This window comes from Macrosteles quadrilineatus, unplaced genomic scaffold (genome assembly GCF_028750875.1).
Source record: "Macrosteles quadrilineatus isolate MER2022 unplaced genomic scaffold, UCM_ALF_1.0 Scaffold_4__1_contigs__length_99947679, whole genome shotgun sequence".
In the NCBI taxonomy this organism is placed as follows: Eukaryota; Metazoa; Arthropoda; class Insecta; order Hemiptera; family Cicadellidae; genus Macrosteles; species Macrosteles quadrilineatus.
The window spans coordinates 78,531,317-78,671,443 of record NW_026542597.1 but is presented as its reverse complement, the minus strand read 5'-3'; the positions used below and the strand labels follow the sequence as shown (position 1 = coordinate 78,671,443).

The 140,127-nt window shown below is 33.9% G+C and overlaps 7 protein-coding genes across 11 annotated transcripts in view; 4 read left to right on the top strand and 3 right to left on the bottom strand.

The window, feature by feature from the left end:
* Positions 1 to 9,501, top strand: part of LOC128991487 (dynein axonemal heavy chain 7) — an 80,017-nt gene extending 70,516 nt beyond the window's left edge. Inside the window, exons 56-58 of the mRNA XM_054414407.1 lie at positions 7,390 to 7,698; positions 8,166 to 8,395; positions 9,007 to 9,501. Of these exons, the coding sequence (XP_054270382.1) occupies positions 7,390 to 7,698; positions 8,166 to 8,395; positions 9,007 to 9,265 (798 nt within the window). The 3' untranslated portion in view covers positions 9,266 to 9,501. The remainder of the gene's footprint in view (positions 1 to 7,389; positions 7,699 to 8,165; positions 8,396 to 9,006) is intronic.
* Positions 9,502 to 9,960: 459 nt separating this feature from the next.
* On the bottom strand, positions 9,961 to 52,862 carry LOC128991981 (uncharacterized). 4 transcript variants are annotated; one of them, XM_054415299.1, is made up of 4 exons: positions 52,826 to 52,862; positions 16,326 to 16,525; positions 13,415 to 13,701; positions 9,961 to 10,960 (listed from the first exon to the last, which is right to left on the bottom strand). In XM_054415299.1, the coding sequence occupies exons 1-4, from the start codon at positions 52,855 to 52,857 to the stop codon at positions 10,235 to 10,237; spliced, it is 1,245 nt and encodes a 414-aa protein (XP_054271274.1). In that variant the 5' UTR covers positions 52,858 to 52,862; the 3' UTR covers positions 9,961 to 10,234. The 4 variants fall into 4 exon arrangements, with proteins under 4 accessions (XP_054271274.1, XP_054271275.1, XP_054271277.1 ...); XM_054415300.1 differs by lacking the exon at positions 52,826 to 52,862 and adding an exon at positions 39,840 to 39,912; XM_054415302.1 differs by lacking the exon at positions 52,826 to 52,862 and adding an exon at positions 39,833 to 39,889.
* Positions 52,863 to 64,012: 11,150 nt separating this feature from the next.
* On the bottom strand, positions 64,013 to 92,806 carry LOC128993431 (uncharacterized). The gene is made up of 3 exons (XM_054417320.1): positions 92,732 to 92,806; positions 65,454 to 65,624; positions 64,013 to 64,746 (listed from the first exon to the last, which is right to left on the bottom strand). Exons 1-3 carry the CDS (start codon positions 92,772 to 92,774, stop codon positions 64,427 to 64,429), a joined length of 534 nt encoding a protein of 177 aa, XP_054273295.1. The 5' UTR covers positions 92,775 to 92,806; the 3' UTR covers positions 64,013 to 64,426.
* A 608-nt stretch (positions 92,807 to 93,414) lies between these two features.
* On the top strand, positions 93,415 to 96,887 carry LOC128993076 (uncharacterized). The gene is made up of 2 exons (XM_054416833.1): positions 93,415 to 93,955; positions 94,345 to 96,887. Exons 1-2 carry the CDS (start codon positions 93,415 to 93,417, stop codon positions 96,885 to 96,887), a joined length of 3,084 nt encoding a protein of 1,027 aa, XP_054272808.1.
* Positions 96,888 to 97,296: 409 nt separating this feature from the next.
* On the top strand, positions 97,297 to 100,133 carry LOC128993471 (uncharacterized). Its single transcript, XM_054417381.1, has 3 exons — positions 97,297 to 97,380; positions 97,665 to 97,745; positions 99,136 to 100,133. The coding sequence occupies exons 2-3, from the start codon at positions 97,734 to 97,736 to the stop codon at positions 99,922 to 99,924; spliced, it is 801 nt and encodes a 266-aa protein (XP_054273356.1). The 5' UTR covers positions 97,297 to 97,380; positions 97,665 to 97,733; the 3' UTR covers positions 99,925 to 100,133.
* Positions 100,134 to 103,674: 3,541 nt separating this feature from the next.
* LOC128992240 (UDP-sugar transporter UST74c) lies at positions 103,675 to 112,351 on the top strand. Its single transcript, XM_054415716.1, has 2 exons — positions 103,675 to 103,870; positions 107,399 to 112,351. The coding sequence occupies exon 2, from the start codon at positions 107,540 to 107,542 to the stop codon at positions 108,533 to 108,535; it is 996 nt and encodes a 331-aa protein (XP_054271691.1). The 5' UTR covers positions 103,675 to 103,870; positions 107,399 to 107,539; the 3' UTR covers positions 108,536 to 112,351.
* A 2,751-nt stretch (positions 112,352 to 115,102) lies between these two features.
* On the bottom strand, positions 115,103 to 138,562 carry LOC128992660 (uncharacterized). Of its 2 annotated transcripts, none has more exons than XM_054416352.1 (5): positions 138,423 to 138,562; positions 122,021 to 122,282; positions 121,110 to 121,154; positions 120,393 to 120,556; positions 115,103 to 118,329 (listed from the first exon to the last, which is right to left on the bottom strand). In XM_054416352.1, the coding sequence occupies exons 2-5, from the start codon at positions 122,211 to 122,213 to the stop codon at positions 118,051 to 118,053; spliced, it is 681 nt and encodes a 226-aa protein (XP_054272327.1). In that variant the 5' UTR covers positions 122,214 to 122,282; positions 138,423 to 138,562; the 3' UTR covers positions 115,103 to 118,050. The 2 variants fall into 2 exon arrangements, with proteins under 2 accessions (XP_054272327.1, XP_054272329.1); XM_054416354.1 differs by having other exon boundaries at positions 122,021 to 122,278.
* Between the last annotated feature and the right edge of the window lie 1,565 nt (positions 138,563 to 140,127).

Sequence of the window (140,127 nt, the reverse complement as noted above, 5' to 3'; positions counted from 1 at the left end):
TTTCTATCTATTGCAGTTTTTACATAAATAAAGATGCAAGTAAAAAAAAAAAACACCCTGTACATACATATATATCTAAATAAATCAAAGGATTTTTTCAGGCTGCCATTGTTGGATTTCGGACGCGGAAAGTACTCTTTATTGGCGTAAAAAACAAGTACTGCACAACTTGTGCTCGAGCTGATACAAGAGGGGAGCCAGCAAAAGAACACACATGCTATAAAAACTGGAGCATGAAACAAAGCTCAACCAGTATGGAGTCATCTCTAGTATGCGAGGGGTTCAAAAAGAGTGAGGAAATGTACAATGTACGGTATGCAAGACTTATTGCCGATGGGGACTCCAGCGTATATAAGAAAATAATTGATTCTCGGCCCTACAAAAACTGCACTGTTCAGAAGATAGAATGCAAGAACCATCTTTTGAGAAATATGTGCACTAGACTCAAAACGATTGCAGCCTCTAAAACCTGCAAACCTTCCGTTTGGCTCAGAAAGAAAATTGGTGACAACTTGTTACGCTGCAGAATGGCAGTAACTAAAGCCACTGAGCACCGTAAAAAGGAAAGGAATGATGCAATCAATGAAGAGGAATCAAGTAAAGCAATCGAAAATCTCAGAATGGATATATTGAATATACCAAGTCACGTGTTCGGCGAACACAAAAAATGTGCTGAGAGGGGGTATTTTTGCGAGCTGGACCCACTACTGCCCGGCCAGATGACAATTTAGTACCTGATCTTGTCACAGTGGGCCTTTACCCATTGATCACTGATGTGTTCAGAGATGTTAGCCGCAACAGCCGCAGCTTACTTGCTGACGTCACTAGCAACTATGTAGAACATTTCAATTCAATTGTTGCCAAATTTATTGGCGGCAAAAGAATAAACTTTGCTGCTAGTGGTTCATATCAGACTAGATGTACAGCTGTTGTCATTCAACACAACTCTGGACTAGCACACTACAAGCTGCACAAACAAATGTACGGTGCTAGTCCAGGGATATTCGCAAAAAGTGTGGCAATGAAGAGGAAGAAGAAGGTGGACAGCCAAAGACAAAGAAAAAGGTGCAGGAAAACACTATTTGATCGGGAAAAAATTGATGATGGAAAAGACTACGGTATTGAAGCACAACGGCCCGATATTGATGAAAATACTATGGAAAAAGAAAAAAGTGATTTTTTAGCAACCTTACAAAAGTCTGAAGCAGAATTCAAAAGAATTGAAAGAGAAACGGTGGAACAAAGCGATTCAAATGAGTGGCTAGAGATTCGCCGAAATCTTTTGACAGCTTCGAACTTCGGGCGTGTTTGCAATATGAGAGCAACAACGGGTTGTGAAAAAATCGTCAAACAAATCTTGTACACCGTTTTTGATTGTGAGGCCATGGCCTATGGTAGGAAAAATGAAGAAGTGGCTCGACAAGAACTCGAAAACGTGTTAGGTCAAAAGATAAGTAAATGCGGCCTTTTCATAGACCGCGACAACCCCTATCTCGGTGCAAGTCCCGATGGCCTTCTGAATGAAGATGGAACTGTTGAAATTAAATGTCCATCTTCTGCTAAGGATATGCCACCTGACGAGGCTATCAGAAAGCGGAAATGTACCTTTTGGGCAGTCACTAAGGATGGGAAAATTGGTGATATAAAGAAAAAACACCACTTTTATTATCAAGTTCAAGGCCAACTTCAAGTCACGAAGAGAAGAATGTGCGTATTTTGCCTATGGACACCACCATCGATGTATATAACCTAACTGGATCGCGCCCTGCCACGAGAGCACAGCGCTGAAAACGAGCCGGCGCAGAGTAGGCTCCCCCCACCACTGGTGGGCAACCACGCGGCGCCGGCGACTGTCTCGTGCGTTGACTGCACTGTTTACATCCCATGTAATCACTGTCGTACTCGTGATGTTAGTGGTGGTATTTTTTGTTATGTCTAATGAAAGTTCTACATCATGCCACAGAGGTGTGTCGCATTCAACTGCAACAAAAGTGCCAAAAAGGGATCGGGAATATCCTTTTACAAGTAAGTACTGTTCTCTTGTATAGTTTATACTATTTATAGTTTCGTGGCATTAGCATAGGTCATTAGAATGCTGTGTTGAAAAATATTTAAGATTAAGTACACAGTAAAAACCTGTATTTAATTTTGTCAAATAGATTAAATATTTTATTCCCACAAAATAAGCATATCTTGTTAAGTCTCTGATTGAATACGTTTTTTTAGCTTTCCGAAAGATCCTGAGCTGCGAAGTAAATGGATATCTGCAACAAAAAGGAAAAACTTCAACCCTTCCAAGCATGCCCGTATATGCAGTTTACATTTTACCCAGGACCAATTTCAAATCCGACCAAACAGCAATTTTGAATTGTTAAAACCTGACGCTGTGCCATCAGTATTCGACTTCCCTCCTCATCTAGCTTCAGCACCACCAAAGAAAAGAAGGATTATAATTAAAAAACAGGTAATTATAACATCATGACATTCATGAACTGTGATACTTTTTAGGTGAAATCGTAGATATACAAAATGTTTGTAGCCTAATTTATTTCCTTACATAGAAATGTAAAATATCCAAAATACAATCATTGTTCATAAAGTGGTGATGATAACAAAGTACAAAAGAACACGTAAATTAAGTAGTGATTGCCCTGTAATTGATTTTACGATGAAAGTTTACTATCGATAAATCTACGATAGCCACACATTTTATTGGAGGTCATGCTGTTTGAAAATTAATAAGAAACATTTCACTAGGACGAAATGAAAATAACACATGTTTTACTACTAGGACAATCAAAATAAAGATTAAAATGAGTGTAAGTGCTATTATAAGCTATAAATAGTTTGTTGTTATAGATTGGGTTTTGCCAGTTTCACTGTGACCATTATGTGTTTATGTTGATAAACATTATAATGTTTACCTATTACCACATGATTAATATAGGCTATTTACAGGACATCTGTGTATCTGATGACATCTGTGTATCTGATGATATCCAGACACCAACTGCTTTGTTGCCGAAACATGACGATTCCTCTCCTAGTACATCAATTATCATTCCATCATGTGAAAAACCAGATGAAATCCAGTGTATTAGTATTACGAACAAACAGGTAAGGGGTTTTTTTAGAAAGTAGGGTAGAATATACAAAGATTCAACACTTAGTTAATATAAAGTCGATAACTTTACTCAGTCATACGTCTTTTGTATTAAAATTTACGTCTATACGAATCTTCATCAATGAACATATTAACCATAGAAACAACATGGAAGCTCTTAGCACGTTATCTGATTATCTTAATGCCTAATACTTTAATTTAACTCTTAATTTTAATATTTTTAGACGCCACAAACACCAACCAAAAATTTGCTTCGACGGAAAATCAAGATTCTACAACAACGGTTAAAGAGGAGAGAAAAGAAGATAAAAACAATGAAAGATGTGATTATTTTATTAAAGAAAAAAATTAATGCTCCAGATAGACTGTTAGAACTATTAGAAGATAAGTTTTCTGGGTTTCCTCTTGACTTAATTGTACATAGTATTAAGAATAAGAATGCTAGGAACTGCAGAAATTTTTCAGATAAAATGAAAGAATTTGCTTTGACCATGTATTTTTATTCGCCAAAGGCATATTCATTTCTCAGAAAAAATAACTTTCTATTGCCTCACCCTGCAACACTGAGGAAATGGATTGCAAGTTTCAACTGCCTGCCTGGTTTTTTGGAGGAGGTATTGAATTATTTAAAAGCAAACTTGGAATCAAAGCCTTTTTTAAAGAATGTAAATCTTACATTTGATGCCATGAGCATCAGGAAGCAAATAATTTTTGACCATAATTTAGGGAAGAATTTCGGTTATGTTAACCTTGGCAATGAAGTAAATGTTGGTGAATCCGAAACCTTAGCTTCTGAAGCTTTAGTTTTTCAAGTTGTTTCACTAACAGGTAATTTTAAATGTGCAGTAGGCTATTTTCTCATTGATAAAATAGGTTCCGATATTTTGTCTAAGTTAGTTAACATGTGTGTATCGAAGTTGCTAGAAATTGGAGTTATCGTCCATAATGTAACATTCGATGGTGCCAGTTCCAATATAACAGCTGTGAAAAAGTTGGGATGCCAATTGCCTGAGAAACCTTATTTCTTTGTTAAGTGTAATGGCGTATCTCATAAGATTTGTGTCATGTTAGATGCATGTCACATGCTGAAATTAGCCAGAAATACTTTGGCGGACAAAGGTACCATTCAGGCAGATGATGGAAATGTTAGTTTTAAGTATATACAAAATCTTAATTCTTTGCAAAAAGATGAAGGATTATCATTGGCTAACAAGTTGTCTGACAAGCATATATGCTATAAAAACAGAAAAATGAATGTAAAAATTGCAGCTCAAACGTTGAGCTCTGGCGTTGCTGACGCTTTACAATTTTTGTTAATGAAGGAACATCCCAATTTTGTAGGTTGTAAACCAACCATAGATTTCATTAGAATAATTGACCAGTTATTTGACATTTTCAATAGTAGAGACCCGTTTGGGAAAAATTTCAAATCCCCCATAAAGAAAGAAAACCTTATGTACATTAAGATGATCTTAGACAAAAGTTTAAACTATTTAAAAAGTTTAAAAATTGAAAACGTCCCCATCTTAGAACACCCTAGAAAGACATTTGCTCTCGGTTTCATTACTAACATCAACACAATTGGCATTTTAATTGATAAACTACTAATTGATCTCAAATTGAATTACATACTAACTTATAAATTTTCTCAGGACCACCTGGAGTTGTTATTTTCATGTATACGAGCTAGAGGAGGAAATAATAACAACCCAAATGTAAAGCAATTTCAGTGGGCCTTGAGAAAACTTATGTTCTGTAACAGTATCCAGCCTTCTGCAAAGGGAAATTGTTTGGTTTTTGACGAACACCATCAAAATTCGGTCATGAGCTTTGGAGAAGCAGCGCGGTTGCATAGTAATGAAACCGAGGACAACGACGACGACTTTGAACTTTTGATTAATCTTTACGAGGATACTAATAGTACATTTAAGGACAATGCATTGTACTATATATGTGGTTTTGTGACAAGGAAGATTATAAATAAAATAGAATGTGAGGAATGTACAAATCTATTGATTGATGACGAACAAAACTTAAGCCCATATACACATTTTACAGATCATGTAAACAGGGGTAAACTAGTCAGAGCCTCGTCAGATGTGTTTAAGATTATAAAGTTTTTGTTTAATCAATTCAGAAGTTTTGCTTCAACCAACTGGGCTAAAATGAATGCCTATAATATATGTGCTTTGGCATCAAGGATGTTTGCTGGCAATGTATTCCGAGGCCACAAATCAAACGGAGATCTTGGTGAAGACAATCATGATCTAATGCTCATTAAAATGATAAGCATGTTGTTTTCTAAAGTATATTGTCATAAAGTGTCAAAAGAAAAAACCTTAAAAAGTAATGTTTCAAACCTCGGCGTTCGGCAGAAACTAAATAAACTTATTTTGTTTAGCCACGTCTAGCAAAATATTGAAAATCTTTCAAATGTATGATTGTTGTCTAGCAAATGATTTCTATTTGTAAAAGTTGTTTTTTTGGTTAGATTAATTAAAGTTATATCAGAACTACAAAAGTTAAGTTTTATTTCCTTTGATTATTCTACACTTGGGAGTTCATTACCGGTAGGCCTACTGAAGTTTTTCTCACTACTGTGAGAGTGAACAATTAATGTTATATAATATAATTTAACGTCAACTGATGTACTATATAACCCAACTGACTGAATAAAATAATCCATATCGATGCATATACATAACATCAAAACTGTGTTATAAATCCAAGACTACCAACAAGAAAGTTCAATTTTAAATATGTGTTCCGGGTCCCTATATTATAGTTTAGATAATGTACCTATGAGAAAAAATTACATACAATACCATACACGAAAAGAGAAATTCATTTAAACATTTTGGTGACAATAAGGAAGTAAAAAAGTGCGATGTGTCGGTGGTCACAATGCTACTTCAATGCTATGGCCCACTGCGGTTGCCCACTTGTGGTGGGGGGAGCGGCGCGGCGGCGGCGGACCGTTTCGTTTACCAGCCGAGCGCGATCCAGTTAGGTTATATACATCGATGGACACCACAGGGAATAAAAACTGAAACAATAGAACGGGATGAACAGTTTTGGCAGGAAGAAATGTTGCCAAAACTAAACAAATTCTACATGAATTGCATACTACCCGAAATCATCGACCCTCGGCATTCCCGGTCTATGCCCATAAGGAATCCTTCGTATATAGTAGAGGCTCAGACAAAATCTAAAGAAAAGAAGGCAGAAAAAACAGAGTAAACTTGTAAAACTATGAAAATGGTTGTTGTAAAACTATGAAAAAGCTGGAATTATTGTACTTGTTTATTGTTCAGTATTGTATTATTGTTCTGTATCAATTGTTGTAAATCGAATTGTTGTAAATGTTTAAAATTACTATTTCAAAGTAAACGTTTTAATGTTTTCTCCACTATAGTCTATACCTTAATTTACAAACCTTATAACCACGAAATATCAAACTTTTCAGGAGAATAAAAAAAACTGTTTTCTACTTTTCCTGTTATATACAGTATACAGTGTTGGGAATTAAAAATAACATTGATCAGCATTTAATTTGATGCTATGAAGTAAATTGTATATTAGCATGAACATAAATGTTTAAATTTAGATCAGTTTTGATTCACCAAAATAATATAGTAATAATAATAGTAATAATCAATAGCTTTTCAATTAAAATACCATACATATTTTTGATGTTTACATAACAAAATAAGTGTAGCATCGTAGGTTGAGTATAAGTATGTTTGTGTAAAAAGACGACAGGTTCATTCGACCCTCAGTCAGTATAGACCATTTCGAAAGGTAGGCACTGCCACTGCCCGTTTGTCAGCACAGCTACTGTACAATGTACTGCTCAAGGTCAGACGCTAGCCGTGCGGGTTGCGGAGCATACAATTGCAGGAGTAGCAGATTGACGATTTAGAACTTGACTCCTGCCGCCTCTTAAAACAAAGGTTACTTTCTGAACAGTCCTCGTTTGTGTATTCCTCCAAGAGCATGTTCAGCATCAAATTCAAATTACCTTGTGTTCCTTGTTTATTGTATAGATGGTTTGTTTGTGTGTATATAATTTATACCTAATTATATGAAGCATCCAGTGATGAATGGATAAAATTCTCTTACCTCTCATTCTTCACTGTATACAAAAAAATCCGCTCTGTTAGTCTATATGTTTGTTTATTGTCGTATTTGTTGTCAAGACCCCAACAAAACATCAGCACTACCCAATACCATTGTAACCTCAAATTCATCATAATTTGTTGCAGCTACCAGCAAATTTTGACCTAGAGAAGGCCATGGCCCGGTACCCAGTGGAGTACACGGAGTCTATGAACACAGTGCTGGTCCAGGAGCTGGAGCGGTTTAACCGACTGCTGTCCAATATTCGCTCCAGCCTCCAGAATCTCCAGAAGGCTATCCGAGGCTCCATTGCCATGACTCCGGAGTTGGAGGCAGTGTGTCTGGCTCTAATGGTATCCAAAGTGCCTGCCTCGTGGCTCAAAGTGTCTTATCCCAGCCTCAAACCACTCGGCACTTACGTAGCCGACTTTCTGGAGCGTTTGAACTTCATGCAGGTATGTGTGTTTTTTTGGTGTTACAATACTGGGAGATACGTGGTACAATAATGACCTTTCTTAGTAAGTTTTCCTCAGTTCATGTTTTCCCTAACGCCACCATTCAATGTGGGGAAATTTCAAGGACAAAATTATGCAATTACTGTAAATTACTAAAAATTGCATAATTTTAAGATACTACTACTATTTGAATGAAAACATTGATGATTGCCACCTTTATATCGTTAAAAATTATGAAATCCTTTTCTGTGATACAGAAATTCACTTTCAAATACTATGAGGTTTTAATTATGGTCCAAGAATATTATAACAGAAACGTTAAGGATCATCAATATATGTTTATGATCCATACTATTTCTGTTCTAATATTGGTGTCATTGTTTGTTTTATTCTAATCTATTTATTTAAAGATACATATCACAAAATAAAATAATACACACTTTTAAAACATGAAATGATATTTCTAGGTCTGGTTTGACCAAGGGAAGCCTGTAAACTTTTGGATATCTGGATTTTTCTTTACCCAAGCTTTCTTGACTGGTGCCATGCAAAATTTTGCTCGTCGCTACAAACTGCCGATTGATCAGTTAGTTTACGACTTTGAACTAATGTCCGCCGATCGTATGAAAATGGCTCCATCTGACGGAGTCTATGTTTATGGCCTGTTCCTAGAGGGTGCTCGCTGGGATAGAGAAAAGTGAGATTTTTAAATATAATTTAGTTTAATATTACTTTAGACTTTAAATATTTAAATGTTTTCTTATGCTCTAATTTATTTTGAAATGTAGTTTGGTGGGTTCTACATGGTTTTGGTCAGCCTTTGTCATACAAAACTTAATACTAAGGGTTAGCGTCAAGTGAGAAAAAGTAATAAAATAAAAGTATTATAATTAATCAACACAAATTAGTGCTTAACCACACATTTAAAGACTATTTCATAACTTTAAAAAATTTCAACTTTTTAACTTTTCCTACTCCCCCATTGCAAATTTTTACCAAATAATACGGGGACTATAATATTGAACAGTTTTTTTGTCGGATTAATTCTTTGGATGTTGATGCTTTGGTCTAATTACATTGTACTATAAGTAAGTAATATATTTTTTTTAAGTTGTCTATTGAACCATTGATTGTATTCAATAGAGGTTTTTTTAACCTGGATACAATTGAGATGTCTCAAGTCACTAAAAAAAAATCAATCGTACCTGACAATGTCCATTACATGTAAATAAATGTTCAGTAATAACAAACTAGTTATTATTCTTATTCCTTTAATGCAAATGTGTCCTTTAACAACGTCTCTGTCAGGCACCGTTTAGATGAACAGTTACCAAAGGTCCTCTACGACCCGATGCCCTCGGTCTGGTTCCGGCCGATGATGCAGTCGCAGCTGAACGAAGGAGCTCGCTATAAGTGTCCATTGTACAAAACTACCGAGAGGCGAGGCGTACTACTCACCACCGGACACTCTACCAACTTTGTCCTTCCGATCTTCCTACCCTCGGACAAACCTGCGACTCATTGGATCAAGCGAGGAGTCGCTTTACTGTGTCAGCTGACTGATTGATTGGTTTCAGATTTCAGGATACGACTAACGCAAGTATTATTAATTTTGGTAATACTGTGCAGGGGAAATTATGTTTTTGTCATTGTCATTGTTATTGATAACAAAGTAAGAATGTGGTTAGGGAGTGATTTTGATTGGAATCCCTTTTAAAATTATTTTAGGTGAGAGTAATTGAAAATATAAATTGTGTGAACAGTAATTAATTGTAAAAATAAATACTAATATGTAGCTTTTTGAATGGGAAATTGGCATGTTTATTTTAGTTATAAAAGTGTTATGCTGTTTACCTTTTTTACAGTATGTTGGTTTGTACATTTTGTTCTATGTTTAACTTTTCCTCCATTTATTATGCGAGAAAGTCAAAATACATTGAAACTTAAGTATATTGTAGCTGTAGGTACTCTTATTTGGGATTATTTGGGTCAGCAATGGCTATTCTTTGAACATTTTGGGACTTGGACATTTAGGAAGACTCTAGTTTTGGACTATGGGACATTTTTAATATTATAATTTTGGGCACAATGAAACTAGTTTATGGTCCTGGAAACTATTATGATACTTTGACATTATTACCCTCCTTACTTAAGTTTTTGACACCATGAAACCTTTCTAAAACTATTGCTTTATGGGCATTATGGCACTCCTTAATGGTCTAGGACATGGCGACCCATGGACAATAATAAATAGCACACATATTATAAAAATAAATAAATACTTTATTGGTCCTTTTACATTAATATCAGCTGGTAGCTAAACAACTATGTCTGACAGCTAAATATCATCTCTATTGAAGAAGCTGCAGTGTTTGAAATAAAAAGAGTTTAAAAGAATCCATTATGAAGAAAAAATACCATTGCTTAAATAGCAAGCTAAAAAAATCCCTCTTCTAAACTTGGCACTCTTTTACTTCTAATTTTTCTTCATTGTGCTTCACCAGTGAATAAAAATACATTTTTTAATACTTCCTTATCAAATAAAGCCTTTCTCTACAAATTCAAGCACAAGACTTTTGACTCGTTGCGAATACATTAATGAGAAACTATCACAATAAAAATCAGTGCGACCCTGGGAATCTTTGGCACTGTCGGTTATACTAGGCAACACTAGAAAACTCATGAGAAGTCCGTATAAAGCGTGGCTCTCAATTTCGTCTAAAATCTCCTCTAAAGTAACAGTAGGTGAAGACGGAGCGATTTTTTTCATAGTTTCTGAAAGACTTTTGTGATACACTTTGATTAAATCTTCAGAATACTCTCTCGACAGACCCGGCTCTAAACTTGTGTGTAAAAAGTGTAAAATATCGTTAGCGAGAGAGCTGTACCGGACCACTTGCAAGTCTGTTAGTACGACGTCATCGATTTTATCGTTTTTATAACTAAACATAATGTTGTTTATCCAAAAGTCACCATGGCAGATTACGCTGAGAGGTTCTCTTGGTGCGGCGAGCGACACGAGAGTACGGAACGTCCGACCGCGTAAACTCTGCAGCATTTGTACCGCCTCGAAGATAACCATTTCCGGGCATTTTTTGAGGCTGGATATGGCGAGTTCCAACGCACTCTCTAGTGATGCACCGAACACTGGGGCCGCCTCGGGTACAAACACTACCTCCTGCACTTGTGAAGTAACACGGTCGAAGGCACTTTTGTCTTGATGCTTCAGAGAGAGTGATACTGCGTGGAACCTTCCTAGAGCCTAAAACAGACAAATAAACTATGAATCATAGCTTTTACAATTGTAGATACTATAGAGTATATAGATTTTTTAAATACATTTTTTCCTACCTTTTATCTAGGCTAAGCTCTAGTTTGGGATTGTTTTTCACATTACTTCAGGCTACATAGGTCTAAGGTTACGGAATTATCACATAGTTGAAATCCATTGGTGATTGGCAGGATTTGAAACCAGTGCCTCGGGAACTAAAGTCTCTACCACTAGACCAGCTCACTCCCCAGATTAAATGGTTAAAAATGCAGGGTTTCGTAAAACACTGGTGAGGTTTGATTTTTAAACTAAAAACAATAAATGTTCTTATACACAATTATATACTTTAGTCTACAGGCACCCATACCCATTCAAGTCTATTTAGTCTATTTAAAGCCACAAGCTGCACAACATTTCCTTTGTAAGTGAAGACCACATATTTGATTCTTTCTCTCGGATGAGCAACACTTTTATTTTCTCTAAGACTAAAAATGACCATGACCAAAACCATAGAGTCAAGTATAAACTAAAAGGCCATGCCACCTGTACCAACCCAATTGTTTTGTAATCCAGCTACTAGGAGGTCACGAATTGTGGATAATTATAGGGGTGCACTGTGGATGCGATGCTACCTGGTGTGGATTAACGCCCGCACTAGTGAGTACTACGACTATCCAATTCGGAGCAGTACTATCCTAATAACTAGACCAATTCGTTAATTACGAGGAAAAACTGTGGTTCGGATTCCACAATAAACTGTAGGTCCCTTAGTTGCTATTAGCTGTATGGGCTATTAATTAACAGCTGTGTCTAAGGAACATGTCGGCCTTAGTCACTAACAAGACTACAAGATCGCGCCACTCATCCTACAGTCATCCTTCACTCATATTTGGGTTAAAATACGCACATAGCGGCATCCCCATCTTAAATAATTGATAATTGATAATTGAATCTATTTAAAAGTGTAAGAAAAAAATAACCAAGTAGTTACAAAAATAAACAAACATATCTTTAAACAGCAGGTATAAATAAATGGTTTAAACTAACAGATACAGGAGTAAACAGACTGAAATTTTGATTTTTATCATAACAGTTTTATTTACCACTAAAACCCCAATTGTAATTTTTTGAAAACCCTGTATTTTGCTACAATTGGGACAGTAAAAAATGCAGTTAAAGAAAGACCAACTTTGACTTTTGTCAGAAATAGACATCCTATACTCAGGCTAAACATTTATTAACACTCAACAATGATTTTAGACTGTGTAATATAGAGCAAAGAGTTAATGTGGAACTTGATGTTTAAGTAAACATTGTACACTCTACAGTGTCAAAATCTCAAAACAGTGAGGAATTACATTGTCATTTCAAGTCAGACAGCTTATTCCAAACGGTCGAGCCCTAAGCTGGGATTTCTGTGTGTAGTCTACATTTGAGTGGTTTCAGAAAACAGTTTGTCCTCTAAGTGGTTAATAAGACACACTCAATTAAAACCACTTTTAAAACACGTCTTAAATAGTTATTATTGAATGACATATTAGTCAATGGTGGCATGCTTTTTGTTAATTTGGGATTAAATTGAAGGGAGTTTGTTTTAGACCACATATATTTAAGAACCAGAATTTATCTTATCGGTAATTTTAAATGTTGTATGGTAAATATTCTATTAGTTTATGTTGAATACGTAGTAGAAAGGTGGAATATTTTCTAACGTTTTTAGAGCTGAGACCGCTAACTGGAATTACCTTGCAATTTTAGTAGCCTAAACAAAAAACCTCTAAATACAAAATTTAAGAGCATAAGACTTTCATGGTCACAAACAATATTGTAGTCTTTGTGATAAAACTGTGTCAGGTCATTTACAGGTTACATTAGCTGGTGTTTTGGCTCCATTGCAGGTAGACATCATCAGAGCGGTAATCTTTACAGTTGGTTTTAGTTCTCCAACAGAGAAGCAAGGAACAGTGATACACTCCATGGTACACCTAAGTGGTGTCTAGGACTAGTGCTGGTGTCTAGGGAAAGGTTCTGCACTGGCCCCCTCACCCTCACGCTACAACGCTCATGGTGGAGGAAGAGTCTGTGCCCTGTGCGATGGGAATTCCCACACAGTGCTCCCCATCAGGCTCTTCCTTGCTCGCCACAAGTATATTTCTGCCGCAACATACCAGAGCTGAAAGGGCACGGTTGTCCCATGCGAGTGTTTTTCCTATATACATTACTTCTCTGTGACTCTATGGTTCTCCATTACTGTAATATTACTGTAAGTAATGGCAATTTGCGACCCGAAAGGCCAGCTCAGTTTACCTAATACATAGTTTTACTCCGACGTAAAAAAATTTGAGTTTAAAAATCGTCGCAGTAGTGACCAAAATTTAAAAAAATTTTCAACTTTTGACTAAAATAAAATGTATTTAAGTATTATACAACTTTTTTACAACCCACCTGTAGTGCAGCCGCAGCGTGGTCGAAGTCGAGTCCTTTGACTCTGTTCCCCGTCGTGAACCCTAGGCTGACCATGTCCTCCAGTACAATGACGGAGGTAGAGGCGTGAAGGCAGATGGGGGTGCGAAGGAGAGGTTCACAATCTCCTTCGCCGCATTGAAGTAGCGAAGGCAGAACTCTGCTGTATACCACTGCCTCATTGCAGAACGCCGGGTCTCGCTGCGCCGGGTGTCTTGAACTGTGCTCTGGATGTCTCTTGATCAACAGAGTCTTGGAGAACTCATTGACTGAAACAGTTTATATATTTAAAAACTTTATTGTATTGATTATTCCTATGTTATACATTCTACGATATAACCTAGTTTTGGTGAAACAGGTTGTGCTAGACCTAGCTGGTCGGGGTAACGCATAGCTAAATCAATCAGGGATTGACAAGATTCAAACCCAGGACCTTAGGGAATATCCCGTGTTCTACAGCTAGACCTGCTCCTGATTAGAATAATTAGTAGCTTTACCTGTACTCCTAAAGGATATGATGATATAACTAAAGTTATACCACTAAATAGGAAAAATAGTTGTAATATCATCTTTATAAATTAATAGGTAGAGTATTTAACCAAATGAGAGTAAATAAATGACACCATGTTGTACAATATTCATCTTTAAAAAGGTGATAGGTATTTGAAAGATAACGTTTGTTGGAAAACTAAAGAGAAAATAATATGGTACACTTTTACTATTCTAATAGCATTTTAGCATGTAGTAGGCTCATTAATTTTATGTTGACTACACATTAAAAAAAGCCAAAATATAGGTTACACAAATTTGCAATAAGAAAAACTGTAGATATTTGAAGACAAAATTCCAAAAGTACCAACAATGTTTGAGCTGTTATAATTAAAACACAAATTCTAAAGGTTATATAAAACAGTTTTTTTTTGTTTCAAGTCAAACGTCAAATATAAATTAAAAATGCAACTTGGGACTGTGGACAAAGGTAAGAGGGGCGTTCAAATAAGGACAAATTTAAATATCTTTTATGTTCCAAGATGAAACATGAATGTAACAAAAGATTTTCATTTTGAAGGCAGTTGATTTAGAGACGGAAATATTTGTTATTCTTCTTAGAATATTTCCAAGCCCACTGGAGACTAAATGAAAGGTTAACTCTACAGAGACTTTTTTACGTGGTAGATGTGTTTCAAATTCAAAGACGAATGTTCAGCTAATTGTATTAAAATATTCAAAACATTACATTTTTGTCAACACTGTACTTCAAATCAATGTATGAATGTTTCCTACATGAAATTGGCAAACTACGTTCAGTTAGTAAGAGTAGTAAAAGAGGGGAAAAATTAGTACATTTTAACTAGCACAATCTTTTCAAGCCAAAACACAAATCAAAACAGGTTACAGATTTTAAATGGGATGAAAAATCCACACTATTCAACATCAATGGTTCAATCAATGGAATAATAACAAACACAGATATAGTTTAAAGAGGTATTTTACATTGCTTATTTTAATTGCAATGACAAAATGCATTCAGTGCAATAACACGTCCCAATAAGCTATGTTGTTATGTTTGCATCATGCAGATGTGCATGTAAGCAAGTGCTCATGTTAGCATCTGGTGGGGTAGGGGGGAAGGATGGGGGTAATGTAGCATGTATGTATCGTAAGTCACAGAGGCTTACGAAATTACAACATGGATACAGGATCCAGGGGTTGAGAAACCTTCTTGTTGTAAATCTCCTTTGCAAGTTGTTTGGTTTCTAACTTTTCCCCCCGATACATAGTATGGAGAAAGTGTTTTCAAAATTTTCCAGTTTTTGTTTTGGGTGGAAATATCTATTTTGGGTCTTCCTGATCCCAAAAAGTGGTTTTTGAAGAGATACCTGTGTGTGTGTACGTACGTGTACAGAGTTTAGAAAAGAGGTTTAAAACTCAAACTCAAAAAATTTTGACAAAAACAATATTTGTTCTTATACTATTTAATGTGGTTGAAAGTAAAAGGGTTTTTGGTAAACAGGGAGAAAATCTTTAATAGTTTCAACTACTAATTGTTAAACATCAAATTTTTGTAATGATTAGTTAATGCTGGGAAATCATAGAAAACAGGATTATCCTTAATCGCCAATCCGTGTGAAATATCGACTGTAAGCTCGCTAAACAGTGAGGTCATTACAAAACGTACCAGTGAGGTCCACCTAAAATGAATTAGGTTCTGATTTATGATTTTTTGTCTTTGTAAGATCTCTGATACATTTTCTAAAGAGAAAAAAAAATTACTTTGAATGGAGAACACAGATTTTAGCACCTACAATATTTGTTATTTAAAATCGGTTGCTTTTCATTTTTACCAGAGTATCGATTTGTATATTGTTTTGATAACATTCTCACTTTTTCGATCTTACAAGTGTTTTCTTCCGATTTTTAAAAAGTTGGGATTAGATATACAGGTCCAAAATTATGTTTTAATTTTGTAATGTCCAACAATTGACACAGAAAGACTAATAACTCTAATAAGGATTTTCAAATATGTTTTCTTTGGAAAATAGCTTTTGGCTCACACAGCTCACAGCAGCTGGAGCTTTTGTATTTTCCATTTCTCAATCCCGAAACAAGTCTCTCACACAAAAGGTTCTTCAAGATGGAAGAAAAATTGCATGTTGTTGCTAAATATCCTAAAGCTACCTCAGCTACTCTGAAATTTGACTCCACAGGTTGTTTGTGTAAGCGACTAAAATTATTTGCCAAAGAGGACATTTTTCTTGACCATTTGAACAAGATCGATATTTCTCCGAGTTTGCACCCCCATCCCACATTCTAAAAAATTAAAATCACCCTACCTTACCTATAGAATTCCTGTTATAAATAAAAGTTACAAAACTACTTTGTACAAACTCACGTTGTTTCCCTTTCCTGCCGCTCACCACGACCCTGGTCACAGAATCAGACAGATCCTGCGTGTCCTGTGAGCGACGCAGGATCTCTATCCTGTCTATCCTGATGTGAGGTTCGCCACACGTCGAGCGCAACACTGACGCAAGGAACTCCTCGTCGCGTTCGAGCGCAGTCAGCAGCGGACTCGAGATCATCTTCCACCATCTGCAACAGTTGTAAATTAAAATTAGAAAACATTCCTATTTGAAAAAATTTAACTAGAGGAAAATAAATTTCAAATCTCAGTTGATAATAACTGGTACCGCCATTATTAACATTTATCTTGATTTACCTTCTTAGTGTTTTAGTCTGACTTCATATCACTCTTTTACCCAGGATTTAAAGTGAAATGTTTTGCCAGCTGATGAAGCGCGTATTTATTTATGAACTTTCTTGTTTTTAGCTGTAGAATCGTATCATCTCGAGAGATTTCTCTTTAGATTAACCATGTACTTCTTGCTATGTTCTAGAGGAAAAATTTAAAATTATTTTATAAGGTTAATAGAATGTTCAGCAACAACTTTGCCATCTAAAATGTTATCAACGGTACAACATCAAACCAGCAAGTTTCTGCTACAAACAATGTTGGCAATACTGTTGTACTGTACTTTAGTACAAAGGCTAAAGTTTCATAAATGTCAGCTGAAACTGAAACAAGAGTAATTAGAGGAGACAGTAGTCTAGTAGATCAGTAGATGAATTAAGTGATTAGGTTGAGCAGCATCAGTGTCTGATCATCTCACTTTCTGATTAGATGACTTAGTTATCAATTGAGTGGATACTATCTTATCAGTTGAGCAGCAACTATAAGAGCAATTAATTGTATACTAATGAGTTAATTAACTAACAAGAATCATCTCTGATTATGATTCTTGGGTGAGTGTTTATAGTGCTTGCATATCAAAAGTTTGCTGGTTTGATCCTGATGGGTGAAGTTGGTAGCTTTTTGATTCAAGTCCGTTCACAAAATTCAGGCAGTTTGAGGGGAAGTTCCCCCATTACTTTTTTCCAAAAAAGATCAAATGGAGGGGATAAATTTCTTCTCCTAAAATTATAGATCTTGATCACTGGGCGTTATAAATAAGCCTTGACTAAAGAAACAGCTGGTTTTAGTCAATAACAAACCTACACAGGTGATGACAGTACATTCTACACTCACACTGCATTCATATTATGTCTGCAAGTAATAATAATAAAGTGGTAGCCACAACATTGCTAGGGTACAGAAAATGTAAGACCAATTGAGTAGCTACTATCTATATCTAGTTGAATATGTAGCAACTTCTTGATTCCTTTGCTAGGTAATAGATTGTGTCAATTATAGGTTTGCTCACGCACAAGCACTGTCAATGGTGCATACATCGTAACTACTCAGCCCAGAGACATAATCTTGAGTTTTATAATAACAAATCTAAAGCTGCAGGTGCTAGGTTCTTTTACTCTCTGCCAAAAGACCTTGTAGCAATAAATAATGTCGAGCCCTTCAAAAAGAAAATGTAAGGTATATACATAAAAGAAAAGTCATACTACGTACTCTTTTAAATGAATATTTTTAATAACTATTCTAGATATTAATTAATAGATTAATTAGAGATAGAGGAATAGATTAATGAATTAGTATCATAACTTAAGTTATGATACTATTCTGGAATTATAAATTTTTTAAATCATGAATAAAGCGTTTCTGATTCTGAGTATTGAGACCCTTCGGTTGAATACTTCCAGAGAGAACAGGGTATAGGATGACCAGTGAGAGGGATAAAGGAAACGCTCGTAACAACACTGAGATTCTCACTACTAAGCTAGCGGTATTAAATCATGTGAATGGCAACTTATTGTTTAAATTACTGTATAAAATAACTAAATCAATGTTGGTGGGGTTTTTTAATGCATACCTCTTGCCACTCTAATTCGCACAATCTATACCATTTGGATGGTTTAGTAGCTAACTGGTCAATTCAGCAAGTATAGACTTGGGGAAGTGGACAATCGTATTAATGAAGAGTTGAGTTTGGTGTCAGACAACTTAATCCTCAACCAACTGGACATTCCCACAAAATATCCTCTGAACAATGTGTTACATTGTGATAAAGCCTTTTGTTTGATATTTAATCTTAGCTGCCATCTATATATTTCACAACCTAAATAATACAAATATGTAATAACATAATATTAGAAGTTTTACTTTTTTACCGCTTAATGTCCATTTGTAATGAATTGACATTGTATTTACACAAGATGAAAGAGAAGAACAAATACAATTTATTAATTAGTTAAACAGGTATGTTCTGTAAAAAATAAACGGAAACAATTTGTTACAACAGCCACAAAAGATGGAATACGAGTAGTTTGAAGTATTGAAGCCATTTCTGGAAGGGTCCTTATGACTGAGCTTGTTAAAAAGTCAAGATGCCACAAATGATGTACTACTAGTTGCCTCCAAACCAGTTGAAAGTTGAAGCATTTTGTGTAGCATTCTAAGCACAACTGCTGTACTGCAAATGAATGTTTTGGATTCAATTCAAAAACAAATTATCTTCTTACATGATTTGTTTATTAGTCGACCAATGAAGTGGTTTTAAACTGTGCTTTATGTCTCTGGGAATTGATGGAGATCTTTAGAGTTCCGATGAAAAATTAATTACAATACCACAATTGATCATAGAATCTAAATTTCAGCACTTATGTCTACATTTTTTTACTTCTTGCAGCGACTAACTACTAAAATAAAGTTTACAGCTTTTTTTAAATGTAAAGATTTTATGTAATAAAATAAAAACATTTCCATGAATATACAGAACACAATTTCTCAAAATTTTGTTGGAATCAGATGAATTTTTTATAATGCGTAAAATAATACAAACATATTGACACACATCAAAAGCTTCATCTCAGAACTATTGAAGCATGGGAGGTAGTACCCTAAAATACATTGGAAACAAGTCAGAAATGTGTATAAAATTCAGTACATTTAAAACGGTGATCAAATGGAAGGTGTGCAAGGAAAAATATGAAGGCATACTTCTATCTTCTATCTATCTATATTCTATATATTAATAGACAAGCATGTTTTTTGACCCTTTTTCTCGGCTCGTGTGCATCACAGGGAAATCTACACATAATGTTAGAAAGACATTTTCATGTAGATGTGCAGAATCCCTTAAAAAATAAAATAGGCACACAATATGAATTAAACATTTTGCCAAAATTGAATTTAACCTTATGGGTTGCCATGCTGGTGACGAAATAACAACGAAATATAAACAGAAAGTCAAAACAAATGGATGAAATTCCAATCACATGTTTTATTTACTGCATCGGTGAAAAAAGATAAGTCTGTACATTACATATTTTTGGTCAAGTTTTTTACCACTGGACGACCTCTAGTATATTAATTAATTCCGTAAGCGAATAGGTCCCCACGAAATATCTCGAGATAGGAAAACGGTAGCATGGCTGTTGAGGATTCATTTTAAAGGTCCAATGACGGTGGGGAAAATATCAGAATTGTCAAAAATCACCACTGCTCTGTCCCACAGGCCGTCAAAGATCGAGTCATTATCTATAGTCCAGGCAAACTAAACAAACTTACATAGGGACCGTTAAAAAAATTGCAAGAAAACGTTTTATGGTTTTATTTTGTAGAGTTGGGTTTGCAGAATGACATACTAAAAGTTGCCAAAAATCGGTGCACGAGAAAACCACTAAAATCACAATTTAAAATGGCGGCTTTTTTCAACATTGGACAAATTAAAAAAAACATATTTCACATGTATTTGTTATGCACATTTTTCGAGATATTGACTTGGGACCACCGCCTGTATTTATTGAGTGGTTAGTACTTCATTTTGATAGGGAACATGTTTTTGGCCGCCATCTTGGATCCGCCATATTGGACATAGATAATTTTTTTTCAAAGTAATGATAGTGTTATGACACATCATTACCAACTACATTTTTACACTGATTTCAATGCCAAAATCCGTTTTTAAATATCTTTATTCATTTAGAAGATATATACAAAAGAAAACTCTGCACCATACATTTCTTATGGACGTTTCGTAGTTTGATATTTTTTTAAATTATTTTTCTTATATCTCCAGTTTTTATTAACGCTTGTAGTTCGTTCTAGGCTTAAAATATTCAGTAATGTAAGGGCTTTCATTTGAGCTCTTGATCATTAAAATCAGACGAGTTAAAGACCAGCTACAAACCTCAGAACAATATTAAATTTAACTTTTTATAAATATATTTTTATTAAAATATTTATAACTCGGGTTGTTAATACGTCACCAAGTTCTTTCTTGTCTCAAATTACTCAGTGAATGTTTAGCTTTGATTTTATTAATCACTAAACAAAATCTGACAATTTTAAAATGAGCCATGGACCATAATTTAACATTAAAATGTATTTATTTTGAAATTTGTCTTTAGTTAAGGACATATATCCCAAACCCTAATAACTCCTGGAAAGTAATCAATAGCTAAAATAAAAGTCAATATTTTGGCAAATTATTTAAGACTATAAAGAGTTTTGGGAGTTATTTAGAATTAGGAATATACGTCTTTAACTAAAGACAAATTTCAATATAAATACATTTTAATGTTAAATTATGGTCCATGGCTCATTTTAAAATTGTCAGATTTTGTTTAATGATCAATAAAATTAAAGCCAAACATTTACTGAGTAATTTGAGACCAGAAAGAACTTGGTGACGTATTAACAACCCGAGTTATAAATATTTTAATAAAAATATATTTATAAAAAGTTAAATTTAATATTGTTCTGAGGTTTGTAGCTGGTCTTTAACTCGTCTGATTTTAATGATCAAGAGCTCAAATGAAAGCCCTTACATTACTGAATATTTTAAGCCTAGAACGAACTACAAGCGTTAATAAGAACTGGAGATATAAGAAAAATAATTTAAAAAAAATATCAAACTACGAAACGTCCATAAGAAATGTATGGTGCAGAGTTTTCTTTTGTATATATCTTCTAAATGAATAAAGATATTTAAAAACGGATTTCGGCATTGAAATCAGTGTAAAAATGTAGTTGGTAATGATGTGTCACAACACTATCATTACATTGAAAAAGAATTATCTATGTCCAATATGGCGGATCCAAGATGGCGGCCAAAAACATGTTCCCTATCAAAATGAAGTACTAACCACTCAATAAATACAGGCGGTGGTCCCAAGTCAATATCTCGAAAAATGTGCATAACAAATACATGTGAAATATGTTTTTTTAATTTGTCCAATGTTGAAAAAAGCCGCCATTTTAAATTGTGATTTTAGTGGTTTTCTCGTGCACCGATTTTTGGCAACTTTTAGTATGTCATTCTGCAAACCCAACTCTACAAAATAAAACCATAAAACGTTTTCTTGCAATTTTTTTAAGGTCATATCCTATATTTACCCGACTACTAATTGAAATACTGCTACAGTGTTTCTATAAGCTGTTTTAAATATACCAGCTGGTGTAAACATGCGTATTTGTTTGTTTATTGATTGAAGTGTTTTGTTTTAGGTTAGAATAGTAATTAAGTTTTAAAATTTATCATGTTAGGGGAAGACCGCGACTACGAAGGAGAGTTAGGGATGGTGTACAGCATAGGGAATGGTTGAGACCAAATTAAAACGGAATGGCAGCAATTATTGCTGCTATGGACCCCTAGTTTTGTATTTTATTCAAACAAAATACACATGAGCATTGTAAACGAGATAGAATGAAGCCAATTCTGAGCCCATGTACTGCAGTGCATCATAGTTGCTACACTAACGAGGGAATGACCAGTCGATACGTAAACATTCATTGGACAATTAGGTAGGCCTTCAGTTTGAATACTGTCTTATCTTTCTAGGTACAATTGAGACAAAGGTTTTTAAAATTAAAAAAAAAGCTTGTAGCTTTAAGTTAAAGATGGGTTGTAGTAAGTTGTTTCAGATTAGGATAAAAAATACACCTGTAAGCACATCATAACAACATCACCACTTTGTGCAACATCAACAAAAGTTGTACGCAAGAGAGAGAATCGCAAGAAGACAGGAGTGATGGTCCTTATTAATTATTACAGCCATATAGCCGTCCATTAATCATTAAGATACAATGGAAGGCTCTCAAGGGGCAGACGGTAATGCAATGTAGCCCGTAACTTGCACTTTGACGGTAACTTGCACTTTATTGACTAAAGTTGTGTTCCAGTAACAATATCAAATTTTTATTTGAGCACTTTTTTGTTCAATTTTTCTTTCAGATTCAATTTGATGGAAAATCTAGATTTAGCTTACAAAATTAAACCAAGCTCGAAAACTAGAGTTTAAAATATATACTCCCTGGTACTAAATAAGCTGCTTGTAAACTAATAAGATAGGTATGAAGCCTAATTGGCGGAATAAATAAAGTTATCATTTTAAAACTCGTTTCTGGCTTATTTTTGTGGTTTTTGAGACCCAAATCAGATAAGTTTACAGTACGGTCATTAATCTAACTTTAAAATAATCAATTGGCAATTAGAAATGTTCCAGTTGTATAGGTACTATAAAAACTTAGTTCACAATATTCAGGAAGTCTGAGGGGAAGTTGAAGTTCGCCTACAATTTTTTTTTAAATTTAATGTGTGTTGCTTAATCAGCTGTTGAGCTATTATTTTAAAGGCAATGATAAAGTGCAAGGCATAGATTTCTTCCCCTAAAACCATCTAATTATTGTGAAAGAAGTACAACACACTGAACATTAGACATCTTGTATCCGGATGTTAAAGTATTAAACTATTTAATTGTACTATTTATTTGTGAGAATTTGATCTGAAAGCAGCAGGAAATGGTATACTTAGTGTTAAGCTGCAAGATCTTATCTATTTTTCATGCACAATGCAGTCACAGTGGAGGTAATGAAATCGCCGGAGAAACATTGTTATACATTCATGTACTTGTTCTGCAGAGGAATGGATTAGGTTTTAGTTCTCTTATTTGTTCGTGGACGTGGAAACTTTGTTTCTCTTTAATACGATTTACTATTATTATATGTTTTACAAACTACGTTATTTTTGTAGAAAAAGGTCAGGAAAATCTTAGGTAGATTTTTTGTTGATATACTTGTATTTAGTATTTTCCTCATCATTTCAAGAGAGAAGTCTAATTTTAAAATACCCTAAAAGGTTGTTATTGTTATTATTTGTTTATTTAATGTTAACTAAATATATTTAAGAAATAATTTTAATCTATTTCCTTTTCAGGTTTGAAACATACAGTTAAATGAATCTATGAACACATAATTTCACAATTCTCATTAAAATAGTGTTAAATATGAATAACTCGTAAAATGACAAGCTTCAATGTTTAAGAAAATCAATGAGTCAAGAAATGGAATACGTCAGCAAGACTATTGAGTCAAAATGAAGGCTTGAAATTGCCTTAACCGAATGTGTTACAAAACACTTTTTGATTCCTGACATTAATGTAGAAAAACGTATAAACAGGTACGATACTTCTTTATATCAATTGACATTCGTTAGTGTTAATTGTGTCACAGTAGAGCATTTCTTAAATAGCATCTTTAGATATATCATTCTAGGGATATTTCAGTTAATGGCTTACAGTATATGCCATAGTTTCTGTATTCCTTGGATATCAAGCTGTTATATTAAATAATATTTTATTTTATAAATGTTCAAGGCATGAACAAATCTTTCATTTTTCCTACAATTATTTACCGCATAACGAAATTAGTTTAAGCCCTTTTAACAAATTTACAGACTCTTTTTCCGTATTGCTTTCACTAATAAAGACTCATGAGTACATCTTGTAATGCATTTCTTTATCAATTTTGTCATTAAAACACAAATATACCTCAATAAATATTAATTTTTAATCCGTTCCCAAAAAACGTAATAACTGTAATGCTAACCTAAAAGCCAGTTTAAAACTGCAGAAGCAGTGGAAGAGAAAAGGTTGAGCGTATATTCATTATTTATGTACAATGCGGTCTCTATGACACGGAAATCAAATCTCCAAGGAGCAGTTTCTGTGAGCTTCAGCCATCTGGTCTGAACTTTGGCCAATACTAACTCGGGAAAAAACGTACCATAGAGTATAAAATTAATAAATAACTCTAATGTAAATATATCTTCAATGCATATCATCTTGAAATTGCTTTGAAGTTTTACAAAGTTATAAATGCTGTAGTGTTTGTTGAATTATTTATGAATCGTTTAACCTAAACTTCACCTATTGAACCTTGTTTCTTACTTATTTGGGGTTTCTGCTTTTCTCTTAATCATATTTAATTTCTTGAGTAAAAACTGGACTTAATGATTAGTTAACAATTCTGTTTTTTAACAAGCAAAATAAATTTTCCTATTTTTTGTCATTTTGTAAGGTATATTGCAAATATGCTAATAGATTAGTTAAGCTGTTTTTTTAATAGCTCTTATTAATTTTTCTACATGTGTTTATCCGCAAAAAAATAACCATATAGTCTTAAAAGTCCAAAACATTCGTTTTCTAATAAAATTTTCTGAGCAAAAAAATTTTAAAAAATTTCAGTTACCAAGGACAATAAATCTTGAATATGAATTACATAAAAGTTTCCAATCTGTGAGAAAACTGGGGAAGATAATTAAATACGGAAATTACAACAATGAGAAAGCTATTCCACTAATCACAATTTACAGTTATCACCTTTTAATTTAATCCCAGAAGATTAGAGCATTGAACTTTTGTATATAAGAATAGTCAGTATATTAACTTTACTATGTAGAATAATGTTAACAGTATTGATGAATTGTTCGTATGTTCGTATTTATGAATTGTTTGTATTGGTGTATTGCTTGTATTTATGATGGATTCTATTGGCGTATTACTCATTCTTGACGTGTTTTGATGGATGAATTCAATCTAGGAAATATCAGTATCTAACACGGCAATAACTTTTACTTCATTTCTTTTTGTTGCTATACAAACTATGAATGATGCTTAAAAATTAAACTGAAAATCATTATCAATGACTATTAAATGATAACAATATTGAAAACGATATTGTACCTAATATTGCGTCTGTTTATCACTTATAACTGTTTACGTATTTAAAAAGGTAATGTGACGAAACACGGTTTGTATGGAACGAAAAGAGTATTTAGAATTATAATTCATTCACCAACAAGACGCATAAAGCTGCTACTTTATGAAAGCTCTCTGAGCCACATTCAAGCAAATGAGTTATTCAAATGTTTTTAAATTCAGGACACTAAATACATTCAGCTTTAGTCACAGACTGGGGACGTTTTGAATAAATTACAAGTGGACTTTTCCATTAGTTTTCAATTCACTAAAAGTTTACTTAAGTTTAGCTACACAAATAGTCAAGAGTACTTTTTGTTTTTAACATATCCCAAAGTGTATATTTCTATATTCCCAAAGAAATGTTCGATCGCAATGAAATTGTAAATAACTCAAAAATATAAGTTTCGTTTGAAGTAATAACATCCTACTAATATTATAAATGAGAAAGTTTGGATGTATGGATGTATGGATGTATGGATGTATGTTTGTGACAAGTGAGCGCGAAAAATACTGGTCGGATTGGGCTGAAATTTGGCATGATGATAGCTCACATTCCCGATTAACATATAGGCATATTATTATTTCAAAAATCCTTTCGGGCTCCGCCCCAGTGGCTCTGGAGTTTCCCATGTTAACCTTATGAGAAATGGAATTATTGAATCTTAACAGCTGTTTCAATTAAACAAGTTGGTTCTGTTCTATGATGTTCAATAGCATTAAAGTTACAAGGATTTGCCAACAGGGTGCAGCACTATTATTTCTTTTACATTTATGACAACAGCTAATTTGCAACCAAAAGGTGAGTGAGCGTAGCGAACGAACTTCAACCTGGAGGCGAGTTAGCGTAGCGAACGAGCTAACCTGAAGGCAAGTGAGCGCAGCGAACGAGCTCCAACCTAAAGGTGAGTGAGCGTAGCGAACAAACTTCAACCAGGACGTGATTGAGCCATGCGAACGAGATAATCTTGAAAATTAAGAAGTTAAACGAGGCAAAGCCCGCGGGTTACAGCTAGTATTTATATAAAACAAATCCGTACAATTAATTAAAACAACAGAGGGGTTTAGTTCAGTATTGACATTACTCAAACACTAAATTGAAGGGAACCCGAAGTGGCAATGAAATTAATGCATTTAAATTGAAGATTAAACTGAATCAATAAACTTTCCTAACTAAACAGTACTCTAAGCTGAGGACCAACCCGTTTCTAATTGGAGGGGTTACATACAAAACAAGCCTTTGCTTAGTTATAATGTAATTTTTTAATTGGTTTCAATTAAACTGTTATTTTATTCAGTAATTGGAGGATTAAAACACTCTTTATTTGATTTGTATAGCTTTAAAAGTTGACATCACGATTTCCTAACTAGGGATACAGGTTTGTAGCCTATTTGGCTATTAATAAATATATACAGGGTGTCCTAACCTGTCCTAACACTCTCTACCAATATTTTAGGGCATTGTTCCTGGGTAAGAAATAAGTATATCAAAATAGCATATTTAAATTGTCCGGAAGTCCTTAGTTACTCACGTAGCCGCCATTTTGTTTTTCACTTATTATTTTTTCTTAAATGTGGTTAAACATACGAAATTGAAACTTTGCACAAATATTTGTGACAACTATACAAAGCTACAAAAAAAAAACTATGACAGTTTTCCAAATGCATAAAACAAAATAGCGGCCATTTTTAATTTAGTTTCTTAAATAAATAAAACCGTTAATTTTACAAAGGTTTTACAGGCATAAAGTTTTAGAGAAATTTAATTACAAATCGTTTGACACCTTAGTCTTTAAGATTGGACTAATATTAACTGAGATATGTTAACTTTAAAATTCTTAAACAATTTTAGGTTTATATCGCGTTGCAAAGCTAGTTATAGCCTTAAAATCTGTTAAAAAAGATTATAGATTTCAAGAGTGTGAATGTTCAATTTATTCACTTAAATATTCATATATATATGTATATATATATATATATATATGTATATATATATATATATATATTTAATTTTAGATAACGATCCATGACCTCAAACATGAAAGGCCAAGATAAACTGCAGGTGAGTGTTAGGGTTAGATAAGCTAATTACATTTTGATGACCACCGTTGCTTCCTGGCCATCCTTCCGGGTAGCTTAACGTTATAGTTGTGTTTTTATTTAACAAACCCGTTATCCTATTAAAAATATGAAATATGTCATACTCAAATCGATTGTGTAATAATAGCGTTTGTTGTTATTTCGGCCGGTGTCCTACTATATGCCACCAGTGTCGTTTGCCACCAGTGTCATTTGCCACCAGTAGGGTCAGTTCCTGGAATTCCCGCCGTGGCCGTTCCTATGAGTCATAACCATGTAGATGTACTTATAATTTTTTTGGATATTAAATAAATGTTCATAACTCCAGTTACAACTGTGAATAATACAAAAATAACATTTGGCACAGTATACAACGCATCAATGAGATTAAATCCCATTAAAATACTTGAAAAGACGCAGTTTCGGTGTTTAGTATTCTGCGAATATACAGGATGAAGAACTTAAATGTGCTCAGAAACTATTCGATTTAGAGAAAACAACTATTCCGATATGGGGAATTTCAACTACTATTTTATGACATTTAAAAAAATGAATTCTCTTCCTTTAAAACCTGAAATTTTCAATATTTAACTAAAAAATTCCTTATCGGACACCTTGTATTTTATGACGATTTTAGACTGTAATTTTAAAAATGTTTTCAGTTTATTTTTTTCTATAAAGCTACGTAAAGGATTTACAGCGTGTAAAATTTAGATTAAAGTAGCTTTTGGTTACATTCAGCATGATACAGCTCCTAAACGAGTAAGTTTGGAGGAAAAGTGCAAAGAATAAATTATGTTTTAAAATTACATCTACATTCTAAAAAGATCATAAAATATATTGAAATTATTCCTTTGAGACGTTAGGTTCATGTAACAGTTATGGGATAAACAACAGACCTAAAAACTGTGTTTTGTTATCATAAGTTATCTTGAAGTTCTTTGGAAAGAATCCTTCATATGTTGGTATTATGCTGTGTAAAATTCTGCCTGATAACTTCTTAAAAATAAGCAATTAAAACATTTATGTTAACCAAGTCTGTCTATCGTCTAAATTTATTTGTTGATTGATTGTGGTTTTATTTAGTACGTTATTAGTTTACATTTTTATTTAGCCGCTTTAGATATAGTTTGTATTCAAGATTCATTTAACTGTGAAGTATCATTCTTGTGCAATATGCATCTACTTATATATCAACTTTGAAAATCTTTGTACAGCTAAATCTAGAGTTCTACTGGACCGATTGATTAATTAGTGGGTCATTGGAAAGCTTAATTCATGTAGATTTGCAAGAGCGTAGCGAACGAGCTAACCTGAAGGCAAGTGAGCTCAGCGAACGAGCTCCAACCTAAAGGTGAGTGAGCGTAGCGAACGAGCTCCAACCTAAAGGTGAGTGAGCGTAGCGAACAAACTTCAACCAGGATGTGATTGAGCCATGCGAACGAATTAATCTTGAAATTTAAGAAGTTAAACGGGGCAAAGCCCGCGGGTTACAGCTAGTTAATAAATAAATAAATTAGACTAACACTTTGTAAAACTTGGTGAGAACAGCACTAACTATGTCGTAACACTACAAAACCACAGATAGGAATGAACGTTTCCGTCATGTATTTCCCTACTCCTAGAGAGAGTGTTGGAATTTTTACCATAAAAATGTTGCAAGAGAGGGTGATAGAGTGAATTATAGGTATTCCTTGGTCCATCGGCCGGTGCCTAGAGGGGTGATGACCCAAGGACTAGGGTTGGGGCTGATGACTCACCCAGCCAGGTATCAAGTGGTGGCAAATGACACAAATCCTAGAGTGGTGGCAAATGACACTGGTGGCAAATAACACATATTCATTTCGGCCGCCATTAGTATTGTAAAACCATTAGTAAAGCAAAACTAAATGAGTGAATATGATAAATAATTCTACGTTTGTTTTTACTTTTGATATTTTTGTTTTTAGCGAATTTCCCTATAGGGAAGTAGCTATTACCGTAGGTCTCATGGTAAGACTTAGGCCCGGGACCGATTTACTTTTTCATTTTGATGTCCCCAGAGGCCAAAAACACCATTCGTTCAAATTTTATATATGTATATATATATATATATATATATATATATATATATATATATATATATATATGTGTGTGTGTGTGTGTGTGTGTGTCCGTGAACACGATAACTTGAGTAATTTTTATCCGATTTTGATGAAATTTGGTTTGAAGGTGTAAGGCGGGATAAACTTGAATGAGTTCGCGATCCAGCATGATCGGACCATGGGAACAGGGTTTTATGGGGTAAAAATTGGTTTTTCTCACTTTTGACCCTCAAAACACAAAATTTCCCAATTTTTACCTGAACCTTCTTAAAGAGCTTAAAAAAAAACAAACAATTCAGTATATCAAAGTGTTTTTGTACGGTTATTGGTTACGGAGAAAACTAAAAAAATTGTAAATTTAAAATTCCCATGTTATTCTTATGGAGAATATTGTAAAATGTTGTAGTTTGCTTGTTTATGGATATCTTTTGATCAAACTTGGCAAATATATTCATTTTCTACTAAGCAATAATTATTTTACTTAAAACACACACTTTTTTAGTTTCCTTGTGGCAGCAAACCTAGGTACTCGTTAAACCTAATGTTATTTAAATAGATCGATTGAAAATCAATTCAGCCAAATGGAAATTCGCTTAGACGGCAGGTTTGCTGCGGCGGGGGTATTAAATATAAATATAGACGTTTTTTCATAGATGTACTGAAATTGAAAAAGTTAATTTGTTTCTATATAAATTCGATAGTTATACCATGAGGAAATATATGATTTATGGCGTATTGATTTTCAAGGGAATAATATAGAATGTACTTTTATTTCTCTATACACCGTGCCCTTGGCATCAGTATTTTTTGTGGTATCAAAAACATTCTATTTCCTAATAAGAGCTATTTCCTACATGGCAACTAAACAGTCTACAATACAGGAACTAGAAACATTTCCCCTTAAATATAAAGATTTTTGCTCTCAAACATAAATATATTACGAATTTATATCATGTTATTTACTGAAATTAACAGATATTTATTCGTGGTCATTTTAACAAAGTTTTTTTTAGCGAATTTCCCATATAGGGAATAAGCTATTACCGTACGTTTATTCGAACGAGTTCGCGATCCAGCATAATCGGACCATGGGAACAGGGGTTTATGGGGGGTTTTATGGGGTAAAAATGTGTTTTTCCCATTTTTTACCCGAAAAACAAAAAATTTTGCAATTTATTTGTAAACCGTTTTGTAGAGCTTAAAAAAAGAAATAATTTAGTATATTGAAGCGCTGTTGTATGCCTAACGGTCACGGAGAAAATTCAAAAATAGTTTAATTTTAAATTCCCATGTTATTCTTATGGAGAAAATAAAAATTGTTGTAGTTTACTTGTTTATGGATATATATTGATAAAATTTGGCAAATTTATTTATTTCATCCCATACTATTCACGTATGGTCAAAAAACACTTTTTACCTTCCCCGTAGCAGCAAACCTAAGCACTTGTTAAATTTAATGTTATTTAAATAGGGAATAAATAATATGTCTTATATATGGAAATATTTGAGTAAAAATGTAATCAGAAAAGTTGAAATTCGCTTAGTCTGCAGGTTTGCTGCGGCGGGGGTATTATTAAATTACTAGCTAGCCCAACAGACGTCGTCCTGTCCTAATGTGGTTTTATGTCAAATGCTCGTTCATTTTCAAGAAAAGCTCGTTCGCATGGCTCAATCACGTCCTGGTTGAAGTTCGTTCGCTAGACTCACTTCAGTTACATTTGACAACAAATATTCGTAAAAAACAAATGGAATAGAAACCTATTTGATAGCTCTCATTATTTTGTTATGCATAGATTTGTTTTTAAAAATTAGGTTATTATTACAACAGCTGTTTCCTTAATTTAATTCAATCAAGAAATGACAAACATGGCATGGTAAACAAAATAAAACATTCTTCCATAAGATTAACATATAAACTGCAAAGGGCCATAGGACGCTTCCCTTAAGGGTTTTTGAAACGGAAACAGGCTATTATGTTATTCTAGTACCTAAGGAATATCCTTGTACATTTTCATGCCAATTGGTTCAGTAGTTTTCTAGTTATAAACGCTGTAACTAACACAACTTTCTTTTATATATTAAGTATATTATATGTATACTAGGTGAAACCCGTCGAAATCGACGGTTACTCTCAAGGCTTACGCTAATTCATCTACGGAAAGTTAGGTTAAGTGGAATGTACTTTAAGTAGCTGCTTAAATAGTATTTACTCTTTATGCCTTTTTTAAAGCCGAAATGTGTTATTTTCAATCATGTTAACAACCCAGTGGGCCGCGGTCCGTAATATAGGATACTGCAAATAATTTCTCTAGATAGGTACCATTTTAGGCAAGGTTTCTGTCTTTGGATGTTATTAGACATGATAAGAGCACAATAAACTTCTTCTGCAGATAAATAATCTGCTGGAGAAATATACGCCGAATTATAAATGTTACAATGCGAGTTCAGGCATTTTGTAACTATATGGGTAAGTTACATATTATTTTTTAGGCTGCTGCTCAGTGCACTTTAAGAATATATATTTTAGAGAAAAATTAAATGGTTTTTGTTGCTGAGTAGCGCTAGTAAACATGTAAAACCCATTTCGTTATTCTAATAACATTAAAAGGCTCTCTAAGAGTTCAAATTCTTATTTGTATACATATATATATATTATGTGTTCACTATGATGAATGAATACTTTATAGCAACCTCTCTGAAAAGTCTGTAGTAAATTGCAGATTTATAGCTTAATGACTTTCTAAATCGTGGACATATTTCTACATAAATATTGTAAAAAGTTTTATCCAGTTGCTGTAAACTACTATTAATTTAACATAATATGGACACGGCTCAAATGGACAACGTGCCCTTCTGCACTTGTATTATTTTGTATTGTATTACACATTCGACTATTTTTCCAATGATTGAAAACATGTATGACAATAATCTCATGAACCTATGATGATCTGTAGAATAATATGATCAAATATAGGCAAAAGTGGTGAAAAAGGCAGACAACAACCCGTACAACAGATATTAGATAGTTCGATAAGAAATTATTGTAAGAGTTCTGTGATAAAAGGAATTTCCTCTGATTTCGTAATGAAACGTTATACAGTATTGCAAAATATTACATAATACAGAAGAAAATCAATTTTAAAATCAGAAAATAACATTGCAAATACTTCTTCTGGACAACTCAGTTACTCCCAATAAATGTGCGTTGTTTAAAACACAATTTAAAAATTAACAGCTGTTTCATTAAAAAGTATTATATGGCCAAAATGTAAACAAAGCTGTCGAGGGATCTTTAAAGGCTTCTGAGGCAGAGCCCTCAGCTAATTTACTTCGTTTATCTTTTGATAACTCATCTACAGACCAAGACCTTTCTTTGGAAACCTTTACCAAGTTTCTACGCCCAGCCGTTCTCTCAAATTAGTGGAGACGAAGTTTCCAATTAAACATTTAGATTCCCCCATGTTAATCTTATGGAAGAAAACCCAACTTTGATGGAAGATCCTGCCCAAACTAATAAAGATATCAAAAAACGAAACACACTTTGCAAAACTACAGATCAGGGCAATTGTTTTGACATTTTAATCATCAAAATCGGTCCAAAAATGTGGGAGGAGTTCTGTTTACAAAAATCGGCTTAGCGTATTATATATATAGACTAGCTGACCCGGCGAACTTCGTATCGCCTAAGTTATAGGTTTCCCCTAAGACAGACCGATGGAAAGAAAGTACCGTTACGTTTAATTTTCAAGATGATCTCGTTCGCATCGCTCAATCACGTCCTGGTTGAAGTTCGTTCGCTACGCTCACTCACCTTTGGGTTGGAGCTCGTTCGCTATGCTCACTCACCTTTAGGTTGGAGCTCGTTCGCTGCGCTCACTTGCCTTCAGGTTAGCTCGTTCGCTACGCTCACTCACCTCCAGGTTGAAGTTCGTTCGCTACGCTCACTCACCTTTTGGTTGCAAATTAGCTGTTGTCATAAATGTAAAAGAAATAATAGTGCTGCACCCTGTTGGTAATCCTTGTAACTTTAATGCTATTGAACATCATAGAACAGAACCAACTTGTTTAATTGAAACAGCTGTTAAGATTCATTAATTCCATTTCTCATAAGGTTAACATGGGAAACTCCAGAGCCACTGGGGCGGAGCCCTTTTAAGAATTTCGAAACGGGAAATAGTTTACGTCCGATTCGCATACCTACAGAATTTACACACCAAATTTCATAACGATCGGTGAAGTCGTTCCGGAGGAGTTTGCAGACAAACACTGTGACACGAGAATTTTATATATTAGATTATACTTTATTTATTATATGTATTAAGATTACAATTAGTTAAAAAAAATAAGTAAATTTAAGGCGGTTGTAAGTAACTTAGTAAATTCACTACAGGATGGTTGAAAATTGCACGATCTATCATAACAAACTTTGATCCTAAACCCTCTGGATATAACTATAGCTCAGTAAGTATAAAAAATAAACACTAGCTAACAACTTAATAATTTTCGCCAACTTACAATACCAAGCAGTGCTGATGACGAGAACTAACAGCCAATCAAAACACCTGAACTAACAATACACTACGCTCCGATGACGTCACCAAACGTTCGCTAGTCACTAACCGTAAAACTATTGTAGTGCTTGTAACATTGAAACAGCACAATCACTCAAATCTTGCACGTGTGTTTAAGATTATCATGACGTCAGTGAAGGATTATTCGAAGAAGTGTCTTAAGCTAATCTTGTTGAAGGTGATTTTGTAGAAGTGCAATTTCGATTCTAGTGTCAACCCAGCTTAAGCGGTTGTAGGTTTAATTTCATTGTTATCAGCTGTTATCCATTTACTTGGAATGCGCGATCAATTGTTGTGCTTTCTACTGTAAACAATGATTAGGATTTAGGTTAGTGGAGTACTTAGAAGTATGCCGAATGATTTTACTCGAAATAGACGAAGATTTGATAAATATAGATAGTAATCCGCAAAGAGTGCTTGACTAAAAATGTGAAAATAGGTTAGGTTTGTTAAAATATTATGAATAAAAATTTTAGGTTTATAGTTTTTTAGGAGTGGTTCATAAATAATAATAGTTGGTGTTGTATTATTTGTTCATGTGTTGAAGTCGTACAAAAATACAAAATCTTGTCAATTGTTAATTTATTGATCTCATAAGCAAATCGATCAACATTTAGATTCTTCCGCGTTTCAAGACCGCACGTGGATAGAAATTAAAACCTTTTATCAAATCAGGAGCATATCTATATAAATAAAATTAGAATTTTGTCTGTACATTACTCAGAATCATAAACTTTTAGGTTATTTTTACGTGTTATACATTAGAGAAACCGAAACAAGTCTCATCTAAATTTCTGTCTGTCTTCCAGTCTGTTACGACCCAAGAGCCATTTTACGCGGCCTACTCCTGAAAAACGAGAGTACCTATCAAGTTCCAAATCATTTTAATGTATTCACTGGATTGGCGAGATTGTCTTTAGCCATTAAAATATGGTGTCACCACTTTGTAAATAAAATGACGGATGTTTAAAAACCCAATTTTGTGCGATTTTTGTAAAGTTTTCTCCCAATGTTTAGCACATATTCTTCTATGAAATAACGAACAGCTGTTCAAATCAAGATTATTTCTTCTAGCTGTCACTGATATGTTTACATTGAATGTTGTTTACAAATACCGCAACCATTTCCGATCACGTTTTGAAAGCAAATCCAAACCAATTAAGATTAAAAACGTTTTTCCTTACATAACGGATTTAATTAATCGCAAGTGCAATAATTTGTAGGATAACAATAAATGAAAATAGAGATTCTTTGTGCATAAAATTGTTCTTGAGTTTTGATAACCGGGAAATAGACCTTGAATCAGTGTTGTATATTGCTGGGAAACTTACATTTTTTAAATGAGCGTTTTCAGTCAAGACTCGGCACACGACCGACGCGCATCTACTTGTCCATAGTAAAAATAAAAGTAGGCCTACCGTGTATTTATGTTTTATTCGTTATGTGTATAGGCCTAAGTGTACAGTTCGTGTATGTGTTTCAAAAACTCCAAGATGCACCTAATAGGGAAGCTCAAGACCTTATATTAGGACTGATGATGGCGATTTAATTTCGCCGAAATGCATCTCCTGTAATAGGATACATTAGGATCGACCGGCTGACACAGGTAATTTAGCCTTTTATTGATTGTCATACCGATCCGGAACAACAACAAACGACATAAAATGAAGTTATGTATAATAAATAGTTTGGCCAGAATATCTGAAAATATGCAAACCAACTACTGTTCTTTATATAAGAAGGTTTCAACTGATACTGTACTATAAGATCCCCGTGCGTAGAACGGGTACACAGCTAGTTAATAATATTATATTACTGACATTTTCACTTTCAGTTTTCAACTACCTACTTAATTTACGAAATCCCAATTAATTATAACTCGACTTTTATAGTTGTTATAGGTAAAAAAAAAAATTAAATTTTCACCTGTGTTCTTACAAATGGTAAATTAATAATCACATTTGGAGCAAAAAGTAGTACCGGTACTTAAATTTAAATTAAACAATTGATTTTTATAATCAAACTTTGCAATATTTAGTTCAAGCAATCGGGATAATAATCGTGAGAATTAGGTCACAACATCGATGAAGCGGTGACCTATTTATAGTCAAGTGGTCTTAAAATGTAATAAGCTCTCGTTCTTCTTATTCATCACATAAAAATAAGGGTAATGTATTGAAGTTTTAAGAAACCAATGCAACTTGTATTTCCTGTTTTTATTCTTCTGGTCCATTCCAGAATATAGTTTTATGCAATTTAATTAAAGTCATCATCACCAAAACCTAAAGATATTTTTTCACCTTTAGTTATTTTTTATAACGCTGGTGTATATGAAAGTACCTAAAGTACATGCAGATAAACCAAAATGGTGAGTGAAAAATGTTTTATGTGGAGAGCGTGGTTTGAGTATCAATATTCAAAGCGGTTCTCAAATTAAATTTTGACGAAATCACCCACAATTCACTTGTGAATGATGGCCCATTGTACGTTCTTGCGAATGCCCCGAATGTAGATTGCACTTTTCTGAAATTATTTTATATCTTTTAGGCCTTCGATTCACATGAACTAGTCTAGAGCATCGTCATCCCAATAATTTTAGGTTCAAATAAATATAAACCTCCATCGCAATAAACTAAAAATCGAACTTCCAGTTGTCTAACAATTATGACGTCAATGAGGACTTAGTTTTACTAGTTTTATATTGGAAAGGTATTTTTGAAATCCCAATAAGTTCGGGGAACAAGTAAAAACCCACTTTTTATGAGAAAACCACCTACTCCAATTAAACCATTTCCGGTGAAAATATCAAATTAGGACATTTCTAAAAATATTTAAATTAATTTGTACGAAGTTTCTGACTTTTGGGGATCTTTAAACAAAACTGTAGTGATAACCATAGGAGAACACGACAATTAGCTCCGATGTCAAGGTTACTCGTCGTCAAACTGCTCTGAATGTTGACTTTTAACTTTATTAGAAGACTACGGTAACAGCTACATTAATGGAGAACTCAGCAATAAACATAGAATAAACATCGCTTTTTAAAATGTCCAATAATGCAGGATTATAATACGAAAATAAATAAAGTATTAATAATAATAGAGTTGTAACAGTGTATCATGCATTATAAACGATAAAAAAATAAATTATGCGTTTATATCTGTCTGCAAAAACCCAGCATTAGGAACAACTACAATTTCCAATCCAAAACCACTTTTGACATTTTAAAACACATTTCTTAGTTTGAAATGTTAAATGAAACACTGCAGTTTAAAACTTTGTTAAACTTGAGACAACGCTTTTAACCCCAAGAGAGAAGGGGGTAGAGGGGTAGATTAAGCGAAAGGGTAGGTTGCCGTGGTTGACCCTTGGGGAAGGGGGGGGGGGTCAGAATACATTACACTCTTTTTGACAGAAAATCACAAGGGAAATAAAGTTTTATACGACCGCCCCCTTTGCGTACAACAGTGGCCAAGATAGTGGTGGGGGAATGGGGGGTGAGGTAAGGGTGGCAAGTTAATTATCTCTTGTACGTCTTCTTTAGTCAATGCAGTTGACGTAAAATGTTTTACGTTACATTTTATGGGTTGGAAATAATGCTATGCGCTTTTATTTATGTGTATTGCAGTGGATTTTACACTACAGTTTTCACATTTTCTCAATTTTACCATCAATTGTGTAGATTAAACATTACAAATTTTTACATTCGTAAATAAATGCGATATTTTTGTATGGATCGCATAATATTGTCTGCAGGAAAATGCTGTAAATTGTTCCAATTTAATTTTGGCTAACTATTTACTTGAGTTTAAAGCCATTTACATGTGACATGGGTCACAATTTTGAAACACTTTTAGAAAGCTTTACAGTGGTACTCTACCTTCGTTATTTAATCAGAATCACATCTTATAAAATTACTGTCAGCTAAGAAGATGAAATATCCAGGTGGCTGGCCAATCCCTTCTCAGTTCAGTTTTTAACACAACTAATAGTGTAAAGGCGTTTGTACATGAATTATGGTATTTTATTTTAACATCTTTTGAACAATCATTTACAGTTTAAAAAATTTGCATCTGCAAAGTCATTGTAGATGGGCCTTGAATGATAATCAGAGAAGTGCAGCTAAAGAGGTCAAAACCAAACTATTTCATTAATAATTGTCATTATGAACTTGAATAAAATAAAAAATCTGATCTTTGCAAAGTTAAAGTGACATATAACATTTCAAGGCTAATTAATTTTCTTGAATCTGTATGAGAGTGTTTCACTTTATATGTTTTATCACTGTATCTCACACTACAGTTAGTAGTTCAATTCATTCAATTTAAATATAAATATAAAAAGATAAGTAGTAGGCCTATCACAATAAATTCAATTACGAGTTCTGGCTTTAAATTGCCCTTCCTATCTATAATTTACCCTTTTCTATTCCTGCTTTTACCAATAACCTAAAATAATTAGAATAACGAATTTGAGTTTAATCTTAGGTTAGAATTTGAACAAACTATGATTATTTCCTAAAAAGTTTGACCGTTAAAAAGTAAAGTTTCTCATTCTAGAGTTGAAGTTTTATTTGAGTTTAGAAATGTAAACGCCTCGAGGCCGCTGATGAAGTTTTGAAATAAGTCAATTATCAGACAAATAGTGAGGGTCCTTAGCGGAGGAATAAATTATGGCCTAATGACAATATAATTGTATATTCCAGTTGCTTGGTTGACTTTTGAGACGGCGAACTTCCAAGAACGCCTCCATAAAATGTAGTAGAGTAATGCTAATGACGTTTATTTGTTGGTTTTAAACGTTATACAAGTTTACTTGGATTTACATTTTTACAGCGCGACAGTTAAGATTTTCAATTTTCTTAAATAATAAATATACTTCAGCGTTCATTTAAGCCAAACAATAATTATTTTAAGTTTATTTTATTTCACCAATTTATTTAATGTGTTTCCTTTAGATACGTTAAAGAAGGAATAGAATGTAGATACTTAGAGCTACTTATTGACTATAGAAAGTAGATCTTGGAACATAGAGCATAAAACAGAATTAAAAATAAATCACAAAACATAGAACAGATATAGAGCATTGATCATAGAACTCATGATCATAGAGCATTGATCATAGCATTGATCATTGATCATAGGACAAGGTTATAGAACATATATTATCATAGTGCATAGATCATTTAATAAAATAAGTTTGCGATTAAAGTAAAAGTTTGGAAATTTGTACGCATTATTATTGGTTCCCAATTCGTGAAAATTATAAGGATGCTTTTTTGGTGCATCTTTAATTTTGCCTAAACATTAATTAAAAAAAAAAATATATATATATATATATTTTTTTTTGTGATTAAATGGCATGTTTTACATTATTATACATTCTGAACATGATTGTAAAATCGTATACTTACTTAATAAAAGAACTTAATTTTTTTGTTTGTTCTAAAAAAATTAACTATATAAAACAATTACACCTCTACCACACAGTAAATTTGAAAGTTTGTCCCAACTTAAGTGGAATCAATGTAAAGTTAAGTTAGTTAACTGATAGGCTATATTGCCCACTTAATTATATGCAGTATAAATAACAAATATTCAAATAAACATAAGAACCTTTTTTTACCAGTCAATAATATTTGAATTAATATTAATATTTGATCTGTATAAACTCACAACTTGCCTGTTCGGTGTAGAGATGTGTTCAGTTTCTGACTATGCTACGACGCCGACGGACCGCGCGCTACTGTCTGTAGTATCAGCACTCCGTACACGGCTTCAGCTGCTGAGTTCAGATCGATATCGGGTCAGCATCGGCTCGCGTCGCCTCGAGCTACTATAGTCTGCCTTATCTATCTTAGCACCTTCCATCTTCGTCTGAATTGCTAAAACTAACCTTCTCTTGTACAAGTAGTTCTTCATTTATGTCTACGGTTCATATAGTGAACCTAATAGGTCAAGTTTTCTACTTTGTGAGATTAACCATGAACCTCGTAAATCTTCGTCTATTATAAGATTAACCTTCGTCTCCTACTTTTGAATAGTCCGTATTTTGATATTTCATAACTATAGTGAAACTCATAGGCAGGTTTTCTAGTTTGTGTACCTTAAACTTTTAACGTATTTATTTGGATTAACTTAATCGTCTTCGAAGACATTTTTGTGGGGAAAGTTAATCAACTTTCGTTTTCTTGTATCTTGCCTAATCACACCATATTCAAATGCCTATTTTAACCTTAGTATCCTTCGCCTGCATTCATCCTAAATGCCATGTTCGTTAAACCATATTAAAGCACATTTTGCCTAATTAAACTGTAATCTCTATTTACCTCCATATTATACCGATATTAACTGTACTAATGTCCACCCAATATACATTAGTTAGCTCTATTATACCTACTCATTGTACCGGTACCGATATAAACTCTACCAATCTCCATCCAATACATGGTTTAACTCTTTTACTGTATACTGATTTAAACTCTATTTATCTCCTTCCAATATACACAATTAAACTCTATTTTTCCACCCATTTACAGATTAAAACTAAATTTGTCTACACTCATTGTCCCTAGTTTAACTGTATTCCTTTTATGCCTAATATCTACTTCCATATCTCCTTTTTAAACCTAATTTACATCTGCTTAATGAAATCTATATATATAACTAGCTGTACCCGCGGGCTTTGCCCCGTTTAACTTCACAAGTGAGCTCGTTTGCGTGGCTCAATCACGTCCTGGTTGAAGTTCGTTCGCTACGCTCACTCACCTTTAGGTTGGGGCTCGTTCGCTCCGCTCACTTGCCTTCAGGTTAGCTCGTTCGCTACGCTAACTCGCTTCCAGGTTGAAGTTCGTTCGCTACGCTCACTCACCTTTTGGTTGCTAATTGGCTGTAGTCATAAATTTAAAAAAATATTAGTGCTGCACCCTGTTGGTAATCCTTGTAACTTTAATGCTATTGAACATCATAGAACAGAACCAACTTGTTTAATTGAAACAGCTGTTAGATTCATTAATTCCTTTTAAATATGAAAAATCATAAGGTTAACATGGGAAACTCCAGAGCCACTGGGGCGGAGCCCGAGAGTCCGATCAGAACAAAAACAACTTAGTTTTCCTATTTAATGCCTAAAGAATCAGTGTACCAAATTTCAGCCTCCTAGGTAAATGGGAAGTGGGAGAATTAGTGATGAGTGAGTGAGTGAGTGAGTGAGTCAGTCAGTGAGGGCTTTGCCTTTTATATATATAGATTCCGTAAGTCAAATTTTTGTAAAGAAATTGTGAGTGACTGGATGGCCGTAGAAGGATGGGAGGGGTCTTATTTTAAAGGTCTTGACGTGAATTTTGAGGGAAAACTATTCATTTTTCTTATTTTTTACCATAAATTCGCAACAGAATAAAACTTTTCCCATTAAAACAACATGGGGTTTAATTTGTTTACATCTTTTGAAATTAAAACAGCTGTGCCACAGATTTGAAAACAGTGATCAATGCACGCATTTGGTTTACTTTTAGCCAGTCAACTATGAAATGTATACTATAATAAAACTGAAATATTGAAGATTAGTCGGAAAAACGTCTGCATTCTTTGTTTATATTTAAATCATACACTCAAGTTTCATTTTTTCATGCTTTTACGTTCTTGTCGTGTTAAAGGAATAAACGACATAGAATAAATATTCTGTATAAATAATCAAAGAGTCGAAATTAAATCTAACTTCTGTTTTGTTTTTAATTTTAAATCATATGTTCAAATTTATTTTAAATGATGTTGTTTTCTTTATATTTCTACACATTTTAAGGTTAAGGTTGTGTGAATATATACATCTAAAATAACCTATAAATGTTATTGGTTCTAAAATGGTGTATTTGCATTCCTTCGTAAGTAAATTTTTTTAGTGCAGTGAATATACAACGTAGAGTAATCATATTCGATCATACTTTTATAAAATCACCAGGGATTCAAGATGTTTTGGTATGTAGGCTGCTGGATATATATTCTTTTCATTATAAGTACTGTAATTAATATGAACGCCAGGGGAATACCACAAAGGCGGGGAACTGTTCATAGGAATGACAGTGCGCGTAGGAGAGCAAGAGTAGATAATGACGAACTTAATCAAGATATGTTACAACCCCTTTTTAGGAGACCCATGGTAGACGAGAGAAATGTAAAGATCCATGATGCAGGATTATTGGACCAAGAGTGCATTGAATGTAGTGCTCTTCATTTTAGAGAAGAACTAACGAATAATCAATTTATGACATGTTGCCATAACGGACTTATTAACCTTCCTCAGTCAAAAACTAATGTAGAACTTAAAAGTTTGTTTGAAGAGAGCCCACAACTGTATAAATTCATTCGACAATGCAACAGTGCGATGGCTTTTGCTTATTTTTCAGCCAGTAAGAAAGATATTCCAAGAAAAGGACCATACTGTTTCAAAATTCAAGGACAGATTTATCGTTCAATCTCAGATTTGCTGCCTCAACATGATGAAGACCCCGTGTATGGCCTATTGTACATTATTGACACATCAACAGCAACAGAAATTCGTCAAAGGCGTCGAGAAAATAGTGACTTAAAACCTGAAATATTGTCAAAACTAGCTGAAATTCTATTAGAAAATCCATTTGCACAAATTTACAAAAGAGCTTCGGAAGAAATGGTTGTACAAGGTGACAGTGAATTAGAACTTAGGTTTGTAGACAGGATAAATATGGATCGTCGTAGGTATAATAAGCCTACTGCAGATGAAATTGCAGGCGTCTTCAATTCATCTGAAGGCGAACCTCCAATGAATTTTTAAAATTCCAAACAGGGAAGCTTTTATTTATCCTCATTAACCACAAGACCAAAGCTACCTTAGTAAACCAGTATTTATTCACAAACAATGATATGTTTGCTGCCTTTTCATGTTAAACCACTGGAGTGTTTCAAATTATTTACTGAAAATGACATCAACAAAAGCAAACAAAGAAGAACAACAAACTGGTTTTTACACAAAAGATATGGTGTAGGGATGCCTATTCTGACACATAGATAATGTTATTCTGAGTTTGTTTAAATACCGGTATTGCAAAAAGTTGTTTTACATTTGAGCTTTTTAGGGACTTATGTCCCTACAAGCCACTAGTTCTATTGAATTTCCACAAATATTTATAATTTCAATTATATATATACCTGTTTCAATCTCAAACATTCGTGTTCAATACCTATTACACCATCAGTATCTCATTCTCTAAGTTTTCTAAAGGTCTAAAAGTTTCGCTACAAATACGTTTGTTTGATACGTGATTTCAAGTTCTATAGTCTGTTTGGTACATTATTATTTCAAGTTCTATAATCTGTTTGATACATGATTTCAAGTTCTATAATCTGTTTGATACGTGATTTCAAGTTCTATAATCTGTTTGATACGTGATTTCAAGTTCTATAGTCTGTTTGGTACATTATTATTTCAAGTTCTATAATCTGTTTGATACATGATTTCAAGTTCTATAATCTGTTTGATACGTGATTTCAAGTTCTATAGTCTGTTTGGTACATTATTATTTTAAGTTCTATAGTCTGTTTGATATATGATTTGAAGTTCAATAGTCCGTTTGATATATGATTTGAAGTTCAATAGTCTGTCTGATACATAATTTGAAGTTCTATAATCTGTTTGATACATGATTTCAAGTTCTATAATCTGTTTGATACGTGATTTCAAGTTCTATAGTCTGTTTGGTACATTATTATTTCAAGTTCAATAGTCTGTTTGATATATGATTTGAAGTTCAATAGTCCGTTTGATATATGATTTGAAGTTCAATAGTCTGTCTGATACATAATTTGAAGTTCAATAGTCTGTTTGATACATGATTTCAAGTTCAATAGTCTGTTTGATACATGATTTCAAGTTCAATAGTCGGTTTGATACATGATTTCAAGTTCAATAGTTTATTTGGTAGGTACATGATTTCAAGTTCTATAGTCTGTTTGATACACGATTTCAAGTTCAATAGTCTTTTTGATATATGATTTCAAGTTCAATAGTCCGTTTGATATATGATTTTAAGTTCAATAGCCTGTTTGATACATGATTTCAAGTTCAATAGTCAGTTTGATACATCGTGCAATCTATCTGATGGGATAACCGCTAATCACCTTTATCTCTTACACCATCCAAGCCTCACACTCTACACTGTTCTTCCTCACCCTGGCATGCAGTTTATTATAGTTTCACCAAGAAGAGCGCATATTAAGCTTCATTACTTTAGGAGCATCCACAATCCACATCCACTTTCCTTTTTATCTTTAATTGATTATGCAAAATAAGTGTAGGAAGATAGCGAGCAACGTACTCAATAAATAAAAAAGGGTCGCAGTCGATTTGAAAAAGCTAAGATTTTTAACATAGACACACACGAAAACGATTAAAATAATTTTTGATAAAAATTATGCATACCAAGAATAGTGTAGCTCAAGCAGTTTTGGGTTGAAAATATGCCTGTACTTAATTTATTGTTTCAACAAATACACATTTGTACCGTATGTAAACTACGATACAAAAAGAATTCATCTCAAAACTAACCAAGCCTACTGTAGCCAGAAGTATAAATCATAACTGTTCGCACTGCAATGACAATTATTTTAAATCAATGAAAACTTAATTCAGACTCCAAATACCTCGGAATACACTCAGAGACAGTAAATTTAAACATATGATACGGCCAGATCTCTTGGGAACCGTTTACCAATCGCGAAGCGTTGGAATAATTCATAAAGTCCACAGCCATGTTTACAATTTTCTAATTTGTAAGAAAGCACTTCAGACTTTTTAAAATTTTTTATGTATTGATTGTTGGAATTTAAGTATTGTAGTTCTACCATTTAAAAGTGAATGGAGGTGTGGTTTATAAATACAGACACGCACTATTTTATGCAGAATATAAATTCAAGATGAGTGTGGAATGGAGTAAAATCATATGTGAAGCATTGTTTCTGACCAATATCAGCTGTTTCTAAAGCAGGCATCATTTATTATTTTACCATCAAACTTGACCTTTACAGCATCAAAAAGGGCATGAACCATCAAAAAGCGTCTTCCTTTTTAAAGGATTGAACCCGCGACTCTTTGATCGTTTGTCGAGCACTACCCTGCTATAAATTAGGGCACAAATGAGAGATTTTTGCTTATTTAATAGATTATTGTAATTAGGTTTCGTTGGTTATTTTGGTTCTTTGAATGAATATGATTTTGATAATTAGAATTTATCCTTGAAAGTAATAACCAAGTCTGTAGCATTGGCTGTAAATTGACTCTTTCATACTCAAGAGTCAATTTAGATGAACGAAGACTTTTTTTACCTGATTATGATCAAACCCACTCATTGATTCGTAACAGCCGTATACTACACAACTAAATGGGATCTAAGAATATACAGATATTATTTTAACTTAAAAACAAATTTAAGTTTGCGGAAAATTATTGAATTAATTAGCAAATACTATCTAAATAGTCTATTTCTTAGTGGTTGCGGGTATAGTAAAGGCTAATAGGCGAACCCTAGTTACTTTCAACGATGCTTTTAACTACAGTGCTAAAAGTTTATGACGATTGTGTAGTATATACTGTGTTTTATCTCTAATTGAATTTTAGTTAAAGGCAAGGTTGTTGAATCCATAATGATCAAAATATAAGAATTTTTCCAAACATAAATTCACATCAAGGTGTTGAACAATCATAACGTAATTATGTTACGTAAGAACTACCTTGCACAATTACAACAGATGATTGTACTAATATCACAAAATGGTTTGCCATTATAGTTCTATGCAAATGTACACTGAAAATTAAATATATCAACCACACGCCTGGCTAACCAATTTTTTTCTGTGGAAGCAGGACAGATATTTAAGAAGTTATGCAATTTTAATTATGTATACGATAATAACATTTTATTTACAGTACATGGTATTTATTATACAAATAATGACTCTTAAAAATGTATGGACCCTAATACGCTATTTGTATGTTAAAATCAATAGCCAATTCCACAGAGGAAATTGAAAACGTCGTCAGAATTACTTCACAAATCAATCACGTCAAATGTTGGAGGGAAGGAATATGATTTTCAAAAACGTGATAAAAAGTTCCGTTTTAATTGAAATCGGGTATATTTCAGACCAGTATTAATGAATAATGAATGAGAATACTGGAAGGGTCAAGACCATGTTGTCTGTTGTATTGCTACATCAACTTTAACTACAATATTGTCACATGTAGTAATAACATTGTGTGTTGTATATCTTCTATACTTATAAAAGGCAAAGCCCTCACTGACTCACTCACTCACTCACTCATCACTAATTCTCCCACTTCCCATTTACCTAGGAGGCTGGAATTCGGTACACCGATTCTTTGGGCATTAAATAGGAAAACTAAGTAGTTTTTATTCTGATCGGGCTTTCGGGCTCCGCCCCAGTGGCTCTACTCATATTTAAATGGAATTAAAGAGTCTAAACAGCTGGTTCAACTAAAAAAAGTTGATTCTGCGATGTTCAATAGCATTAAAGAGTTAATAGGATTACCAACAGGGTGCAGTACTATTTTTTTTACATTCATGACAGCAGCTTGCAACCAAAAGGTGAGTGAGTGTAGTGAACGAACTTCAACCTGGAGGCGAGTTAGCGTAGCGAACGAGCTAACCTGAAGGCAAGTGAGCGCAGCGACCTAAAGGTGAGTTAAGCGTAGCAAACGAACTTCAATCAGGGCGAATGAGCTCATCTTGAAAATTAACGAGCATTGACATAAAACCACATTAGGAAAGAAAGACGACTTGACCAATTGAGCAGATTTTTTCATGAATAGAGCCAATATAACCAAAGGCTTAGTGGAGATACTCATTTTTAATTTATTATTAATACTTACGAAGTTAAACGGGGCAAAGCCCGCGGGTACAGCTAGTTAAAGTTAAGTAGTTTAATTTAGAATTGCTTGGTTATCATATGCGTTTTACAAAATTAGTTATTTATATTCTTGTGTTGAATTGGTTAATAAGTTTTTAGCCGATTTTTTATCATTACAAATTATTGGGATCTGCATAGTTTGCTAGAAATACCTTAACCTAATTTCCCACAGATCTAAAGATTTTTTTTATTTTCAATAGCAATACATGTCAAAATATTCTTACGGATTAAATACACACTAGTGGACCTGTGCGGTTCAATGCCCCGCAAAATGACATATTAATTTAGAAAACAAATTCATCGCATTATACAGGGTGGTAAAAAAGTCCCTGGACAGTTAAATATTTTAAAAAATAATGAAGATAGAGCTACAATACTTGGTACAAAGTTACAGGGCATAAAACTCTATTTTAACACATATTCAGTGATCCAATAACTCTTCAGGGGGACGGCCCACAAGGAGTCGGAAAAAATCTTAAATGGAAGCATAGGTCAATATGCACATCAAATTAAAGGTCTTTTTTAGTAGAATACAATGCTGCAAACCGCACTTCAAAAGGTTGATCCAGCGCAAAATGGCAGATGTTCAAAGATTTCTTGAATCCGCCATTTTGAATCTTTGAACGACTGCCATTTTTTACTCAGGCATTTTTTTGAGCTTGAATTTACGGCATCGTAATCTACAAGTGAAGACCTTTAATTTGATGTGCATATCGACCTATTTTTACGTTAACAATTTTCTTCCGATTCCTAGGGCTGTGCCCCCTGAGGAGAAAGCGTATAATAGCAATGTTAATTAAATGAATCTTTGAACAACTGTCATTTTGCGCAGGATCAACCTTTTGAAGTGCGGTTTGCGGCATTGTATTTTACTAAAAAAGACCTTTAATTTGATGTGCATATTGACCTATGCTTCCTTTTAAGATTTTCTTCCGACTCCTTGTGGGCCGTCCCCCTGAAGAGTTATTGGATCACTGAATATGTGTTAAAATATAGTTTTATGCCCTGTAACTTTGTACCAAGTATTGTAGCTCTATCTTCATTATTTTTTAAAATATTTAACTGTCCAGGGACTTTTTTACCACCCTGTATATTGACTCGACGTCGAAAATTAAATGCAGTAATAATGAAGCCTTGGAAGGGAAGCAGTTCAGCCATTTTCTAGCTGTATGTGTATTATATTTAGTAAATTAATAAGTGTTCAGGTTCAAGTATGTTATAGGCAGCGAGCAAGGTTGTAGGGTAGTTATTTTTTAAAGATTTTTAAAACACATTTAACAAAAAAATTTATCATATAAAACCAATAGGCCTATGTAGCATATTTTGAGGGTCATAAAAATGCTGCTTGAAGAAAACACACTTTTAAAAATAAACACTAAAAAACAATATCTTTATCACAAAATCACTTCCATGAATACTACGATTTTAGCCTTAAAGTTACCTTCAGGAAGATTACCCTGGTCAGAGTTTTCCGTAACGAATATGCGTATCCTATTAAAAGATGTAGCCTTACTTAAAACAACATATAATGTAGTTGCTCATGACTCAATTGGTCTGGGTAAGAACAGCGCTGCAAATGCCAAAGGTAACAGAAATTAGCATCTTTCCATTTTGAAAGGTAAGTTTGTTTCAGACGGGTAAATCTGTCTCCTCGAAATCAAAATATGTCCCCACTCACTTGTTCCAGTTAAGACTTTACATTCTATTAAGTTGTTAACCATTGATTCTGATCACATGAAGCCTTGTGCCCTTTTTGATATATTAATATTCCTCATCAATAAAACCACTGCCCCCTTTTATTAGTCTAATCTGTTTCTTGGCCATCCACTGACCTCTATATTTAAAAACTCAGTTGGATTTTCTAGATAGGTGTCTCCGCCTTCGTCTGTTTTTAAGGACCCACTCTTCTTCCCCTTGGTATACTGACAATTAATTACCTGACTTGTCAAGTTCATGTATTAATTCAATAATACTGTTAGTTTATAAAGAAAATTAGATAAAAGTTACTTGGCTTGGTGCTTTCATAACTGCAAACTCAAAATACACCCACAAGTAAAAAAGAATGGTTAAAAAAACTATGTGTAATAACATTATTCACATGAAGTAGATGATTTGTTTGATTTGTCGATCAGCTGTTTAGTTTCAAATGAATTAATAATGTCAAAGATTTGTGATTTAAATACATAAATTAATTTATAGTAAAGTTTTCTAAATCATGGTAACTTGTTCTCCACTAAATTTTACTATTCCCAGCATTAAAATAAAGCATTAAGATCCATTATGGGTAAACTTTAAGGTACACAATCCTTGATTGAAATGTAGTAGGTATACATTAAGAGTCATAATACACAGCAATTATTATGTAGTAGACTTTGACTATTTTCAAGTAGCAAACATATGTTTCTGTAAATAAAAATTATCTCCCATGTTATTTATCCTTATGGAGAAATACGAAACTTTAAAGGGCTCCAGGGCCTCAATATCTCATTATTTCCCTAAAAAGAAAGTTTCCTGCACAACTTCACGTTACCCTCTTTCCAATGACACCAAAAACATGTCAATCGGTTCAGTAGTTTCGGAGGAGTAATTGTCACAAAAAACCTGCTTGCGTATTAAATAAGTATAGATTATTGATTTGTAATGTTCCTACTGGAACACAAACTAAGGTCAACTTCGATTTGATTCGTTATGGGATTAAATTAAATTAAATTAAATACCGTACACGTTTTCAACGAGTAAAAGTACTAATATACTTGCCACGAATTTGTTCAAGGAATTCCTACTTTGTTAAAAAATTCTTCATAAGTAAGGGATGGTCCTTTTTAACCGCAAATGTGACCATAGATTACATTGTTCTAAACAAAATAAGCCAATAGGTGCTTAAACAATTTGCACAGCAACAAACAGCAGTCAAATTACATCAACCATATATTTATTTTAACTAATAACTAACTTCGAAGCGTATAGTACACGAGAGTACAGACTAGTTGGAGTGCAGTCAGTTATAAAGTTTCCAACTACCCACAATTCCATTCGAACCACAACACTACTGGGTGCACGTGATAGTGGGTAAAGTTATGTGTGGTTACTCAATGCTAGACTGTTAGTTAGCGATAAGTGTGATATTGCTGACCACACAACAATACAACATTCATAACACATTACACAGCTGAACTTAGCTTAGTGGTTATATATTGAGTTAGTAGATAACTGCATGGTTAAATAACATGATGGGATTCTGAGTAAGACATAATATTCATAATACCATTTAGAGTGAAATTGCATCATGTCTAGTGATTTTGTTCAAATTTTTTTCATCATTATGTTTAGAAATTGATAGTATAGACAAAAGGTTGAAATAATGTTATATGTTACCTATTCTTTTTTACCATACGTAATACGTTACATGGCATTCCTTTTTTCCATATTACGAATCCACGACAAAATATTACCTAAAATCTTTGATGGTATCTTATCAAATCTTATCAAGAGTTGAATGTTATTGATTGCAAATCATGATGTTGTTTGAAATATTGATATGTATAGTCAGTCTACTTACTCAATTGTTAAAGGCCAAATAGTCGAATGCTTCGGTAGCAGTTGTTCGTTAATAATACCATTAAATGGAAGCCATTTAGTGAGCTAAATTACCAACACTATTAACACTATGGATCATTATATAATATAGCATTAGTCAAACTACGATTTTCCAAACATCATTTCAACTCAACCTCTGGTTTAATATTATTTTTGTTCTTGGTAATTCACAAACCCTAAAATAAACCCTATACATTAATAGGCGATGTTCTTAAAAATCTTTTTCTCAGCTCGTGTGCATCTCAGGGAAAAATCTACACATACCGTTAGAAAGATATTTGCCTGTAGATGTGCAGAATGCCTTTATAAATTAAAATAGGCTAAAAAATAAGCACAAAATGAATTTTAAATAAAAAAAATAATAACATGAGCCTTATAGGTTGCCATGTTTGGGACGAAACAACAACGAAATATAAACAGAAAATCAAAACCAATGGAAGAAATTCAAACCACATCTTTTATTTACAGCGTGGGGTGAAAATAGAGAAGTTTGTACAACACATTATTTTTGTTCGAGTTTTCGACCACAGGGCGAGCTCTAGTAAGCCATAAAACTGCATATTTGTAAACTTCATTCTAGTCATGTGGGATTTTGACCAAAAAGTTGTAGAAAAGTAGAGAACCATCGAATAATAGAAATACATAATATCTGTGTTAATTAATTTAATTCAAATATTGTACCACATCAAAACATCCTCCATATTTTACAATAAAAGGTCTAAAAAGTCGATTTTACATCACTATCTTAATACGTTTCCGTAAGAAGAACTAAAATATATGTGTAAAATACACTTGTAATGTCTACTTTAAAACGTTATGTTGATTTCACGTACCGGTATCTACTTCGCTAGTTGGTAAACAAAAACCGTCCACCAAGGTTTCGGTAGTTAGCACCTCCGATAAATGTCGACCCAGTCAGTAGTCAGTAGTCAAACAGATAAACAACAGGTGATTGGAACATGTCCAACTATCGGAAATAGATCCAACTTTGTTTGAATACAACCATGAGATATCACACAAACGGTTACAATAGCGGCATTTACAATCACTTTCTCGTAGAATATATTAACATAAAGTTTGGACCGTTTATGAAACAGACATAGTTGTGTCCTCCTTATAGATAAGTTGAACAAAAATTGATTTATGGTTGATATATGGTCATGTGTGTAGGGGTTTTAATGTTTGATATGTTTATAGGGTTTCGCCAGCTTTGGACTATTTTAACAAGATAAATGTATATATTTGTGGTTATTACTTGTGCTCTTTTATTGTAACAAAGAGTAAAGAGTTAGATTCTAGCCACATTAGAGCAAATCTAAAAATTTTATTTGACTAGACGTATTCGGGCATCAGACACAAATTCAAAACAAGCTTATGAATCCACGCAGTATCCAAAGTCTACTTGTAGTTTCGAAATTCAACTGTACCATTAAAATATATTTTCTAATTTCGAATAACATTCGATAAACAACGCCTTATGTTCTATCAAGGTTTAAAAGTTCAAGTCTTTCGAATACCACAAGTTTACAATTCATAACACCACTATCCTTTCAATTGGAACCAAATTCACTTTTTTATCCCAATTTTATTTACAATCTGTTCATTTTTAGAACATTCAGAAAATACAATAACAACTATTAATAAAACGTTAGTTAATCAATGTCCATTGACAGATCTAACTTAAAAATATTTCAATGAAAAAATAAATAAGTAAATAAACAAGAGAAAATTAAATTGTTCAAACAAAACGTGAGCTTAGGTCCAAAACATGAATCCTTTTCAGCCTGTATATACTGGTACTGTTGTCCAAGAGGTTTAGAGCCAGGTGATTTAAAAGACAACACTAAGCTGTTTTACTGTCAGTTAATACTACAAAAAGTATAGTAATTAGTTACAAATATTATGCAGCTTAACAATATCAAGAAATTTTTTAGTAAAAATGTAATAAGAACAAACTATTGTAAGCGCATTGTTTTACACTTCAACACGTTTTAACCCTTATTTTAACACATGCCCAGTTAATTGGTTGACGTCTTGTAGAACGATATGTTTGTTATTTAATATTGTTTACTTTCTGAGTTTAAGATAGGTTAGTTTATATTTTGTTCAGTTTACCTTACGGAACAGAAGGCTCTTCTTTCCGCCATGACGACCGAGCTTACACTGACAAACACGTGACTAACAACTGTATAATCAGCTGTGGGAAACGATTATTCCATGGACTTCATCAGCTGTTCAAAAGTTATCATGTTACAAACAGCTGATTGGACTAAGCTTAAATATATTCCGCTGCTGTTTACAGCAATGTTTACATCGTTATCTGTCGTGAGGATTGTTTTTGTGTCAATATTATGACTAAACAAACAAAAGATTTGTCGGGATTAAAACTAATTTGTGTTGATGATTTTAGAGTCAGACATTACTAAATGATGTGGATTCTCGTTCGATTGGGTTTATGAACGTATGGTACTTGTCACTTGAAATATGACGATTAATTATAAGTGTTGACAAAGCTGCAACAACTAAATAATTGTAAAACTGCATGATATATTAAAACGTTTCTATTAGCTCGCTTGTCCGGTACAAATTTTGCAATCAATTTTATACTAACTTCCCGAAGAGCTAGAGACTTGAAACTTGAAACATAGCTCACAAATGGAAGACAATGCAATATTATATCATTTAATTTTCATATTTCCCTTGGGCTACGCCCCACTGGCTTCCAAATTTTTCATGTTTACATTTTGAAAGGATGTAAATATATCAATTAATTAAAGTCAGCTGTAAATACTTAAATTTGACAGTTCAAAAAGCAGAGGTTAAGAGGTACAGCTTCTGCTCCCAAGAGATTCTTTATACAAACATTTCAAAATAAAGATAAACAATCTGATTGCAGATATAAAGGTGTTTGTTAATAATGTAATTTGTTATTTATTTAGTATTCTATAAAGTTAACAATAAATTAAATAGATTGATATGATTGATAGTTAGTAGGTAGGCCATACATTCAATCTAATACATAATTATATGAAAAAAAACTCAAATAAACCTTATATTTCCCACATGCCTCTGTCCTAATCTGATATAGATGCATGAAATAGATTTCACATCCACACACATTAAAAACTAAAAAGTAGAAAATAATTATAAATATGTGGAGAGTATAAATACTTGTAAGATTTAAAACGAAAAACGTGGGGTGCATGCAGTTGATAATAATACATTAGTTCAATAGGTGAAGGTAATTCTAAATTATCTATTGCATGCACCCCACGTTTTTCGTTTTAAATCTTACAAATATTTATACTCTCCACATATTTATAATTATTTTCTACTTTTTAGTGCATTTAAAAACGTTTTGTTTTAAATTAGTTTTTATTTATAAATTATTATTATTAAATTACAATGTGTACTAGATTTATCTTACTGTTATAAGAAAATTCTCTATTTCATCATCACTTTCACATCAATGCGATATGGAGCGCATTAAATTTAAAAAAATAATTCTAGAGACCATTTTTTTCAATATTCTGTGTACATGAGAGTTCAGAGTTTGGAAACTCTAAATAAAACTGTATTGCATGATGGAAGTTCATAATAGTAGTTTTGGCAAATATAAAACCATACCTTATTAAAGAAATTATACTTTCATTCATAAAGACTTCGACATACTAAATGTTAAAACCTGGATGATTTCTTTCACACCACAAATTACAGGAGAACTGCGTTTTATAAATTTATATGTTTAGATTTTCTTTATAACCGATTGTATCTTAAAAGATAATGGTCCAACTTAGTCTGTATAGCTAAGTTATGTAAATCATGTACAACTAAGTATATGCTGTGATGTGTGTTTCATATACGTAAAAGCAATTATTCCCCCAATGGATGTTTTCAGTAACCAACTTTATTAACACTCAGAAGGAGAAAAGGAGAGAGTCATGTAGTTGCAATGGAAGTGATGAGAAAATATCAAGATCTAACCAAGACGGCCTTGGCTCTAACTTACTGCGTTGAGCTGAAAATTGGTTAATTATAAGGTTGTCAAAAGCGCGAAATAATACCAGTCGTGCTTGGGTAAATTTAACTAGAGACAAGGTAAATCGAAACAACAAACAAAGGTAATATATTGGAAATATTTGTTTATTTTTGTGTTAATTTAATTTGAAAGAATTAGTACAAGTTGTTGATGGCCTTAGTTGCATACCATTCAAAATTATCAAGTTCGTACAACTACGTTATTGTAACAGTAACAAGTCTTGTTTATTTGAATCCATTTAGTTTTTAATAACAAAAATGAAACTAGTGACACCAGTTAAGCTGCTATAGGACCCTCAATTATAATAGATGCAACATAAGAAGTATATTATGTTGATGCAAAAGGGAAACCTAAAGCTAAAGTCACTAAAAATAATCTCCTTCAAGAAATGTTAAATACAGTATGATTAATTTAAAAATGTATCGTCTATTGGAAAAAATGTCAATACAAACCTTTTATAGTTCAAATAGTAACAAGTATATGATTATGAAATGTACTAAATTTCATTTAAAATTTACTTCTTTCATTTAACTTTGCTTTTTTAGTCATTTAATTTTGGTATAAATGCATTTAGTTTACAGTAGGCCTAACACTAGGCAATACTGGTAGCTCTCTAATAGGATTTTGAATTCGCTACCTTCCATTTATTTTTTATTTCTTTTCCTGGATTGAATATTTTAATTCTTTAAATACAGGTACTTTAGTTAATCTGCATCTATATATTATTAGTTTTGTTTAGTAAAATATAGCTTTAAACGATTTATTTGTCCACAAGAGTTTGAAAACTAAACGTGGTTCGTTCAAAAACTTGATAAAGTTCTCGCGTGTCGGTAAAGCAGTCTGGTGGTTCTCTAAATTGACACTGGAAGCGCTAGCCGTCAAGCCAAGCGCTTGTACGATGTATGGCATCGTATGGCATAAACATTTAAGCGCAAACAAGGGAATAAGTAACAATTACCTTGTCTGTGCCAAAAAGTTAATAACAAATATTAGTTTTTACAATACTAGATTTTTGTAAAATTTTTATGAATATTTGTCATTAATCCAGACCTACATTTTTAAACGCTAACTTCGGGAAATATTATGACAAAAAGATACCGTGCATCCGATACCCTATCAACTGAACATAATGGGCCAATGGGATGGTATGTTAATATCATGGCAAGTAGGAATTCATAATGAGAGATCCCAGCTTAAATATTTCATAATGTTTCAAAACCAGCTTAAAATAAAGTAATATTTACGATGATTAACAGAGCTTTTCTTGAATTGTTTTTAAGTTGTGTTTAAAAACACAATTGTACATTGTACATTACATTGTACAATGTTTACAACTGGTGTTTGCGTAAACATATTTTATACCATACATAGTACCAATAAAAATAATAAAATCCCAAATCAACAACAGATATGTGGCTAAATTAACATTTTTCATACATGATACACTACTCCACCTTTTAACCATAAAAAAATCTTGAAACTGATTTTAAAATTTAATTATAGACTGTCTGAAATAGTTCACAAGAAGAAGAAAGACATTTATTTTGCCCCCGACACACGAGGGTCCGTATTTTGAAGAAAAGGGTCAAAGTTTAGTGGTAAGCTTTGGTACTAAGATCAGCTGACTTGTTAATTAGGACCGTTTATTAAACGACAGCTGGGTCTAGTTTTGCTCAAATAACATTTGCTGTTTTGACTTTTCTGAGGATTTAACCTTCTACCAGCTGATTTTATTCGCGTGTTCTGTTACGTTATGTGGTAATTTTTAACGAAATTTGCAAGGAAAAGTACAGTACCAATTCTATGCAAAACAAAGTTGGATCTTTGGTTTTGTCTTGTTAGTCTAGGTGGATACATAATAAAGCTGAAGTTTAATTTTCATAATTTATTAAATGACCTCCAAATCTCCAATTGCTAACTTGTGCATTAAAAAAATTAATTAAAACTTTCTCAACATCTTGGCTTTAAATACAAACGTTTATCGGGGCGTAGAGTATTCCATTATCCTTGGTATCCTTTTGTAATATTTGGGACATCAAATATTTGCAAAGTTCAAATTTAACCACAGACCGCGTGCCGTCGCCCTCCAATGAGGATATCCTGCCCTCTACAAATTGGCAGCAGCTTTATAACTTCATTGTTCTATGGACAGATTACATTGTTGCCACTTTGAACTTAAAGTTGTGAAGAAGAATGGGATTTTTACAACTCAGCAGTTGATTTTAATCCAAACGTTCTATCATTGACTGTGATCATCATGGTAAAAACATTCCCATCAAAAGACCAGCTGTCGCCAATGGAGAGTTCAAAAATGACATGCCAATGATGAATACAGCTTTAAAATTCAGTTTCGTAAGGTTTATCTGTTTTGATATAACCATACCTCTTTGATATAACCATACCTCTTTGATATAACCAACCATATATCTTTGATATAACCATATCTCTTTGATATAACCATATATCTTTGATATAACCATACCTCTTTGATATAACCAACCATATATCTTTGATATAACCATATCTCTTTGATTTAACCATATCTCTAGTAGCCCCAAACGAATACTTGTAAATAAGTTGCATGCATATAAAAAATAAACCATCTGTTTGTTATTGTATAAACTTGACGTTTGTGGTCTGTAGTTTCTGGACGGAAATCTTCAACGGTAAATATTATTATTTTACATTTACCGAAAGTTTGGAGACAACAAAAAGTTTAATTTATAAGAGTTTCGTAGGTGACAAAAGTGTCCGTGAATACGACAACTTAAATAATTTTGGTCCGAGGTCCGATTTTAATGTCCCTAGAGACCAAAAACACCATCCGTTCAAATTCATTTACGGTATTTCATATTTTAACGATGGTATTTTTTAGCCTTTTGGTATATCAAAATGAAAAAAGTCAATTGATCCCGGCTCTTGGTATTACCCTGCCAGCTGCCACCTACGGCAATAGCTTTTTCCCTGTAGGGAAATTCGCTAAAAACGATAAAGGAAGATAGCTCAAAGGCATGAATAATTTACCCTGCTGAGGAGAATTTCCATTAAAAGTCATATCGGTACAAAAATGCGTTAAATTGTTCAATTTAGATTACATGAAATTCATAAAATTGAGTTATGTGTTATTTTCACTATCGTATGGAAAGAATCAAAACACATGGCTTTCATAAAACGGTTCCCAGAATCTGAAACTTATTTAATCTAAATTGTTTTGCTTTGAAAACAGCTCCGAGAAGTGGATGAAGCGATATCCTTGCAAACTTGTCAAATGTACATCGATTTATTTCGAATTACGCAGAATACAGATTTAACTCACTCAGTTATCTACCTCATTGGCCGATGGTTACCTTAAAATGGTATAGTAATCGTCTGCTACTAATGATTATAAATTTGCATTGATTTTTTGTATTCAAGATTTATGGTTAATTTGACCTCGAATTTGTAATATGCATTGGATTTAATTGAAATACACAAATTGAAGTTTCAGTTTACTGTTATTATCTACATTATTGGCCAGGCGTTAATCCTCAAATACTTATCATTATTCAAATTTAACATTCAACCAATAAAAATTTATGTTTGTAGCGAATTGATTTTAACACATTTTTCTTATATAAATTTTATTCTGAACAAATATTTGTACATTATGTACTTAATCTGATTAGTTTTGTTTATGATTGTAGGTTTGTCAATTCAACTATTATAGCAATTTGATTCATATAACACAATTAAATTAGCTCACCATTTAGAATGTCATCCGTATAAAAACAAACGTTTCACGAGGAAAAGCGATATAAATTGAAATCTGCCAACAAAGAAAGGTTCAAATCAAATCAATAACCCTTTTCGAAGGCAACCACTTTATAATTCACACGATTCTCGGCCGATTCTACATTCTGGAGCTTCTACAACTGAATGTTTCATAGGAAATCGAGGATTCATTTTACATCAGAGGCTAAAAGTTACCGTTGGAGTATTTTGCTTAAAGGGGACACTATTTTACTGAGAATTACCACATACAAACGTTACCCAAAAGTATTGTAAGTTTTTTTTATGATTAAACTTGCTCCCTCAATACAGATATATTTTTTTTTATTTTAAAGTATCTTTCCTCCTGGGTGATATCTTTTATTTTTCTTGTTCAAGTTCAATGTCCTAATTTACGTTAATATGACCCAAAATCACTAATATTAGTTGGGTGAACAAGTTCAAGTCGCAAACCACTGTTAGTAGGTCTAGCCTCAGAAGACTTAATCAATTTATATGTTATTCTAATTATAGATTAAACCCTCCTTTAATCTATAGTCTAACTAGCTAATTGTTTCCAAGTCCTCCTGATATCCTCAAACATATTTTTATTACAGTAATAAACCATGGTGATCAGCTGACAAACAATTTGAAGATATGCTTGTGTTCATAGAAGCTTTAGTTCTTTGATGTCTTCAATTTATTTTTATAACTTTAATATACTACGATAAATGTATAAACTACTTTTTATCTTCAGGTAATGCGAACAAGGTAATTCTTTCATTTTTATAAGAGGATTTTTTTTAATTCATACATTTACAGCCAGTCATAACATATTGACCGAAACTGGCAACAGGTATTGTAATAGATGACAAGTCAACTTGCAGTGTCCAAAGTCATTGATAGTACATTTTTAATTTATAAACCAAAAGATACAGGTATCATAAAATATATCGGCTTAAGCCAAATATACTCTCTTCTTCTCTAAGCCGAAACATGTGTTTCCTTTCTCAACACTTAACGGATTAAGTGGGATGTGGAAATTGTGTGGCTTATTTATGACATGTTCACATCCATATAGAACATAAAATCACTTTTAGATGTGCTTGGATGTAGTTAAATTACTGGGGAGATATAAGATTTGAAATATGTAACATGTGAGCTACATCTTATAAGATGTAGCTCACAAGATGTGATGTGTGTGTGTTTGAATTTCGCTAATAAATCCGTCAAAGGAATTCAACTAAACCTTCTCTAAATGCATTGCCTAAAGGAGAAATATAATTGGTTATATCTTTTTTAACGTAGAAAACTTTGGAAGTATTGAAAAATTTTTAGAAATAACACCATTATTGTAATTTCATTAATTTGAAAGATTCGAAAGGTTTGAATTTTCATACTTCAAAAGCTGTTTCATGTCATAGCAAACGTCCCCTGTTAAAGAGTATGGGCTAAGTTGTATACTTAGTATGGCTAAGCTATGAAGTGAGTGAATCAAAACCATAAACTAAAAAGTCAATTACTACCTATAGCAGACGTATTTTCACTCTCTCCATGAAATTTTTTAACAAACTCTGTCATCGTAAAAGTATTCTATTCCAAGACCATTGACAGAACCATACATAGAGTAACAAGATTTTCACATAGAGAAAGTACAGAGTCAATCGAACACATGAGGTGGCTTTGGTTAAACGTGGCTGAAATTGGCAAGCCTTTGTTGACAGTTTATCTTTGTTAAAGTCCCCTTACTCTACTAAAGTATTTGTTTGTAAGAGAATTGTCAGCAACTTTTCATTCGTTCTTTTGAACTACGTTGAATACGTTTTCGGCCCATTAATATTAAATATATATTTTTAGTAGTGTTTGGATGTTGTCTAAATTTATTTAATTGATATAAATTTAACGTTAGCATGGATATAGACAAATTTTACTGAAGTAGAGATTCCATTGCTATGTCAACGCATAGCAGAGTTAAATGCAGGAGACTCTTATTTAATTTGGCTGGTATAGTGAACAGCTGTAAGATACTTTTACTTTCTGGCTATACCATACTCCAGGGGAGAAAGTATTGTTTTCGTCAAAATTTTCGAGTTTGAGTTTAGAGTGGATATATTCGTTTTGGGTCCCCCTGGACCCAAAAAAGTGGACCCATAAAAAACCGGAAAAATCGGATTTTCTCAAAAATGGCCCGAACGATTTTGATAAAAATTTAGTATGTTGTAGCCCTTTAAATTCTAAACAAAATGGTACAAATCCCATTTCTGTAAAAATTACGGTTCAAAGTTATAGTAAATTATGTTATTTTCCCATAAAAACCCCATAAAATAACGAAAAATAGGATTTTAGACAAAAATCCGGTTTTGATTTAACATTGTATGTTATGGTCCTTACAATTTTGATAGTTTTTTTCATTTTTTAGAAATTTTTATTTTTAATGGGGATTTTCCCATAAAAACCCATAAAATAACGGAAAAATAGGATTTTCCCAAAAATGGCCCAAAAGATTTTGAAAAAAAAAATAGTATGTTATAGTCCTTTATATTCTGAACAAAATGGTACAAATCCCATTTCTGTAAAAATTACGGTTCAAAAGTTATTGTAAATTATGTTATTTTCCCATAAAACCCCCATAAAATAACGGAATATCAGATTTTCCCAAAATAAGCTCGAACGATTTTGATAAAAATTTAGTATGTTATAGTCCTTTAAATTCTGAAGAAAATTGTACAAATCCCATTTCCGTATATTTACTCTCACCGCTTATACATGATAAAGGTTGTTGACAAACTTATGGGAGAAAGTATGTGTCAGAATGCTGATACCGTTTATTTTCCTTTCTTATACATCCTCTAATCTGAAAAGTTGTAAGCTACAGAGGTTTTTGTTTTCATCAACTATAAAGTCTAATAGAAAATAAAATGCAGCATACTTTATTTTCTATGAGAGGATAATTTCAATTTAATTCTCTTTGAGTAATACTCTAACTACAGATGGTCCATATATAAGTTATAATCTTCTTCAGAATTTAGAATCAATGGTAATAACAAATTACGAAAACTCCTGTAACCCCTTTAAATGGTAACCTACTTGAGCTATTAAACATTGATAATGTTTTTGTCAATAATAATTTCTTTTTTATAATCATCCATTTTTGTCATAACACCTCAAACCTTTTAAATTTTAGTTCATGGACGTTTCCTAGCTAAGTGTTTTGACTAGGACGTTTCGTGATGTAAGAAAACTCCTCCAGTTTGCAAGCGGCTATTAATTTACTTTCACCAAACAACCCAGTATAATATAACCTACCTAAAGTTTTTTTTACAAAGAATCTTTTTTGCTCCCAAATGTAGTGTAGTCAAAACACTTGGAGTAGGAAAAGTCCATGAACTAAAATTAAAACAGTTATATGAACTATAAAAACACAGTACCTCATACGATGGTTTTTGAGCTTATTTTGTTGATTTAAGACCCACCCTGAGTCAAGACGTAGAGTAACCTTGGAATAAATCTCTAAACAAAATTGACTTTTCAAACGGATGCAATCACTGAGCAGTGATAGAAGGTGGGGAAACAGATTAACTTTCTGTCTCGTCAATTCTCTTTAAGCTCCTGTTATTTACATAGCGTTTAAATAGGAGGAAATAATTTCAATAGATATTGTTAGCATGAAGATAATTTATTACAATTTCATTTTAGCTTAGTTTCATTTTAAATATTTAATAGATAGATATATCTATTTTACTTACATCATAGATCTATGTAGGAGTAGGACAAACTTGTTATGTTATCAAAAGTGACAGTGCGATCTTAACTTTTAAAACAAGAATGGAAAGAAGTTTTTTTAACACTATGAGACAGATGTTAACAAATTAATCAATAATAATACAATCAGTTGTTTTTGGATTGATATCTTACCTGATGCACGAAAGTAGCAATTTGTTGGCTGGGGGGCGCAAAATCTAAGTTTTCGTACTATGAATCAGCTGTTATTTATAATCAGCTGCTATTTATAATCAGCTGTTATTTAACAAGTTTTAATATTCACTTACTAATTGCATTGTTGTCGTTACCTAGCAACCAAAACATTACAATTTAAATTGTTTTACTATTTTGATGTTTTGTTTATTGATTTGGCATTATGAAGAATATGTTTTTTTTCTTTTGAGTAATTATCTGTTTTCTCATTTTTGAATGTGATAGCTGCCTAAAAGGTTAATTTTATAGTCTCGACGGCTGGTGAATCATATCTTTATGTACGCTATAATATGCCAAGTATTTTATAACTATTATTTTGACCACTTATAATTTTAATTGTGTAAATGTAATTATTAGTAGTTTTAAGTGTATGCCACCATAATACTGTGTAGTAAAACTAATGTACATATAGAGAGGTTCCTTATCACAGTTATGTTTTGTAACAATATTCTGTGGACTTTTAAAATATTTTCGTATACATTTTATTATGATATTGTATGTACCGTATATAGATTATCTTATTACGAAAACTAAAATACTATAGTAATTATTATAGGACTACGACTAGACACCAATAAATAATTTCATCTTATGCAAGAAACTATAACAAAACTTTATATTTTGTATCTAGTTCAAACAGTTGCGTCGTTCTGAACTACTCTCAGCAAAATGCAAGTAATAAAACAAATTAAATCATTACTAGTGTACATGTTGCTCGAATTCGAGCAATTCTAAAGCATTACAGGAGTTATTTCAAAAAGAATAACAGTCATATTTACAATGAGTTTAAAATAATCAACTCAAAGATCACCGGTGTGTAACTCAAACTATGTTTATCTTCGTTATTGATAAACCTAAAGCATTCCGGCCGGTTTTCTCCTTCTCAAAATGCCTCGCTGTACAGGCAACACAGGTCATTGATAGAGGGCCAATTGAGAACGAAAAGTCGTTTTGGGGTAGTATTAAGGCCGGCGCATTTTTAACCTAATAGTTGAGATTGTCCAGGGTCAGGTAGCTGCGGTCGTTATCACGATTGCGCCTCCTGTCTGTTTCGTTGTCGTCACGTCGGAGGCATTTAAAAGAAAAAAAAACAACAAATTATAGCTACACAAAACAACGATAAATGCACAAATTTAAGTTACAATCATGCTAACACGATCCGTCATAGCGACACAAAACAACGATAAATACACAAATTTAAGATACAACCATACTAACACGATCCGTCTTGGGGGTTATGTTTATACAAACTCAAATAGTAAATAAATGTACTCAATGCGTTTCATAGGATTGAAAAATAAATAACAGCAATTAAATTATACAGCTGATCAAAATGTAAACAATTATGTTCTTCATAAGGATAACATGGGAACTTTAACAGCCACTGGGGCAAAGCCCAAGGGACTTTTTCAAAAAAGTAAGGCCAGTTTGCAAATCTACGCGACACGCTCTTTCCAATGAGACGTCAATGGATAAAATCGGTTAAGAAATGGCGGAGGAGTTCAACCGACAAAGTTTCATGTAGCGTATTAATTATATAGATAAAATAATACGTATAACATGTGCTTGGGTAGCTTTAGTCAATTTAATCTGAAATGTCTCATTTACCGTGATTGTTATCACTTCATACGTTTTTAACCAACTCAACCTTTCTTAGGTTGACTGTCCATGACTGCAGTAGGCCTATGTCCATTGTACGTAAGCCTCTTTATGTGGCAATATAACAATAATCTGTGTAATGAGTATCTAAGCCAATTATTCATAAGACTCTAGACACGACACACAACACCTACTTTAACTCTCTCTATTACATATACTTCATAAATACTATACATACGTCGTAAATGTTTGTGAATGCTCAATAAACAGATGTTGACAAACATTTCACTCACTCACAATGCGCACTCAATCACAAATTAATTATCACAGTTTAAAATATGTCAATTATCACACAGTCACCTCCAAACGAGTACGAGAACTGAAAGTGTCAATATGGTCAACGATGTATTAACAGTCACACCTCTTGAAGCCGGCAATTCTTTTTGGATGACGACAGGAATGGCCGTGGTGGTAGTGGTGGATTCTTCAGTTGCAGGAGGTTCGTGTGAACCACTGCCTTCTAGGTTGTCCAGGATGTCTTCGTCGTCAGATGGAGGCAGTGATCTAGGAGGAGGTGCGTTACACAGTTCCCCCATACAATAGCAGTACTCAACCCCATTGGCCCATCTGCAAGCGTCTACCGCAAGCTGGGCACAGGTCCTCATCACTTGGTCTCCTAGAAATGATTTTGTATTTTAAAATAGTGTTTAAGTAGTTTAACTGACAATATTAATTTACGATTGTAGGGCCATTCTTAAAGTTATAGCTCCTGAAAAGACCAAAAACAATGAATATCAAGGACAGGTGTCAAATTTTGATTAATTAAAAAGTAAGTCAAGGCTATTCTAGAACTCGGCAAGGGTAATACCTCGAGACAAATTATATCAAAACAGACCTAGACAAATTGTTGGTTTAGCCATCCAGAAAAAAATACCTCATAGCACACTTGTTATCCTAGGTGAGCTGGAAATTAAAGAATGTTTCTGTAAAATCCATTTGCTAATTTAAAACAAAGGAAAATTGAAAGTGAACTATTCTAGTTGTAGTAAACTATTTATGAAAATAGAACATATTTGACGAGCCACTCACATAATGTGCTACTGAGAGAATATATTTGCCTTTCTTGGTTTTCTATGTACTATGATGATTGATGTAACACTAAAGATGCTTTAGTTTACAGAAAGTCCTTTAAGTTTGGTTTGGCAAGTTTGTGTCCTAAGCAGAACTCAGTAATTGAACAGTTGTCAGAGGCTCAATCAAACTTGTACATATATTTTTATTACAAAATAGGCTACATGTGAATGGAATATACTACTCGAATATCCATTTCAAGATGCTACAGAAGTTGACTTTGTAATATTGTAGCTAAATCTCCGTTGTTACCTTTGCTCTGGGTGAGGCATCCCCTGTAGTTGTCGGGACAGACCATAATCTCACTGGAGCGAGTACAAGACTCCAGCTTGGCCCCGGGGAACACCCTGTCTATCTCGACGTCCGAGGCGGTCTCTGACAGACACACGTGGCATCGGTGATGCTGGGTGTCCCCGTTGGCTCCTGGAAAAGAACAACATTTGTCTGAGTACAATCGTCATTTATCAAAGTGCTCTCCTCCATCAGACGTGTATGCTCCCAGCGAGCAGGAACTTCCTTAGAAGTGGCGCAAGTCGCCACAGTCAACAAGGCTTGAACTTGGGCTGTGCTCTCCTCATAATCAGATGGTACCAGCTTGATACAAGAAACATTAACTGCCTAAACCTAAATGCACGGAAGGTTGCCTATATTTAATCGTTTCCTTTGACCAGCCACGAGATTACGTTACCAAATGTTGTTGTCCCATTATTTATGTGTTTGAATTTGAGTTGATGCTGAGGCAGGTCTCCGTTGCTCCAGGCAACAGACGATTTCAGGTTGATTATAATTATCAAATTCGATTTATGTGGCCTCCTAATAGCCAGAAGTTAGCAATAAAATATAAGAAACATATAAACGCCTGAAAAGTTGTCACAAATGGTTTTGTTTGAGCAGCCACGAAATCGTGTTTTAAAACACTATTTAAGCGAGTTGTGTACACTACTAAACCTACGAAAGTATAACCTCTTATTGCCACTGACAGTGATGCAACGGAAATTGATGTTTTATTTTTTTTTATTTTAGTGATATCGTGAGATTTTAATATGGAGCTATACAACTCCGAAGCTAGTCTAATAAATAGATAGCGAATTGGCTTAGAGAAACTAACGGAATCTGTGCTATGACTCATAAGCTATTTATGGTTAAATTTGGTTATCTATGGTTAAAGATTATTTCATTACCAGCCCCCCAAAAAAGCTGACAATATAAGCTGTTATTTTTTAACTTTAAGTTATTTTATAACTTTTTGTTATCAACAGTTACAAACTTATACAAGTTTTTCTTTCTATGAACTAATTGCACATTTTTTTTATGAGGGAACACCAACCTAATTAGATTAAAAAATTCACCTCTTAAGTAATGCTGAATATGTGATTTCTACATATAAAAAGAGTAAATTTATACAGGTCACCAATCTTTTTAAATTAAATAATCACTCGCAATCATAAACTTTACTACACAAAACAAATTTATGCTAGATTCCAATCAACAATTCGCAGCTAAACCACTAAAACAATGACAAACTTGGACAAAAGCAGGGCAGCCAACTGTCGTTTCTTACGATCTATTCATAGTGAACTGTCAACATCTGAACAGTTGGTAGCATCTGAAGGGTGAAATGTGTCCAAACCACAACACAGCTGTGAGCTCTAGAAGTCTTGATTGCGGCTTGTGTTGCTAGTTTAACCACGTAATCTACAATAAACTATAATATTGTACTTGAAATATTATAGTTATAGTTATAACCATTATAGATCAGTTGAAGGTATTTCGGTCCGGTTAAAGTGAGTGTGTTTTGATGTTTACGATTGTCGTTTGCTATTTATTGTTAATCTTCACAAACTATTTCAATCAAATAACTTATTTTTACTAGTGGACCTGTTGCTCGAATTCGAGCAATTGCAAAGTATTACAGGCGTTATTTCAAAACGAATAACCCTAACAGTAATAATTTCCGATGTAAAAGAGTCAACTCCAAGATAATGTAATCAATCACTGCACTCCAGTTAATCGAAACTGAAAAAGAACGCTTTTGTGTGTATCATGTGTTCACTATGAACAGCTGTAATTAATAAAAATTATTCTTCTGTTTAAGTAAACAAAATATTTTCTTCATAAGAAATACATTGGAATTTTGATGGCCTGTGGGGCAAAGCCCGAGGACTTTTATTACAGGAATTGGTGAAAGGGGGCGTCTACACAAAAAATACTTTATTTTGACTCGTCGTTTTTCTTTAAATCCGTTCATAATTAACGGAGGTGAGTGTTTCGTAGAACTCTCTTTCACGTATTATATATAAGGATTAATTTGTGTTGTACAACAAAATCATAATCAAAGCGTTGTCATTATTAGCACGTTGAAAAATTGCTGTAATATGAGAGTAAAATTTCACCTGGGTAATTTATCTTTTTTATCTTTTAGGTAAACATACCTACAGCTCATAGTGGGTTTCGAACCATTGGATGATGCAAATATTATTAAGTCATTGGTGACTAGCAGGGTTTGAACCGATATCTACAGGATAAAAGTATCCTTACCAACATATAAGTCGCTCCCCAAACCACACTAAAATATCACAACACAAAAAATATTTAATTCATAGTAATATACAATTTAATCCCATGAATATGTTTTAGCTACAAAAGTTCCATACAGTCTAGGAGGAAGAAAGAAAATGTCTTTTGTGGGAATATAGGACCTGTTTCTTCCCCAGAGCAAATTGAGGGTTATTCTTAAGTAATTGAACTCCTTTAGGGAACAGAGAAATCGGGGATTCAGGACCGAAAATTAAAAATAATGGAATTGAAGAATTTTCACTTGTAATGACCGAAGGTTAGACATATATTGTTATGTTAAAGACGAGTTGGACCAAGTCCAAATGAAAGCGCGCCAACAAAAGCAAATGAAAAGTAATCTGTTGTCACTGAGAGTTTATGGCTCTGGATTTCTTTCTTCCAATTTGAAATCGATTACAACTTTGTATTCGACTTTGTAAAAAAAAATGTATTTTACATATTGACAAAATATACTATCTACAGTTCATTTTCGATATACGTAATACTGTATAAGTAGTTTTTGGCTGAAAGTAAGACTACATGAGTGACTGTAAAGGGAATATTAAGTGACAACGGTGTTGAGTTTGATAATGGTATTTTGAGACAAATATTATAGCATCATGGGATCAATCATTCTAGAGGTATTATACAGGATGTCCCGTAACTCTCTGGACACATTATATAGCGTTATTGCTTAGGAAGACAAACACATTTCACCATAGGAACATGGGTCTGTGGTGTCTAGTTTACCGACTGTCGGCATTTATGCGTTTTTTTACTAAACCATATAATAACTCCTAAACGGTTTGAGATACAGCGTTGAAATTTTGCAGAAATTTTAGTCTTATTAAGGCTTATCTTTGTTTAAAATTATACTAAAAAATCATTAACCGTTTCAAAATAGCAGCCATTTAAAATATTTGATGCCAAATTAACGGTTTTCGTACTAATACTCCTTTTACGTGGTTTAGCATTGTTTAAATGAAGAAAAGTAGTCATGCATTTGTAAAAGAAGACATTTCTCTATTATTATTTATGTATTCTTAACAAATAAGGTATCATTGAAAACTACATAAAATTTACTAACTTTTTTGTCTCTTGCAATTTTTCGTCAATTTAACGGTTTTCGTGAAATTTGGCATCAAATATTTTAAATGGCTGCCATTTTGAAACGGTTAATGATTTTTTAGTATAATTTTAAAAAAAGATAAGCCTTAATAAGATAAACATTTCTGCAAAATCTCAACGTTTTATCTCAAACCGTATAGGAGTTATTATTGTAATAAAACATAAAAGCAGACAGTCGGTAAACTAGACACCACAGACCCATGTTCCTATGGTGAAATATGTTTGTCTTCACCTAAGCAATAACGTTATATACATGTGTCCAGAGAGTTACAGGACACCCTGTATAGGGTAGTTATATCGCTAAAATAAAAATATGCGTTGATGACTTTTGTTCGCAACAGATGTATGGTCACGATTGATTGTAATCGTTATAACAATGTTATAACCCTAGTATTTATAACATATAATTAATTGTTCCAAAAAGAAAAAAATATATTGTGTTTTTATGTAGTTAGGGTAAACCAAAGTTAACAGTTATCAACATGTTTTCAACTATTTAAAATGTTTGGAAACACCTCGTAACACCTAAACCAATTACCTCAGTTCTTTTTACTTAATATTTCAGGCTAAGCATCGCATTGTATCAAGTAACCAATGATTAATTAATCAAATGACTTCAGTAAGTGCCTAAATATATATATTATTTAATTTGTTGGTGGAAAACTAGAATATATCAATTGTTTACCACGCTCAACTTTTAGGTAGCCTAGTCCCAGCTAAATAGAACCTATAGTTGAATAATCTTATCGTTGTACTATTTATTAAAGATCAGATTTAAAAAAATTCCATACTGCACGTAGGTTTATTCAGTTGTGATTAGGACATAAAGGGAGTTATAGTTTACAAAACGTTACTTTTGCAGTTTAACATATCAAAAGGTTTATATACAAACAAAGCGTCATTTCATAGACACACACTGTGTTGGAGGCTAAAAATTCTTAAGTTCAAAGTTCTCTTCATTCTAAGACTAACTTCAATTTTAACTTGGTAATTAAATTATTACTTTACTGTAGTGTGATATATTCAATGTGAAAAGTTGTTAATTATAAACGTCACAATAAACAACCCGTCATATGTTTACAAGGACGTGTTGAACAAGCAATTAATGTCCCGTGAACAACAGGAGATGAGAAAAGAGAAAATGAGAAATAGAGAAACAGACAAGACATGTTAGCTGTCTCGGGCTGGCATTCAACGTCAAAACACACGCAACTATTTGCAATGTTATGCAGTGACGTAGCCTTCTGGTCTTAAATATAATATTTTTTTGTTAAATTAAATGTAAAATTATAAAATCATACTGTATTGACGTTGGGGCTGATTATTTTCAATGCCAAGAGAGCTAAAAAGACCGATTTAGGGCCTATATTTTTAAAAATTTTCCCGGACCCCCCCTTTTACCTGGGGGACCAGAACCCCCGGTCGGTCGACCCCCCCTATTTTGAAATCCTGACTACGTCACTGTGTTATGGAAGTCGAGAATGTTATAGTTTATATTTTACTTCAAATAATTAAATGTTTGGGTGTTGATTTTCTTTTACAGTATTACCGATAAATCTTCAATTGTGTTTTTTCTTAATAAAAAATAATGTGATTTGAAAAGTTGTGATATCGCAGAAAAAAATCTTGCTTATAATTTACTATTGAAAACAGTTGCAACCTACAAAAATCATGGTGATGTTTCATGTAAAAAATCAGTCCAGTAGTACTTGCGCCCCAAAGAAACCAACAAACACACAACCCATATTTTTTCATAATACTGTATTAGGAACTAAACATTGGAAGCTATTTGTTGTTAGACGTTGGAAATAAAGCTCATATTTACTCAGGACTAATACTTTATTAACTGCTGGATGGTATTGTATACTATTGGATACAGAAGGATGTATGTAGCATTTAATTCTTTACAAGTCGAACGTGTACACGAAATATTTTATTAACTGCTATTCATTAACTGTTACATTCCAAAATTTTTAAACGGTTCTGTCATGTTTTGCGATGAAATTAGGAAACAGAAGTAATGATAATTTTTAAGAGCCAGGTGTCTATTAGCGAATTTCCCATATAGGGAATAAGCTATTACCGTAGTACTCATGGTAAGACCTGGACCCGGGACCGATTTTTTTGTCGTTTTGAGGTCCCTAGAGGCCAAAAATAGCATCCGTTCAAATTCATATATATATATATAAATATATATATATATATATATATAAATATATATATATAAATATATATATATATATATATATATTTATATATGTGTCCGTTAGCGCGATAACTCGAGCAAAAATGATCCGATTTTGATGAAATTTGGTACAAACGTGTAAACCTACGTTTATTCGAACGAGTTCGCGAACCAGCATAATCGGACCATGGGAACGGGGGTTTATGGGGGCTTTTATGGGGTAAAAATGGGTTTTTCCCATTTTTGACCCAAAAAACTTAAATTTTTGCAATTTCTTTCCAAACTATTTTGTAGAGCTTAAAAAAACAAATAATTTAGTATATTGAAGCGTTATAATGCGCCTAATGGACTGATTCTATTTAAATAGGGAATAAATGTGATATTTTTTAAGGAGACATTTTAGTGTAAATCCAATCAGGCAAATGGAAATTCGCTTAGTCTGCAGGTTTGCTGCGGCGGGGGTATTTTTATTATTCTAATGAGACAATTTCATGAGCTGGTCGCTGAGTGTGCTAAAGTCAAAAATCCACATTATCTGTTAGACTTAAAATGATTGTTTATAAAATCTTTGTATACTGCAAATTCACCTATGTCCATTTTTTCAAGCTGGTGACAACGTAAACACCAAAATGATCTATTTTTATCCACAATTAAAGGATACAGCGTAGAAAACTTATCAACTACATTTCATTTTTAGCGAATTTCCCATATAGGGAATAAGCTATTACCGTAGTACTCATGGTAAGACCTGGACGCGGGACCGATTTTGTTTTTCGTTTTGAGGTCCCTAGAGGCCAAAAACACCATCCGTTCAAATTCATATATATATATATATATATATATATATTTATATATATATATATTTATATATATATATGTGTCCGTTAGCACGATAACTCGAGCAAAAATGATCCGATTTTGATGAAATTTGGTACAAACGTGTAAACCTACGTTTATTCGAACGAGTTCGCGATTCAGCATGATCGGACCATGGGAACGGGGGTTTACGGGGGGTTTTATGGGGTAAAAATAGGTTTTTCCCATTTTTGACCCAAAAAACATAAAATTTAGCAATTTCTTTCCAAACCATTTTGTAGAGCTTAAAAAAACAAATAATTTAGTATATTGAAGCGTTATTATGCGCCTAATGGTTACGGAGAAAATTCCAAAAAATTGTAAATTTAAAATTCCCATGTTATTCTTATGGAGAATAAGTAAACTGTTGTAGTTTGCTTGTTTATGAACATATTTTGATCAATTTTGGAAAAAGTTTTTATTTCTTACTAACTATTAACATTTTACAAAAAAAACAAAGTTTTACCCTCCCTGATGCAGCAAACCTAAGTACTTGTTCAACTAATTCTATTTAAATCGGGAATAAATGTTATATTTTTAAGTAGACATTTCAGTGTAAAAATCAAATCAGTCAAATGGAAATTCGCTTAGTCTGCAGGTTTGCTGCGGCGGGGGTATTAAATTTACTATGAAAAAACATAGATAAAATCGTAGTTGTTTACTCACATGATTCAACCAAGTTAAGAGTCAACCAACTAGAACCATTTATTTAGTTAACAGCCTCGCCTTCACTGCTCCAGATCTGCACCCTCCTAACTCACCCTCTGAACGGTTTACACCCTTCAACTATTTTATTCATTTTATTGCAAGTCAGCTGTTTGGAAAATATGACTACGATACCACTCTTAAATGCACATCCTTTTGGAAATTATAGGGGTAACAACTTGCCTAATAGTTTATTTGGAGGATTTGCAATACTGTCTAAACTTCTGGGAATATGGTATTTTGTTGTAGATATAACATAGTTATAAAAATAACATAATACTATTCTGATTACAAAACGAGTAGCCTACTTTGTCAGCTACAAAAATGTCTTTTTGTTTGTACTATTTGTTATACGTGTGTATATATTATATTAAAGCTGTAGTAGTAGTAGGACGTTCGAATGGGTTTTGTTGAATAAAAAACCAAAACGATTTCAATGTAAACGCTCAGCTCCAGTAGAAAATATAATTTCTGTGGACAACTAAATTTTAAAGCATGAAATGTATGTTTTACACTATTAAAAAATATAATAATGAAAAACTTAACTATTTTTTATTATTGTACCACTGTCTATGGATCACTGTGATATCTTAATTCAAACAGTACGATTTTTCCAGATTCAATCAAATCAATCTTGTTTGATCTTTTATAGATTTACGCATTTAATAATATTCATTCGAGCCTAAAATATGTGGAACTTATTTTATGTGGCTTGTGCACAGTTTCACAATACTGTACTAGGGAACATTTGAATGGTAAAAGTAAAAAATCCAAAGAAGTAGTCTTGACACATTAAACATTAAAACACCAAAACAAAAGTGAAAACTGAACTGTCAGAAATGTCAGCGTTACAACGAAGTATTTCCGATTCCCACAACCTTTACATTAATACAATAAATATCTTATGGAATTTGAATGTACTGTATAATACTAGAGGTCAATAATCGAAAAAATATAGTTTTATATAGCGAATTTCCCATACAGGTAAAAAGCTTTTGTTTTAGAGGTCAACTGCAAGGAAGGGCCATGAAATCTTAAGTTCGCCTCAATAAAGAAGGATTTTCATTTCATTTCATTCATATTGCCGCAGGTATCATGGTTAGACCTGGAACCAGGACCGATTTACTTTTTCGTTTTCAGGTCCCCAGAGGCCTAACACCGTAAAACCTACCGTTCAAGTTAAAGCTATAGAGCTCAAAAAACTAAATATTTTTGTACATTGAAAGGTCGATCTACGGAGAAAAAACTGAATATGTAAAATCCTCATGAATTTTATGGAGAACAAGTAAATAATTGTAGTTTGCTTGATTATGTGTGTTTTTATCGAGTTTGGTAAACTAATTTATTTTAAATACTGCTTTTAATATATTTTTGAAAACCAGCAGTTTACTACGTTCCCTTTAGCAGCAAACCTAAGTACTCATTTAACCGAATACTTTGTAAATAGAAAATAAACCTGTCATGTTTAGGACAATATATTTGTGAAAATCCAATCAGAAAAGTGGAAAATCGCTCTACTGTTTTGCTTCGACAAGGATATTATTTGGTTGAACTAGTTTTACAGTGAGTGAAAGAAAAAAATATACTGTAGTAGCATAAATTAAAGAAGTGGACAGATTGTCCTTTAATCTATGGTAATAGCTACCGGTATTTACTCCACACCGTACACTTAATACATACCAGACATAATCATGCCTAACTGTTCAGTTGATTCATAATTTATTTATTTATCTCTTTAATAATAGGATAATTTATTTATTCAACGTACACGAATCTCATTTTCAAACATTTATAACTTCCACTGTTCACTTTAGTGTTTACTTTCAAGAGAATCGATGGAACTGGGAGTGTTCGATTAAGATTGCTCACTTACATTTGCTTTTCTTCATCCACTCTCAAATGGATTAGTTCCGAGTCGTCAGAAAATAAGCTGCGTCATTTCCAATCAATCCGTTTAGTTTATTCAGAATGATTTTTTATTTGCATTCTTAAGGCGGTAAAGTATTGTTGTTTTTAAACCTTTGTACTTTTTTCTATGTGATAAATCACTCTATGGCTGATTTAAAACCTATTTATTTAGTTTTATCGTGCATTGATACTTTAAATCTAATCATAGAATGAAATACTCTGTTATTGATATTATTCTTATGGATTAACTAACTAAGGATAATGCTTTTGTATTTTTTGGCACAGTATATGTGGAATAAGTTTTGTATTTTTATCAACTTCTACAATATTAGAAGCAGAATTTTTTTTAATTAACTAAAATTCGAGAGGAAAATTTTGTTAACGTACGAGGAAAATTGAGTGCATTTAAGTTTCACTAGAAAACCACAAATGACAATGAAAACAGGAACAGATTTGATATTCTACACTCATCTTGCATATTCATAGTTATGTGCAAGTAAGCATCTAGACACCTCTCAAAAGGATTGGTAATTGAAATGGTACATAATTGTATACATCAGTTTTTTTTTTCTAAAAAAATATGTTTTCTCCAAAAACATTATTTTTACAAATGTAACTGACTAGGCTTCTAAATGTTGTGAAATGGAAAAATTAACAATAGTTAATCAAAATCAGCACGCCCCACGAGTATCCATAATATCCAGAAATATAGGCTGCACGGTAATATTTCCAGATCCTAGCTCCGAGGTGGGGCTGCATGTTACAAACAAACTATAAAAACCAAAGATACGATTACAAACATCCTCAGCTCGGAACAGATGGTTCAAACGACCTAGTAACAGGGTATTAAAAGCGTTACCAAGTTCCATATGCTGATAATAGGTTATCTGCAGTTGTTCCATTAGTTTTATTGTCTATTTGAAACGGCCATATTAATCTGGTTATATTAATGGGTAGCCGATTTCTGCCTAAGTAATATTTTACTCCTTCATCTTCTTAATCCGTTGCGAAAGAGGCACCGAGCATAAATTAAAATATGTAATCAAAGTTGTTTATTTTTACTTAGATATTTTGAGCGTGCTTGTCAATTTCTTAATTTAAATTAAGTTTTATGACTTTTATGTTCTGATGAGGGTGTTCTTCGTGATTATTTGTATGTATTCCGTAGACACTTAAGTCTGTGTAGAAATGTACATAATAATACTATATGAAAATGATTTGTTTACTGTGATTCAACAACGTCAATTTCAACGTCTAAATTACTTCTATAAACTTTAGGATCGAATAGAAACTGCAAATAATCTTGGTAACTATGTTGGCTGGACAAAATAACAAGGAAAAAGTAAACAAAAGAATTGTCATTGTCACTACTCACATGTGTTTATAATAAGCCATTCACAGTATACTAACAAATTGCAAAATACAGTAAAAAGGAAAACACATCAGTTGTAACTATTGAGCAAAGATTAAGATTACAATGGAGATTACTCGATATAGGGGAAATAGTTCCGATCAAAAATAGTTATTATTTTACCTAGCTCTCTCCCACCAAAACTTAATCCCTGAAGTACTGAGGCATTCCAAGTAAACTAATCACATCTGGGGAATTTAATCGGCATAAAACTATTACTGTATGCTAAATCGCAATGAAAGAACAAACAGACAGAATCTCAATTTTAGAAGTAGTATTGAAAAAGCAAAAAATCGTTGTCACTAGTCATTTTGAAACTAATATGAATTTGTTTGTATCATATTTTTATCTGCTGTCTTTAGTGAGATTAAAAGTCGAACAACGGGTTTCAATGACTAGAGGGGAGAAAAATTGTCTGTGCGAGTATTGAACTTAAACCAGATCATAAACATGTATCTTATTTTGGTTTAATTGCATGCTTTTACATTACAGAGTTGTTATTGTTTCAGCGATCAAATAAATGTCTGTCTCGTAAAAAAAATGTTTTCATAAATTATAAAATGTTTGTTTACAATATTTTTTTAAATTTAACTATTAAATCCAATTAATTACAACCGAGCAAGGCTCGGTCCCCCGGTACTGACTCTAGAGAAACCCAGAAAACAACAGTGTGGACCTAGTGTAATAAAACTACACTAGAACCAAACTGCTAATTTGGAAACTGTAAAAACATTTACGGTGTGTTTTAATAACTTGATTGTCTACGTGTTAAGCTTACTTTGAAAACGGAGAAAGGTTTTCGTATTTGGCTCCATTTCAAAGCTTGTAGACCTGAACCTGCTTGAGTAAAAGGCTTGTTTCATTTAATTAAACTGTCCAATTAAACAGGTGACTTAATATGTTTGTCTAAAACACGGGAAATATTTTATAATGCATACATAAATCGTTCAAAGGTCTATGTCGAAAAAATAATCAAGACTTGTTTCAAAACACCATATTATGGCGTACAAAGATTTTTTTACCTCACTAATATTTTATCCATGTAGTGGCTGGTCTTGTGATTAGAGTTTGGTACTTCTGCTAGCTATGTTACAGTGCCGTCATCCGTTTGTTCATTTCCAAAGCTGTACGTCTATCCATTTATCTAGAAAACAAACCCCAAAAGGTTTCTCATAAAAGAGAACATTTTGTATTGAATAAATTATTCACCAAAATTATTTTGATAGTAAAACTTTTACTTGGTGACATGGATACATAAAAGTGTGAAATTCATGTTCCGCAATTATGAATAGAATGGATAAGTATTGTTGTGGTTGATAAACAGTCCATAAATCACTTAAGCAACAAAGCTGTTGTTACAGTAAGTTACTGTTGTTGATTCGAGCAAAGTTTCCTCTCCAGAGGGTGAGGTTGACGCCTTGGCATCGTATATAATATAGGAATACTTCTCTGTGGCTTTAAATAGTGAATTCTTTATGTTGGTTTTTAGATTGTCTAAAACAAATAAAACTATAAATGATAAACTATGCAATTACCTTTTTATAAGACACAACACCTGAATGACAATTTGACTTTAAACCATGCCTAAAAGGTCACTAAAAATACGCTTAACTAAAAATTTATTTTAACTAGATTTAGAAATAGCTAATAAATAATAGATATAACTAAATTTAGAAATAGAAAAATAGATTTCAACTAAAAGGTCAGTTAAGGTCGTAGAAGCTGTACGGCAATCAAATATTCATAGAATTTAGCTTCAAATTTTGATTAGGTTATTACTGGAATTTAAAATGGGAATTATAAAAACCACCCTCAGTGATATTTTTTGTAATATACTACCTCTTATAATTTCCTAGTTACAACTAAATTTGCGGCAAAAGTTCTAATAGCCTAATAATAAAAGAATAATCTTCTTCTTAGAATTCTGCAAGCAGTAAATTAAATATATTTGGAAATTTCATACGAGTACAACTTATTTCCTCTATAGACAATATACAATAGTTTTAATCAATGGGCTTTTCTATTTATATAGAGGACCTACAACTTAATATGGGTATCTAACTACTGGATGACTGAATAATCAAGTTTACACCAATGGCGGGAATTGAACCAGCATTTTCAAGACAGAGTTCCCGCCCTGTAACCACTAAACCATCATTCTAGCCCCTAATATCCCATTGCTATTCAACCAATTAAGTTTGGTTTTATTTGTTCTCTGACGAAATTCTTTAAAACAATTCTCTATTCTATAATTAGTTTACATCATTTTAACGCCAATAAGAATTTTGCCCACTTATATGTTAGTATTGGTGTACATGTTTCATCATTCATGGTTTCGTCATTCAGGCTTCAACAATTGGCATATAAATGGCTTGTTCAGTTGTAAACCTTTCCAAATGTCATAAAGTATACGGCAGAATCACGACTGCAATCTTAACTTGTGTTTGTCCTTACGATTTCCTTTAGTATTGTCACATAAAAGCAATACTACCTGACTAGGTAGCCAAGTAGATCTATGATTACTGGGTGAACTTAAAATCTGAATAGAATTGATTTTGGACTCAGTATCCCTTTCCCGTTGATTTTGTTTTATAGTGTGTAATTAGAATTCAGTTTTCACTATGCCATTCAAAGATTATCTTTTGATATATCTTGTGATTGTCTTTTGTTGATTGGTGGCAAAACAGAGATTTGACAGTTGCTCAACCCTTGCAAAATAGTAGGAAAGCTACTGACATAAAGGCATAGGAATATAAAAAATCTTCGTTATCAAAGATGTATTTGATTTAAATTCGTAATAGCATTTAACAAAATTCTTTATCGTTGATTGTCGTCCTATGACTTAGTTTCAGATTATATAGTGAATTATATTATAAATTTGTTTATATAACACTAATGGGGATAAGTTCTTACAAAATACATCCTAAATTGTATATTTTAACCGTCACTGAAATTAAACAGTGCTACCAGCATTCTTTAAAGAAGTCCCAGCATGTTCCTCTAATTTGATTATGCTACTACAGACTTCTGTCTGGAATCTTTTCTTGGCCTTCCTCCTCGTTGGGCTCACTCCAAATTGGTCTAACTAACTATGTAATTTTTTTCCTTGCAATTTCATTCACCTTCCTTGAGATCACATTTTTTTGCAATAAAATGAAAAAATACTTAAAGTAAATACGAACATAAATTAGTGAGTCCAATTGAATAAAACGTGACACTCCATGAATTTCTGAATTAGGAGTTAAAAATTGTTTACACAATTCAATAATTTTGAATCTTAAAATTGTTTTTTTTTTTAGTAATCAACAATATTTTTCAAAAACATTTTTTGCCAGACTCGTATCTGGCTGTTAAAGGATAACAAAAAAGTACGTCTTTGAGTTTGGCCAGTTCCTGTTCGTTCGTCCTTTCCAAAAACAATTATTCTCGATGCAGCTGCTTTGTTTTTGCAAGCTGGAATGTCTTAACGATTTCCAACTGAAGGACCGTAACCGGTTTGGTTCTCAGTTAGGAATAATTGGTTATTTCCCAACAAAAGAATTATTAAATTAAATTTTAGAGGAAAACATTAATATGGTCACACTACAGGATTAGGCTTTTTAATTTCAGTTTAATTACTTTGTGTATGGTAATATTCTCAAAATGAAATAAAAGGTACGTGGTGTGAACATAAACAAGTACTTAGCAGTAATGCATACATAATCGCCCATACATAAACAGGTATGCTAAACAAGCATACTTAAAATAGTGTTGAAAGTGTAACGATTATGATATCTTTCCAACGCCCAAAACTTCAAATACACCAATCCTCTCATGTGAACAACAAGCTATCATTTGATAGCTTCTTTTCGTACTTCGTACTTCGAATGCAGGATGAACGGAGTCAGATGACCTATGTAAGTTTCTAGATAAGATCAGCTGATTAAACAATCAGGATGGACCTAAGCTGTTTTGAACAGCTGTGTCCAGATTTGAACCATAGCAAAATAATCTTCTGATTTCTCAGCATCGAATTTGAGAGCACTAAATTTGCTCGCTAGATTTGTAATAATCCGTAATACTCCAGCTGCCATAAACCTAGTAAACATCCCATAATATTTGTTAACCCGTTATCATGGGTAATACTGTACAAATCATGATCTAAGTATGTAAGTAAGGTTATGCTGATTAAACACCCAAATTATAAAACAAAAAGCTTTAAAAAAAATAGAATGCCTCCCTTCTTTTCATCTTAAACCACACAAGCTTCTAATAAAACAGCAACTCGAATCGAATTTCTCCATAGAACGCTCCCGATTAAGGATTGTTATCAGATATTTTTCTTGGCGTTTACCCAGCCTGGACTTGGTCCATATTGGAGGCGATACACTGTATGTCTTGTCATTTCATTTATATAGTTCTGGCAAAATTTATATTATTGAATGTATCGACCATTTTCACAATTTACATTTTTACTATACTAAATACCTTGTTTGCCTCTTTTCTGTTTTAACTCATAGAAAAGTACACTAGAATGTCACTGTACAGAAAAACATGCCTTAAATTTATTTTACTGTAACAAACCATGAAAACTGTTTCACTTGATCAATAGTAAGTTTAATCTTTTCTGTTGTCATTAACTATAGTTTATTCTTTGCGTTATTGGTTTAACACGTTTTTTTATTTCTTCCAAGTAATATTTGTCACATTAAAGATGAAAGAACGAAAACACTGTACTGTTTTTACGATAGTCAGTATTTTTGTTTATATAATGTTTCTTACTATTAAGATTTGCTGATTATTACATGCTAGGAGTGCGGTTCATCAAAGTGGGTGAACACCTTGTTGTAATAGAAATGAAAGAATTATTACAATACGAATACGCCAAAATATCATGATCTTGCACTGGTAAAATGGACATTCTTAAGTAGCAGTCGTGTAACACGAACACTCTCCACGAAAACAACTCACATCACAGTACCCAATCTGAATCTTGTATGTAAAGTAGTAAATCATAACTGTTTGATGCTCCAAAACTAGAATAGTACCAAACTTTGCCCGCTCTAGTACCTTTCGTGTGTATTTCACGTCAAGTCTGTTTTATCACTCCCCATGGCCTACATGATTCTAAATAAAGATTCCATGTATACCAGGCGTTGAAATAACTTGATGACGTGAAGCGTATGATAGGTTAAACATCGTACTCCCTTATTTATCATTGTGTCACTTTAAAAGCATAATATAAAACATAGACATTAGTAAACCTAGTAATTATACTTTTCTGGCCAGGTGGTTCAATATGCAGGTGCTTACCGTAGAGTTATTCTAGACAGTCGTCATGGCATACGCCGCTGTTTTGGCACTCGGGTTGGTAAAAGATGTTGACAGATTTGAACCGGAAAAACCTTCGCCTGGTTTGGCTTTTGGTCAAATTTTAAAAATTTCCGCCAGACCATTTCGGAACCAAGCAAATTGTTTTTGATTTAATGAAACTGTTTGAATACAATTTTTTCATAAGGTGTGATATATTTGTTAGGTTGGCATCTTGGATATTGGTGGTAGGGGAAAAGGTTCGATTCCCGGAGTATTTTACAAAAATGTTGACTCATTGAAATACTGTTCATTGAAAGAGAAGAAGAAACAACACGATGTATCGGTTTGTAACTATTGAACAACGTCAACACTGCTTACACGCAGTTCAAAGTGTGTTGATTTATATATTTGAATTTATAGTAGCCATATTTATTTGGTTGATAACATTAAGAGACCTAATAATGGCTCAGAGAGAGAGGATCATTCAATTACAATGATGAATCATAGCTACTACATAAGTTTAGTGGTTGTAGCTACAAACACAAACTATTGCTTGCAAGTGCACTGTAAATTTTACCCCAAAATAAATGGATTAGTACTGTATGGATTAGTTTGTTGTTGTTAAAATAGTCCTACAGTAGGGAAATAAATAAATAAATAATTAAACTTCACAAAGCATTCAAACTACATAGGCCTGCCTTAAAGCTGTTACCTGATTCATTAAGACTAGTAAACACGTTGCTCGAAATCGAGCAATTGCAAAGAGGTAAAAGTACCGTAGTTATTTAAAAACAAATAAAAGCCATCATAATTTCAGATGAGTTTAAAAGACTTTGAATTGAAAACAAATAACAGCAATTAAATTATACAGCTGATCAAAATGTAAACAATTATGTTCTTTATAAGGATAACATGGGAACTTTAACAGCCACTGGCGCAGAGCCCAAGGGACCTTTTCAAAAATGTAAGGTGAGTTTGCAAATCTACGCGACACGTTCTTTCCAATGAGACGTTAATGGATAAAATCGGTTAAGAAATGGCGGAGGAGTTCAACCGACAAAGTTTCATGTAGCGTATCTTACTAATATTATAAATCTGAAAGTTTGTGAGTTTGTGTGTGTGTTTGTGTGTGTGTTGCTCAATCACGCATAAACTACTGGACGGATTGGGCTGAAATTTGGCATGATGATAGCTCACATTCCCGATTAACATTAAAGCATATTCTTATCTCAAAAATCCTTCCGGGTTCCGCCCCAGTGGCTCTGTAGTTCCCCATGTTAACCTTATGATTTTTCCTATTTAAAAGGAATTAATGAATCTTAACAGCTGTTTCAATTAAACAAGTTGGTTCTGTTCTATGATAATCAATAGCATTAACGTTACAAGGATTACCAACAGGGTGCAGCACTATTATTTTTTTTTTTATTTATGACAACAGCTAATTTCCAACCAAAAGGTGAGTGAGCGTAGCGAACGAACTTCAACCTGGAGGCGAGTCAGCGTAGCGAACGAGCTAACCTGAAGGTAAGTGAGCGCAGCGAACGAGCTCCAACCTAAAGGTGAGTGAGCGTAGCGAACGAACTTCAACCAGGACGTGAATGAGCCATGTGAATACTTATGAAGTTAAACGGGGCAAAGCCCGCGGGTACAGCTAGTTAATTATATAGATTGTAAAGCTATGAGAAAGAATGTTTAGGGTATGATGAAGCCATTAAAGATGATGAAGATGTCAAAAATGACATTCTACTTGACATGCCAATCAACAGTTTGTTGCTTTACATGGAAGCATGAGTAGTCTCCGACCGAGAGCAATTAAAGTTCATTTCAATTAGCCTCCATCTGTCTACAGTGTTGCAAGCATTAGAGAACTAAATGATCTTTGTATGTTAAACCCCATTTATTTAACTCATCATTTGCGTTAGCTATGGAGAAATATACTAAATTTACTTCTTTGCGTTATAATGTAAAATAGGAAGCCAATTTCGATACATTTCATATCTGGTTAAGCTCGAATGCTCTAAGGTCAAATGTCATTCTTTTTATAAATTCTACACCATTTATTGTACCTGTAATTATCACAAAAAAAACTATACGAATGGAGAAGCATAGATATACAGAGATCTTTATATTTGACTTGAACAAAATGTTTGTTCGAAAAGCTAGTTTTCTTGTCAACAGCACCAAAGAAAAATGTCAACCTTACCATAGAGTACTCACAGGGGGGAATGCTTCAAATTTTAAAACAGTAGCAAATCTTAATTTAAGTATTATGATCGGGGAAATATTCTGGTTTTAGATTCAAATTTTTATAGCACTCGCCTTAAAAATCATAAGGTCGCTGGTTCGATCCTAAGAAAAGGGTGTCTCAGCGTTTTGATGGTTCGCAACTGGACCCAGATGTTCTTATTCATTGGGCTTTCAATAATTGGCCCTGACTAATGAAACAGCTGATCTTAGTCAGTAACAAAGCTACACAAGGCATCAAAATCCATTCTACTTATTCTTCACTCATGTTTGGGTTAAATAAGCACGCCCATCTCAAATAAATATGAAAACGACAAATAAGCCTTAAACAGTATTCCATCTATCCTATACTCTAATACGAGCAATGTTTGCTTGTATGTATGCTTGCTTGCTTGCTTGCAGAAAGATCTCGAAAACGGCTCCGACGATTTTCTTCAAATCTTGTAAATAGCTTATTTTTGGCCTAAAAACGAGTTTACTGCACTTAGAACTGCCAACAAAAATCTAATTACGTAGAAAAATGAAACTGAAAGTCACATTTTTTTAACATTAGTCTTATGGGTTGCTTAGTAACCATGTTGGTTGAATTGAATAACAAGGAAAAAGTAAACAAAAGACTTGTAAGTAGTCTATCCACAGTATTTTAGAAATTACAAAATACAGTACAAAAGGAAAAACATCAGCTGTTACTATTAAGCAAAGATTATACTGAAGATTACTCGATACATTGTAGCAGGACTTTTTTTTATCTATGATTGTAATAAAGGCTAGCAGTGTGGAGTGTGGGAACTGTTTATGACGATTAGATTAAGGTATCTGCAAACCTAAAATGCCGTGGGAAGGGAGGGAAACAGGTCGGCAACGTAGGAAGTAGTGAGGGAAGTAGTCAAGGCGTGCTGTCCGGAGTGTGGGAACTGTTTATGATGATTAGATTAATGTATCTGCAATCCTAAAATGCTATGGGAAGGGAGGAAAACAGGTCCACGACGTAGGAAGTGGCGAAGGAAGTGGTCAAGGCAAGCTGGCCGGAGTTTGGGATCTATTAATGAAGATTACATTAAGGTTGGAACGTAAGGTGCCAATTCCACTTAATTGGAGTTATGTACAATCCTAAAATGCTATAAGAAGGGAGCGAAACAGGTCCGTGACGTAGGAAGTGTTGAAGGAAGTAGTAAAGGCAAGCAGTCCGGAGTGTGGGAACTTTTTATGACGATTAGATTAAGGTATCTGCAAACCTAAAATGCTATGGGAAGGGAGGGAAATAGGTGCTCGACGAAGGAAGTCGTGAAGGAAATAGTAAAGGCTAGCAGTGTGGATTGTGGGAACTGTTTATGATGATGAGATTAAGGTATCTGCAATCTTAAAATGCAATGGGAAGGGAAGAAAAGAGGTCCACGACGAAGGAAGTGGTAAAGGAAGTAGTAAAGGCGAGCTGTCCGGACTGTGGGAACTGTTAATAAGGATTAGATTAAGGTATCTACAATCCTAAAATGCTATGGGAAGGGAGGGAAACTAGTCCACGACGTAGAAAGTGGTGAAGGAAGTAGTAAAGGCAAGCATTCCGGAGTGTGGGAACTGTTTATGACGATTAGATTAAGGTATCTGCAAACCTAAAATGCCGTGGGAAGGGAAGGAAACAGGTCGGCGACGTAGGAAGTAGTGAGGGAAGTAGTAAGGCTAGCAGTGCAGAGTGTGAGAACTATCTGTGGCATTTATGTATCTGCAATTCTAAAATGGTATACGGAAGGAGGACACACAGGTCCACAACGTGGTGAAGGAAGTAGTAAAGGTGAGCAGTGTGGAGTTTGGGAGTGGATTAATGTATCTGCAATACTAAACTGCTTTCAGAGTAAACTAATGATTTTCCCCGAGCAAAGCTCGGTCCCCAGGTACTATAATTAATACGCGACATGAAACTTTGTCGGTTGAACTCCTCCGCCATTTCTTAACCGATTTTATCCATTGACGTCTCATTGGAAAGAGCGTGTCGCGTAGATTTGCAAACTGGCCTTACATTTTTGAAAAAGTCCCTTGGGCTCTGCCCCAGTGGCTTTTAAAGTTCCCATGTTATCCTTATGGAGAATATAATTGTTTACATTTTGATCAGCTGTTTAATTTAATTGCTGTTATTTATTCAATTCAATGAAACGCATTGAGTACGTTTATTTACTATTTGAGTTTGTGTAAACATAACCCCCAAGACGGATCGTGTTAGTATGGTTGTATCTTAAATGTGTGTATTTTTCGTTGTTTTGTGTCGCTATGACGGATCGTGTTAACATGATAGTAACCTAAATTTGTCCATTTATCGTTGTTTTGTGTAGCTATAATTTGTTTATTTGTTGTTTTTTTTTTTAAATGCCTCCGACGCGACGACAACTAAACATAGACAGGAGGCGTAATCGTGATAACGACCGCAGCTACAGAACAGTGGCGCGTAATAGACTTAACTCATCACAGTCAGCACCTGACCCTGGACAATCTCAACTATTAGGTTACAAATGCGCCCTAACACTACACCAAAACGACTTTTCGTTCTCAATTGGACCTCTATCAATGAATGACCTGTGTTGCCTGTACAGCGAGGCATTTTGAGAAGGAGAAAACCGGCCGGAATGCTTTAGGTTTATCAATAACGAAGATAAACATGGTCTGAGTTACACACCAGTAATCTTTCAGTTGTCTCTTCGTTTTGAAATAACTCCTGTAATATTATGCAATTGCTCGAATTCGAGCAACATGTACACTAGTTGTAATTAAAGCATAATTCTTTTTGTATTTTAACCTTGATGACCTTACGGTCACCGAAGCTAATTGAAGATGATTTAGTTGTACAGTCCCTTGATTTTCGCATCAGTCTTAAAAACAAAACCGATCACAAAACCAATAGGGAATGTGTGTATAGGTAATGTTACTTCATTCACCTGAAGTGACGTTATAGAAGAAGTAGTATAAAGAAATAGTATTTGTGTTTATTTATTCTGTGGACACCCAGTCATGACTCAACATCCGGTGCCGCACGTGCCGCATGATTGCAACTAGTTGTTTTATGTGTTTGATGTCTTATCATCTTTACGTGACCACCTTATGTGTTAAATGGTCTTGACAGATTTGACCACCTACCATTTTGAGATGGGTACTCAACCTATGTGCGTATTATAACCCAAAATATGAGTAAATGATGAGTGTAGAATGAAGTGTAATGATCCCTGTAGCCTTTCTGACTAAGATCAGCTGTTTCTATAGTCAGGATCATTTATTTAAAGCCCAATGATCAAGGACAGCTGGGTCCAGTTCCAGACCTTCAAAAAGCAACTGACTTTTCTCAGGATCGAACCGGTGATCTTGTGATTGTTAGGCGAGCACTGTAAAGCTACCCAGCCAGTTAGTAAGTACAGTATTAAATTAATCAGATAATAGTTTTCAATGAATAAAATAATATACCAATGATCAAGGGCAACTGGGTCCAGTTTCCATCGTCCATTGAGAAAACAAAAATAAACCTTAGTTTACCAGACAACAGTGTAGCAAAAATAATTTGTTAATAGTTCCTATCTAAGTACTACAGCTTATCCAACCAATTAACTTCTAGAATATTATTCGGATTGATACATACTTCAAAATTATTAATTCTTAATACATTGGATGCATCTGTAATATCGACGATACACTAGTGTATAGCTTCAGTTATAAACGCATACAAGTCATACACGTGGTAAAATGAAACGAGAGATTGAGATAATTCTGTTGGTTCAGTCCTAAGTACACAGGAGAAACACTCTTTGTCACAGGCCGCGCCGCTCATGTTAACTTTGTTAAACATTTGTCTTATTACATTACGATGTGCCTTGTTACTTCAAATAGAATTTAATAATTTTACAGGTTTGAATCAGAGCTTAGTCCGTGTTATGTATATAAAATCCAATGTATGTTTGTTTGTATGTTTGTTTGTTTGTCCTTTATGGCTTCCGAAACCACCCCCAGATTGTAATGAAACGTTTAGGCATTATTAAGCATTATTCAAGGATAGTTTGTGTGAAGTTTGGTGCAGATCCGTCAAAAGGGCTCCGCCCCAGTGGCTCTGGAGTTTCCCATGTTAACCTTTATGAGTACTCATATTCAAATGGAATTGAAGAATCATATTAACAGCTGGTTCAACTACAGAATTTGATTCCGTGATGTTCAATAGCATTAAAAAGCTAATAGGTTTACCAACAGGGTGCAGCACTATGATTTTTTTAAATTCATTAGCAGCCTGGAGGCAAGTTAGCGTAGCGAACGAGCTAACCTGAAGGCAAGTGAGCACAGCGAACGAGCTCCAACCTAAAGGTGAGTGAGCGTATCGAACGAACTTCAACCAGGACGTGATTGAGCTATGCGAACGAGCTTATCTTGAAAATGAACGAGCATTTGACATAAAACCACATTAGGACAGGACGACGTCTGTCGGGCCAGCTAGTAATAAATAAAGTACAAAATCAAGTTTAAATGAGTTGCAGCCCATTTTGGTATACATTCATAAACTACAGACTCGTTGCTATTCTTCCAAGTTGGCAATCCTGCCAGTGACGTAGCATTACCTATTCCTAGTTCCTAGTCTCTTATCAACTTGTATTCCGCTACCGCTTATCACGCACCAGTTTGTACCTTGAAATTTCTTACACCGTGATCGGGTTTGAATTAAATAAATACACTAAATACCGTGTCGCGCGTCCGGGAATCTCTTTTAGTCCGTGGACGACGTTATGCACGGCAGGATGATCTGCGATGGACCAAAGGGCCTCTGAGAACTCTACACTCCACACTCCAGGCCGCCGACCACGCTTTGTACAGTGAAGAAAGGATCGATGTATAGAAGTTGTGCAGTTATCAGCAGGGATTTTCAAGTTAAACTGTTTCTCAATAGTTAACCTCATCATTGGCACTATTATTAAATTTTAATACTACTAATTATTAGCAGTATTATTATTATGACTATTATAGTCCTCCTTCCTTTTGTAAATTCGAAATCAAGTGTTTCAAGTCCGGAGTGCACTTATGGTGCACGTTATGGTGCACGTTGGTTTTACAAATTAGGCTAGTGATTTTTGCTTGAGCTATAATACCAGCGGAAAAGCCATACTTTGACCTGAAGGATTTAACTAAGACGAAATAGTCTTAGTCTAAGTTGCAACGGGGTATGGTGATTAAAATACTTAAATTGACACTCTCTCCAGGTTTATCACAAATTTTATCTGTTCAAATCCATGAATAGTTCGTTAACTCATAAATCTATACTTACAAGTTAGGGTAACTTACACTTTATTTAACGGTCGTTACAAATAGTTTCACCGCACTAACCACAACAATGAGGTGAATTAATGCGGGTAATCCAAAACCACGGTTAGTGGTTAATGTTGGTAAAGCTGTATAACATGCGCATAGATTTAATAAACATCAATAACATTATCTATTCAACTCCATTGGAGGATAGTTTTTCTGGAACGCATTGTTCTGTTAAAAATTGTGAACGTTTGACGTGTTTATTGTATTTCCCTGTGAGTTAAATGGTTAAAAAGTTCATCCGTTTTATTTTACACGAGGGGACCCATGCGCAGATTGCGCATTTCAGTAAGGTTCATAACTTGTTTCCAAGGCAAAACGGGAAATACAATAGGTATCCTTTTACCTTCTAATCAAAGATTATATTGTTTAAGGCAGTTAGTAGGTGAATGTAATTTACAATACAAACAACTTATTGCTTTTAGATCCACACCGTAAAAAGTTATTTACTTACCTCAATCTGGTTAAAATAAAAAAATGTACCAGTAGGAGTAGAAATAGTTATTTGTGTAACTAGTGCGCAAAGTGGCAGTTTGCTGCACTTAAGAAAAGGGTTTACTCGCCTGCGGCTCGTGTGGAAGGTTTCTCGAGTGCAGCAAAGAGACTTTGTGCTTGTGCTATACATTATATATTTTTCCCACAACTATAAAGCATGAGTAATGGGTAAATGTATGTATGGTAACTTACATGTTAACTTTCACTTTGTGGTTTCAAAAATAAACTAACTCAAACTTGAATTAAATTGTTTCATAAACAAATCAAAACCTTAATAAAAGTTTTTCACAAATTGTCAAATAGAAATCTGAATCCTAAACATAATTAATCAAAACCTGAATATAGTTGTTAGTGTGTAATGTTTATGTTAACACGCAGCAACAGGTTTATAGGTTAAGTAGTCATGTCAATTGTCAAATTATATGACAAATAAACACTGCACCAGCTGATCAATTTAGCAGTGTTGCCAACTTTATTACATTTAATTTGCAATCCACAAAACCGTTATGAAGAAATTTGGTCAGAATCGCTGGATTTTCTAAATTGAGCTCTGGAAATAGAACAAACGCTTCTAGGACGAAGTCCTGAAGGAAATTGCATTTTTATAAAAAATCCGTTACTCTACTAGATCATAAGCTTTACAAATAAATCATAAACCTCAATCAATAAGTTAAGTACACAGGGTTCGTGAAAATTTGTGTTCATAATATAAAAATTATGCAATATAAAACTGAATAAACACTCTTAAGCATCATAATGTATTTGATATTTAAAGAGGGACTTTTTTGGACTTGTCTAATCCCTCAAACAACCCGAATGCACAAAGTAAAACAACAAAGAATGTTTTAAAATACACAAAACCTAATATTACGACCCAACCTAATGACCTAAACCTTAATAGGGAACGAGTATATATAGTTAAAACTATGAATGCACTTACTACTAACTAAACTCTTATAACAGTTCTCAACCACAAAAGAGCTTTCTTGAAAATCCACTAAATGATATAAGGGGAGTCCGAGGTCCTATCTTTAGAAATGTTAACTAAATGTCACTTTTCTCAGGAGTTAGGACAGGTAGGATAGTGAAACTTGGTATACTTTTATATCAACTAATTAACTAGTCACAGACACAAGATTTTTCATTAAAAAATAAAATAACTATTTTATGGGTTTTTATAGATTTTAAAAATATTTGTTTCCAAAATAAAATTTATTAGTTTTTTTTACATGCTTCTACTAAAGATATGATGAAATCCTTATGCCTGTGTTTAGAATAAGTCACTAAGACTACATGGTAAAAGTTTCACAGCTGTATGTATTACCAGTCCTGAAAAAATGACATTAAAGTTCTAAAAAGTAAAGTTGCGGAAATCGGCAAGAAAAGCCTCCAAGGGTCTACTAGTTTTACCTTAAAAACGACACTGCAATGTTATGGAAAATATATTTTTGTATACATTTCTAGGTTAGTAATTAAAAATATAAGTATACCATTTTTAAGGAGAAATTATGTGCTATAAAAAGGACATAAAAAGTAAAAATTGAAAAAAGTTGAAAAATTTCGACTTTGACTCCCCAAAGAGCAGGTATGAATGTTAGTAGTATAAGCAAGCCTATGATGCGTACTAATGTAAAAAACCCATAAGACAAGACTAGTGCCATAGCAAATGCCAAAGCAGAGAGCAAACGAAAATTATCAATTCTGGTCACTTACGAATCCTTTATAAATTAAGCTTTTTGTATTCTCCGCACTTTCGGTAAATGTAAATAGGGCATTTCCATGTTAAAGTAGCTGCTTTACACTGCCGTTCAAATGTCGGGATTACGCAGTTGGTAGACTAGCTACTTGTATGTAGTTGGAACAATACTAAATGCTCCTATTTTTTATTTTATAAGCTTTGTATTTTATATACGATTATAAATAAAAACGCTACTTAATTTGATCATATAATTAACATGCGTTAAATTAAGACACACACTCTTAAAATGGTAATTTCTCACCCCTAAATTGGATTAAATTTCGATTACTCTGTAACACATTATCGATGTATTGAATTGTTTTACAAATAAATCGATTATATATACGGTTAATTTGCTATATTTTTGTTATTAAAAGTCTTGTGTCTTTTGGACCGAGATTTTGAAAGAGATGCAGATGGTTTCATTTTGTTCAGTTTTGAAACTCATAAAACTATGACAGATTTCATTAACATTGTTAGAACAGTTTTCGAGCAATTACTTCCTGTCTTTATTTACATTTTTTACTCTTTTCGGGGTTTGATAGAATTAATAACACTACGAAAAATTTAAAAGTTCTGAAACAACCTCATAGTTAGTGGTTTGATACAAAAATTCTAAATTTTCGTGAAAATATTGGACTATTCTTTGGTATTGTCTCTAGTCTGAAAATACACATGTTTACTTGAGATTATCCAGGTTACACATATGACATGAGGATTTCTCACAACAAGCTAATAAACCTTTATAAAATCTAAAATCTAGTTTCATTTAGCAACACATCTTTTATAACTCGTATATTGTGATACGTAAATGAATATCTAGTAACATTAGCTATTGTGATAACTTGTCACAGAAGCAATATCATATTTACTGTTATTATTATTTATTTGTGCAATATCAATTTAATTATTTATAAAATAGCTATGCATGTTTTGAACTAACCCAACATTGAGTAGAGGTATTTCTTTTGGTATTGTTTTGAGAAAGTTTTCCGGAATATTTACACAAAACCTTCCTGGATGTATCCAGAATGAAAAGCATCTAGAAAATGTTAATAATAATACTGTATATTAACATCAATACTTTCTCGAAGAATCAGTAATGATTCAGTATACTCCATCTGTAAAGTATTATGCATGATACCTAGAATGATCGTACAATTTTAACAAGCTCTTTTATATGTCCTTATGATAAACTCGCTATTTTATCAATTCCGACATGTTGATGGGTATGGACTGGACAATAGTACTATTCTTTATAATAGGTACAGAAGGTATCGTGCGATGAGAAAAAATAAATTATTTTCCTAAATAGCTTGTATATTTTTCAGTTGGTTGAAAAAGTTTCAGTAACAATAAATTTTGGTAAGTAATTCGTATTTAGCACTTAAATGGGCATGTGCTTATTAGTGTTTCCTCTTGTACTCTGGTCTAACATGTTTGTAAAGTTTTATTTTACCGTTAGTAAATAAATAGAAAACATTACAAAAAAGTTCTAGACAGATAATACTGTTTTAAGATATAAGTAAAAATCTAAATTAAATTCAATCAAGTCAACACGTTAGTGTCGACAATGCATTTACTAAATACAAACACAACCACACACTAGCAAAAGTGTATTCTACATTAAATCTTTAGTATACTACAATTCCCCGTAAAATTATCACAAGAGAAAGTTAAATAATACTTACCGGTAATAAACAAAATGGTAACAATAATCCACACATGTGCCATGGAGTTGATGTATCCCGCACGCGGCACAGCCACTGACTGAGTTGAGAATTAAGATCGGTTTGCTAAACTTTCTACACGCCCCACCACACCACCCATTCTACATTCGAAATGTTAGTTCTGAACTTGTAAAGCTAATGAAATTCTCAGTAAGATACTATGTGATTTCATCTGAAAACATTGTATGGCATAAGTGCTCACTTAGCATTTTTAAAGGTTTGACTGTTCAATCCTGAAAAGTCAAAATATGTTGGTAAAACTTTAAAGGCCACTGGGGCAGAACCCCACGGGAAATGAAGACACCTCTATTAGTGGGCAAAAACATGTAGCGAATTCAAATAGATTTTGAAAAGTTCCGCTCCATATAATCCTAAATATGTGTCTCAGCAGAACTCAAATCTCAAATATTATTAAGTTAATGTGCTTGTGATATAAATTAGTCATCAGCTGTTTGATATTGTGAACATTTTTATTTGTTTATCTTTGGATGATTTTTATTGATTCTTGTTGTCAAGGAGAAATCAATATTTTCTAGAGTTGGATTGTTCTGATGTGTAGAAAATGTTAGTTTGTTAAAGCATTAAATATCTTAATTATTTTTTTTAATTTGCATGTTGATTTAATTACAAGCTATTTCGGCATAATGTCAGGTACTGGTGTTAAGTTCTCAGACTTGATTAAGCAGTATGATGGAAGTGGTGATTTTAGTGAGTGGTTAAAGAAACTAGAATTGGTATGTAAGCTCCAAAAGGTGAAAGACTTGCAGACAGTTCTCCCCCTATTTTTGGCTGGAGGAGCATTTTCTGTATATGACGGGCTAGCAGAAAATGTAAAGAGTAACTATGAGGCTCTCACCAATGCATTGCTGCAGGCCTTTTCTGCGAACTGTTTTCAGGCTTATGCAGAATTTACAGCTAGGCGTCTACTTCCCGGTGAGTCACTAGATGTATATGCTTCTGATTTGAAGAGACTGGCAAAATTGGTGGACCCTTTTGTATCTGATGAGTGGATTAAGAGCGCAGTTGTACATGGCTTGCCAGAAGATACTCAAACCCAGTTGAAAGCTGCGTGTTCTCTTCAAAGCATGGAGTTGTCGGATGTAATGACAAGAGCTAGGAATCTGTTGGGCAGTGAGTCAAACTTTGGGGCGGTTGCACAGGCTAATGCCAAAGTTTTCAAAGTTGGTAAACAGTGGTCTAAAAAATGCTTTGTTTGTGAGAGGGAAGGCCACGTAGCACGTTCGTGTCCCCATCTAAATCGTGAGTCAAAAGTAACCTGTTACCGGTGTGGGGAGGTAGGACATTATGCCTCAAAATGTTCACAAATTCCAAAAAACGAGTGAATGGGGCTGCCTTATGTTGCGCGGGTGGCCCAATTTCTTCAGCGCAACTCCCTACATTAACAATAAGTGTGTCGGGTTTTAAATGCTGTGCCTTGCTGGACTCAGGTTGTTCAAGGAGCATTGTGTCACCTAGTTTAGTGAAATATGGAGTAGAACTGAAGCCAGTAAGTCAAAGGATTATAATGATGAATGGAGAATCAGTTGAGTGTAACATGACATGTATGTTACAAGTTTTGATAAGAGGTGTTCCGCTCAAACTGAGTTGCTTGGTTGCCAGTGTATTGCCAAGGTATCAGATGCTTCTAGGGATGGATGCAGTGACTGCAATGGGAGGTGTCACTATTGATGGAGATGGCACTATTACGTTCAGGGACGTTGGTATCGGAGCGATGGCTGAGGCCAAGAAGGAGCTGTGCGTGAAGGAAACCTCGGAGAATGGCAACGATGAGATCGCTATTAATGATTGTGACTTTAATGCGAAATTTGTTGATGGAAAATGGACTGTTGAATGGAATTGGAAAGATGGCGGTAAAACACCTAAGATAAATAACCAAGTACCTTCATACTCAATTTCAAAAGAGGCAAGGGAGGCGTTTGACGCTGAAGTGCATGATTGGATAAGAGACGGTTGGCTCCAGCCTTATGACGGGGAGTTTGATGGCTTAATTCCTTTAATGGCGGTCGTGCAACATAACAAGGACAAAGTGCGACCTGTAATGGATTACAGGGAATTAAATCAGTATGTCTCAAGCCATACAGCAGAAAGTGAGGTTTGTGGGGAAAAGCTAAGGATGTGGAGAAAGCTAGGAGAACATGTGAGCACTATCGACCTTCGTAAGGCATATCTCCAAATCCATATTGCTCCTCATTTATGGAAATTCCAAGTGGTCCGATTTAAGGATAAGAATTATTGTCTAACACGACTCGGGTTTGGTCTAAATGTCGCACCGAAAATAATGAGCAAAATTGTTAATAAAGTGCTGTCAATGGACCCAATAGTCCGAAGTGCTACGGACTCTTATGTTGACGACATAGTGGTGAATGAGAACATTGTTGACGGTGATGTAGTAAAGAAGTTGTTGGAAAAATATGGGCTGTCAGCGAAACCAGTGGAGCCACTTGATGGAAGTAGGGTTTTGGGGCTTAACGTCTCAAAAAGAGATGGCAAGTTGATGTGGACCAGAGACAACAAGATAAAAGCTTTGGATAAAATTGAGACCAAGAGGGATGTGTACTCCTTGTGTGGGCAGTTAATCGGACATTTCCCGGTGGCTGGTTGGCTTCGACCAGCATGCAGTTTTCTTAAGAGGCAATTGACAGATTTGAAATGGGACGATGTGGTGGGCAACCGAATCAAGATAATGTTAGGAGATATAATGGAAAGCGTAAAAGAAAAGGATCCTGTGTTTCTTATAAAATGGGCAGTGTCATCTAGTGACAAAGGAACTGTGTGGTGTGATGCTAGCAGCTTGGCGATCGGTATTTGCATTGAAATTGATGGTGAAATAGTTGAGGACGCGTCTTGGCTAAGGAAAGAAGATGATTCGGCGCATATTAACTTAGCTGAGTTAGAGGCTTTGTTGAAAGGAGTGAACTTAGCTTTGAAATGGAATTTGAAGGAGTTATACTTGGTCACAGATTCGGCCACCGTTTATGCTTGGGTAACATCCATATTAACAGGAGACCGACGTATTAAAACACATGGGATGGGTGAAGCTCTTGTAAGAAGACGGTTGGGTTTGTTAAAAGACCTCATATCAGAATGTGGCCTTAAGGTGAGGATGGATCTGGTTAAATCGCAATTTAACAAAGCAGATCGCCTGACGAGAGTTCCTAAAAAGTGGTTGGCAAGAGAGGAGGAAAAGACCAGTATTGCAATGATGGGTGAAGAAGAGGATGAGGATAAACAAAAGTTGGTCAAAAGAATCCATGGTCTGCATCACTTTGGTGTTAATCGAACTCTTTTCACAGTTAGGCGTTGTTACCCGGCCGTTGAGTTTAGTAAACAGGACGTTGACTGCGTAGTCAAATCATGCAAAGAATGTTTATCTGTTGATCCATCCCCCATCAAATGGAAGCCGGGGCACTTGGATTGCGACAAGAATTGGCACAGGCTTGCGATTGATGTGACTCATTATGGGTCATATAAATTTCTTACAATTATAGATTGTGGTCCAAGTCGGTTTTGCATTTGGCGACGGATCCCAAGTGAGACTAAAGAACAGGTAGTAAAAATCTTACTTGAACTGTTTTCAGAACGAGGTCCACCCCAAGAACTATTAATGGACAATAGTGCAACATTCAGATGTGAACAAATTGAACAACTGTGTGAGGAATGGGGGGTTATCCGTCGTTTTAGGTGTGTGAACCGTCCGTCCGGCAATGGAATCGTTGAACGAAACCATAGAACGATAAAGAGAATGGCAACAAGCACCAGAAGAAGTGTCCAAGAAATGGTATATTGGTATAATCTAACACCAAAAGAAGATTTGAATGAAGAGTCGACACCAAGCTCTAGATTGTTCTGCTACAGGTGGAGGTGTAAGGGCGAACCTGTAAATTGTGACGAGCAACTAAGAACTGAGTTTTCACCTGATGAACCTGTGTTTGTCAAGCCTAAAAATTCCTTATGTACTACGAGATGGAAGCCTGGTGTGGTCTCACGGCAGCTCTCACAAACCAGTGTAGAGGTTGATGGTATGCCACACCATATTGCTGATGTTCGTCGTGCTGGTGTTGACACCACGGGGGCGTGTGCTTGTGATATAAATTAGTCATCAGCTGTTTGATATTGTGAACATTTTTATTTGTTTATCTTTGGATGATTTTTATTGATTCTTGTTGTCAAGGAGAAATCAATATTTTCTAGAGTTGGATTGTTCTGATGTGTAGAAAATGTTAGTTTGTTAAAGCATTAAATATCTTAATTATTTTTTTTAATTTGCATGTTGATTTAATTACAGTTAACATTAAAATCGCTATAATTACACATTTCATATAGTGTGTGATCAATAGTTGAGCTAAAAAGCCAACTACTTCACTAGGCCATCTTTGCGGTTACAACAATAGTGGCTAAGCGTCAGCTGATGTTACTGCTTTGTTATTGTTAGGTGTTAGGTGCTTCTTTGTGTTGTCTTAAATCTTGAAACGATAACGTAACTGAAACGTAGACTAGACAGTGGAGTTAATTAATTCTTGATTTGAATCTTGGTGAGAATTGAAATATTCATGCTAGTAGTTTTCTGTTAACTAATCAGTAAATCAGTTGTGTAAGTTTTTTTAACATTTTGTCAACTAACCCACTTTGTGTTAAGGGCTACTTCTTAACAAGTTGGAAGTTGGTAAGTGGTATTTAAGCTTTGTTGGACCTTAAAAGCTATGTGTTTTCTCACCAACTCTTTTGGAATTAGTGAATTGGCCAAACCAACATATACACACAAAACATAGCCTACAGTCAAGTAGTATATAGTATGTATACATACCCTACATTTTGAGTCACTACAAACTGACTTTAAATCTCCACCATCAAACAATACCGTTTTTGCTTTCAGGTGTTGTTTGCAAAGAAAACTGGGAATACACAAACAAGCGGAAGAAATACAACTGTGTCCAAATCAATCATGGCAGAGTCGGTAAGTTTATTCCTGATGAGGTCGATCCATTGGGTTTGTAGCACTGTTCCTAAATCATTTGAGGACTTCCTTCATATTTGACTGAGTGTTGGTATACTTGAGATTGTCAATAAAATTGAGTTATTTTAAGACATGTATGTTAAACCTAACAAGTATTTTTCTTAAAAATTTTACGGATGGAAAAGTGGAAAGTGGGATTCAATTCTTCTCGGTAAACCAATAAATTACAATGATCTCAATGTTTTAGTGGTTTTCCCATAAGGAATAAGAATAATATTGCCGTAGGTCTCCTAAACCCGATTTTCTTTCAATACAGAAGTATTTTAACTCCTGTATTACCTAGGTGGCACGGTGAGACAGGGTGAGACCTAGGCCCGGGACCGATTTACTTTTTAGCGAATTTCCCATATAGGGAATAAGCTATTACCGTAGTACTCATGGTAAGACCCATTTACCCCCCCCCCCCCCCCCCCCGATCCAAGGAACCGATTTAATTTTTCTTTTTGAGGTCCCTAGAGGCCAAAAACACCATCCGTTAAAATTCATTTATATGCCTATATATGTCCGTTAGCACAATAACTTGAGCAAAAAAGATCCAATTTAAACAAAATTTGATATAATAGTGTAAACTTACATTTATTTGAACGAGTTCGCGAACCAGCATGATCGGACTATAGGAACTGGGGTTCATAGGGGGTTTTATGGTGTAAAAATTGGTTTTTCCCATTTTAGACCCAAAAATCATTAACTTAAATTTAGCGATTTCTTTCTAAGCCATTTTGTAGAGATAAAAAATAATTTAGTAGGCCTATATTGAAGCGTTATTATGTGCCTAATGGTTACAGAGAAAATTCCAAAAAAATGTAAATTTAAAATTCTGGTATTATTCTTATGGAGAATAAGTAAATTACAAAATTTATATTATTCTTATGGAGAATAAGTAAATTACAAAATTTACTTATTCTCCATATGAATAATATCAGAATTTTAAATTTACATTTTTTGCTTGTTTATATTTTGATCAAATTTGGAAAATGCATTTATTTTTAATTAACGATTAACATTTTAAAAACACTTTTACCCTCCCTGTTGCAGCAAATCTAAGTACTCATTAAACTAATTCTATTTGAATAGGTAATAAATGTGATATTTCTAAGGTTATTCTGCAGGTTTGCTGCAGCAGGGGTATTCATTTTTATGTCCCCTGAGGCCAAAAACACCATTTGTTCAAAGTTATACATTGATCAATTTGTAAAAACCTATTTAATGTGATTAGTACTTTTAAATATTTGCTATCCATGTTAGTGATGAAGTTATCAATTTATAGCTGATCCATGAGCTGATCCACTAAAAGTTAAATGTTAAACCAACATTTTCGTTTTCTTTTCAGAAGAAATCTGAAACGAGACTGAAGGACATCACATTATCCCTAAATAAGATTGTAGAATGTCCAGTATGTCTGGACACAATCCAAATTCCATTTAAGACATGCAGCAGAGGCCATGGGGTTTGCAACTGCTGCTGCGAAAAGTTAAAGGATTGTCCTACATGCAAAGGTCCATTTACAACAGAGAATCCTGTGTGTTTGAAAAACCTTCTGGAAGCCCTTCCTCGTCAGTGCAAGTACCATGGAGATGGTTGCGAAGACGTCGTGGAGCCCGGGAGTGACCATGAGGAATTTTGTGGCTTCAGACCTGCAAAGTGTAGACAAAGTTTTTGCAACACTGTGACTCCTTTGATAGAACTGATGGATCACTATGAGGAAAGGCATTTCAAAGACTTCATCTGTGAGTTCGACTTCGAAGCAGATTTATCTTTAACTTATTCTTGGGAACCGTTTCATCCTGAGGCATGCTGTGTTAATCGTATGCTTATCTCCGTGTTTGACAATATATTCTGGGTTACCAATCATTTAAATAAGAAAAATTTGGAAATTACCTTTGAAGCAACTCCAATTGGAAAGTTGAAAAATGATTATTTTTTAAGAGTAAAGTTTGAAAAAGATAAGTTTTTATATGCATCTACATTAAAGGCTTCTGTGGTGGACTGTTCTAAAAAGGCGGGGGAAAGTAACTCGGATGATGAAAATTGTATAAGAATTCCACATAGCGCATTATATAAGTTCATTAACAAAAAAAGACTTGAATATGAGTGTACGTTTTTTGAATGTCAAAAGTAAAATGTCATAAGGTACCTAAATTATGAATGAAACTTCAAATTGTGTTGCAATGTTTAAGTTTTGTTGATGAATCTTTCGCATTAAGGTTTCCTCCTTCAGCTGGGTAGAATACAAGACTTTTTAATCTAGATTAGTTTTGTGAAATGTTCAAAATACTGGTGTTAAATCACAAAGTGACAAGTGTGTGTCTTTATGGTTTTCTTGTTGTTGTATTCTGTACGGTATCTCATTTTAGGTCTTTGCTTAAGTTATTCCTACAAAATTATTTGTGTTTATAAAATGAAAAGGAAAAGTAAATGTAAATGAAGCTTTTGAACCTGAAAACAATGTATGACTTATTTTCTCGAAAATGGCCCGAACGATTTTGATAAAAATTTAGTAGGCAAAAGTCCTTTAAATTTTGAACTAAATTTTGTACAAATCCCATTTCTGTGAAAATTACGGTTTCAAAGTTGTTGTAGCTTACCTATGTTATTTTCTGTACAAAAAAGCCCATAAAATAACATACCGTAACATCTGATTTCAGGAAAACGGCTGGTATTAATTAAAATTAATGTGTTATGGTCCTTATTCTAAACAAAATAGTGCAACCTCCCTTTGCTGTAACAATTATGGTTCAAAGGATATTACAACTTTTGTGATTTTTTCCCCTATAAAATATCAGTACCTGGGGACCGAGCTTTGCTCGGGGAAAATCATTAGTTTACTCTGAAAGCAGTCTCAGTATTGCAGATACAAAAATCCATTCCCAAACTCTACACTGCTCGCCTTTACTTATTCCTTCAGCACTCCCTATGTCGTGGACCTGTTTTTCTCTCTTCCCATTGCATGTTAGGATTGCAGATACATTAATGTAATTGCCACAGACAGTTCCCACACTCTGCACTGACTTCCTCCACCACTTCCTACGAAGCGGAGCTGTTTTCCTCCCTTCCCATTGCATTTAAAGATTGCAGATACCTTAATCTAATCGTCATAAACAGTTCCCCACTCCGGACAGCTCGGCTTGAATACTTCCTTCAACACTTCCTACGTCACAGACCTGTTTCCCTCCCTTCTCATAGCATTTTAGGATTTGAAATACCTAAATCTAATCGTCATAAACAGTTCCCACACTCCAGACAGCTTTCCGTGACTACTTCCTTCACCACTTCCTACATCGCGGACCTGTTTTCTTCCCTCCTCATAGCATTTTAGGATTGCATATACCTTAATCTAATCGTCATAAACAGTTCCCACACTCCGGACAGCTTGCCTTTACTACTTCCATCATCACTTCCTACGTCACGGACCTGTTTCCCTCCTTTCCCGTAGCATTTTATGATTGCAAATACCTTAATACAATCATCATAAACAGTTCCTACACTCCAGACAGCTCGCCTTGACTACTTCCTTCACTAACTCCTACGTCGCGGACCTGTTTCCCTCCCTTCCCATAGCATTTTATGATTGCAAGTACCTTAATCTAATCGTCATAAACAGGTCCCGCACTTCATACTGCTTGCCTTTACTACTTCCTTCATCACTTCCTACAATGTATCGAGCAATCTTCAGTATAATCTTTGCTCAATAGTAACAAGTGATGATTTCCCTTTTGTAATGTATTTGTAATTTGCTAGTATACTGTGGGTAATTGCCTTATAATGAACACATGCTACAACTTCAAGTTTTTTGTTTACTTTTTCCTTGTTATTTAATTCAACCAACATTGTTACTTAGCAACCCATAAGACTAATGTTAAAAAAATGTGACTTTCAGTTTCGTTTTTCTACGTAATTAGATTTTTGTTGGCAGTTCTAACTGCATGAAACTCGTTTTTAGGCCAAAAATAAACTATTTACAAGATTTGAAGAAAATCGGCAGAGCCGTTTACGAGATCTTTCTGCAAGCAAGCAAGCATACATACAAGCAAACATTGCTCGTATTAGAGTATAGGATAGTTACTCCCACCGCTTACCCATAGTAAAGTTGTTGACAGGCTTATGGGAGGTTGTATGTGTCAGATTGCTGATACCATTTATTTTCTCAATTATTTAATGAGTTATGGCTTCATGAATATATTTTTTAAATATTCCTATGTAATTAATCTTTTTAAATTTTGTTTTCATAAACTTGTTTTTAAACTATTAAAATATATCCATGCACAAAATCTGCTTTATAGTATTAACAATGTGTCGTAAAAATGTCATTCATATAGCTTTAATAACTAAATAGTTATAAGAACTTATGTAAAAAATACCAGATTTTTACAAAGTTGTGAAAAACAGCGGACCATACCATTGTTATACTTACTGTAGTAACTATAGAAAGAGGTGCGCGCGATCCACTTCAAATATTTTTTCACCGTGATAAATTATACGTTATATTGTGTTTTTTTTTTTTTACCCTAAATAGAACATAACAATAGTAAAAATAAATATTCTTTTGCAAAATTGGTTATTTATAGTAGCAACTCCCCTTTTTCTTAACACCGATCGCCAGGAAAAAACTATAGGATGGAAACCATTTTATAGTGTTACCATTGTTACCAAGTTTCAATAACTTACGGTATTATAAAATTATAAGTTATCTTTTAATATTTTATGTTTGCTTTATTTACATTGATATTGTTGTTCTAAAAATCGTAATTATTGCTCAACAGTGACTACAACAACAACAAAATTAACAATATTAAGGAAAACATATAACAAGGTCACATGACAAGAATAATTAGTAGTTAGTTGTTCCCGGACTTTATCAGTCAAAGTTTCATGTCAATTGGGAAATTAAAGCAAACAGTGTTTAACGTGGTTTAACCATCGATATATTATGGGTTTAACTGTAGTAGTCTGGTGGCTATCCATTGTAGACCGACGACTTACAGTGTAATTAGTGAAAAGGTGGATTTTAATTTCTTAAATGTCATTGTTTCTGTATAGGATATAGATGAAATATTTTTAAAATCTCCATACAAATCTTAAATATGTGTATCAACAGAGCTCAAAAACTATTAACACATTTCATATAGTGTGCGATCAACTGATCAATCGAGCTAAGCCAAAGCTAGACTTTACTACTGTATCTTTGTTACAACAATAGTGTCGTCAGCGTCAGCTGTTTGCTATACATCACTTCAAGACTGTTTTTTCGGAATGGGCACACGGGAGGGACTAAGGCTATAGGTGTAGTGACGTCATATCTCTAGTGGCTAATAACTTCTCTTGAGGCGACACGATTACCGTAACGAAACGATGTGATTTCAGCGGCGTTCGTGGCATATTTGGCAGCGTTACGGATTGGGGTTCAGAAGGTCCTGGGTTCGAATCCCGCTGGCAGCACCAACTTTTTGTCAACAAATTTTTCATATCAGCAAGTTTGGTCGGTTAGGTTAGGTTATGACAGTTTAATTTTATAATACTAAATTTTTAAATTAATTTTATAATTAATTAAAAATTATAAGTAATCATTAATTAGATTTTTATCTTATATAGTTTTTTATATTATGAGCAAGTCTGGTTGGTTAGGTTATGTTATGACAGTTTAATTTTAAAAATTAAAAATTTATTTTATAATCTTAAAACAATATTTTATAATTAAAAAGTTAATTTTATAACTAAAAATTTAAAAAAAATAATTTAAATTTTTTCAACTTAGTAGTTTAGCGGCGAACGCTGACACTACAAGATATGTTAGCCTTAGTCCCTCCCGTGTGCCCCACCGGTTTTTTTCACTGCCATTGCCATTTGTATTTGTTTGTTGTTTGTGATTGAAGTTAAAGTGACATTGAGGTTATGATGATCATTTTGATTAGTTAAATGCAATGATGAGCCAAGGAACAATTCAACTTATCTAGTGTTGCGTAGATCCATATCTTGTAGTATTCAATTTTAAACAGAACCATCTTTCTACTGTTTGTATTGTTTATAAAATATCTGCCTACAAGAAGGTATTCTGTCCAGGTTAATATGTGAGTATTAATCTTATAATACCATACTCAATACATTGTTAGTCTAGATGATTTATTAACCTAGTTTATCTCAATGTAAATTCTCCTATAACAATGTAAACTAATGCCTTGATTAAACCATCATTAACAACTTCTTAGACCTAGGTACTCTTCAAGATCAGATCCATAAGTACCTAGGCCTACCCTTAGGAGAAAAAAGATCTATTATTTCTAATGAAATAATCGATAAATTCATTCAGGTGTTTTTGGTCCACTTCTAAAGTCAGATTAGCCATATAGGCATATAATATATCTGGTTATCGTTGGATGATAATTTGTTACTGGTTACTGTATCTACCTTAAGCTGTGTCCACAATTGGCATACCTTCGCGACGAACAGTAACGTTTTTAGGCCGAACTAGGAAAAAATGTTTGCTGAAAATTATTTAAGGCTTTTTGACGGACAAAATATGGTTTTTGCTCTAAACTCAGTTTTTCAGGTTTTCCAGTGAAGATGGATGTGCGTAGGTGTCAGCTTTTTTTTGCTTGTACTGTTGTTTCCGCTGAATATTACATTACTAGATAACCTGTTAATCGAAATCGGCAAAACTGTAACTTGTAATAAAATCATGAAGAACAAAAAACATAAACAGCACAACCTCAATCATAGAGTCACTCTAAAGTAATTTCTATGACTGATTTTAGAAATGTGAAAATATGTGTATATAAAAGTAGGCCCTAAGCTTAATCTACAATAGGCCCTACAATATTTAAATATAGATCGGTTCTCATACTGCTTGTGTAATCTCTTATGTACTGTAGGCGGGTGTCCCTCTATGAGAACTTAGGCCTGGCACACACGGTCGATTTTTCTATCGGCTGATTAAAAAATCAGCCAAATATAAATCGCCCTTGATTTATGTCTAGGCGCACACATGGCGATTTTTTAGTCGAGAAATGGATTTTTTGAGTACGTTTAAGCTATCCTAAAATGGACTTTGTTGAATTAAACTGTGTTTGTGCTCTTCTAATTAGATCAAAGAAAAAAAGAAGATAATTTAAATATTGGGTTCATCCAAAAGTAAGTCAGAGTCTTTTAAATCGACAGTTTTATATAGGCTACATTACACTTTATGTGATGACAGTAAAAAGTTCTTTAATTACTATAGAATGTCTGTTGAAAGTTTCAGTTTTTATTATACCACAGCTGTGGCCTTTTTAGCAAAGAAAACAACACAACTCAAACTGTACGTTACAGATTTCCGGGCGACAATCGCCTCGCCTAGCCTACTAATCTGCAGCAAAACCCAGATTTTAAAATCGGCGCAGTTCTCGATCGCCTGTGTGCGCGCTTCCATTCTAATATTTGATGCACAGATCGGCCGATGAAATAATCATCTCAAAATAATCGCTCGTGTGCGCCTAGCCTTTGATGTTAACCACACACTGTAAAGTGAGCTTTTTTAGAATGTAGCAAGCTTAATCCCTCTCTTGACGCGAACCAGTACAACACGTACTATAGCATTGTTAAATTATTTGTACGATATGTTCTGTTTTAGGCGTGTTTAAATTAGGTGCCCCACCTGAAGTCTCCGGTTGGAAACATAAGAGTGGATTTAACGACGTATCTAGAACGGATTCACTATTAATTAAAAAAAAAACAAAAAAAAACAAAGATTTATTTGGTCAAGTGGTGCTCTGTTTTCAGCTTTAAAATAGCTGTGACATCTATGCTGGTAGCATTGTAGCAAGGGAAGTCACTTCTTTTGTCTCTTACTAGGTTAAGCACATAAAATCTAACTTGACTCCTCGGAGCTCTTGTCCCTAAAAATTTCTGCCACAGTTTTAAAAGATTGGGCAAATGGGTTGGCATTGTGACCCTATTTCCCGCATATTTTTTCATTGCATATTTTGTTTGAATTGTTTTGCATGCCCCGTTGGGTTTCAGTGCCAACGTCGTACTTATATATCTGTGCGTATCATGGCCTTCTTTAAGAATTAGATTACCTACTCGGTGGTCAAAAGTGTCATGGATCTTGAAATTGTAGATCCCCTGTGTGACCCTCTCGTCAGCTTCAGAGCTGACCATGGCAAAGGCGAAATTGAATTGACTAATTTTTTCCAGATAATTTCTGGATTCAAGCCTCACAGCCCTGTTTTCAGATTGGGAGTTTCCAATAAGTTCCTGAAAGTATGGTGAATTCCGCAAATGAGGTAAACGAACCTTCCATTTATGGCAACGAAGAGTAAAAACTTAACTGTCTCGGCCAGTCTTTTCTTTCTTAAAATGTAAACCACCGCAATGTAAGAATTTAACGTGCATTTGTCCGTACGATGGCGGTACGGTAGCGGTACTGCCACTCTGTATCCGTCAAATTGGGAGGTTGATGCAAGTGCTCACGTTTGCGTTCCCTCCAGCCACTCACAGTTCTTCGTCTTACTGGTGGTATTTAATTTTAAATTTACATAAAATACGAAAGTTAACCAATCAACAGAAAACACTACAAAGGAATTTTGATACACATTGTAAATTACATGATAATATAGTAATGTAACGGGTAACTGCACTGTGAATAATCACTTTCAAACATTTACTTAATCACACCGAACTGTAACCAAAACTACATGATAATTCAGTAAAATACAATCAATGTAAGGTAAATAAATTAAACTATTACAAACAATTTGTTGTCAGGTCTTGCTATAAAACTCTTTATTTATGAACCAGACTTAGTTAGCGGATGTTTTAATAAAATATAAAATTCCGGCTTTGCTCTGGAAGTAATAAGTCCTGCAGTCTGTGGTTAAACTTACTATTTTAAACATTGTCCATATGTTTAGTTGTAAACAAAGGGAATTGAGTTTGATGGTGTGATCTAATGTCAACAGATAGCGCCACCGTTCCCAAACTTTAGCCCTTAACTGTACTCAAGTTATGCCCTTTCTTAATTTTCTGAGACATATTTGCACATCTACATAAAAATACCTTTAATTTGACACCTCAAACAATAAAATCCGTCAAGCAGTTATCAAGTTACGACTGTGAAAAGAAAACTGCTTGCGTATTAATATATAGATTAGCTATCAACGATATCGTCGGTGATGGCAGAGACAGTTATTAAGAAGACGATATGAATATAGTGGGCAGTACTTCAGAGTGGACTTGGTAGCTGGTTGCATATTCTAGAACTGCACCCGGATGTCGAACTCTAAATTTGAATTTAGTCCTAAAAAAAATCTAATTTGAAGGAAATAATAAAATATGCCACTATTAAAATGATTCATCACTGAGTAGGCCTACATTATCATTACTAACCAAAAAAGTCGTTGCCAGAACTCTTCTGAATAAATATAAAAACAAAATGATCAAAACAAACCCAGATTTGAAAGTGACAAACAATAAGCAAACTTATCCTTATACGGCTTAGCTTACTGAAGACATTGACATAGAAAGACAAATTACAAAAATGTTGTGAGCGTTGTAGGATTTCATTTTCTAGTATTCCAGAAAATTCTCAATCTGATCATTGCATTAACTTTTTGTTTTAGGTAATCCGAGACTCAATTAAAACCCTTAACATCAAAGATGATGCAGTTGAAGAATTTGTGTCCATTGCTATACAATAATAATATGCAAAAGAATGCTGGCTTTTGAAAACATCCCATTAGTGTGAGCTTCGGCCGACAGAGATGGCTGATAAAGATCAACCTTTACTGGGGACCTCTGCGCCTGTCTACTCTAACATCATGAAGATCTGGACAGCGTTCTTTTACGCCTGTTCCTCTCTACTGATCACTATAGTAAACAAGACAGTTCTAACCACTTACGAGTTCCCGAGCTTCAACATTTTAGCAATGGGACAGTTAGTGGCTACAGTAGTTATTTTATTTCTCGGAAAACAATTTAGTGTGATTAAATTCCCGGATTTCAATTCGAGGACAGTTTCAGAAATCTCTCCGTTACCTTTCATTTACCTTGGAAACATGGTGTTTGGCCTGGGTGGGACCAAGGAACTCAGTCTCCCAATGTTCACAATGTTGAGAAGATTCGCCATCTTGATGACAATGATTGCAGAGTTCTACGTTCTCAATATCCGCCCAAAACTATCAGTGAAGATCTCAGTCGCTCTTATGGTACTGGGAGCTATGATAGCTGCTGGAAACGATCTCGGCTTCAATTTCCAAGGTTACAGTTTTGTTCTGATTAACGATTTTCTAACTGCAGCAAACTCTGTTTACACTAAGAAGAAGCTCAATACGCAAAAAGAAATGGGTAAGTACGGTTTGATGTTTTACTGTGCACTGTTAATGCTCCCTGTATCTTTTCTACTTAACTTTGGAATGGGAGAAATGCAGCGTGTTTATGAGTACGAGTACTGGACGGATACAATGTTTATCATACAGTTTGTATTGTCGTGTACGATGGGTTTTGTGTTAAACTACAGTGTCATGTTGTGTACCCAGTACAATTCTGCATTGACGACTACGATTATGGGATGTTTGAAAAATATACTTGTAACCTACTTAGGAATGTTTATCGGCGGGGATTACAGGTACAGTCTTACCAACTTTGTAGGTATCAACTTATCTATAATCGGTAGCTTACTCTACACCTACGTCACTTTCAGACCCCCTCCTAAGTCTGTTCCCCCGGACCCAGTTCAAGTCCTTACACACGGAAAATGACAAAACTAGAACTATTTTGTATAATTTATACAGTAAAAATTTTAGTATCTAAAATTTAACCTCTTATGAAGTGTGATAGTCTTTTAATTTATTTAAACAAATCTGGACAAAATAATTTTACTCTCCTAATGAGCAATAAGTGTGTAAATGTTAAGTGTAATTAAATAACTAGATTAACTACAGAATAATGTACTAAAATGCTGAGACTCAAATGGTGATTTTAAAACCAAAGTGTAAACACGTCAACTACCTAGCCATAAACTTGAAAGTCATTTGAATTAATTAGTCAACAGTTTGTCATAGAAGTTTCAACCTAATCATGAAAAAAAAAACACTAAGGATCTTTTAAATAAAATTAATTTTCCCTACCATTCAAAAATAATGTTTTAAGGTTTAGGCCTAGTTATTTACTTAATCATTCTGTACATATTGATTACATATTTAAATACTTTACATTAAAGCCAATGATCAATAATTCTGTAAATTATGCCTGCCTAATTTAGAGCTTTACCAATTATTTATTCATAATGTTCCTTATGTTTTCTAAACTGTATGTTCCATAAGTTATCAAACTACTTAAATTTAACTTGCTAGTCTCTGAAAAATGTTGCTATTGGTTATCCCGACAAATAATATTTCCTGGGATTAACCGACACTTGTGAAGTCAGGAGTCCTCATCCTGGGTATGCCCTTGAACATTCAAGGTCAATCCGATGACCTAATTGTGACCTTCACTTGTGGCATCATCAAAACATGACTACACACACCATGAACTCTGAAAATTAGGTCATACTTTGGCTATGGAATGCCGTATTCCACTTTCATGTTATAAGCTAATAGAATATGAAATTATTGTAGATAAATTGAGCTACCAGCATAGTCTGCTGATGGTGCTGAATTTTGTTAAATACACTTACTTGTAAACCGAGCCAAAATTATATGAGCATCTTTTATAATACATCTCTTTAACAGAAATGACAACTAAGAGAGAAAATATAATTTTAGACAGTTAACTCTGTGAGATTCTTTTTTAATCGGCTCCAGCTGGTCCATATAGATGGGATGTCTTCTTTAATGTCTAAAGATCAATGGGTATAGGCCTACTTACCTATTATGCTTGGGACAAGTATATATTTGCATGTTATCTGTTTACATAAGCGTTTTCGATGTTATAATGTTTTAAATTTATAAATCTGTACATATCTATTTGACAAGAATATTTATGTATGATTCTTAAATTTTAGGTGCCAAAATAATTTTTGAGAAAGTGTCCAAGTCACCAATTTTATTTTTTCTAAAAAGCGTTTAAGTGTTGTACCGCTTTTACTCAAGTTTTTCAAATTTTTTAAAATTATCTACAGAAAACTTTTTTATTTCAAATGAACATTTATAACTTAAATTGAATGAAAAGCTTGACGTTACTATAAATGTACAGGTTCTTAAGTTTTAATACAGGTATTTTCATTGCTAAATTTCTATCAAATCGTAAGCTGTTGAAATCAGCTTTTAGCAGATTATTTAATAATAATGGGACAAGTTGTTGTTATAAACATGAGTTGATAAAACCAAAAGAAAGATAGTAGGCCTAGTTTAAACTGTCAGTTCAAGAAAAGATATCAATCCAGGTCAGTGTTTGATAAAAATTATAAATGGATAACATCTTGCTTTTTATAATTTATATTTGAATTGTTGTCACTTAAATACCTGACTGATATTGAAAAGGCTAATTGATTATGCTTAGGCTACTGAAATATATGTTAAGTGTTGGCCTGCCTAAACTTTCAAATGATTTTGAGCAGGTACCTTGTTGGTCTCCATTTGTTATGATAAAATGTTGAAAATATTCTCTTATTGCTTGAAAGTTTGTTTTATTTCTGTACAAACATACTCAAGCAATTGCTCTACAATATATTAGGCCTAATGTTTTGTAAAAGCCTTTTTTGATCAATTTAAAAGACAATTTAATGCATTGTTAAGATCTGCATTTTTAGTTTGCATGGTAAGTTCCTTACTGTGATAAAAATGTATTTTAAGTATACAGATCAAACATTTAACTTAGTTCTACAGCTTTGTAAGTTTAAAAATCTACTTTTGAAACATCGGCTATCTACTATAGGTAGTCATTATTTGTTAAGACTGTCAATCTTACTTAGCCTAGAAGAAAAGTTAATTTTTAATGAGACATTTTTATATTATAAAGGTATTAAAGGATAAATGTGAGTTGTTGGGGAAATAAACCTCGTATTCCTTCAAATTATTTTATGTTTCTAACTTTATGATGGGATGGCCTCTGGATCGTCTCCAAAACGCTCCATGGTTCCTTTAAAATTAATTTTGGAACATAAAATTACTTGAGCTTTAGATTATTTTGCAATTCAATTGACTACAGACAGTTAACTATTTTAATAGCCATTTCTTGATAGGATTCTTTGCATTTCTGCAAATTCTTATTTTCCTAATAATCACACTTTTGTTATCGTACACTGTTTTAGTTTTAAGACATTCATTTTGTGCCAAAGATAAATTGAAGATTATTTAAGTTTGTTATTTTTGAACAAACATTGGAGAAATGGTTGCTGTATGTGGTTAAAGTAGCACCTGGGATTACTCTTGTGGCCGAGTCTAGTATTTTCAGTTCCGTTAATCATACAGGTACAGCAGTATATGTCCGTTTGGAACATACTTTAACTCTTTAACTCCCAGCAATTATTCATATTAACTACGCTTATTTTTTCCTGAGCTCATACAAATATAGAAATCCAAATTTATTTTGTGCTAATCTTTGTCATGGAAAAGTTTACATAGTTTGTAAAGGAACGGTCCAAACCCTGGTCTTGTCAGATATGTCGACCTTTGAGATGGCAATATAGCATCATTAATTGACATCCTAATATTGAGTGGCATCTGGGTCCTTATTAAACTAGTTATTGGGTGGCGAACACATAGTAAGGATAAGTAGCTGAGTGGTTACGATTGCCATACAATCAGGAGGTTGCCGGTCCGATCCTGAGAAAAGCCAGGTGTTTGTTGACGGTTTGGAACTGGACCCTGCTTCCTAAACGATATGGAATTCATACAGTCACACAGGGCTGTGCTGGGAGTGAAAGCTCGTTTGTTGATCAGACTTAACTATCTACCGTACTACTAACACTTGTGAACCCAGAAACAGTGTTCTCTTATATTCTAGTAAAAAACTTATAAAATTTGAAATAGACTCAATTTTTTTAACTTCTGAGAATCGCAATGAACATATTGACATGTGACTCTTAGAGTGTACATACTAATTTGCTTAGGATAAACACAAGCTTTGCCAGCTCGTTAAACTCAATGATTGGCGTTTTCAATGCCCGTAGAGGTTATTTAACAAATCTACGCCATTAACACAATTTGCCAGACAGGAACTACAATGGAAAATCATTTGCATTACTACGTTCAATATCTCCTCTAATCACCTCTAATCTCATACAACTCATTGAAAGAAAATGTTTGAATAAAATTGTATTACTCCGTGCCACAGAAGTAACTCATAGCTGCACCACTCAGAGCAATGAAACAAATATCAAAATTATTACAACTTGTGATGTAATCCAACGAAAACTTGTATTCAATGTTGGATGTTTTGAAACCTTTTAATGTTATTTGTAAATGTTGTAAGTAGCACAAAGCGAGGTGCTAACAATATTTCTACCTTGTTTGTTCAATTAAGAGTATTTTATGTTGAACAAAATCTTGAGACTGTGTTTGGAAGTGTAACACAGATTTTGACATTTTGTTGATTTCATTGTATTGTTATTTAGATTAAATTGAAATGAGTAATTGTGTGTTTTCTCTCTACACCCTGTTCTATCTCAAATTGTGTAATAACAGTCATAAAGTGACTCACTGACTCCATTCATTGTACTTGTACATTTATGAATAAAGGAGATTTTGATTTGATTTGATAAATGACAATGATTATCAGCTTTACAGTGCCTAAATATAAATTTACATAGAAATCCATATTCTTTATATACACTCAGATAACCCTAAGAAGGCACTTCACCGATGGTTTGGGAAAGCTGTACCATCATACTAAAAGTGAATGTTTGGTCAAGAGCCAATACTATACCACTCACCTGGCACTAAACGACTTACTGGGACCTTGTACATAGGAAGTTACTGTTAGGGATGTGAGGAGGGTAAGTCTCAGGTATCTGGCAATTCGGTGCCAAAAACTATGTTTTTGGAAAGGCATTAATTTCCGATATAATCTATCCTTTCCACTATCGTCCCGTACGGGGCATTAGGGTTGTTTGACTGTACTTGTCTCTATGGATTCATGTAGATCGACTTGCAGCAGGAGAGAGCTATGTGGTCATAGTGTTGCCTTGTAATCAGATAGTTGTCAGTTAAATCCTGAGAAAGTTTTCTTTTCCCCACATCTTTTTTAATAAATTGTCATGGCTAAATAACCACCTGATCATAAACAATAACTTTCAACCCTTTAATACCAGAATATACTTTCCTCATACTGCAGCAAAAACAGCCGTTTTTAATGCATGCTTTGCGGGTCTGAAATAGTATATTTTTTGAAATAGTATATGAATAGTGGTAATAGGGTATAGTGTGGTGAAAAATAGCGTTCGTACCACGGACCGAAATGGTTTTGCAGCTCTCGATCGATTTAAGTTCTCGACTTCGTCTCGAACTTAAAAACTATCTCGAGCCGACAAAACCTCATTTTCGGCCCTAGGTACGAACGCTATTTTTCACCACACTATACCCTATTACCACTATTCACCACTATAATAATGCACACTGATAGTCAACACAACTACAACTTTAAGGTTAAGTGAAGAAATAATTTGAGGAATCAGCAAAAATAAAAATACCCCCGCCGCAGCAAACCTGCAGACTAAGCGAATTTCCATTTGACTGATTGGATTTACACTGAAATGTATACTTAAAAATATATCATTTATTCCCTATTTAAATAGAATTAGTTTAACAAGTACTTAGGTTTGCTGCATCAGGGAGGGTAAAACTGTTCTTTTTTTGTAAAATGTTAATAGTTAGTAAGAAATAGATGCATTTTCCAAATTTGATCAAAATATGTTAATAAACAAGCAAACTACAACAGTTTACTTATTCTCCATAAGAATAACATTGGAATTTTAAATTTACAATTTTTTTTGAATTTTCTCCATAACCATTAGGCGCATAATAACGCTTCAATATACTAAATTATTTGTTTTTTTAAGCTCTACAAAATGGTTTGAAAAGAAATTGCTAAATTTTATGTTTTTTGGGTAAAAAATAGGAAAACCCTATTTTTACCCCATAAAACCCCCCGTAAACCCCCGTTCCCATGGTCCGATCATGCTGGATCGCGAACTCGTTCGAATAAACGTAGGTTTACACGTTTGTACCAAATTTCATCAAAATCGGATCATTTTTGCTCGAGTTATAGTGCTAACGGACACATATATATATATATATATATAAATATATAAATATATAAATATATAAATATATATATATATATGAATTTGAACGGATGGTGTTTTTGGCCTCTAGGGACCTCAAAACGAAAAAAAAAATCGGTCCCGCGTCCAGGTCTTACCATGAGTACTACGGTAATAGCTTATTCCCTATATGGGAAATTCGCTAATAAATAGTTGCTAGGCAATGGTGACAATAACACAATTCTATTGCAATGCTATGGATTTTTATTGTGTATTTAAAATGCATTCATGTTGTAAGTAAGCGGACAGCTGATTTTGCGGCCCCGGGCTGTAAAAACCTGCTCGGTCCCCAAATTACGATGACAGCTGGCATGGCCAGCAAAACGTAACTTTCGGCCACCACTATACATATGTAATACAGCCAAAAACATCATAGTTTGGGAAAAAAGCATTTTTCCTCTCCAGGGATTAAAAATTAGCTGTTGTAAACAGATGTAAATTTTGATTGTGGCAATCGTATTGATGGAAATTATTTATTGATCGATTTAGTTAATATTTTAGCCTATTGTTTTTGATTGCTCGTAACTTGTTGTACACTGTAATTTATTAATGTACGTTCCGCTACTGATCCTGCATTCATATATATTTAGCCTAAAATAATATGTAAGCATAGCGGTTTTGCTTTAACAGTTGAATCTTCATTATCCAATCTTTGGTTATCAGACCTTATGAGATTTATGACCCTCCCTGTGAATGACTAAATACCATGAAATCAGGAGATTGACCTCCTTTTGAACCTAAGTTCAAGAATCTAACCACCACAACACACTCTAACGGCAATATGATGTCATTTTGATTCATTATTAGAAATACGTAATTTTCAAACACAAAACATCATCATCATTGTTTTTATATGAATTTAAATTGTACATCACAATTCAACCTTATCTGGGGCTGCTCAGGTATATACTTCGCAAAGTCTGAACCTAAACATTCTGAGTCCTCTGTGCAAGTGATTGAAAATCACATATAAATAAAATTTTAAGAAGTTTTGAAACGTTTGATTGAAAAAATTATTTAGGACTTGAGATTAATTCTGAGGTGAAGAAATGAATCTACAGCATTATAGTCAAATAATTTATTCAATTGCAGTGTTATTAACACGGTGGTAAAATAATACATCATTTCAACAAATAATATACAGTTTTACCAACACATCACTTAGCATTACGAACTATAACTATATATATACATACAACACAGAGTAACCCAATTGGACGTAAGATTACTCTGTGCAATGGGACGGATTTTCTGATCAGGCACATGCTGTTCAACAACATACATACAACATATTTACACTTAAGTTAAAAATACAACACTTAACCTAGAGAATAAGAGATTCCTTAATGTAAAATCCATTAATAACACAGTTTGTTTGCTTTATTGCTGTGATTGTTTTTTTACAGAAGAAAGAATCAAATACTAAGTGCTCTGATTGTAATCCTTAAGACGGTTCCGCACATTTTGCCAAATGCTGGGCAGGTACTCTCCGAATCACGACTAATGTAGATGCATGTTTGTCTATTTGTCATTCAGCGAATGTCACTGCTCGCCGTTTCTTGCTCCGTTTTGGTCTTCTCACACATCAAAACGTATGAATATTTCCAAGAGCAGGGAACTGCATTTTGATATGGAAAGTGACAAATATGTAGGCACCTCTGCTCGGAAATCGGCAAATTCCAAAACAAAAACTCGCCAATTGTCTGCGCGAATGCCGAATGTGCAGACTCGCTTTTAGAGTTTTAGATAAAGTATTACCATTGACACAGCTATAATTATAATCTCTTGTAAAATAAAAAGCCTGATTTAACGTGTACTTTATAATGGCTACAGAAGATAATACTGAACACATAATTGGACAAAAACAATCGGTATAAAATAGTCTTCAGCTGACCTTCAACAATGATATTTTTTTATACGACCAAAAGCATCTTTTGAGACTGATTCTTTCTTCTGTGTTTGTTACTGTAGTTTCACCCTAAACTAAATGTGTGATTAAATAATATCTACATACAACGTCATAAATTAAGAGTTTAAATATCGTAAATAAGATTTGAAAGTATTCAACACATCTCAAATTAAAAAAAACTTCATAATTACAATATTCTGTAAAAATAGTATATAGGCCTAAGTTTTATTCATAACAAATTTCTACTAGTAAAAATTTTGATTGAAATAAACTTGTAGGCTAACACCTTTACAACTAGTGAAAGACTATGTTATTGCATTTTGATACACTAAGATATTGCATTCAACAATAAATATATTCATTAAAATGAATTACGGTAACACTATATTATTCATTCAGTATCATTATCTCTGACAATTCCAATGGCATCAGGACAGTTTCTCTGATCTAAACAGATGTCCTGTTTGATAAATGCTACAAAATCAAGCGTAAAATATGTATTTCAATATCAGTGTATATAACAAAAGTGATTGCATAAGCAAAAAGTGTTCATCAAAAAAAGTGTTACCAATAACAAGGTGTGCTTGGTGATTTAAAACTATTAACTCTAAAAAATTGGACAGACCCCCTAACATAGCTGGGACTTGGAATTTATTGTTTAACATATCGTAATTTTTTTTAATACTATAAACCTATTTCAAAAAAACTTGCGAAGAACCTGGTATACTTAGGAGTGATGGTATTTGTGATGATTATACGAGTAGTGATGTCCATAGTGAAAGAAAAAATAAGTATTCAAAGATGGTCTGGCAGATTGCAACAATGGTATTATTTCTTAAACCAAACAATTTTGTGCGCTTAACCTAAATAACAGATGACCATCACATAATATGCACTTGACAACCAGCTGCCTTAAGTTTTTGTACAATAGATAATGTTTTTTTTCCATGACTATAATATAGGTACCAAAAATATACTTGACATATTTTGAGCTTGTATGAATTGCCGTTTACAGCAACACTTTTTTACGTAATATTCTTCTTGTATTGCTGTATTGTGTGATATTCAATTAGCTAATATCTGTGTGAAAGTTTCTTGTGATATGTTTACTTTTGAAGTAAACAAGTGGGCAGATGTGATGACTTACTCAATTAGAAAAACATTATGTGTTATCTTTTGATAAGAGAACACATTCATATTGTATTCTTATATTGGGTGTACTTTTTTCTATTGCAAGCTGCATCTAAACTGAAGTTGAGACTACATTTTTAATTTTTTTTACAACAACCGTTTTAATCTTTTTTCCAACACACATAATGTATTGGAAAGGTTTAAAAACATAACCTTTTATAAGAAAAGCAAAAAAAAAAACTGTTGAAATAGTCTATATTAAACAGTGTTGTGTATTTTTGGGGCGAGTTCTGCTTACCTTGTATTTTTGTTGAAACTATGACAAAATGTTTGAAATGGGACACGCCCTTGAAGGTGTTAAGTACGAGCATGATAGTTCCCATACAAGGCTTGCCGAGCAGGGAGTTCTATAAATTATTTTCCATGTGAACTTGCCTAACTAAGCATTATTATAACATAAAAAATACTCAAGATTTATAGAATATCTATATTTACAACCTACAACTCAATATAAGTACAATAATATAAAAATGCATTAATCATTGCTATAAAAACACCTAAGTACTAAAATATTACACAAGTTTGGAATGTAATGTATGGATATCACTTAGAAAATAATACTGAACTTACAGTTCCTGTACAAAACTAATACTTTTAAATCAGCTCACTGAAATGCATAACAAAATATTTACAATCATATATCTCTAGGGAAGTTTTAAAGCAATTGTAAAAACAACTTATCACAAAGTCAACATAGTCAGAGATTCTAAAATAACGGCAGATGTTCTACCAGTCAGCCAATCAATGGCAGCACATTTGAGTAGGATTGTTCGTAAACCAAAAATAAACTCAAAAGGATTTCAGTAATTCTATCCAAAACAATCTTCGTAAATAGCACAAAAGTGCATTTCACTAACTACGCTAATAAGTTCATTTTTAAATGCAAGGTTTCACACTTTGATTACTTTCCTCTAAAAGCTAGTTTCAGTCCTGGGAACTCTAGGAGTGGAGTTAGGCGATGTGGCGGCTTGAGGCGTCGAGGACGGATGGGTTTTCCCGAAGAGAGGCGACGGTGTGAGAGCTGGATTGTCGTAGGCATACTCCAATGTAGCGTCTTCAGACGGATGCCTCGTACTCAACGGAGTCATAGTGGTTAAGGCACTCTGTGGCACATCTTTGTTGTCTGTGTTTGGGACTCCAATCTCCAGTTTCAAATTCTTCTTACCGTCCACCTCGTTGACACAGACAGCCTGAAATCAAAAGAGTTTTGTATAGAAAAATCTTCATGGTGCGGGGTTGGTCATTATGGTCTTCAAAAGGCTCCCGTTACGGTGACCTAAGGGAAGCAAGCTGATTCAGATTTGATATCAATGCTGTGTTCTTTACTTCATTTACCATTAGTACAACCTCTATGCAATGATAAGACCTTAATTTAGACAGCAATTAACATTATTTTATGGTTATTTAGGTTTTTCCACTGAAATTACAATAATACAAGAATACAATAATAGGGCAACAACCTCCACACACTCTACTTTATCCCCTTCCTCTCTAAACCAATCTATTCAAAAAGAAATCCATATAAGTTCTATACAGTAAAACACCAACTATTCTAACTCCACTCATTCAGATCACAGATCATCCAAATCACCACATGGAGAAAGAAATAAATAAAACTGGCCGTAGAAATTAAGCTTATTGCAGTTTACCGAAATCAATTACATTTGTAAGTGCACCAATTGTGTCCTATATATGGTAAATAAATTGTAGTGAACATTTGTACCGAATTGTCAAAACGTACATTATTAAAATTTGATTTGAAACTACATCTTGTTTATTTTAAATAGTTTTTTTTCTTGAATAATCTAACCATCTGAATCTTAGATTATCCGGATAAAATAGTTGGAGTTCTTCTACAAAGTCTATGTTACATGTTGCTTGCTACACTAAACTTTTATTATTCTTAATATTGAGGATAATGACTTAGTAAATATAACCCTCCTAACAAAAAAACAGGTCTATAATACTCAGCCGATTCCACTGAATATGCAACAAAAAAAACTTTGGATGAATGTTTTTCTGTTAACCAGAAAGTTGTTAGAAAGCTATAGCTTTCAATCCACTTCTATAGAAGCCATCAACAACTCCCAACAACAGAAGGCCTTCAACCTGTTTCCAATTATAAAGTACAATGCGATCTCTTCATTTAACTAATTTCTATGCTAAATACCTGTTGTTCAGGTATCTGCTGTCACAACGAGTGGTTATTTCACTTATTGATCACAACTTTCATTATACACAACCCAATATGCATGATAGAAAATATTGTGGTTATTTTATGTGAAATCACAGAATCAATCATTTAGTTACGAATCTATTTTACCTGATATTTTTTTCCTGCTCATAAACTGTTTATAGAATTACATGTGACAAAAAAAGTCATAGACGTATGTAGCTTGATAGTCCTATAAGGTTTTAGAGTTCTGTAAAGTACAGTGAAACAATTTTCTTGAGTGTTATTTTGCTGTTTTCTTTAATTTTTGTAAAATTTTAGAACTACACAGTACGCTTCAACCTTCAATTTATGTTTTTTCAGAAGTCAAAAATAATATTAGTTACTGTGTTCATAATAAATGATTATTGATATGATGCCGATTCAACAATGTGCGTAATTTTAGGCGAAGGCAAGTAATGGATGAGTTTTGAATGGATAAGATGATAGCTTTGTTGCTGTAGAAATTCAGCTTTTTTGGCCAGGATCCCATATTAGCCCACCGATCTAAGAAAACTGGTTCCAGTTTCGAACCTATATAGGAAAGCTACAAAACTTTTATCAGCAACTCAAAGATTAGGAAGCATGGGCTCTTTAGGGCGCCGGGGCGCACATGTTTTAGGTTTGTTGAGGTCACAAGAAAGAAAAAAATTCCCTTCAAAAGAAGGAGGAGGGGGCGCAAATATCTCTCGGGCCCGTAGCGAGTCACGTGCAAACCGCAATGCTGTATAGGGAAGTTTATAATACTGCAAATGATTAAAGACTTCCTAGGTCATAAGTTACTTAACTAGACAAAGTTATCCTTTGAAATTAAACTTGAAATAGTCCTGCCCAAGGAAACAGCTGATCTTAGACAGTAACAAAGCTACAGAGGCACTTCACTCCATTCTACACTCATGTATATTCAGCTTCAGTGTTCATAAGTATATTGATGTCTTCAATGAGAGAATGTTTTTTTACAGTTATTCAAAATATTTGCTACTAATCCCCATACAATTAATCCCTGATAGTATGAATCTTCAAGACTAAATGAAGACGTACCTTCATAGCCTCGACTTTCTTCTTCTTCATAGCCCCAGTGTTGTACCCTCGGACTCGTTGATATTTGAGCCAAATGAAGAAGAACGCTCCCAGAACCAGCACTAATACCAACATGGAGACGACCAGGGCAGCTGCCGTGTAGAAATAAAATCTTGAAACTGCGGCTGAAATAGGAATCAAGAAATTAAATGGGATACAAAACATATTATGTAATATCTAAATTCACTCTTTAAGTATGGAAAAGGTGTATTGTCGATCTGAGGCATTTAAGTTTTGGTATCGACTTACTGAATTACTTTACTTAGACTCAACTCGAGTAGCTTAAAAAGACGTATCATCATTATGTAAAATCTGAATATATTTTGATGTATGTTTTGTAACATTTAATTATGCATAGATATTTACCAAGCTGTTATTTCTTAATTTACATAAGATTTTATAATTAAGTGTCTTTCTCTTGTGGCATTCATACATACACTACAGAGCTTGAGTCTAATAAATTGTGGTTGTCGTCCAATTTTTATTGTTTTCAAGGAATATACCAAACACCCCTTCAATGAACTAATTTATCTTCAAATAGAATAAATTCAGGTCATTCATGTATTAAATGCATTTATTAGAGTATTTTTCAGTACAAGGAGTGTTCATAAGTTTTAATAACAGATTTTGTTTTTAAATTCATAAAATTTATGTTTTCAAACATTTGTTTTCACTTACCGTTATATTCATCTCTGCTTACAAACATCTTAATTAGGAGGTAATCTGAAAGGAAAAAATCAATCAATCAATCAACTCTCTGAGGACAAAATATACAAAATACAATACAAAATATATATTTTTATGTAACCCTGGGCCTCACACATTTCCTCACATGAGCTTATTGAACAAAATGGGGCCCATTCAAATAATCTATCCTTAAAATGTTTTCTAGTTGCCTTGTTTGCCAGAGAATACTTAGGTATACCGATCGATGCTGGAATAGAGAATATAAAAAGAATAACCTTAAAACTTCAACCCACTTTTAACCGCACTTCGATAAACCAGAAGGGTTATTGAAACCATCAAAAATTCAAATAAGCTGGGCAACAGAAACTGTCTGTTTTTGTGCAGGTAGTTGGCAAACACAGTGAAGATGAAGTTCAGAAAATAATTGTTGATTATTTTAAGAAATACATTTGTATACAGTGATAGATTTTGAGATAAAAATAATGTCAAAAACCATTAGATCTCTTTGAACTAAAATAGCCGTAAAATTCCAACCATTAACTAACATCGTTACACCCTTAGTTTCATATAATCAGGGATTTTATATATTGTTTTAACTAGCTGGGTAGCTGGGGTGCTGACATAACGATAAAACGGCTGCCGGTTCTATTTTGAGCAGTCAATAGCTTTCTGAATTTTCAAAACTGGACACAGCTATCCTTGGTCCTTGGGCTAAATGATCGTCTAACAAAACAGCTGATCTTAGTCAGTAACCAAACTACGCAGATCGATTTACTCCATCCAACACTCACCTTTCATTCAAATTCAGCTTAAAATATGCACGTAGGAGTGTGTCGCTGTCTTATAATCATAATATTGATATGGACTAAATAATCGTAGCTATAAAATCCTACATTTCTAACCTGCACAGTTCTTCTTGCAAGGGTCAGAATCATAGTTGGGACTGTGGGGGTCGCAGATGTCCTCGCAAGGATGACACAGCTGACCTTCTCTGCAGTACTCGGAGTCTTCGCATCGTCTGTCTCCGCAGGGCACCGCAGCAGTCGCCCAGGAGACTGCAATTGCTGCGGCAACCAATAAGCAGCTACGAAGCATTTTTGAAAGAAGCCTCTACATCGGATTCAGGAGCTCATGGCAGGTGTAGGGACATCTCTGGATGGCTATCTGAAAAATATTTATTTTGTTAATGGTGTTATTTGTAATAGTTATGTGGTGAACTATTTAACATTTTAAACTCTTTTTTGGGGGTTTCTAGTATCAAATTGCCTGCAACTAAGGAATTCACCCATCGAGTCACATTCCACATCAGCTTTCAACTGTTTATTTTAGATGAGCCTCTTCCACTAGCTTTCCACAGCCGGGGTAACTCGTCGTAAGCTCATTAGTTAATCCTGAGACAAGATTTAAACCCTCAATCCAGTGGCGGTTCTAGGACCTTGTCAAGATGGGGGCTACCGGTGGTGTCCCACAACAAAAGGGGGGTTCGGGGTAATCTGGTTAATTTGCTTATAACTGTAGTTGAAAACCTGTGTTCTGTTATGTTAAATTTATTTTTCCAGGGGGCTTTAGCTCCTACAAATCCCCCTTGGAACCGCCACTGCCTCAATCTACGGTGTGTACTGTCTTCTGGCTGTAGAGACAACTTAGACTGCTCAGCCAATAAGTCGGTCGCCTCGGTCAATGAAAAGCCAACCAAATTTAGCTTTAGACTTGACTTCCCGGCTGCAGTTCTGTCAGGTATAGCTTTTAGCTGTTTTAGATGAACTGTTTCATAATCAAGTATAATAATCTTTGATATATTCATCAACAAATTCGTATTTATAGTCAGGGATGAGGTACAATTGGTGACATTACTTAGTCATTTTTAGAAAAGAAATGTTTTGTTCTAACATTAATTACACCATCATAAAATTAATATGCAAAGATTTTGCCACCCTCGCAAAATCTTGGGCAAAATATTGGGCTGTAAAGTCACTGCCTGTGTTTTATAATAATGAGCTTATTTCAGGATCAGATAAACCTACTTATTATGGGAACATCCATCATTCATGGTGAAATTAAAACCGAATTGTTCCTGGAGAAGTTCATTTTAATATCAAGCAAGGAAATTTATGTAAAACCAAGATTAATTGCCTCATTATTTTATAGTACTAATGCTAAAAAAACAAGACAGTTAGTGAGTCGGTGGCTCAGTCGGTAGCGTCGCGGACTTCGGGCCCAAGGCAGCAATGTCGTGGGTTCGGATCCTGGTCACTGCCGATAACATTTTATCAGTACAGTTCACCTTTGTACTGTACCGGCTCACTCCTTGCTTTGCTGTAAACGATCCACGCACGGGCGCTTAGTCTATGTGGAAGGGCAAATGTAAGGTTAAAAGAGGCCGCCAACCTCTTTTTTTATAAAAAAAAAGACGTGTTGTAAATATTATGTTCGAAGTGTACCTTTTTACCACCCTGTTTTTTATGCACAAATTCAAATTCAAATTCTTTAACTCATCACATCTTATAATGCACAAGGTATAAAAGATTGGAGTGTCGTCACATAAACTAAAACTAATAAAGTTGACAGAAGTAAAATATCTCATAAATAACCAGAAAAGACCTTATCATTCAGCGTGCTCATACCTCATAACGTCATACGTCTCACAAGTCATAAGTTTATTTTAGACTTCAACATTTTTGGCTCGTACCTGGATTCAAATCCATTTTTTTAAGTTTGGTCATTACCGGTTGTCGCACAGTTTGAGTCTATTTCAGGTGATTACCAAAGGTACGAGACTTTTAACTATGACGACCTAACGACTTGTTTTGCCTGATGGCCTTCGGTTTATCGTGACTTGGACTAATGAGTTTCTCGTCCACTCACCTTGAACTTTAATATACCTTCCATACAACACATAACAATCCTAGTGTGTTATTAACTTCTAAAGGAGGGTCTTGGGTCTTGTAAGAAACATTGTATGTACCCTCGTTGCCTACTGGGTACAGGGTAGCGTCCTTGACTTCCAGAGCGAGAAGGTGGGTTTAATATCTGTCTTTATCAATACAATTGGTGGGGTTTGGCCGTTTTTTCTTTCAAATTTAGAATGTTAAAATTTGAACTACCATTAAAGTAGACACTTGCGGGAAAAATAGTTTGTGTTATAATAGTTGATTTGACCCATATTTTTCTATATATTCCTGTGAGGAAATGGAATCTTGTGTAAATGGTTACCTACATGTTAATAATTATAGAACCAACAAACGACAAACCAAGGCCCAACTAGAACAAACACACGTTTCATAGCATTATCAAAAGTACCAAGTTTATTAGGAAACACAAACAAAACACAGTTTATAATACAACATGTTTTTATATTATTTTAGGGGTTGTGTTTTTAGTGTGCTCAATTAAAAAATGACCCTGGCGTTGAAAAAAACAAGAAAAATACTTTACTTTTGTAGGTAGGTATCCTAAAGTTCCAATGAAGACTTTAGGTGCCTAAAATCAAGAAGACAAGGCACATGGTACCGTAGTTGTTTTGGATGCTATTTTTAACACAGTTTTTTCCAACAATGCCAAATCACCAAACAGTTAAGATTAAATATTTACCCATGCGTAGCCTTATATACTGAACTTTTAAGTCCCAACATTCCAATCGTGTTTGCCATATTCAGCAAACATGCTCGATGTTACAATGCTGACTGAGAAACCGACACGAATGTTATCAGTAACAGCAGGTTGTGTGTTTGTCGGTGCACACATGTTTGTTCAACAGCTGATAAGTTCGGCTTCCGTCCCTAGTCAGGTGTTTGGGCTCTTTCTTGGAAGGCTGTAACAATGACGACGACGCTATTTAGTCGGCCGTGTTCTTTAGGCACTGTTGGCGCCGCGCAGCTATGGTTGGGGGATTATAAAGGCCGTGGAATTTGAAGTACAGTAATTGTTGAGAGTTTCGTTACATTATAGTTTCGTCGTTTCGTGATGTTTTAGCCCAGGGAGCAGAAAACCCACAGGACTTAGGCTGTTCTAGGAACATAACCTCTTCAGCCAGTTTTGGTACACAGATAATATTCCTAATTTAAAAATGAAAATCGTGCTTTAAAAGATGCAAATTGTATTTGTGTGTTTTATTTTTATTTTTCGGCTATAAATACCAATGAAACCACACCCACCAATACAAAACTGTTACATAGGTCTTAAAAAGACCTATGTATCAGTTTTGTATTGATGGAAGATATTAAGTATACACTTGTATTTAATTAACTAATAATCCTTTCATAAGTAAAAGATCTTAAATAAAATTTAGGTCAAAGTGTTTTCCTGGCTGTACCGAAACTGCCACGACGTTTTATGATCATAATCCATACCGAAACTGCCACGCCAATTAGTGAGGATTATAAGGGTGTTTTTGAGAATGCTAGAAACACTGAAACTGCCACGGCGGATTCCTCAGGAAGGGGAGGTTGGTTTGGCAACGTGCAGGGAGAAACGGGAATGAGAATATCCCACACTCATCACAGTGACGATTTTTAAACACAACACTTTACTTTACTCATAACTTAGTTAAATGCTTTTCATGTCGCTACTTAAAAGAGGCCATACTAACTGTGTACTTATTTAAATCAAGTATCAATAGAAAAAGTCATTTAACTACCGATGAAGTCAGAAATAATTAAATAATATGTTCTAAAGGATTAAGATTGCAATGGAATGTAAAATGTTTCTTACTAAATGTATTATATGAATGCTCTTAACCCGTTATAGTGAATTACTGGCGTTAAAGAACTCGATAAACACATAATTTATCATTAGATTTGAAGTTTTCAGTTTATAAATATACCAAGGTGTAGGTAGGCATCGTCAAAATTGCACAATAAGAAACATAATCTAATGCAAATAATAGCACAACAGGTTACGTGTCCTGAAGTATAAATAAAACACAATTGTGATAAATATGTTGATCATATTTGGCGAATTTATTGATTTCATCCTATACTATTAATATTTTGCAAAAAAAAAACACTTTTAACCTCGCCGTAGCAGTAAACCCTAGGTGTTTGTTAAATCTAATGTTATTTAAATGGGGAATAAATATGTCTTGTTGATGGACAATTTTAGTAAGAATCCAATCAAACAAATTGAAATTCACTTAGTGTGCAGGTTTGCTGCGGGCTGCGGTGGAGGTAATGTATTTAGAAATGAGCTGGGAATACCATGAAAACATGCTTTTCAGCAATGAGTTGGAAATACTGCGCGCACTGCGTTCCAATTGTCTTAGGAATTGGCGTCGAAGTATGAGATCCTTTGTGATGACTAGAATACACAGAATTGAGTTCGAGTCTATCCAGATTTTGTTTAGTACGAAATACGAATAAAATACAAGACTAGGCCAAGAAATATACAGATACAATTATACTTGTATACATAATGCGAATAATGTGCAGGTTTACATTAATAATACCAGATAAAAACATCAAAATTGATAAGTATACATTTTAGATACGGTTGATAAAAAATAAATCCTAATTAGCCTAGGCTACTTGTAGTGATAATTCAGGGTCACCTAATTCTGCAAACCTAGAAACCGGGAATAGCACGTGAATTTTAAGTATCAGGAAAAAGTCCGTGAGTTGTAGAATTTAGTAAGAAACCGGGAAATAAAAATGGTCAAATATTTGCCGTAAAATCCACCCGAAACACAGAGTTTACACGTTTTGCGTAATCGAAAAACGCCATTGCGAGAAACTACTGTAGAAATGACCACGAATATTGGCGCAATATCGATAGATCATCACACACTGAGCCGCAAGTGCAAGATGATCATTAATTTTTCGTCGATCGCAAAAAATAGTTACGGGTGTTAAAATAATCGCTGGAGATGAATGCGAATGTTGCAACAATTGTGAAATCATCACCGGTCATCATCATTGCTGTCGTAGTTTACCTTCACAGTTATTTCTGCGTTTGATCGCTAGAAATTATCACGGATTTGGCCACGATCGTAACATACGATCACGGATGTTCGTTAAAGTTTCTTACGCCGATTCTTCATTTTTAGGCGTTTCCGTGATCGCAAGTAATAATCTCGGTCGTTTCTATGATCACAGAAAATTGTCACGGATGTTACGCCTGGTGGGAAATCAACACGAATTTGCTTCCCATTTTCTCATGTTTAATTAGAATGAAATGAGACTCGGTGTATGTTTTTGCATATTTTTTAGTAATATACCTCAATTATAAATTTTGTTTATTCACATATACAGGGCTGGGCAAAAGTATGGACATCACCAGTTAACTTTTTAATGGGTTACGCCAAGAAAACAAAACTCTGTACACGTCTCTATATCACGCAAGTGAACTTTTTGTTGTATTCGAATTTTCCAAAAATGGGTTATTTTGCTGGCCCCATCGAGTGACACCTCATATTAATAGGCCATTAGTCGAAGAAATATATATCGAAGAAAGAATATCGACAAAAGCTAGAGGTCTCTATCTAAACTCAACCCACTACAGTGACTGTAGAATGGTACGCGTTAAAATCTTTTCAGTTACTGTTACTCGTTGTTATATATAATATGTAAAGCATTTTGCTCGACATCCTCCCCGATTTTTTCTCTAGCAAAACCACTTATTAACACCACACTTTGTATAACAAAACGGTAGCCGTCTACTAACAACGCCGCGCCCTTTCTCTTCGTTTCAAATATCTTATCCTCCATCGAAAGACTATCAACTAAGTATAACGGTATAACTAACACACCAACACCCTTACTACTAACTCTCTGAAGGATGGCACAAAACTGTTGAGAAATACCGAATTTGAAAAATATTACATGAGTCAAGCTATTAGGAGGGCATTCCACTGAGATTCCACGTGAACGCCCCTCTGCAGACCATGGTTGGGTACAGTATTTGTAGTTCTGCAACCTAGCGTCTTGGGCGAATAAAACTATTTTTGAATATTACAGTTTTACAGTATTATATTAGTAGTTGATCACCTCTCGTGTAATTAAAAGCGTCGAACAGATCATATAAAATGCAGTGTTTTAAAAGTGGTAAATGAAACATAAAACTTGTTTCTTAGTGGTAAATAATTATTAATTAAAGCAAATATATTCTCAAGAGACGGAATAAATACTTATAAAGTAAATACTCTAACAGTCGCAACACTAAAAACTTAAATTAACATAAAATAACTCCTAAAATATAAATACGAAAGGGCAAATCAATCACTTATTTTTCCAATCAACGTATTATTGTGAAAGAAAAGGTTAAGACAGAAATGGGAATTTTGAGTCTCCCGTTTCTCCCCGTCTATCTGGGGAATCCGCCGTGGCAGTTTCAGTGTTTCTAGCCCTCTCAAAAACACCCTTATAATCCTCACTAATTGCCGTGGCAGTTTCAGTATGGAGCATGATCGTAAAACGTCGTGGCAGTTTCGGTGTCCCCGTTTTCCTTATATAATTAGACGAAATCGTATTGGATGTGTTCCACATTAACACACCTATTCACCACAAACTATGATATTTATTTTAGCGAACTAATGCATTTTATCCAACAGATTCCTAATGCTTTGTATAATTGACTATATTTCCAAATATATGTTCGTGGAGAGAAATACTTGCGTATGAAAAGAGCAACAAGTCGTTGACTCGTTGGAGAGGCAGGAACGGAACGGCGAGAAGGAATTCAGGACCAGGACCATTCCAGGAGGACCCAGGATTTCCCCTCCCTCACTTCCCCTCCTTCTCTTTCCATCGCCCCCCTCTCTCTTTCTCCTCACAACCAGGATGACTCATCCGCCTACCTGACTCTCTCTTTCTCTCTCTACAGGATGTTCACCTATGTCTAATTAGGATCTTTGTTACACGTATCTCCCAAAGTTCCAACCCTCCAACCAAGGACGAAGACCCCATCACAGGTGCAGCGAAGCAAAAACTAGCCAGGCTGCTAGACTATTACTTTCCGTCTTTTGAAAATCGGAGGGCAAAAACTAGGGTTCACACCTGACGTTTTATAGGGTTTGTGGTGATGATATAGAATCAAGTTTGTGGAGTAAAGATATTCTTGACTCAAGTGAATTGACTAATAAGTGGGGGTTTTGCCAGTTCGACTGTGAGAAAAGGCAAAATCGTGGACTATTTGATGGTAGCCTGAACCAGCTGTTGTTGAGCTTTTCGTTTTAAACAAATGGCCATTGGCCCCGACAGTCTATCAGCTGACAAAGTAAGAGCCGATCTTAGCCAGTTGCAGAGCTACAAAAATTCTCTTTCGCATCCCAAAGGCATCTTCCATTCATATTTGAGTTGGAATAGGTCTTAATTGCGTCTCAATCCCATAAAAGAGGTAGATGAAAAAATAGGGTGAGTCCTATTTTCTGACGAATTTTTAGTTTGATTCCAAATACAGGTGATTCAAAATATCCGGAAACCCGAACAAAAACAGCTGTACGAAATCTATGTGATGTATGGAGTAGTTAATTGGAAATAAATTCCATTCCATATCCCATAAACATAAACATAACGACATATTCCATAAACATGTTACCCACTTAACATCCTAAATTGATTATCGAAAGTTTTTTGTTAGATGTTGACACACAGTTACTGTATTCTCGCAATGAGCAAGAACTGCAAGATTAAAAGAGGACGAGCCGCAACTAATTTCAAACGAATTAGTTTAATTTCAATGCATTCGAAGCGTTTGTTTGGAAATCTGGTTCCAAAAAAGTATTTACTTTGGCAAGGGGCCTCCTCTATTACTTCTAATTTGCAATAACTGTTTAAAGTATGTTCAGCTCGCTCTTTCTCTGCATTTCCTCATGCTCATAATGGGTTTTACGATATCCTTATAATTGAATCCGATAACAGCTAACCAATTAGCCACGTATACTTATGAATGAGTACACTTGCACGTAAGTACAATACAAGCATTTCGTATGACTCATAGGTACGTGCCTAGGCAAACAATCGCACTGATAAGTAACCAGTAACTGTTCAACTGAGAACTGATAATGTATGCATACTGATTGAAACAGACGATGTCGCTAACAACATGGTGCAATGATTGTTTCTTGTAATAAATCGTTATAACAGACTAAACATTTTACAGACTTCCCAAGTAGGGTAAAAATTTGAAGCTAAAAACGTGGTGCAATCTGTTTATGGCTACCAATTAATGGCAATATTCTGTGTCAAGTGATAAATCAATCAGCTGTTTGATATGATACTGCATTGATTTTAATTAATATCTAACCCAGTACACTAGTACCCTCTGGTGAGATTACCATGAACTTCATCTTTTCTTGGCTTCAAATTTTTACATTACATGGGGAAATTATTGTGTGTACAGTATATAGTCAATGAAACGTACGTGATGCATTATATTTATGACTTGAAAATGTTGTATAATAATAATTATTATTACTATTTAATATGAGGACGCAACTAGGGGTATTTAACTCAAATATTACCGAGGGATGGGAAATGGCTTGTGTAACTTTGTCACTAAGATATAATTTCTTTTGCCAGGATCTTCTATTAAAATCCAAATGATCAAGGAAAGTTTGGGACTAGTTACGAACTATCCAAAAATTCTTACCTTTCTCAGGATTGAACCATCGACCTTCTGATTAAAGGATGAACACTAAAACTCTAATAGATCTATATATTAAACGTTGAATATAAAATATGACTAAAATACTGTCCATAGAATAGTAAGGATCAAGAGTGTTGTCTTTTAGTACTGTGATTGGACTTTACATCTATTGTAAAATCGCAAATTTTCATATATGTGTTTCAGGGTAGGTTTAAATAATATTGTTCAATAAACTTTGACATTTATTCAATGATAAAATACTTGCGAGCGCGAAGCTGCGATCAAAATCTAATTAAGCTAAAAAAACCATACAATAAATAGTACAAATAGGCAAATTTATCGAAAAGGTCTAACCTTATCTTTCATTAAAATGTATAGGTGATACTAAAACAGTATAACTATTTGAAAGATTAAATATTGTATCAGGCTTTGCGACAAAGCTGGCTATCTATACTCAAACACAAAGTTCAATGTTTACTTATGATAGCATTTTTACAATGCGGATATTATACATTATCTATAGGCTAATATTAAAACGAAACAGTGTTTTTTTATTTCACGATTCTGAATCAACCACTCGACGGATTTTCATGATTTTTGTGTTGAAAGAAAGATAATTTTGAGAACTAGGGAATGTCGAAGCCATAAATTTAGTTTAGGGTCCCAGTTTTTTAGAAATTAAGTTTTAATTTTTAAAAAGTCTAGCAGCCGACGGTAAGATTCTAAACTAGCTTTTGGCATAAAATAATTTGCTTAACATAACAGCTGTAAACATTCAGCTTTTGTGTCACAAATTCAGCATTTGGATAAAAATGTAAAGACATACTTAGGGTTGACTTATTTATACTATGTGTAATGCTAATCATTGGTACGTTCAATTCTTCTGTAAGAGGATGACAGATTAATTAAATATACATAGTAAATTACTAAGATGTTCAAATTATTTTTTAAAGCAATCTTTGTAATCTTCGATTTGTTTTGGAGCAATATAATTTGTTTTAACTAACAGCTGGTTAAATATAAACTATGGAACTATGAGGTTAATTAGTCACTGATTATAGGAAATATGATTATAGGAAATAGGTAAGATTAGTAGAGATAATTAGACCACAGTTTAAAATATTTTAGACCAAAATTAATTAAACCACAGTACAAATCGAGGCTCTGTACACGAGTCTTAATAAAAAGGGATATATGCAAATTATTTTACCACTCCACTTTTCAAGTAAAGAATAGAAAAATAACAATGTTTACATGTTTTAATTCTTCATGGTAGCTTTTTGTTTACAATTAATGTCTGTCTGCTTTAACTTTGTTTGGATTAGGCCCGTAAGTATTGATGTCATAAAAAGAAGATCAAGAATAATCAGGAATCACGATTTTAAATTACCACCTCAACCTCAGCCGGGTTTTATACAAAGATAAACAGATGGATGATATAGATTGAACACAACGTCAACATTGACCTAGGATACTGCAATTAGACAAACCATCCTTTTATGAAATCGTGTTCAGTTGTGGTTACGTTTGGGGGTGCCTATATCAGCGCCCCCAAACGTGAAAATATCACTTTTATTTCAACTATGAATATATTGTAGTTTTAATTAACTATTATGGGAAATTACGATATACATTTATTCAATGAGGGTGGGTAATTATCAAGGATGGAACTGATAACGGTATGGATAATAAACATTGACAATTACGTCATTAGCTTTACTAGCGTGTTTACTTTTTATATTCCTGCTACATGTGGCCAGTTCTTTTTTCCAAATTAATGTTATTTGAACCAAACAGCTGTTTCAAAACAAACTTTTTTTTTAAGATTTTATTAACCGATCAGCATTTTATTGCTATACAGGTTAGGTATAATATAAGAAAGACAAAAATAACATTATTAATTACATTAACATGGATAGAGGTCAGCTTAGCCCCTCAGGCACTTATTGTCACTGTTTTAGCGGGTCGGACTGAAAAGGCACTGTCCACCAATGAAACACAAATCAATGAAAACAAAACAATGGTTATAATAAAACATCTCGAGGCAATCTGGGTTTTAGTCGGAGTCTCTGGATTTCAGAAGGTTGGCCTGTGTTATAAAATCCAATGCTGCTGGTTAATGGAAGTTTTGTAAAAAATTTTGATGTAACTTTCTTGATAAAATCTTCTATAGGTTTTATTCCCAGTTCTAAATGTATTTGACGGGTTCGAAAATACCAGGGACATTTTAGAATTATCCTTAAAACTTTATTTTGAAATGTTTGCAGTTTGCGAATTGAGCTTGGTGAAGCAGTTCCCCATACTGGGCAGGCGTATAACAATAGTGGACGTACAAGTGTTTTGTATAAAAGGGTTCCATTCTTCATAGACATACATGATTTTTTGTTGATTAAAGGAAACAATTTTGATAATCTGCCATAAGCCAAATTTAATTTTTTATTAATATGAAATTTCCAATTTAACTTTCGGTCGAAGTATACACCGTTTTTTTTTCAAATGAATGTTATTTGAACCAAACAGCTGTTTCAAAACAAACTGTTATTGTTTTTACTTTTCTTTGTTTACACTTATTTATTTAGCAATTATTAATGCAGTGAAATTGATATAAAGGATAGGTGTGACGATTAGTTTTGATGTTAGGACACCAAAGTTAAATTATGTGTACTGTGAATTTTATTGGATATTATCGTTTTATTTTAGGTCGTTTCTATTCAGACCTACTTGAAATTAGTATGTTTTATCTATGGTATAGTAGTTGTATTGTGGTGATAATAATCATGGAAGAGGCAGGTATGCTATGGAAGGTGGTATCGTTGACTAGGTCTATACACTTCTCAATTGACTATTACTCTCTCTACTGTAGGCCTACTTATAATCAGTGTGCGTCTGTGCGAATCGCCTGCAAATCTCACTTCAACGCTTTTCACATCGTAAAAATTACAGAATTGCTGTTTTATTGTAAAATTATCAGATTTAAAATGCATATCGTATATGCCTATAATGGAATAAAAACATATTTGGTCACACAACATTTGTTTACAAGATGATTTTTCACATTAAAACTGCAAGAAACTATGTCTTTATATGTGTAAACTAGCTGATCTGAATTGTACACGGTTTTAACTGACTACTGAATTCCCGTACGTAGGACGGGCTAACACCTCGTCATAACAAAAAACAAACTAAAGGTGTCTGCCCTTTTCACAACTTTTTGGCTGTAATAAATGGCCCAATGAGTAAATACTATTTAAGCAGCTACTGTCATGTCATGACAGAAAGGTCATATTCCTTTTAAACTAGATCACATCATCCTTTATAAGATACGTTTATTAATAATGCATGTAAACGTAAATATTTACGTAACAGCTAATTTACAGTATTTTTTTGCTTTTTGGAAATGCCACATTCTTCTGTCTTTTGAATTATTTGTTGCCAACGAAGCCGCACGACCATATAAACGAGGAGGCCACTAGAATAAAAATTTTTATTTTCAAGAATAAAAACCAAATTCACTTCAAGTATATTCCAATACACCTAACATGCCGTAAAGAGATTATATTGACAACTTTATGTAATCGATAAGGCTGAGACAACTAACTGACATCCCCTGTGTCAATGTATTTTAGCTTTAACAGTAACCCCACAACCAATTTCTCAAAACTGTGCTAGAGGGTTATTCATTGGCACAGAAGTGCGATGTGAACTGACGTGACGTGACGAAGGAAAAATCAAACTTACACTGTAACGGATATACCTCCCTTTGAAGTTAGAACGTGTCTTCCCAACAAACAGATATTTTTTTCAAATAAAATCATAGATTAATCTGCATTACACTGATGAAATCGCAGAATTGTTTAACTACATAAGATCCACCAATACGATTTTAACACAATTAAATGGTTCTTCCAAAGGAAGAGATATCAGATAACATACTAATAATAACTCCGATGACGTACGATATGGGAAATATTTTATTCATTGAATGATCAACCATATTTGGTAACTAATGCAATTAATTTCTTTACTGTTTTTACACTTATTACTCTTTAAACAATGCTAACACGACTCAATTTATCGCACTAGATGAATTAGCGTAAGCCTTGAAAGTAACCGTCGATTTCGACGGGTTTCGCGTAGTATAATAATAATACAAATACATATAATATGTTGCAAACTTCCTTTGAGGTGGTCCGTGCTCAAATTGCGCTGTTTAATATGGTCCAAAACTAATTTCTGAGGCGAAATGAATCCAGTACAATACCATTTACCTTTTCAAGATTGTTTTTGTTTAGAACAGTTTATTAGTTACATAAATAGAACTGCTAATTCACAATAAATTTGTGGATTTTAGATCTATCTAGTAGCCTATTTGAAATACATTTTCACATACTGTTTAGTCCTCAGCTATTAAATTACAATTCACGTTTAAAAGGTTATAAAAAAAGTTGGTCAGCATAACTGGATCTTTGAAAGTGGAAACGTGAGGGGACGAAGCCCTAAAGGAAATTACCTTTTGAAATACCATTCGCAGGTGCGCTAGATCAAAGCTTTAAAAAGACACCTCAATCGCAAAAAACTGTTCAGTATGATGTTGGAAAAAGGATATTACAGGGAACCCCTTATATGGATAGATTAACACAACCTGCTAATCTTAACCATTACATGCGTAAATAACATGCTCTCCTAAAACAATGTTAAAATATAGTTATTCATTAAATTATTCAAAGTAAAGCTTATAATCTATTTATGTAGCTGTCTCAAAAATCCGCATTAAACAACATGTTATGTTATTTCAAATTCGTAAAAAAACTCCAAAAAAACTCCACTTTTTATCTTATTTTTGGACTTCGTAAAATATTTTGGTTCATAGAAATCAGTTTGTTAGGAAATATACCAAGATTTCCCGCCGGGTTTTCAGAACCTAGTTTTCGTGGCGATTTTATAATCGGCAAATAAACCAATTTCATCATATAGTTTTCCGTATACTATAAGATATTATCATAGATAAAAGGTTTATTTGGTTCAAGAAAACGTCGATTTAACGGTTACTTTTATTTTGTTTTACAACCTTAATTGTTTTAATTAGCATTCTATAATTTGAATCCATAATATGATTACTGTTTGTGTACCGTACGCTGTAAACGATTCGCGTGTATTTAAAAACATCGTTGACTCATGAACACAGTGTCGTTTTAGCGAATTTCCCATATAGGGAATAAGCTATTACCGTAGGTCTCATGGTAAGACCTAGACTCGGGACCGATTTACTTTTTCGTTTTGAGGTCCCCAGAGGCCAAAAACACCATCCGTTCAAATTCATATATATATATATATTTATATATATGTGTCCGTTAGCGCGATAACTTGAGCAAATATTATCCGATTTTGATGAAATTTGGTACAAACGTGTAAACCTACGTTTATTCGAACGAGTTCGCGAACCAGCATAATCGAACGATGGGAACAGGGGTTTATGGGGGGTTTTATGGGGTAAAAATGGGGTTTTCCCATTTTTAACCCTAAAAATAAAAATTTTTGCAATTTCTTTCTCGACCATTTTGTAGAGCTTAAAAAAAGAAATAATTTAGTATATTGAAGCGCTGTTTTATGCCTAACAGTCACGGAGAAAATTCAAAAAAAGTGTAATTTAAAATTCCTATGTTATTCTTATGGAGAAAATGAAAACTGTTGTAGTTTACTTGTTTATGGGTATATGTTGATAAAATTTGGCAAATTTATTTATTTCATTCTATACTATTGACATATGGTCAAAAAACACTTTTTACCTTCCCCGTAGCAGCAAACCTAAGCTCTGGTTAAATTTAATGTTATTTAAATTGGGAATAAATATGTCTCATTTATGGAAATATTTTAGTAAAAATAATCAGACAAGTTGAAATTCGCTTAGTCTGCAGGTTTGCTGCGGCGGGGGTATTTCTAATTGTTAAGGTTTGTACTGTATTTTAAAAACCGCGAAACCGCGTTTGACCATAGAAAACACCACTACTGTATTACCATGTTTTCTGTGGTTTGACAGATAGTCTTGTCAGTTGAATGATAAAATAACTCAATAGGTAGATACTCCAAAAATTAAAATGCAAACATGCATTGGTACAAATCTCAACCGGAAATCCATATCAATTTAGGGATATCTCTTTTTTGTAATTTATCCTTTTCTTATCAATGACAAAGTAAATAACAAAGCTCTTGCGTATTCTGTATGATAATTCAGCTTATGCACGTCAAAAGCTAAGCACGCGAAAACTGCAAGTGCATTCATTACATTTAAAATATAATACTTTCCCTCACGCAAATATAATTCAGATACTTCATTTTTACTACATGCTTCACATCGTCGGTTCTACGATTGTGAAAAATGCTTGGTATATAAAACTTGGCACTGTTACAGTTTACTTTCACTTGTCGATTGCTAACGGATCTGTGTCAAGAGAGTATTACAATACATTCTATAGTATTCTATAGCCGTCTTAACGGTGCGAAAGACGCAACATTATGAAGAGGGGCTTATACATAATTATGTAAAATTTCAATAATTAGATGTTCCGAATAACAGTATACAAGATTATAAATGAATACTGAGTCTGGCAATAATTTTGGTGAAATCTGAGACGACCGAGAAAATTATCTCTGGATATCTTAGTATGATACACGCAAATAATTTTACAAAACTGATCAAACTTGTTTGCGAGACCCGCCGCAAGAAAACTTTTTTGTAACATCACATCGCACTGTGATTCCCCGTGCCCATACATTGACATATTCTACAATCGTTCACTATTGAATCGTTGAACCTACTTATATTATTAGGAAATAAGAGTGACAGAACCGCTTCAACGAAAACGGCAAAAAAATAACAGAATATTGGTTAATAAATGTGTTACTGTCTAGCTACCGCTTCAGTGAAACCTGATACGCAGACTAGACAAGGATCTCAACTATATAGGTTATACATTACTGAGCCAATTGGCAAAACTGTTCCTTCACAGTCAAAATATTTTTTTTTTTAAATCGTCAAAACCTCAAAACAAATCAAAGTGCAGTACACGCAAGAAAATCCATGATTGCCTTTTGGAAGATTCCATTGCACTGCACTGCGATTTCGCTATACCCTGGACCATATCATACAAATGCAGAATTATCAAATGTTGCATTAACTTTGCTTGCTAGTTAGTGAGTAAATACAAGTATATTTTTTACATAAAATGTCAAAAACTTATAATAAACCAATGTGTGATACATGAAAGAAAATCGACGATCTTTGGAACGGGCCATTGTACTGAGTTTCGCACTCCCTAAACACACTTTCCAATCGTCGACTTGCCTTACTTTAGTCAGTACCTATACCAGTTAATCAAAGCAAAATATACTTAAAAATAATTGACAAAACCTTCAAACAAATCGATGAGCGATATACGCAAGAAAGTATTTGATCCTTGGAACATTCCATTATACTGGTTTAGTTAGCACTCCCATACATTGACGTACCCTACATACACTTTCCAATCGTTGACTTAACTTACCTAGAGAGTAAATCGGTAAATCCAAGCAACAATTACTTCAAAACGTCAAAACCTTCAACCAAATCACTGTGTGGATACGCACATCTACGATCTTTGGAACATTCCATTGTTAACGAATCTCGCACTCCCATACATCCATGTATCCTACATACAAAACATACACTTTCCTATATAATTAACTCACCTAGTTAGAAAATCAGGATCGAATCACTTCACTGCACAAAACGGAAACTACAAAACACGTAGAACATAGAGTCAAGGTCTTTTTCCGAGAGAGGTACGTACCTACGTACCTTCACCATCACCACCACCTTAGTGACTTGATGACGTTGCTATAGAAACCGGTACAACAGTAACAGAGGGGGGGTGTCCCCCTCCAGGTACCTGTCGCCCACACACTAACACTAGCACCTGCGGCCTTCCCGCCAAGCCGCCAACCGTGGCGAGGTAGCGATTTTATTGTTCCCGTCGTCTCTGTACGCCCCTGATTACACTTCGCTTCGTATTTTGTTTATACTCCGTTCAAACAGCCGTGGCACCTGACGGATTAGGACACCCCATGGAAACCCTTGGGGCCTCCTAATCCCTCAGGTGCCACGGCTGTTTGAACGAACTATAAATGCATGACAAGGATCCGAACACATATTTTCTAGCATACTAGTGCACCTGTTCTTCGAATTCGAGCAATTGTAAAGTATTAAAGGTGTTATTTCAAAACGAATAACAGTCATAATTTCCGATTACTTAAAAGATTCAACTCAAAGATAATGTAATTACTCCATCTTCAGTTATCGAATATGAAAACAAACTCACTCTGAAAACGAACCCTCTTGTGTGTATCATGTGTTTACTATGAACAGCTTCTTCGTCTGTATAAGTAAACAAAATCTTTTCTTCGTAAGAAATACATTGGGGTTTTGATGGCCTGTAGGGCAAAGTCCGAGGACTTTTATATAACAGGAATTGGTGAAAGGGGGCTACAAAAAAATGCTTAATTTTGACACATCGTTTGTACAAATCCGTCCACTGTTAACAGAGAAGTACTGTTTCTTAGAAATCGCCTTCACGTATATACAAGGATTGAGGGTTTTTCAAAGGTAAATAAACAGCTGATTTTTGTTACAAAGTTAGTACAGCTTATCTATAGATTGTACAACACTGTATTAAGGATTTTGTAATGGATGTAGGTTTAACAGAGGCCTATCTTACTGAAATATTTGTCAGGAAATATGTGTTATTTGCTCCCAGTGACATTACTCCCACTCTAAGACTGCGATATTTGCTCCCAGTGTCTATATGACCGGGTGACTCACCCCTCGAGGCACTGGCCGATGGACCAGGGAATACCTATTTACTTCACACTATCATCCTCTCTTCCAACATTTTTATGGGTAATAATTCCAACGCTTTTCCTAGGAGTAGAGTACATGACGACAAACACTCTTTCAGCAGGGAGGGAACTGTCCCTACTGGGAGCAAATGTCACTGAGAGCAAACAGCAGGACACCATTTGTCAGTAAGGTAGCTCTAAACCTGCTGTTTAACTTATCCACTGCAAAGTCCATAAAACCCTAGCCTAAATTTATATCTTTTCCAAAAACGTCACATATATAAAGTTACGAACTTTTGACGAACGTGTAATTCTCATAACTATCAACTAGAATGAAAGGTCTAAAAAAATTCCGAAATAAAACTTAGTTTCCCGATAAATCCTCTCCTATGCAGCCTAAGGGTCCGACTATTTAGAGGGTTGTATTAAATAACATTCAAAATATTTCATTTGCGTCAGCTGTTAGATTAGTTTTTATGTAGCCTGTAATTGTTTGTTAGACCTTTTATTGATTGTTGAAATATATTTTCTATTTTACTTTTCGATCAAATTAACCAAA

Coding starts and splice junctions, on each gene's coding strand:
- LOC128991981 (XM_054415299.1), bottom strand. CDS start 52,857: ATGGCGGAAAGAAGAGCCTTCTGTTCCGTAAG. Junction 16,526..52,825: donor AGAGCCTTCTGTTCCGTAAG/GTAAACTGAACA, acceptor CAACTGTTGCAG/ATGGTGGAAGATGATCTCGA. Junction 13,702..16,325: donor CGGCAGGAAAGGGAAACAAC/GTGAGTTTGTAC, acceptor AAACTGTTTCAG/TCAATGAGTTCTCCAAGACT.
- LOC128992240 (XM_054415716.1), top strand. CDS start 107,540: ATGGCTGATAAAGATCAACCTTTACTGGGGACCTCTGCGCCTGTCTAC.
- LOC128993076 (XM_054416833.1), top strand. CDS start 93,415: ATGTCAGGTACTGGTGTTAAGTTCTCAGACTTGATTAAGCAGTATGAT. Junction 93,956..94,344: donor TGCCAAAGTTTTCAAAGTTG/GTAAACAGTGGT, acceptor GTATGTTACAAG/TTTTGATAAGAGGTGTTCCG.
- LOC128992660 (XM_054416352.1), bottom strand. CDS start 122,213: ATGCTTCGTAGCTGCTTATTGGTTGCCGCAGCAATTGCAGTCTCCTGG. Junction 120,557..121,109: donor AAGCAGAGATGAATATAACG/GTAAGTGAAAAC, acceptor TTCCTATTTCAG/CCGCAGTTTCAAGATTTTAT. Junction 118,330..120,392: donor AGAAAGTCGAGGCTATGAAG/GTACGTCTTCAT, acceptor TTTTGATTTCAG/GCTGTCTGTGTCAACGAGGT.
- LOC128993431 (XM_054417320.1), bottom strand. CDS start 92,774: ATGGCACATGTGTGGATTATTGTTACCATTTTGTTTATTACCG. Junction 65,625..92,731: donor TACCATTTTGTTTATTACCG/GTAAGTATTATT, acceptor GTTCTTTTCCAG/GAGCCAACGGGGACACCCAG. Junction 64,747..65,453: donor ATGCCTCACCCAGAGCAAAG/GTAACAACGGAG, acceptor AATCATTTCTAG/GAGACCAAGTGATGAGGACC.